Source organism: Bombus impatiens, unplaced genomic scaffold (assembly GCF_000188095.3).
Source record: "Bombus impatiens unplaced genomic scaffold, BIMP_2.2 scf_0010, whole genome shotgun sequence".
Taxonomy (NCBI): Eukaryota; Metazoa; Arthropoda; class Insecta; order Hymenoptera; family Apidae; genus Bombus; species Bombus impatiens.
The window spans coordinates 1,189,258-1,333,436 of record NT_176429.1 but is presented as its reverse complement, the minus strand read 5'-3'; the positions used below and the strand labels follow the sequence as shown (position 1 = coordinate 1,333,436).

General features: G+C 37.3%; 6 protein-coding genes, 1 long non-coding RNA gene and 1 other non-coding gene across 19 annotated transcripts in view; 2 read left to right on the top strand and 6 right to left on the bottom strand.

Annotated features, from left to right (window-relative positions):
- The first annotated feature begins 26,460 nt into the window (after positions 1-26,460).
- Positions 26,461-114,125, top strand: LOC100749777 (neuroligin-4, Y-linked-like). 3 transcript variants are annotated; one of them, XM_024366251.2, is made up of 13 exons: positions 26,461-26,545; positions 40,007-40,192; positions 42,041-42,176; positions 76,977-77,388; positions 77,828-78,138; positions 88,797-89,094; positions 92,427-92,579; positions 93,693-93,893; positions 105,218-105,410; positions 106,325-106,769; positions 110,827-111,100; positions 111,236-111,382; positions 111,737-112,383. In XM_024366251.2, exons 5-13 carry the CDS (start codon positions 77,944-77,946, stop codon positions 112,381-112,383), a joined length of 2,553 nt encoding a protein of 850 aa, XP_024222019.1. In that variant the 5' UTR covers positions 26,461-26,545; positions 40,007-40,192; positions 42,041-42,176; positions 76,977-77,388; positions 77,828-77,943. The 3 variants fall into 3 exon arrangements, with proteins under 3 accessions (XP_024222019.1, XP_012246819.1, XP_003484467.1); XM_012391396.3 differs by lacking the exon at positions 42,041-42,176 and having other exon boundaries at positions 111,737-114,125; XM_003484419.4 differs by lacking the exons at positions 26,461-26,545; positions 40,007-40,192; positions 42,041-42,176 and adding an exon at positions 45,848-45,946.
- On the bottom strand, positions 40,738-53,213 carry LOC112212561. Its single transcript, XR_002946397.2, has 3 exons — positions 53,202-53,213; positions 52,944-52,945; positions 40,738-41,102 (listed from the first exon to the last, which is right to left on the bottom strand). It is a non-coding gene; the product is annotated as an uncharacterized LOC112212561 (long non-coding RNA).
- LOC100739998 (AP-1 complex subunit mu-1) lies at positions 64,819-72,922 on the bottom strand. Of its 2 annotated transcripts, XR_004462644.1 has the most exons (3): positions 72,771-72,922; positions 71,064-72,417; positions 64,819-65,412 (listed from the first exon to the last, which is right to left on the bottom strand). XR_004462644.1 is itself a non-coding variant. In XM_012391577.3 (2 exons), the coding sequence occupies exon 2, from the start codon at positions 72,398-72,400 to the stop codon at positions 71,132-71,134; it is 1,269 nt and encodes a 422-aa protein (XP_012247000.1). In that variant the 5' UTR covers positions 72,401-72,417; positions 72,771-72,922; the 3' UTR covers positions 70,954-71,131. The 2 variants fall into 2 exon arrangements, 1 of the variants encoding a protein (XP_012247000.1); XM_012391577.3 differs by lacking the exon at positions 64,819-65,412 and having other exon boundaries at positions 70,954-72,417.
- On the bottom strand, positions 65,019-67,314 carry LOC100740122 (AP-1 complex subunit mu-1-like). Its single transcript, XM_033323472.1, has 2 exons — positions 67,124-67,314; positions 65,019-66,776 (listed from the first exon to the last, which is right to left on the bottom strand). The coding sequence occupies exon 2, from the start codon at positions 66,751-66,753 to the stop codon at positions 65,485-65,487; it is 1,269 nt and encodes a 422-aa protein (XP_033179363.1). The 5' UTR covers positions 66,754-66,776; positions 67,124-67,314; the 3' UTR covers positions 65,019-65,484.
- A 698-nt stretch (positions 114,126-114,823) lies between the features above and the next one.
- On the bottom strand, positions 114,824-117,496 carry LOC100749895 (la protein homolog). The gene is made up of 7 exons (XM_003484420.4): positions 117,163-117,496; positions 116,614-116,967; positions 116,368-116,510; positions 116,188-116,287; positions 115,871-116,116; positions 115,651-115,783; positions 114,824-115,443 (listed from the first exon to the last, which is right to left on the bottom strand). Exons 1-7 carry the CDS (start codon positions 117,361-117,363, stop codon positions 115,355-115,357), a joined length of 1,266 nt encoding a protein of 421 aa, XP_003484468.1. The 5' UTR covers positions 117,364-117,496; the 3' UTR covers positions 114,824-115,354.
- LOC112213745 lies at positions 115,512-115,596 on the bottom strand. Its single transcript, XR_002947661.1, has one exon. It is a non-coding gene; the product is annotated as a small nucleolar RNA U6-53/MBII-28 (small nucleolar RNA).
- A 996-nt stretch (positions 117,497-118,492) lies between the features above and the next one.
- Positions 118,493-120,691, top strand: LOC100750016 (translationally-controlled tumor protein homolog). Its single transcript, XM_003484421.4, has 5 exons — positions 118,493-118,647; positions 119,197-119,267; positions 119,398-119,585; positions 119,664-119,934; positions 120,238-120,691. The coding sequence occupies exons 1-4, from the start codon at positions 118,620-118,622 to the stop codon at positions 119,893-119,895; spliced, it is 519 nt and encodes a 172-aa protein (XP_003484469.1). The 5' UTR covers positions 118,493-118,619; the 3' UTR covers positions 119,896-119,934; positions 120,238-120,691.
- A 5,175-nt stretch (positions 120,692-125,866) lies between these two features.
- Positions 125,867-144,179, bottom strand: part of LOC100749223 (retinoic acid receptor RXR-alpha-B) — a 61,455-nt gene continuing 43,142 nt past the window's right edge. For 5 of the 9 annotated variants that reach the window (XM_012386808.3, XM_024370255.2, XM_012386873.3 and 2 more), the window contains exons 3-7: positions 137,292-137,421; positions 136,559-136,720; positions 128,107-128,413; positions 126,684-127,009; positions 125,911-126,184 (exon numbers count right to left, since the gene is read on the bottom strand). In XM_012386808.3, coding sequence (XP_012242231.1) covers positions 125,911-126,184; positions 126,684-127,009; positions 128,107-128,413; positions 136,559-136,720; positions 137,292-137,421 — 1,199 coding nt within the window. Of the gene's footprint in view, positions 126,185-126,683; positions 127,010-128,106; positions 128,414-136,558; positions 136,721-137,291; positions 137,422-144,179 lie in introns of all 9 variants that reach the window. The other 4 variants (XM_003484415.4, XM_003484414.4, XM_012387085.3 and 1 more) reach the window with 3 other exon arrangements.

The following is a 144,179-nucleotide window of genomic DNA, read 5'->3' as shown; positions in this document are numbered from 1 at the left end:
CTGGGATGCATTTCAATCTATCTGCCTTTTCCGGCTGTCTATTATTCCGAATAGAAGGAATCCTTCAGCGGTAAATGGATGGTATACATAAGTCTCGGTCGAAAGGAAATTCCACGGATGAGAGCGGTTACGTCACTAAAAACTGGCTGTCCGTATGCACGGTATCGAGAAAAAGTTTCCGATAATTTTCCCTATTCCTTGTAGAAGTTACCTTTACAAGCTATTTTCACGACGCGTCTTCCTCTTTATCAAAATCGAGGCCCATCGACGATACGTAGTTTTTTAAGTTGGGACTCTTCAGATACGTTTGAATTATTTTATCTGTTAACTAATTTTAATTAGAACAGTGTTAGACTCTTTTACCTCGCAACTAGCGTAAATTAGTTAATAAATGTAAAATTACTTTCCACGTTGATCTTTTCTAAAACAAGAAAGTAGACTAACGAAAAAATGTTATATTGATCAGACGTTAAGTTTGTAAGACACGCTCGATTTTACATGTACTTTAACGCGTGATTAACCAACTAAACGATAAATGTATTTATTTTTTATAAATATTTTTATAGGAAAAACCTGACCTACAACTTTAGCGGAACGAGTTCAAACGAATATTTCGATATAGGAATAATCTCGCTTGATTTATACGCGATTTTCTCTGTATGAACAAACAGGAAGATTGAACGTCACTAAGGGTATTCACAGCAAAAGTGGATGCACCTAAGCGAACAGCGTATAGTACGTGCAGAATTAACTGCTAGCTACCGATAACTTCATGCTCGTGCGCATGACTAACGTCATTACACCGTGGATGAGCAACGAAGACGCGATCAAAAGAGATAACGCCCGTAGACCTCGATCCCGGTGGAAGATTTTGTCGTTACGATAAACGCAACCGATGCACAGTCAGCTGGTGCATGAAGCTAATGCTGCATACACGATGTCCCATTTTAGTCCGTAAATAGACGTATACCGTCGTTAGAAGCCATTCTAAGAGTATCAAGCGATTGAAATAAAAGCAAGAATTTTTTAAGGCACACGGAAATACGAAAAGCAACTTGGATAATTTAAGATCGCGAAATTATTTAAACTTCCTTGGTAGAGAAAAAGAAACAAGCATGTGTAGTTGCGACAAAGTGTAGATCTTGCTCCATTCTCTTAACGTCTAGAATCAAACTTTGTAAATGCCTTTCTAAGGTCTTGTTTGAGCGATGCACAAAGATAAAAATATTTATTCACGTTGATGATTGTGGATCTTAATTACCGAAATAAAAGTAAAGGAACACTGAGGGTACACTTAGAATTCTGTTGGAATACAACGATATTAATCGCATACAGATGAGGTGATCGATCGAACGGATTCTTCCCTTCGTTGCCCAACGATATCCCCACTAGCGTACGTTCGTTAGATGTACCGCGGCGGCTGACGCGTGCATGCTTTTCCGAGAATTCGGCGGAAGAAGCGTAAGGATATGGATGGAACATCGGGCACGTCGTTGACGGCGTAGCCGATGTGCTTGTGATCACCTCGGAGAGTTTACTCACATCGTCTTGTCAGTCAGTCAGAAAGATACCGAGCGTCACGGCTAACGTCGCTTTGTGTTTCAAAATATATTCTATTGTACAAAGAGTTTTCCCCGTTGACCGTGGATTCGTCATTGAACCCAAGAACATTGTCTTTAACATCTAGAGTATCCAATCACCACGTGTAATTGTCAAACTCCGTTAAATCGACATTTGTACATATAACTGTAAATATAATCTCCATTGAACAACAACGATGGCTTGTCCTAACGAAGATACGTCACACGCCCCAGAGTCTAACGCCAACCCGTCATACATATATAATAATCCAATGTAATTAATAATTTCTGAAAAATTCTACCAAGTATATACGATATCACTATGACAAATATCAATAAGTATGCAGAATAGAAGACAAATATCCAGCCCATCCATTAACAAAATTCCACGCGAAATCGACGCATAATGCTCCGCAGGTTCCCCTGGAGTCCTATTCAAGCACTCAGCGAGAGGCGTTCATTCAAAACTCTAACAAGTCTCACAGGCCGAGCACGTAGCGCGTAATTCACTATACTTTTCTCGTGGTAGTTTCCACGAAGCTCGTCCCGACTCGCGGCCAGTTGCCCCATTGTCTTCTACCATCGTCGATGATCTCCTCCCACCGTTTCCTTTATCTTTTAACCGTGGAGGGAAAACTTCTTGGCGCGTTTATCAGCGCAACAATGACGGCGAATATCGGCGAGTGGATGCGTTTTCATAAGTTGCTCGGCGCTGATATTAAGAGCAGAGGCTTCCGGTAAATTTATAGGTAACCGGTTAACGACCGCGTGAAACACATCGGATCGCTGACGGAACGTTCTTTCGCGCTTGCGGAACGTTAACGTTTATTATCGTCGTGGACGTGGCGTTTGAACGTTTCCTCGAAATGGACGATCATTAGCGATAAGGCACGATGAGAGAAGCTTTCGAGAAAATGAACTAAGCCTCCTGCTGGTATTGCTTTTTTCTTCGAAGGTGTTTTTCTCTGTGGTTAATGGAAGTGCTTTGGATGCTGCTGGCTTATGGTTTCGGCTATTGTATAGAGTGTTTGAGAAGCGGAGGTGTATTAAGAGACATGCGATAACAAGGCGATCTTGCGGATTGAAACACCAAGAACTATATATCGTAGATATATTTTATAATATTACGATTTTACGTGAAAACATCTTTCATTTGATAAAGGCAGAATGGCAGATGAAAAAAGAGCCGGAAGTAGAGTTTTTTTAACGAGGAAAATAAAATAATGGTGTGATAAAGGTAGGTAGCGAGCCCATGAATCGTTATTGGAGTTACATGTTCCACTGTTGCGTTATAAATGTACATGGCGCGGATGTAAACGAGCTATTAAAAATCCGCCCGATGCATTCGACGAACCGTTTGAGATCGCGATTCTACTGGTAATCGAATATCGCTGTAATTTAACGACAATCCGATCGTTCCGAAAGGGAGCTTGGACCGTGGGAAAAATGCAGAATATTCAAGGAGCTGAAGATTGTTACGAAATCGACCTTTCTTCAACTGCTTACTGTTCGCTTGAAAATGTTGCCATTTTTCATTTCAATTTCTCGCAGTATATACGATGTATTTCTAGACGGATCCAATTTCCAACGCGAAATCTGCATTAAAAAATGCACATTTTCTGCCTCTTCGCTGTTGCCATGTAGTAAAATAAATCTTTCTGTTTACATATAAATTTGTAATAATTATTACTTCGTCTCGTTTTATCAAAATTCCATAGAAAGGAGAGAAAACGAGGAAAATTCCCGATGAAAGTTCGCGTGTCGACCAAAGCAAAACCTTTTTTCCAGCAAAATTACAAGGGACTGAAATCGAAGCTCTGCACGAAACGACGTTCCACGAGAAAAGAAAGAAAAAGTGTAGAAAAATATTGCGAAACACTGGTAGCAGAATGCTGGATTTGCAAACGTCGCGTAATTACAAACAGTGTGATGCAGTGGCTATTATTAAAGGCAAAGTAGAGACACGGTTATTCGTTTTGCTTCAATTATCACCGTTTTCGATAGAAGGAACGTGAGAACCGACGAAACTCGTTGAAGATCGTACGAGTTGGCACGCTTTCGTAAATTGCTTCCTCTTACGGGTATTAGACGAGAGCTTCCGGCGAATTTCAGAGAATCCCGATGAACTGAATCTTGATTACGCTCACAATTTCGATCATTCCGTCGCCGTCCGAGCCGCGGAATATTTCGCCGAGCGAATGAGCTCGTTACTCGCGAGTCACGATACCGAGCGAACTCGTGTACAATCGTGCAATGGATACAGAATTGGTCGCAGAATATTTGTACAAAGAGAGAATCGTTTGTTCAGGAACCCGCCGTCTCGTTTTCCCAATGTTTCTTCCAGAGAAAAGCAAATAACGTTCGAAAGGAAACGTGAATTTTAGTTTTTATTGTCGGTACTCCGACGCTTCGAATCAACTGTGGTTGAATCGTGTTTTTCTGTCGTTAACAATTTTGTTAAGTTTCAGAGGAATATTGAAAAATCGTTATCGATGTGCGTTACTTCTCGTTTCAACGTTATACCGAAGATTTTCATGAGGCGAGATCGAGGCATAAATTTTCGAGGACGCGAGAGTTAAAAATTATGAAAAATAATTTTATATCGTACGAGAGAATCATTTTCTTCGATCTATGTTTCGAGTCTTTGAAGTTTCTGTAGGAATTGGATGAGTGGTTTTTAGAAACTCGATGCAACAGAAAGTTCATCGATTTTATCCTTTTTATTACAGCGTATCAAGAGCACCGAGAAGAGGCACGATAAGAGAATTTTTGTCAGCTGTTTTATTATAAAGACATCCACCGTCATTACCTTGATGTAACGTCGTTGAAGAGAAAAATAACCTGAGGCCAGAGAAACACGCCTTTTAACGGTAGCTCGTAAGTTCATGCAGTTTTGTAAAATGTCAAAGATGCGTTTAATATCACCACGATCGATATCTTTCAACGAAATGATAAATTACAGATTTAATCCTCGAAACGAACAGTTGAAAATCAAAATTGTACTATTTCACGTGTAGAGCGTATTTGATAAATTTGATGCAACAAGGAACGATATGTTAAAACGAACGTTACCAACGTAAATCCGTTAATCAGACAAGTCTAAAAGAGTCGATTAAGCGACACGAGACTGCAGAAGCTTCGTTTCATCGAAACATTTTCCACGACGTTGATCATGAAAATTGTTTACTTTTCAAGCTTGCGATTTCCATGAAAATCGTCAGATTAATTTTACCAGACGCCTGGAGGGTTGCAGCCAGAGGGTGGAAACGAATAGAGGGAGAAACGAGAGGAAATTTCACGATTGCCACCGTGAAATTCTCTCGCCGGTTCGTGTTGCGCGAAAGGAACGTGTCTCCTTATTTCCAGGTTCTAGCGGAGTAATGGTGTTTTCCGTGTAGTTGGCCTGAAATTTTCGCTAGTCAAAAATTTCACGCTACGACGAGATAACAACCGCGAATAAAAGCTCGACGATGCTTTGACAAACCATCCTCTGCCTGTCTCGATCGATATCGAGGTCGAAAACTGGCTTCAATAATTGGCCGTCTACCCTGAAACCCTTTAATTGACACCGAAAAAATGGAATCTGATACTTGGAATTTGGTTTCTCGCCATTTGTTACTGGACTCCGAATGTTTGCGGCTGAACGTACACAAATGTACGAAACGCGCATGATGTCTGGAAATATATATAAAATATTCAAAATAGAGAATTCGTTGTTACGTTTATTGTGTAAAAATTAAAAAAATCATCTAAACGCTTATTATTTCCATGAGATTGGAAATAATCGAAACTTAACCAACTAATTAGGAATGCTTCTCAAGAGATATAATTTGTAAGTAATCTCTCCGATTCTGAAAATGCAAAAATCTTCTTTTCATCTAATTCCTTGAATATTCCAACCTTTACGAATGAAATCCTATTATTTTTTACATAGATCACCTAAATATTTCGCTTCGTTTCATTTGAGAGTAACATCAATACACGTCACATCCATGAGAGCAAATCCATAAGAGCAAATTAAAACAGAATGCCTGCAATGTTAAAAATAACCGAGCTGCAAAAGCATGTCAAAACAATTCCATGAATCCTCAGTAAAATATCACCATGCGCCATTCTACCTTCCAACGTTGTATTCGTCATCAATTTCCTGCATAACATTGTTCAAAATTTGTTTTTATCCAGAAAGTAGAACGACAAAAGAACGAAGGAAACACCAAAAAATTTCACAAGTAAATATACACTACTCGTCGTATAGATCATCGATGAAAAAATTGAATTCGTTAAATTTATCGAACGATCGCCGAAAAAATTGTTAGATAAAATGTAAAGTGGTGGACATTAGAACTGAGTACTCTCCGGCGATATTAACCGGAAACTTTGCTTTTCGATTTATACTGGCATGTTTAACATGATTGTTGCATCACGCTGCAATAACAAAGGCGCGACTGCATCAGAAAGTTGCGATAAACATTTACGATATTTCGCATAATACGCAGAGAGAGAGAGAGAGGTTCACCTTGTTTTATTGCAAAACAACGTGACGTTTACGCGGCTACGCTTCGTTTTCGAGAAAACACGTCAAATCTGCTACCTTCTGTCACCTTTCGTAGTGTAAAGTTAATAAATATTAATAACACAGGTATCAAAGGGAAGCTTGGTGTTAGTAAAAGAGCGAAAAGTAAGGTTCGAGGACTGAATAACTATAAAGATTACTCGTAAAGCGTAAAAAATATGCATAGTAAATCTATATGTTACTTTTGTTGTGAAAATCGACAAATGCGAAGCTGAGTGGATTTTGATGGATTTATTGTTCCTAAAGGGATGCAAATGGACTTCCTTTCGAATAGGAATCTGAATGTTTTTATGCATTAACTGGTACTGTTTTTTGTTGTCGATGAAACAGGATAAATAATATGAAATGTGAAAATGTAATGCGAATTCGACAGATATTACATTTTCCCGATGTACGTGATGCCTGTTTTATGGAACTGGAATATTTTCACAAGAATAGTTTTAAATAATGGATTACTATTCTTTCTTCGTTTTATAGCGACTGTATGACAAATCTGTGTCTTCGCGAAACATCAAAACTTGTTGGTAGTAAATGCCAAAAATATATAAAGGTTATCGCGCGGACAAAAATCCTTTGATTTAATGGAAATACTTCGCTTAACAATTTTTTCAGTTGATGATGAAAGATTACTATTCTTTCTTTGTTTTATAGCGACAGGCTGTATGACAAATCTGTGTCTTCGCGAAAGATCAAAATTTGCCTTGTTACAAGTCTCGTTAATGTATATTAATCGTACTTGTTAAAAATATATAAAAGTTATTATGCAAACAAAAATCCCTCGATTTAATAGAAATACTTCGCTTAACAATTTTTTCAGTTAATTTTCTAATTTTACTATTTAGAAAAATATGTGTTTGCATAAACGTGCGCAGTCTGATAATAGCATTCCACTGGTTTCTTTACGCGACTTCTCGTACTTTACACATCGTCTGAACGACAAAGTGAACAGAGAGAATACTCGACGTTCGCGTACGAGAACGACTCATACTTGGGAATTGGATGCACTTTGAACCTTCGAAAACGTCTTGTCGACGATCCCGGGCAGCGTGAAATTCGGCCGCGTCTCAAAGAAGCACAACGAACGTCGAAGAATTTAATACGACAGCTGGACCATCGAGATAGAGAGAGGAGAGACTACCGTCTCCTGAGTTTCTTCGATCTTTCTCGGCGGATTTTCGATACCGTGGCGAGTGCACTTCAGTTTCCGGGGAAACGGCGATTTTCCTTTCGATTTCCTGGCCAGCCCATAATGTCAGCGTAGATCGCAGTTAGAAGTGGTGGCACGATTGGAAATTGAACCCGGTGAAAGGGTGGAAGCGGTACGCGAGGTCACCGTGCGTATAATATGGGAAGCGAGAATCCAACAATTCGACTTGTTAAACAACGAATTTATTCGTGATAATAATTTTAGAGTTCAAACGTCTAGAAATTAGATTACGACAGATACGTTTCATTTATAACGGTATAACGTTTTACCTTCTACACGAGGGTGCTGATATTTAAAAATGTTCACGTAGAACTAAATATTCGCAGTGTTATTTTATTGGTTAAAAATACAAGTTGGTTCGTGTGAAATTACGAGAGAAGGAAGAAAAAAGGGATTTTTATAGGCTCAACAGGTTCTTCGAAATTCACGAAAGAATGGGCAAAATGGTTGGCAGAGATGGGAAATAAAACAGGCATTGAAAAATTCATGCACGAGTCGAGCGAACGTTTAAAAATAACGTTGCGAACTGGTTCTACCGGAACGACAAGCTGATTTTTCGGCGAATGGATGGAAGACAGAATTATTAACCGGCCGCGGAATATTGATGCGGCCATGTGTTACTTCGTTTCACGAACTACGATTTGCGTTTCGAAAAACTAATTTCGCCTCGTGCACGGCAGGCGTGATGAACAGCGAGGACTTCATTCCGGCTAGTAAATTTACGAGGAACACGGCGCGTGTGACGTGCTGATCTTCCACTTCCGGCTATCGTTCTCCAAACCTTCCGCGAATAATCCAGCAAAATGGATGTTGCAAGAAAATTCATCGTACTATAAATTTTCTTTAAATTTCCCTTCAAAATGTAAAACTTCATCCAGTTGAATGTACCACCGATAAAAGTATAAAATAATATTCAACAAGTTCGGAATGTTAAAAGTTATTTTATTATTCGGAATTCTTTTTTTTTTTTTTCTTTTAATTTTGAAGGAAAATATATATTCGGAGGAAATAGGGTATCGTTAAAATTTGATGTAAATCCTTCAACGTCCTTATTTTCTATACTTTCGTTTGCCTTGATAATGTATCGCGAGGACATGAATCATAATTAGTCAAAACAATAGGCCCGAGGACATAATAACGTATAAATTATCGTCGTTATGAGAAGCCCTAGGGGTTCCAGGGCAATCTGTTAACCAGCAGGGACTTAATTTAATGGACTCCCAGTATCGTCATAGTTTGCACGCTTGATATTTCCTAACGAGCTGACACAGAGTCTCGGTCTCGAGCTAATACCCAGAGTCGAAAACGTCTGAGCCGCTATAGCTAATGTCGCGAACTATTCACGGTGTCTGAAAGTATGTCTGCGTCCATGGGATAAAATTCCAGTCACGGTATGTACCATAGTATTGGGTAACCCTTACCATGTATGCAACGTTTAATACCTTTGTAATTCTCATGGAAAACCGTGCGATAGATACGAGTAAGAGAAAATCGAATTTTCGAGGAATGAGGTATCGTTTTAAACAAATTTAACTACTTAATGTAGCGGTTAATATTCGAGAATAGCGCTTTTGATTGGAAATACGACTATCTGGTACGAAATTGTACAATTATAACGAAATAAAATTTCTTCTGCGGTAGTATTATTCTATTAATCAGAATTTTCATTGGCGAAAAGTACAACGTAGCCAATTCATTGATGTAATAGTAAGAATATAATGAAAATAAAATGGCATAATAAAATTAATTTAGCGGCGCTCCTCTAACATTCTGTTAATTATAATTTTCAGTAATTAGTAGAAAATTATGGAGTAGGAAAATTTGATGTAGTAATCAGAAGATGATGAATATTAAATAACACGATGAAATAGAATTCTCAGTGCAATGATGATATTTCATTAATTATAATTTCATCTATTTAGAGAAAATTATGATGTAGAAATGTTTCACGAAATAACGATAATTCGATGAATAGTAATAAGAAATATTAATAATTAACATAAATATTAATAAACGTCATTAGCTGATATGTACATGCCAACTGGTGAAGAACATGGCTTCCAGCGTAAAATACCAAACCCAAGGTGAACGTAACAAAGGAGGATAGGAAGTTTACACAAGTTCGTGAACTAGTCCCCATTTACAGATCCATCTTCCGGTCGTAGTTTGTTCCCAGAGCAAATGTTCGTTTAAACTGGCAACCAGTCCTGCTAGTTTTCCTACATTTCGATGTCAGTTTAAATGAGCACCAACCCTGGAACACTGTTAAACGCGCGGTACATAATTTATCTTCTCGCTGCCTTATGCGTTCCTTTCCAAATGTACCTATATTCCTGTGTCCCTCAAATTGCACGCTGAATTTTTTTTTTACCGAAACGTCAAGCCAACGTAACGTACTGCAACGAAAAAATGCCGCACTTTTCATGAAATTTAACTCCTATTAGCTACGGGCGAATAAAAATTTATACCGAGAAAATTAAAATATAAAATACATGAAAACATATATGTAAAGCGCAAGTCATATTTTACACAAAGTCTGAAATTCCTATAAACGCAGCATCGGAAATCTATAAAATTCTTAGGAAAAATTACAAATTAAAATTTGATTACTTTTGTGCGAAATTTCTCTGAAAAAACTACGAATCCGTCATTTCGTCCAATTTTGAAGCAAAGCGTATGACTTTCCATTTATATTTTCATTCGTATCTTCGTTCGTTTCTATTTCCTTCAAAGAAAATTATCGGCCTGTTTGAAAATTCTGTTTGATCCCGTTTGGAGAAAATCTTAGAGTGGGTGAAAGTTAAGTAGATTCGGAGAGTTCTAATCGAAAAAGATTTTCACGATCTCATAAACAACTTGGTCCTCGACTCGCTGGAGCACGAGTTAAAATTAATGGTCACCGGCAAAAACTCGAATCCTCTAATCTCCGTGACTCTACATTATTCATCGGCTTTTCGTGGCGTCCTTTATTTTCTATTAAAAGCCATGCCACTGGTCGGCTTTATTCGGTCGCATAGACTTAGGTATAATCGTTCAGATGTCATCCTACGTAGATAGATCGATACGTTGAAAAATTATCACGCGGCGAATTTAAAGATAACGCTTTAGACTTTCATCGTGTAGCGATGTTAAACTGAAAGATTATTGAATGAAAAATGGACGGATTTTGTTCGCATTATCTCATCTCGCAACACGTAGCATTACATCTTTCATACTGTAATACCATTTTCATATATGGAAGTATAGTAGTAATAAGTTTTACCGCGATTTATGAGTAAAAGGGAAAGGAATTAGATCGTAAAAATATGTAGGAACATTAATTTATATTAGTACGGAAAAATATTTATACAATATCCTGTTTGAACATCGTGTTTTTCTATGTTAGAAAAAACGAGATAAAGTCCTATCTACAATAAATTCTCTTAAAGGCAACTCGTTAACCTTAAACTACTTTATCGATCTTATCAACGTCGTTTGTAATTCACAAATTTTCATAATCTAACGTCTATGTCCGCTGTTTCGTATATTCGCAATAAACAATGCCGAAATCTTCTTCGAAAAGAAATACTCGGTAAGACTATCTGTTTCGACCATTCGCGGGGAGACGCGATCGCGAGAAAGCACGTCAACGGGAGTCGGAAATTCCCGTTACGATTGGATAATCGACGCCACGAAATGATCGATCCCCTGGTTTCTGTTGCGATAATAGGGGTGGTTGAATTAACTTTACACTGAATTAACGGATATAATTAATGTTTATTCCAACAACTTCTTGACTAGAAATATACAATTAACTTCGATCGATAGCTAGAGTAACAAGGTGTTGTACGCGACGCACGCTTAGATGTTGAAGGTTCAAGAAACGTATAAAGACTGACTTTCTGTAACGATGATGCAGCGGAGGACACTTGCGATGGGTGGGTCTAACGATGCGAGAAAAGCTACACTTGCGATGGGTGAGTCCAATGATGAGAGAAAAGCGAATTTGTTAAGACCAAGTTCTTGTTGGGAGAGTGAGGGAAGGACTTCTCTGGTAATTGGTTAATTTTCTGGATTGGTGTGGAAGGGTGGAGGAAGGGTGTTAACCGCCCCCGAGAGAAAGTTGCTAGTGTGAAACATCGTACATGAGAAAACTTCTCCTATCTTTCCGTAATAAACAATAACCTTTAGACAGTGACTTAGTGCAGATGTTTGGTTCGGTCCGAAGGACCTTAGAAATTCCTCAGATTTATGATCGGTTCTTAAGACTATCGAAGGTACGCAGTGAAGGCGTGCGGTCATCTGGTTGCCATCCTGTCAGCGGTGTGTGGCCTGGTCTAAGTAACACTACGTAACACTATCTGTATCATAGTATTAATCCAATTATAACTAAATTCTGCCAAAACCAATGCGCAAATCTCAAACTGCCCTTAACCAAACTGAATCACTCGCGAGCTCACAAATTTTCTTCAAGCCTTTGGACAAACAGCAACGCTGCTAATAAATTTCCCCCAATCGTCGGTAAACCTGAACTTAGTGACCAATAATCCAATTCACAGACATTTTCGCTTATTTAAAGAACAATAAGAAGGATTTATCCGGCGTGATTTCGAACCGATTCACTGAAAAACAAGTTGAACTTACGGTGCGAACGATGGAAAGAAAGAAAAAAGAAAAAGGTGGTACAGATGGTAAATAGAACAAAAGAGCCTTCGGGCTGGTTCCGAGAGCTTCGTAAACCGCTTTCCCGCGAACGATATTAACGACTGGCCGGCGTGCCGCAGAATTTATAGTGCTAAAGCAGCCTGCAGGCCTCCAAGAACCGCTAATACTAAAGATAAACTCGTGCACACGAGCTGGTGCTCTCTCGTTACCTGGAAAACGCGACCAGTTCTTCCATCCAGGGGTTAACTTGGTTTTGATATTTGCACCCATCCAAGCCAGAGTACGTGAAAGTTGCATTGAAATTTATCGGGCAGATCCAGTCGTTACACTGGAGACTATGGAATCGCGTTTAAGATATACTGACATTGTTTGATAGAACAAGCGATTTGCTTAAAACAGGGATAGTTTGTGTTTTATGGGTTTATACGAGGAGTATGTGACTATAACTCGATATAAAAGTGGTTTTAATGACTGTGAGTATTATTTGTTCTCCCTGTTCCTTTAATTCTCTTTTTAAATATATTTTCATGCACTATGAAAGTGTCTTTTTCACTGTGTTTTTTACAACAATGTACCTTCATAGAAACGTGAAACCAAGTGTGTGAAATATCGCGGTGTTTATCTCGAGAGAACAAAATCGATCGTACGTAATTCGACAAAATAATATAAAACAAGAAACATTGTGCGTCTATTATTTCCTCATAAAACGAAAGAAACTTTTCGGACAACCTGAACGCATACTGATATTTATAAAAAGACTCTAAAGACGTAGCAGCACAGCGGAACGCCCGTAAATACTAAAAACTAGATCCTTTTAATATTTTAATAACATAATCCGCTTTGCAATCCTTCACGAGCAAATTCGTTCTTCGCGCAACAAAATTGCATTCTTTTTTTTCGCTGGTATCGCGGTGCAACTCGATGAACTGGAAGTCACACATTTTAATTTTAAAATGGACCACGCTTCGCGTCGAACTTCCGGCGGTGAAAAGTTGAGAGGTTTCGGCAGTAATCCCCGTTAGTCGTGTTCGGGTTTAATGTCACGGGGGTAGGAAAGGGTAACCGACGTGTTCTATTCGATCTTTCGAACTGAATTCACCGTGATCGAAATGGCCGCGATCGTTCGTTATTTCGTCGATGAATATGCAAGCAGTAGCTCGAAGGATTAAATTCCCAACGAACGAAGGGTGCCCCGAGGACTCGTACAACAGAAACAGTTTCGACAAACGTTGTCGACGATCAGCGATGAAGGTTGATTGACGATTGGAGGGGAAGGTATTATGAAAAATGTTCAACCACAGACACATTCGATTCGTTCGCGTCGATGATTTACTGTTTTACCAGGCATGATTATTTCGTATATCAAAATCTGCACTTTTTGACAAATAGAATAGTAGAAATGGCCGAGTGAGACTTTTGGGTGGTCGAATGAAAAATTATTTGGTTGTCGAATTTCATAGTAATATTTAAGTAAACTCTTCGATGTGATATGATACGTGTATGCTGAAAAATATTAAAATTAACGACGAGTCCACAAATAGGAATGTATCATATTCTTCAAATTAAATTGTTTATGCAACGATCTATTTACAACTTCTATTCTATCTATTCTGTCTATTTACAAATTAAATTTACAGTTCGTGTAACTACATTTTATTATTTACATTTACTAATAAATTATTATTATAGAACGCTAGATGGGGATAAAAAAAAATATTTCAATTTGCCCCATCGATAACCCAGTTGCCAGTTACACGAGTCACGCGAGTCACATCAGTCACATTTCAACTAATAAATAAATTCTGAGGGATGGCAGATCGAATGGGAGAACCGTACGACATCGAGAACTGATTCGCTCATCGATATCGTCGAAGAACCAGGTCCATTCGATTGTTTATTTTAAGCTTTCCCTTATCTCTTTTCCCCTTAAAACTTATCATCTAACCCTCTCGTTTCATCTCCACTATTTCATTTTGACGCAACGAACATTGCACGACCGATGTTTTACTATTTACCGGGAAACCGGCGTACGTACTCTATGCAAAAGTCACTTTTAAACATGCAATTCGACGACCTAAATGCATCTATTATGCGAGGTAATCACGAGCAGTTCACTCGCTCCAAGGATTTACTTTCAATCGTGTTGAATATTTGAAAACTTCGTACCGATAGACCGACAGCAATCGCATCCAGCTAATTAATGATTCGTTAAACGATCATTGAGTCCGAATCGAAAGCGCAGGAGCTGATATTTCTCTTTTGAAAATAAATTTCGATGTTTGCTATTGTCTATCGCTGTTTCAATCACAGGTGCGGCTGTGGAAAAGTTGGAACGAACCAGCTCGATCGAAGAGTCCTTCTCCGTAATTTTTCTATAGCCTGAAGTTTCTGTCTGACTTGTTAGTTGGATAATAAGTAGGATAACTATTTTTCTGCCGACTTTACATTGTTGCGAGTTGTTAGATAATTTTACAAACTCGAGAGAAGTTTAAATTTTACAATAATCTTCGTTGCGCTTCGTTGCACGAAATTAATTTACTTAACGATATTTGAGAAGCGTTAATTTCAATAAAAAAAAAAAACATTTCTTTGAAAAATTTGGGAGAAGTACGTATAACATCTTGGAATGTTTTTGATAAATAGTTTCTTCAAAAATATTATACAGTAAATAGTATAGCGAAAATAGAGTAGAAATTTATAAAATATTGCACGAAAGACTCGCCTCTTGATCTGTCATTTATTATTTTCCTTAATCGCACAATTAAAATGTGAGAAATAATCGAGACACGAATAAACTGTTTTTCCCTTCATATTTGTCCACAAGATTCTATATAAATTTAACGAATCATACTGGAAATAATCCTCTAAATATTTCCAATTATTTTATAAACTGCTCTAACAATAAGTTCCTATTTCTATTGAAAATTATAAGACTTGCCTTAAGACTTTATTCATTCTCAGACAAAAGCCGATGCCTGGTATAAGTCCTAATTCCTGAACTAAAGATGGCTCGCTCGCAATTTAATCCCTGAAACAATCATTATTTGATCGTTAACGTGGAAGAGAGGCGTAGTATCAGGAAACAATCCTAAACGAGCAACACCATCTGCCTGGATTCTCATCATCGATCGCCATTTTGCCAGCATATTCGTTCTCACACAGCTGGAAGAAGTTACGAGGAACACTTGTAACTTCTGTTTCGATCCAACTTGCTCAACAGCCAGATATTGCCACTACCCTCCGACCAAGAACATTACTAAGGAAAACAAATTCCTCAAATCCTGAAGTTGACACGTTATTTACAGTATACGGTAGAATTTTTTCAAACAAACTTTTCCATTTCGAATTTTACTTACTCCTACCCTCCTTTTTCGATTTATCATCCAGTTTTAAATAACGATATATACTTGCGTGTAGTACAGGACGTTTTTTTTTTCAACTACTTGTACGTCGTATCGAAATATCCTCTTTTTAGTCATTGAGTGGCATAAAAGCCAGAAAATCAACAAATATGGACGTATCGTGCTTTTTTTCTCTGTTTGGCCTTCATATAGAGAGTTCCGTTTATCGAAACCGAATGAACGTACGTGAAATATGAATAAACTATAACGAGTAATTGAATTAAATTGTGAAAGGTGGCAGCGAGCAACGAAAAATATGGAAAGCCGGAAGATTCGAAAAATCAGATTGAGATTAAATGAAAACTGACAAACACCGTTATATTTACTCGGTTCGACAGGCATCGGCGCTTTTAATCGCGAAATCGACGTTTATCGAAGGAACCAGCCGGGTAATATGTCCACGGCAATTTGCTCGAAAATCGGATATTTTAATCCCCATTAGTCCCTATGACACGAGGTATCGATGATTTATCGGAGCGTACATTTTTCACGATACCCTTAATTAGCCCCGTCCCAATCGATACGTCCGCGTTTTAACATATTCGGCTGGATCTCGCGATCCGGCTGGCTAGCTCGCCAGCCAATGCTCTCTCGAACTAATTACGCGTGCACGCGCGCGATCGTTTCGCTCCGATGATACTCGCGGCCAGATAAATTTGTCAACGAAACGACCGATTGTGCGCCGGCCCCGGCCAAGATTTTATAAGCGTCGCCTCGTTGCTGCCCGATTATCGCACGCGCTCCGACAATGACAAATGTTTCCACGCTTTTCCACCGAGCTTTGTCGGCCGCTGTGCGTATCCTGGAAGCGTTACAGCTACGTTCGGATTATCTGAATTCCAATTGACTTAAATTTAAATCGTACGAAACTACTTTACTCCTTCGGACGCGGATTGATCGAATCGGTAGATCGAGCGAACGTTACAAGCTCAAAAATTATACTTTCGAGTGTTTCGTAAAATAATTAGTAATTTCTAACTTTAATCACTTCTGGACACGCGTAAAAATTATCGAACGATTCTCTAGCTTCTCTTGGAGAAAACTTAAGTTCTCTAAGATTCAAACACAGCAAGAATCTGCGAGTAAATTTCTTCAAATTTAAAAAGCTGACGACTCTCTGATCTTGCATTCATTCATCCAGAATTTATTCTATATACACATAGTGACTCGTGAAGGTACTTGAACACTGATAAAAACATTTTACGTACTGTACGAAATATTTTGGAACTTCGTTAGATGGAAATTAGCTAATTGAATTAACCGTAACGAGATTCCACTATCACTATCAAAGTTTAAAACAAACCTGTAAAACTTACGTAGGCGCTACAAGATATCTGCTGCGAGCATGTATTTCACAGAGATCGGGAAAATACTTAAATAACCGATCGTCCATTATATTAACGATACGCGATACGTCAACTAATTTGAATTCACAGCAATGAAACAGACACGAAAAAGAAAATACAGAAGAAGGATTAAAAGCTTTTGAAGGAGGAGAAGACGCCCACTTACGTGGATAGATTAACAATGTTCTGTCGAATCTCACGGTATTTGATCTTGAATGGTTCGCCACAGAGATAACCAGACTAGCCGTAATTGCAGTCTTACGAGGGGATCCGCCATAAGATGTGCTAGGGGATAGCTGGCACTCGTCATCTCTCGACATTCTCCGCGTCACGAATCATTAATAATTCCCCCTGCCATTAGCTGACACTTTAAGCTGTTTAATCGCGCAGCACAGCCGGCTTTCCACGACGTTTCTCAACGTGAATTAATTAAGACACCGACCGACTGTGTAATAATTAAAATTTCCATGCGAAAATCAAGTGACATCAGAAAGTGTGGAAAGAGGCGAGGATGACGAGGCAGCACGAGCTGTCGAGTCGAGAGACAGCCGTTATGCGAAGATTGTGAGAAGAAAAAGAAACAAGGCATCGCCGAAGGGTGATACCGACAGGTCGAACAGGAGCCTACGGACATTATTCACCCTCCATTGCATAAAAATAATAGGTCGCGTGAAATCTCAGGCGATGATGAAGGAGAACTTACGTTGGGTGGTTTTCAAATGATGACTTGCACGATTATTGTGAAAGTGTTTGGATTCTAATAATATTCGAAGAGAGTTACGCGTTTCTTTTCAAATATTTTTCGGATTAAATTATAATAGGATGAAATTAAACCTTCAGTGATATTATTGTTATTGGGCCGCAACTGGCACATTACCAAGTTCGCTTTCGGATTGAATCGAGTTATTTCATTTTGCGGTGACTAACCTTCGTTTGGATTCTAATCTTTTAACCGTAAATACCATCGGTTGACTTTAATATTATGTAGAGAATCTAATCTCAAGCTCAAACGACTAATTATATCGAAGTATCAGTTAATAGTTGATAATTAATCTGGCAAGAAATATATTTGTAAGATCAATGATCTTGGATCAGAGATATTTGATCGGCTAAAAAATGTCATTCCTTCGCAGCAAATTTTTGCACGAAAACAATTTGATATAGATCTACCGTATGAATTACGTCCAACGATTCTTCGTTTATCACGTAGCTCGGTCATTCGAGTGTTTATTTTTCCTTTTTCTTAGCAATGGTCACGCGTCGGTGTCCATTATACCCCGTGAAAGCGAAGGTAGATTCCGTGTATTTCACATGGGAAAATACGACGTACGTGAAAAAGGGACCATAAAGAAAGGGAAGAAGCTTTCAGGATTTTAGACGATCCAACGTCTTTTAGAGGATCCACATGATTAATTATCCACGAGATTTGATTAACCTCCGGGATAGAGTGTTGATTACGGCGTTCTCCGCCGAGTCAGTCCTCCGCCATAAAATTCTTTACTGGAAAAAGTTTCAGCATTAATTAGTCATATAAAAGTTCATCGTCCCATTATATCCTTTGACTCTAACAAGAATACGATATATTTCGTTGATAACTTTATCGTTTTCATTGCGAGTAAAAATTTGTGTCAACGTTTTCTGGGTTTCGCTTGTTAGAAGAAACGAATGTATAAACAGTACAACCTATCGGAATAAATAAATGCTCTTATTTTAATATTCGATCATGGTAATTAATCGAGCAAGATGAAATATTTCTACCTGATAAATTAGCAATTTATTAAATACGATGATCAAATAAAAGACGAATAAATCCACAATATTCAAATAGATCGGCGTGTTTCCTGGAATTCAAAGTCAGACAATGCTTAATCACGATTTTATGTTCATTTGATTTCTATGTTCAATCTATATCACTGAACGATGATTATGGAACACACGAAAAGGAATCTTTGATCTATAAGCCTGAAATAACGATCTTTCTTAAATTAAAACGATTAACTAAAAACGATTGAACTAAAATTTAAATAACCAATTCATCATTAGGTAACGTGCTTTATCTTTTGCAATGTAGATAGACAGATTATTTGGAAACACTATTGATTAGCAATCGTCATGTTTGCAACTCTTACTGTGGATCTCCATTCGGGTAAATGATTATCATAAATTACGATCTCATCGAGTATCAATTAATCTCTCGTTCAAAGGCTGTATTTTCGATGATCAACAAACATCAGATTATTGGGAAATAGCCAGTGATTGGTTAAAAACAAACAGTTTGAAATTAATCCTTCTCGTTTAATTGCGTTTGTATAAGCTTGAAGGGTTATTAGAAATTCCAGGAAATAATTATAGAATCAAACTAATCGTGTTATTTAAGGTTTAATATTCGTTAAAATATTTATTAAAAACAACAAGTATTTGTCTGGAACATTTTCATCTCATCGTACCGAATATAATACTTAAAAAATGACATACATAGACTCGTTGAAGTGAACAATCTGTATGCTTTAATAACAATAAAAACATAATACCATTGATAACAACGAGCTACTGAGAGCTGCGTTAGCAATAAACCCTTGCAGTCATTGCAAACAGACAGTCCTTTTCCCTGTAAATAAATGCGGACGACCGATTCGAACGCATGGACGCGTGCACGGCACGCAGATTGCGCGAACACAAGATTTTAATTGCGTTCCCGACCCAATCGGCGTGGATCTAATTACGACAATTATCGCGTGTACAGGCATACAGAAAGTGGAGAGAGAGAGAGAGAGAGAGAGAGAAAGAGAGAGAGAGAGAGATGAGGAGAGGTCACTTGGATCGCTTTGTTGGCGTCGCGTTCGATCGCAAAAATACCATGTTATTTAAATTATACATGGCCATTGGCTTGATTTCTCTCTTCCTCTTTCTCATTACGATCGATCGATAAGCGATTTCACCATCGTCACCAAACTATTGGCCGTTTAGACGTGCACTTTATTGCAATCGTGACAAAAATGACGGCCATGGTAGGCCGCTAATTAATCCGACTGTACGCTTGTCTATGTCTACGTACAGATGCTTATGAAAATAATCGAATATTGATTGAGAACATTTATGGGTATATTACGTATATTGTACGAAACATTCTGAAATTTCATAGCGCAGTGACTCGATTATCGTGATTACAACTTGGTAAGATTTTCAACGAATCTGAAAATACGTGTAAAAATTGCGAGAAACTCGGTACGAGCACGTACGTACATACAATCGGTTAGGAAAAGTGGAATACAACGTCCAACTTTGGTCCCTTGTTTCTGGAACATCCTGTATACCATATCTGTAAGCGTACGTGTTTGAAAAGATGCGTGTTCATGCGAGGTCACGATTGGTCATATTATAGAAAACAGATTAAACCATCGCTTCGATGTCACGCGGATCGTTCTTTAACGTTCCCTCTGGTGTTTCGTATTTTTTTCCTTTTTCTCTTCGTTTTGTTCCTTTCTTTTTTCGTTTTTACTTTTTTGCAACAAGCGAACGCGAACGCCTGCAGTGTTTATGGAACGGATTATGCGTACGGGTAATATGGATTGCTCCAGGGTGTGGAAGTTTTTGTACGGGACAGAAATTCGGTTGATACTTCCTCTCCTACTAGTGTATCCAATATTTTTTTCACAAAGTATCGCAGAACCGTTTTTTGTCCTCGGAATTATCGCAGACAGCGTCGATGGTTTTTGATATTTTTGGACACAATGGGATTGAACGGCACTGGTGTCGATCAAATACCGTTGCACCTACGTGTTTTTTTTTTAGGGAGAGGGGATGGAATTGCGTATGAATTTACGCATGAACTTCTGTGCAGCTTTTTCTATGTAGTGGAAGGAAGTTCTAGCGCGATTTTTCCACGTAGACCGTTTTGAAATATTTCTATTTTTGTAATTACCTTGAACACACAAACGCTTAAAAAACGTTTGTAAAGTACGCTTTGGTTAACCATGCATGTGCTGACGGTATTTTGTACTCTGTGCCTCGAATAAAACTGGCGATAGAAAATCAGTATAACACAATTCAGAACCGAAACGATTAAAACGCAATGACAAAATGACGCAACAGTAAAATAAACCAAACGATCGAATTATTCGCTATCGGACGTTGGATTTCCTTGTTGAAAAAGCTTCGTTCCAATCTTCGTTAGTATACGTAGGTTGAAACTCGGTTGCTTAACGAATGCGCATATTTCGCAGGATTTAGGATTCGCGCGACAAGAAGCACCGAGAGAAAAACTCGTTAGATCGCCCGGCAACAACAGTTTCTCGAGTGCAATCGGTTTTGGGCTGGAGGATTTCGACCCGGACCGGTTGATTAAATTTTTCCACGACTAAATAAAATATCAGGCCGATCTTCTTGGCCGACTGACTGGACAGGAAATGCAGATTAAGCCAACGGTCGATCCCAGATTGTTCGCTATTGGAAATTGAACGACCGATACCTCCTCCGAGGTGGATTCGTTTATCCGGTAAAACCGTTGCACAGTCAACAAAAAGGAAGTATTTCTCTCTCCCTCTCCCCCTATATATATAGTTCGTTTATTCTACAAATACTTTATCGGGCCGTATATAAGGATATTGACTCGTCTGCCATCGATTAATCAGAGTTTCGTGGTTATATCGTTGATCGAAAATGTACCATCTTAAAAAGTTGATTTCTAAAGCTGGAAAATTTGATGCAAGTTTGGAGAATAGTTGCTCTCTTTAAATTTCGTCAATGAAGGTAGACAGAATGTATCTAAAGCTGGAAAATTTGATGCAAGTTTGGAGAATAGTTGCTCTCTTTAAATTTCGTCAATGAAGGTAGACAGAATGTATTGTTATTTCTATACTCAGAGGTAAGATCAGAATAGTTATTATTTTATCGAATGGATAAATCTATCATACCGTTCTGAGCCAAAAAAACTTTTATTGCACGCGCTTACAAAAAAACTAGGGATAAAAACAAAAAGGCATTTTAAGCCTATCGATTAAATCTATCGATTGTAACTAGGATCATCCTCTAGTTACTATTTCTAACGCGTAGTAACTATTACTAACGCGTCTGCATATGGATGGCGAGCTTACGTTGACATTTTCAACAGAATGTTTTGCATCGAAACTACTTTCTAAGAAATTACTTTCTTAATACCAAATAAAAATAGCAAATTTATAAAAGTGACGAGTTCCAAGCTTTCTTCTCGCGATTGATAAAAAAAATGCTAATGTTTCTGAAAAGAATAACGTTGATTTTTATTGAAACTGAAACAGAATTAGAAGTAGATTTCTGCTACTACTTTCCAGCTGAAAATAACTTTTAATTCTAATCTTGGCATCACTCCGAGGTACATTCGATCGCTTGTCGAAGACGAACGAACGACGTTGAGAAATAAGACGTAACACTGAAAATCTTCGTTCTTCTCGTAAAACGAAATTATCTTTGAAACGTCTGAAAAACCTTCCAAAGAAAGGAACGTTTTCCAACGAAACGAATACCATAAAATAAAGCCGAAAATCGACGGAATAAGCTTCCTTGACCCTACTCCAAGGTAAATTTGCTCGATTATCGAAGAACGAACGACACTCGAAAATGAGGCACGACCCTGAAAATCGGCGGTCTTTTCGGCATCGCTTCCGGTTGCATTACCGCAACCAAGCGCATCCCCTCGGGATTACAGGAACTGCCGGCAGTGGCAGATTGCTCGGCAAATAGGATTGTGCAGCCAAACAACTAGCAGCAGTTACGAGAGAGATTGGTATCGCGAAACGATGCCGGAGTGTATGTATACGAGTGTGGATGGTGAGAGGGGTTGGGGATAGTTAAATCGACTGGAGTTTTTCCGTATTTGCATTCGCCTCGAAACCAGCGAAAAGACATTCGTGGAACACGAGGCCACGAACTGTCGGAAGCGCGAATAACTTTCGCCCGGAGGGCAACCCTCGCGGAATTGTTTCCCCTTCCGGTTAACCTTACGCGATACGGTGGTCCAATTCTCGTTCGTTTACGACGAGCACGTGCTTCCCATGGAGTACCTCGGAACGACTACAAATGCCACCCCTTTATGCGAATACGAGCATTATTCTTTCCCAACGTTTTTCTTTTTTTGTTTTCTTTTTTTTTTGACAATAATCCCGAGCACGCGTTGTTACGATTTTTTAAAAGTGTAGCGAAATGGTTAAGAACGGAGAAATGTAAAAACAGAGAGGTGCTTCCGAATTTAATTAAAAGGAACAATTCAAAAATGTTCGAATTTAATAAATATTGTTAATTTTCGTGGAAAATTGATACAATCGCTGAAATGGAAGCACCAATCGTGCAGATGTGAATAATGAAAAGGGGAAAAGAGAGAATAATCATCGAGATATTCTGTTGCAGTTCCCATGGCAAATGTTTTTATGCAGACTAATTTGCAGGGAAATAAAGTTTTAATGCGTATAACGATAATCGACTGCGTACAAAATGTACAACGACAAGCTACTTTTATCTTCTCCTTTATTATTGCTCTTCTTATTTGATGCAGTCGATCTTTCCTCCCTGGAGAAATAGCAGCTGTCTTGGTGAGAAGTGCTCGTTAAAAGCATCACGCGCTTGATATATTTTTTAAAATTACAAATACATCTCGCGAAGTAGCATGAACGTCACGGGACTGGCGTGATACATCTGCCGTTCCCTGCGCGATTCTTTTTAATTATAATTTTTTTCTAGACAGAAGAAGATTTAGCATCCACTTCCTCGGAGAAACAAAACGAAATGGGACGCAATAATTTAGAACGGCATTTGTTGATATAAACAAGAAAAAGAAAAAACAGAAACGAGATATGCCATCGGCCTTTAGAATCGATTTTATATATTATATAATAAATACGAGCGTGAAATTTGTGTTTCATATTTGCTTCGCGAAAATTTCATCGCTTCGTCGCCATTCACATTTGGAAAACCGGTGAAAAAGTTACGGATTATAAATTCAAAACATAAAATATAATACATGTTGATGAAGTCTATTGAAAGAATATGATGACACTGATAAATTTTACAGATTCTGCATGCACAGATTGTTACAGTATCGCAATACTAAATTCATAAAGCTAAAATATCACAGTTCCGTTGCAACAGCGATGCAACTGCTGCAAACTGCCAAATAAATGCTATACTGTAAATGCTACTCTCGTAAGTTTCGTAATTTTAGATGACAGTGACGTTGTTCACTATCCGCTTCGATGAGTGTTGATTGCGTCGCGGACATGCTTAAATCTAACTAGAAAAATAAACAACGTTGTATAACCTAAGATAAAATAGATAAAAGCACAATATGTAGCCCTGTGTATCTTGCAACTATTGTCGAAAACATTTTTCATATCATTCGTACTTTTCCAAATATTTGAACGTAATATTTCCAGTTAAACAAGATGTGCTATATGTATTTTGAAACGTTCAAACTAACAAACAAAATTCTAAAAGCTAAAATCTAACGAAACTTTAAATTGATCCCACCTTTTCAAAACGAAGCTTCCCGCGCACGAAACCGAAATTACCCAAAATAAAGACGACACATCGTTCAATTATTACGGCAGCTCGATTCATCATCGTGTCAAGGTGTTCGCCGCACAGTCGCCTAACAAACCTCGAAGACGGTCCCATTCTCGTCTATATTCCTCCCTCACGGCGAACCGCCCCATAACGTCTAAGAACGTTAATCTTCGTGCCAGAATACCGTAACCGGTGATCAGATAGCGTCGTTGCACAAAGGGGCACGAACGAGGATGGCGGTGATCGTGAGGAGGTGTAGCTTACGTCCATCGGCTGGCCTACCTCGTTTCTACGATCCGGTCAAGTCGCCTAGCCTCGAGGATGCCCATAATGCATGAGATTGTCAGCGTACAGAGACATCGCGTCGCGTCGGTGTCGGACGAGCCAGCCAGTCGCGTGTAGCCGAATGTTGGCGGGCTGACCGTGCCAAGCCAGGAAGGAAATATCGATCGATTGTGCCCACTTACTTCCGTTGTCCTGGACGATGCTTCCGAACGGGGCTGGACGCGAATGCACAGTGTGAAATGCGGCCTCCGTCAGGACCGGACGTTTGGATTTCACGGGGTCGGAAACGTACTGTCGCTTCGGCAAATGCTTCCCATATTCATCAAGATAACGATCCTTTCGTTTGTACGGTTCTTCTTTTACGTAGGTTCGATGCATTGTCTTTGGTGGGTTTACAAGGAAAATGTGTAGATCATTTTGGGATATCATCGATATTGTCTGTTGTCATCGAGTTCTTCTTTTTGGTAATTTAAACGTTCGTTATTTACTATTCTGATACTGTCTTCGGGTTCTTTTTAATATCGTATATCGAGCATTAGATGGGCTAATTAGATAGAATAGCATTAAACAGAATATTACCTTTGTTATCAAGATATTATCATTTAGTTTTTCTTCTTTAATTTTCGATACTGAGATACGAGAAAATATTCGTGAAACATATAGGATACATTTAAATAAAAAGAAACGAATATAACTCGCAATCTTGCGCGCGTATTATCGCATAAACTCGTTTATTTCGAAATTTATCATACTTGCAAAGAATATGACACTGCGTAGTATATTTTTACTTTCACGCATTTCATACAAGTCATACAAAATGTAAGATAATCGTTATTTTATTGCTTAAGGCTGCTAGCTCGCCTCGTGGATGCTTAAATTTAAAAATGTAATTGTACGTTGGCTACTAAAGATGCGCTGTGGTCAGCGTATATTATATTAAGAAAGTAAAAGTTAGTCTTAGCGTTGGTATCCTGAGTATGGAATTTAATAGACGGTAGTAGCTCTGATAACTCTCTCAGTACACTTCGTAACAACGTTGAAATTTTTAGAAATTTTTTATCGACGAATATTACGCTGTAAAGTTCGAAAGTTTATATATTATATATAATAATATTAACTGGAAAGTTTGGAACCTTCGAAACTTCCATGAAACAAAACTTTGATCCTTGGTTACTATCTATAATATAATAGAATTTATTTCCACGTTGCTTTATTCTGGTACATACACTTCGTTCTTTACTTATGTCTGACCAAACCTATCCTGCATTCCCTTTAATCTTCCAAGGGAAGCAATCAATTTCCCCCCGTATAAAATCACTCTCGAATCACGTCAACTTTCTAAGTGTTTACTCTGGAACTGAATTAAGACAGAGGAGAATAAGATCGCTTGATCGCGCACAACTTGGATGAAAGTATTGTTATACGGTAAAAAGGATATAATTTGCTGAAAACGAAAAGTAAATCACGAAAGTCATGAAAAATTCATGCAAGAGATGAAACGATCGATGAAAACAATTTTTCCTTGACAAATTTATTAAACGAGTTCAAATTCCACAGCTCCATGAACAAGCAAGAAATTTCCTATATAGCGGACGGCATTCGCGTGTTCGGGTTACTGCGGATTGCAGTTAGTGTCTTTATTCGATATTGGCGCATCGGAAGCACCAAGAAATTGTGGGAACAATTTTGACGCCATTACGCTGTCCCGTAGTCCATCTTAATTTCCTTCGAGGCCCTTCGAGGTGATTCCGAGTGGACTACGAGCCACTCGTAACTTCTCGAAGTGTCTCCCTTTACGACGCATCGTAACGTTTCCTCGCAATTCTCCTCCGCATCGACCATTTTCTTAGTCCTCCGAGTGGATTCAGCTGTATTCAAGACAGCTACTTCTCGTTTCAGTGATTAATTGTCGCGGGCTGTAATTGGATGTATTCGACGGCGGTCCACGCGAGTATCTTATACCAGTTCGGCACAAAGTGAGTCATGAAAACATTCACAGTGTTCATTTGCTAATTTCCGTGATAACTGAAAACGGTAATTTGTACGTTTGCAATTCGTTCTCGTCACGAGACAGTTATAGAGTAAGAAAAGATTCGATAGAATTAGACGAGTAGTATAGATAACCCGTTTGGCGGATAAGTAGTATAAAATCATGGTATATGGTCAGAAGTACTTAGGGTTGAATCATAATTTCGTTCGCAATTTTTTAATAGAAATGTCATGTGTTTTTACTTTGATATATCATAGAATCCATGCGATGAATACGATGTATATAACGTAACAGTTTCTTCTATTATTTTTTATGAACATATCAAGTAAACATATCTCGCTGTACGAAAGATTGGCAATGTATTTGATCATTTCTGTGTGGTTCATTTACATAACATGAAGTTACATTCCATGAAACGCGTACATTACTTAAGGATACACGAACTCGTTACACAACCTAATAATCTGAGAGTTATAACTAATTAGTTCATTGGTATGCGAACCAGCCCTATGCCACAAGTAATACAGGAACCACGCCTAGTTAGACAAACAATATAGGAACCATATCAAGACAGACAATTAATATAGGGCCTGTGCCTTGTCACATAAACACTGTCACACGGCGTACCTTGTCAGACAAGTAGCGAGTAGTAATCATATCCTGTCACGCAAGTACCGTACAGGCCATACGTGGTCAGATAAACAATATATACGTATGTATCAGGACGGATAATTAGTATAGAAATCATAGCCCATCGCGTAAATGATATAATCTCCATCTGTTTATAAAAGTGCAAATATTAAAGGTATAGAAGTATAGAAAAAGTATAGATATTTTTTATAAAAGATGTTGATGTAATTACTTAAAAAAACTCTACATCTTTTCTTTTGTATATCTGTGACCTGGAGACCATTGTTACGAAGAGAACAGAATTAAGTGAAAAGATTCAAAATAACGAGAGGTGCATATTATTGTGCCCTTGAATATAAATTTTGTTTTGGGTTACAAGATCTAGAAACAAACGAGCTATAAGTAGATTTCTATTGCTGTTTCTTGTAGCCTTTAGCTAGAGCTACGCACCAAGGTTAACTTTCTGGTAATGTCCTTTGCTATAAATATGTCGGAGATGTAGGGACAACGGGCCTTTCTTTTGGAATTTTGGAAGATCCCCGATACTTTGGTCTAAACTATTTATTATAGCTGTACTTAAATAATAGAACTTAGAAGTAGTTGTTGTGATACGATCTGATTATGTCTGCCCGAGGTTTGTGACAGTGGGCTTGGGGTCCAGGTGACACAGCTGGTCGCCGAACGTAGCCACGGTCACGGGCTGAACGTTTTACTTAACAGTAGAAGTACCAATATCGAGGGACACATGCTGTATTAACGAACAAGCCCCGGGGCAGGAGCAATGACGGCTCTACGTGGGTCTGCCTAGTAACGGCGCCTGGAATTTTGTCGATATCCCCGGTCAATATGCAATTGACAAATGCGATCGTATCAGTCTTTTATTCTTGTGATCACCTCGGAGAGTTTGTCAGTCAGTCAGAAAGATACCGAGCGTCACGGCTAACGTCGCTTTGTGTTTCAAAATATATTCTATTGTACAAAGAGTTTTCCCCGTTGACCGTGTATTCGTCATTGAACCCAAGAACATTGTCTTTAACATCTAGAGTGTCTAATCACCACGTGTAATTGTCAAACTCCGTTAAATCGACATTTGTACACATAATTGTAAATATAAACCTCACTGAACAATTACGATGGCTTGTTCTAATAAAGATACGCAACGCGCCCCTAAAACTAGCGCCAACCCGACAATTATATGAATGTGCTCCCCATTATGCTTTATTGTATTGCAACGCTGTAAAAGTGAGGACCTGGATCAGCATAAACTATACCTATGCTTATACTTATACCAATACTTATTTCAATATATTTTTCTATTACAAATTCATCCACTCGTTCCTCTATCAGTCAACTTCAACAAAAGACCGTAATTCAAAATTAAACAACTCCGATCTTCTATGACCTAGCGATACCTGTATCGCATTCGAAGATTAAAATAGCTTCGATTGTACAAAAGCAAGACGCGAAAATTTCCAGTATCACGACAGGAGTTTCCACTTTACTATTTTTTCTTCCACGAACGAGATTTCGTAATTTCTCTTACGTATCCTGATGGCGCGTCGAAAGAAAGGCTTTTCGTGTAATTCACGGTGCAATACCGGGGACTGTTTCGCGCGAATTACGCCAGTGAATTCGAGACGCGTGCAATTTTAACGCGTTCACGAAGCGTAGTCGGCTGGCATAACAAACTACCAAGCCGCCGTTACTCTTACACCGTCGTCCTGACGACGCGACGAAAAGCTCCGACCGAAAGTTCGCTCGACGACAAAGGAGCCAGCCACTCGCTAGAATCGGAACGCGCTTATAATGGGAATTCGGAAACAATGCCACCCGCTATCGAACCGGTCGCATTCATGCAACGGGTGCTCGAAAACTTCCGGCCGAATTTAATATTCCGTCAACACGCTCAACGTCCGAGTTTAGTACTCGAAAATGATCGTTGAATACTTTATCGTGGCAGAAATATCGTTCATAATTCGAAAACATCAGAAACCTCTCGCATGATAAGTTGTCAACTGATAGTATCGATGAATTGATAAATTTAATTAGATCGTAGATTATAGACTTCTTTTTTCCAATTTTTTTAATTTCTCGTTAGTTAATTGTAAGATAATAAAGAGACATTTAATTTGTAAAATCTATTTCAAAATTTCGTTCCATTAGAAATACGCGTTACTCTCGTGATTTTATTGTTTTAATTGTAATTTATAATAATTGTAATTTGTAAAATTTACTTATCATTGGCAATATTAGTTCAATTGTATCAAATGCCTAAAAAGCTGTCCAGAAATTTAAGACGACTAAAAAGTTGTTTAAAAACTTTCAGAAATCTTTCCCATTGGACTGTTCGTTAATTGTCATTGAAATGGAAGAAAATAATTAGGAATAGAATAGCAATAGAATGGAAACGGCGACTCAAAATTATCCAATAATCAAATTAGAAATTGTACAAAATTTACACGATTCTGTATAGATCGAAGCTTTCTAGCTTCCTGGGTGAATCATTTTCAATATATAGGGTGTCTCAAGTTTAATCAAACTTCACCAGTGTATTGAATATGAATAGAAATCAGAGAATAAAATGTAACATAAACATAGGTTCACAAACGTTTTATTATCACGCTTTATTCTACAGAAACAATGCTGGGTTATGTTTAAATTTCAAAATACCATGCCCCGTTTCGAATGCAAGCTTGACATCGTAAAGAGATTGAGTTTATCACTCTCCGAATTTCATGTTTATCTTGCTTCGGTTCAGTGAATTCATCGTTAATCCTTTCTATCAGTTCTTGTCACGAATTGACTCTTGTGCGATACACAATCGTTTTCACTGTTCCCCACAAATAAAAGTGAGGTATAAAATCTGGCGATCTCGCGAGCCAAACAATGTATCTTCCCAGACCAATCCATCTTCCATGATGATGTTTGTCTAGTCTTTCGTACGTCTCGTCTCTCGATTAATTTTAGGTTTCGTACTTTTGTTATAACCTTTTTATTAAGTGTTTGCAGGCCTGTGTTTATATAACGTTTTCTACTTACTCTTACTCATAGAACATATTGGCGACGTTTGATCGTTTAAATCTAGGACACCCTGTGTATAGAAAAGCATCGTCATATAACCATCGTAAAATATATAAAGATCATATAACCATCGTCCATGTGTATGTATAACATTTATCATCAATATGCTGCAATGAAAATATATTTACTAATGGATACAAAATCGAATATGAAAACATTCCCCATTTTCATTCATTCAAAATACACACGAACCTGATACCTATCAAACCATACGCTATTTATTTATCCGCCCAACGAAGCGCCGAAGCACAGTTATTACTCGTAAACGTGCACATTTGCTATAGATAGAGCTTTTAACGTATCGTGTACGCAAAACAACTCGGTCCAAATTTCCACTAATAAATCCAATTCCTTGTCATTCAAAAATTAGAGAAAAATCTTGCCAGGAAACATTCGACTTGCGGCAACTTTCTCGCGTATTAGGACGCGATATTAAATCGCACATAGAGCAATCGTAAATATAATGAATACCATTAGTCGCAAATTAATCTGATTAATATGTTGTTAAATGGCAAAATTAAAGAGATCACAGATATACGTATATCGTAAATTCTTTCACAAGACTGAGAATCTTTATGCAAACTTATATTTTTGAGAATATAATTTAATAAAACCAATCAAATTGCGTATTCCAGTATCTTCAAATTTTCCATAAATGCATAGAAATTAGAAGCTCATTCGCATTGGGTAATAATTTCAACAGCCTGTGACGATATTCTTTATTTTAATGATTGATTTTAATAAAATTGATGACATAAGTGTCGCAGTCGTGGAAGAGAAATTAGAGAGATTGAGCAGTTCCGGCTCCTCCTGGAATTGAAATAAATTTCCTTGTTGAAAGTTTCGATACGGGGTCGAAACAATTTGGAAAGCCGGTTGTCGGCATCCGATAATCCAGAATCTCGTTCCGGGGAACGTTCTATCGACGACACAGAACTCTCGGGCGGAAGTTCGCGCGCCAATAATCCGTGCGTTACGCGAACTCGGCCGCGCAGATACGTACACGGTTCACGGTTTTCGTGCACGCCATAAAGGAAGCTTATGCGGCACGAAACTTTCCGACGACGGCCGATATCAATTTGCTTAACGATAGCCAAGTTTTCGTTCGCCCGAGATACGCTTCTGGAACGGCGATGGTCGGCGATACTGCAGGAGAATCGGCCATCGTGTGCGGACGTGCCTAACTTTTGTGCAGTCCGCGTGAGCATAACTTTCACGGAGAGGGGAGAATTTTGCAATGGGATGCCATTGCTAGCCTTTTCGCGATCATTCGACTAGTTGCGGAATTGCGAGCTCTTTTCGGAATACACGAGCAATGGAGCAAGAAATGGAAGGGATTGTGGAAAATGATCGACAAAGGGACGTTCGAGAAACGTTATGACAAAATTGATACGTATGAAATGGCATCTTTTTTTTTAAATAAAATTTTAACGCGTAGAGAGTACAGAGTAGTGCGGGAAATATTTATAGTGCGAATGTTTTTGGACATTTATTGTTTTTTCATGTGCTTGTTTTATACGTTTTTTCATCCCCTACGAAGTTTTCTAAATATTACTGGTCTTAACTTTGGCTTAACTTTGGCTTCCAGAAAACTTTAACAATATGCTATCACGTCACATTAGAGTTGTTCGTGTTTCGTTAGAAAGTCACGCTGCGATGAGAAAATATTATTCTCCTGTGATCCTCGTGTGTTCTTCGAAACATCATTATTAAAAGAATAATGTAAATAAGAAAAGGCAATTATAGATTTCAAGAAAATTATAATTAATTATAGAAGTAATTATAGAAGTAATTATAGAAGTAATTATAAAGGTAATTATAGAATAAATAGATCTCGAGTAGAAGATCATTAATTGATCTCTATCATCTTGGCAATAAAAAAGATATCCTTGTTATAATTTAATGGATAATCCTGGGGTTCTAAATGTCTGAATGTACGAGTTCGTATAATATTAAAACAGAAAAAAGCAAACTGTTGTTAGCAAATGTCGAGAAGAATAGCGAGGAATTTTCAAATCATTCGACTGTGTTATTAAAAAGTCCACTTTTCTCTCTGTTTCACTAAAAAGCTAACAATCGATAGTTAACGATATAAACACGAATAATTTCTGAATCAATTTTCATACATTTTAACGACTTTGAAGATTTGTACAACTTTCCCTAAGTACTTTTTATAATTTAAAAGTAGCTGAATTTTGTGTTGGATAACTATAACTAACCGATAAAAATACATCTCCATTATTATACTGTTTAATATACAAAACATCTGTCTATCACCGCTATGCTATAGAATGTATAAACAACATGTTTAATATTAGGTTGACCCTAAAGTTTCTCTCGTCTTAATGAAAATAATAGATGCACAACATTTCCTGTTTTATATTATTTTATTGAATTGTATGACGCATTTTGTTCCATTACGTTGTGCCATTTACATTTGACAGATTAGATTTCATGTTCGTATAAACATTGCCGGATAAAGCAGATAGCGAAAGACACTTTTGGGGCAACCTAATACGCGTGTACATAATCACGCAATAATCATACTATAATCTACATCATAGACACTATAAAAGTGGAGTTTTTATAGATTATGATCTTAAACAGAAAGTTAGTTTGCCGAATCGTCGAAGAGATTACTGCGATTCACGGGCTTGAAAAATTCGGCAGTCGCTTTTATCACGACTGCGAACGAAGGACGCGAGAGTTTATGCTCCACTCGAACTCGATATTTTATTATTTTCGTTTTATTCGGAAAGTTACGCGCGAGAAAAATCTGCTGCGCGACGTCGTTCGACGTACGCGCGTCGAGCTGTACAATAAAATTTTACGGTGTACCAACCGTACAATGCGACTGACAGCAGTTACATCTACTATTTGATTTAAGACAGCGAAATAGGTCATCAGAGATCGTTCGATTTATTATTTAGTGCGTATAATTCAATGTATACTGTGTTATCTATTATCTATAGTAAATTTATTCATTTATAATCGTAAAATATACTATCTAGAACTGACAGTTTTTAGTCATTGGTTGCTAATTTACAGTTCCTAATTTCTAGTTTTTAGAGGTAGAATAAGAACGGTAGTGCAATAGAATAAAGTGGAAAAGAGGGGAGGTAGACATAAGAGATGTAAAACCGAAAGTTCGTCCAAAGCCGAAAGGCACGGACTAAGCAATAATAAATAAATAAATAAATAAATAATACTATCTAGAACTGCTTACCATTAATTTAGCAATAATTTCCATTCGTTAGAAACATTTACAGAAACAGAAATTTCAGTTTACACGCTCAAATAAAATATGCAATAAAAATTTAAGATCACTTTTATATCGATAACTCGATGAGTAACTGTAATTTCAGAAAATCTATAATAATTTTCGTAATACTTTTCGCTTAAAAATATCTTCGGAGATGAAAGTTTTCACGATAAGCGCTTCGAAAGCAAAATATAAAGTAAAATAATTTTCGTATCGATAATTGAACGACTCTGAAGGTTAATTAAGACTTGAGAGAATCCACCGATAAAGTTGATCCGAGAAAACACACGAATACTCGAAAGTGCAACTGCTTTTTCGATCGCGATATCTATTTAATTCTACATACTCTGCGTTTATACGTATGCGTAGTATGTAAAAGACAGTATGTACGCAATTTGGTGTGTGCGCGCGAACGTAACCAAATATATAGAGAGCAAACGTATGCATCTACTTATACTTGCGCGTGCAAACACGCGCAGCAGCTACGATATAGCTACGAACACTTGGATATGCGTTACCAATATTTGTATGCACAAACAGGCTGCATTGTTACGAAAGCAATTCTAGCAAATGAAGAATTTTACTTCAAAGAGATTGAAACGATCTACCATGCGAACGCGGAAATCAAATTTTTCTTTCAACTGAAACCTGCTTCCGTTGATGGAAATATGAAAGAAATATAGCTACAAAGGATACGAATAATCTTTCTGTCTCTCGATCTTTCAAATGCATTCGTAGAAGTGAATGAAATTCGTAACGAAAGTTCTGTTATCAGTTTAGAAACACCCTGTATACGGATGCAGTTCCACACGGATACTAACTACATTTTCGTGAACGACATACACATTCATACGCATAACCGCAGGTGTAATTCATGCATGTGCGCATTCACATGGACGTGTTGTAACCGCATGATTTATCGTCTTACGTGCCCGGACGAACTCTCGGTCCACTTCTATCATCGGTTTCCCCCGATCGCTGCCTCCAACCGCTTTCGTTCTCCTCCCCAGTGGCGTGGCCGGAAAAGATGACTGATTCACACTACTATTCCTCGTGGGGAACAGGTAACACGAAGTATGAGATAAAAAGACAACGAAAATGATTAACTTGTGGCGATTCTGGAACATCAGCTGATTCGACGATGAATTCGATCGAACTTACAGTATCATTCGAACGTGTCTTTTCTCGTGTTTAACACGTTGACTGCCACGACACCCGTATTCGGGTGCCATAGCCTGCATCTTTTTTCTCCCCCTTCTTTCCAGTATTTCTCCTGCTCCGAATACGGGTGGTGCTTATTTGACTACTTGCGAAGGATCGTTGTAGGTATTTGAAAAGATATTCCGTAATAACAAATTGTTGATTAATGATTAGTTGTAATAATAGTTGAATTGTTATAAAATAAAAATACGAAAATGGTTTATTAAAAAAATTATTTAGAATGTAAAACTTTAAAGCATTCTATACATAGCTGAGGTTGGTCGGGACAATTTGGACAATAAGTCGTTGTTTTCTTCAAATTCTTTTGTGCCTTTGTTCGGTCCATTCGACGTCTTTTATTTGCATAACATAGTTTGCACGCGCGTCTAATGCTTCTTTTGGAATCGTTTTTCCATGCATAACATAGTTTGCACGCGCGTCTAATGCTTCTTCCGGAATCGTTTTTCCGAACGGCGATATTACGCTGACTCCGTCGAAGACAAGGACTTTTTGTATTTTCAGACAACCCTAATAATTTTGCAACTAATAATCGTCTAAATATTCTAATATTTATATTTTTTCTTGTTGCAATTTCGTAAACTGTCAAAGCGTTTACAATGGAAATTCCCAGAAAGAATCGAATGCCAAGTTTTCTGTACCATTTGATTCCTTTTCTAATTGTGGTGGCATAAGAAACCATTTGGTCGGAATAATCTATACCACGCTTTCCCTCGTTATATTCGACAACAGCTAGTGGTTTTAATGTTGCGAACAAACGAAACGAAAGATCATTCTCGAGACCACCACCTGAGCGATTCGCGTTACTAAAATATCGATGGGAGCACCTAGCAGAGAACGCTTGGTACTGCTGTACGCGTGGCCTGATGGAGATTTCTTTGAAAACACGCGTGGCAGCCAACGTGTTAACAACGTGTATTCTAATTACGAAATAAAGGCAAAACGTACTCGTTTCAGTCGAAGGGAACCGATATGATATCACGTAATGATATCATATCACCTAATATCAAACAAATACGAAACAAACGAAACACTCGACGATTGATCGTCGATTAATACCTAAACCCAAGGATCCATTCATCTTCGATAGCTATCGTCACGGCGTCGATCTCAAACGTCCTTATCTATCCATGATACTACGTTAATGACCAACCACAACCACCAAGTGACCTTAAGTATCAGAGACGTGACTTCGATCACCTACGTGATCCGACCGAATGACAAGATGATCATTGTACGATTCTCGAGCGACCTCGAGTGTGAAGAATACGACTTTCACGACCTCAATCGAGCTTCGAAGCTTCGTTTGCTAGACTTAAAGTACACGATATTTTCTCATTTTTTCGTTATTATATTAAATACAGATGGCATCTCATAATATACAACAAGTTTGATTAATCTGTCCAAAATTCAAGAAAGAATTCGAAGACATCGAACCTTAGGTAACTGAGATAGCTCTTCGCGTCACCAGGCAAACATATTTTTGACCAAGTACCTTGAGTTTTCACCTTCGTTCGGATGAAGCGTTATGTAAAAGTGGAAGTTGTCCCGAACATTCTCGAATATCTTTCCTTTCGCGTAAGCCTTGACGCGAAGGAAGGCTCCGTTGAATCTACCGTGAAAGATTCTGGCCACGTTTTACAGCTTCAGTTTTACGCCATTCTTTCCCCCATGCCATTTCTTCCTTTTCCTTTTATTCTCTCCCTCTCTTTCTCTCTATCGTTGCGACCTGAAATTCCGAAGTCCTGCTCGAGATGCCTTTTCATTTAGAATTTAATGTTTCAAATGTCCCCCCTTGCCCTGGCCTCGGTTTCAGTCACGGGTTCTACGAACCCTTCGAGAAAACGAGGTCGTGGTATAAAAGATATTGTAGTAGAACAAAGGGGAGAGGGAAAGATGTGAAGTAGAAGGTAGGACTGGAGAGAGTCGTTGAGAAAGTTTTTATCGGGCAAACGAATGGACGTTCTCTTGATCGATTTTCCCGATCGATGAAGTGCCGCCCCGCCTCCTCCGTACTATCCCTGTCACTTCCGTGTCCTTTTAACGGCTGTGGGCTTATCTGATATTTTACTTTACTGTTTGAGCGTTCACTGAATTTATATATCCTCTTTCACTTTACCTCTTTTTCTTGTTATTCTTTTCGAAAAATCACGTAACTCCGTAAAAATACCACTGTACAACACTCTACGATTTGTGAAACAGTTGCGACTCTATCGTGTGAGATAACAGATTTCTATCACGAAACATCGAAATTTATATGGAAAAGTTAAAATACTACGAACATGATCTGTAAGTGCGATTCTGCGAACTTGTTGATTTCATCATTTCGTAATTGATAAGATACCAACGTAAAAAAAAATAAATTCTAAATATGCACTTTGAGACACGAAAATTTATATAAATAATTCAAAATTCCAGGCAACAACATCCCAAACTTCCTGATTTCGTAACTAATTAATCCTCGCCTGTAATATCTAATTCCCATCTCCCCTACTTAGCTAATCGTATAATCTATAACTAATCATAATACTCGAGCGACTCTATAATTTAGTATATACAGTCTCGTAGACGGTCTTGCCTCGAAACTAACATCGGAATGCATATTGGCGATACTTGAGTCGTTAATCAGTTGATCCAGGACGAGGTAGACACGAGAATTGTATAATTATATCGATTACTCGGCGATTATACACACTGCAAGGAAATAGGCGTTCGAATGTAATCAGATTCGAAATCGATATGATAATTGGTTGGCGAACGTGTAATAGAATTGTCAGTGTGTCGCGATGTGCATAGAAATCTAGATTGCCGAGCCATAACGGCTGATACACACTCAAGAAGTATTTTCATATACACTTTCTAGCCACGGTGAATGAATCGCGACAACGACTACTTTCACGACAAAGATATACCAATAATCGTACCTTTTATTTAGCCGAAATGGCTCGTCCATGGTGAACACGCTGGTCTCATGTTGGAAAATGATTCTCCGATACTGTTACGAGCAGATTTCACACATACACTCTCGCGTTTGTTCTGTCTGGTGCGAATTTTAAAATAATACCGCCACCCCGCTTCAAATTCTTGCTAATAAACGAACTGTACTTTGATGATACTCGCTGTGGACTCGCTATGTAGGAAATACTTGTACCGAGAAATATACTTGTACCGAATAATATAAAAATCTTTGATCAGCCGTGGATTCTACGTAAGAGGCGAATGAAATTTCTTTAATTTTTACGTTTAAGAGAGAAGGTGCAATTGCTCCTCAACAGCATATAACTGTAATTTATTCATATTAGGTTGTGCGAAATGTTTCTTTCGTTTTATAAGGAAATAATAGACGCACAATGTTTTTTGTTTTATGAGCGAAAATTCAAAGTCGATTTTCTCGAAAACAAAGCCTCGAACGAAAAATTTTTATTCTATATTTTCGACTTCTTTTTTCGCGTAGAATCACCCTCTTTTCGCTTGTACCACCAGTTACCAACCACCCTGTATATCTACATATTTATTATACAAAAGAGGAAATTAGGAAGATAACGTTAAATTTTCTGAATTGCATGAAATTTCTTACAAACGCAGAAGAAATAACGAATTTTATATGATTAAAGAGAAGCTGAAAAGAAATATTGAAAGTCGAGTAAGAATAATTCTCTGAAATGCTTTCGTCTGGAGATTGAGGAGAGTATCGTTGATCACTGGCTTCGTTTGCCTTTGCGTCGTCAACGTTACTTCGATGCTTTTATTCGATGTCGTAAAGCAAGCTTAACATGTCACTTGGCCCGATACAGGGCCGGGTAGGAATGCGCCGAATGAATTGTGGCTTGATCCAACATCAATATTGATTAAGTACACAACGAAGGAGAAGTGTAACTTTTCTCTCGAGGCAACACTCTTACGATGCCTGACACATAATACTCGGATTAAATCTGCAGTGTCTTTAGGTGTAACTGATGAGACTGGCTCAAGGAATCGCGCGGAACATTACTTCTCAGACTGAAAGAAGCTCCTAATACTCTTCGATCAAAGTCTAGATTAAAAGAACAAGCTCTACTAGCTACAGAAAATACGAGGAAACAAGAAATATTGACAAGTCGTAGTATTCTCTTACATCTTAAATTCACGTTAAACCGAAATACCACTTATTTCCAAATATTAAACTTTAAAATGTGATAACTTTTTTTTATTAAAATTCACTACAAGACTCGCGAAGTTTCTCATTCTTTTACAATTGCAAATGAGATTTTTCATGGGAGACTTTCGTTCATAGAAAGCTTTAAAAGAGATATTTTACGTGTATGTCTAATTTTCATAACATAAATTCATCCTGTTCATATATGTATATATGTGTTATATATACATCATGACATATATAAAAACTCATTTCGTGAAATATTTCACGAACTATATTTTCCCTTGAATCTATGAATATATTTGTGTTTTTCAGTATGAATATTCTTTCGTGTAAAAATATTGAAAAAAATTATGTGTTTCAAGATACAGAATGTCTTCCGTTTAGCGTGCCCGTAGATGACATGTCTCACGAACAGATTTTTATCTGAATTTATGACTGAGATATCTCGCACCTTAATGAAAAGACACGCGAGATGTCTCGTCCATAACTCCACATGAACAACGTTACGTAGCAAGATATCTCATCCAGAACATCGCATGAACGACATTGCGCCACGAAATATCTGCTCCATAGATGCAAAACAGCTTAATTTATTGCCACGTCATCTCTCCAAAGAAATGCTCGCGAATATAGCTTTTAATTAAATAGAAAAATAAAATTTTAGTCTCTAAATTTCTTCGACATTTCGTTTGATCTCCGAAACTGTTGTTGTAAGTTCAAGTAAGTAGGAATATTCCTTTTTAAAGACGAAAGTTTCAGTTGTAAAATTTTTGCATATTTTCAATAATACATTCTATACATCTTTTGCAATAGCTTGCAAAAAGTATTTACACACGACTACATTTATTATTGAACATTATAGGAGATGATTGAACGCAACATAGATAAACAAAAATATAGCAATTTCCTTAGAAATAATTTATGTTTCTAAATATGTTGCTATTATTTATCCCATTGTTACTATTTATTATAATTTATGTTGCTAAATTCGCAACGATCTCTCTCACGATCAAATCGCAGTCGATCCTCTTTTGCTGAACGCAAATGGTTGCGCAACGATTCGGCCAATCCCCATGCCGGTTTGCCAAGAATAACGGGCCCGTTTCATTTTGTTGCAGCGTCGACATGCTTCACGTCGAGAGCCGTGTCGAGTAGATAGTGAAAGGACATTTAATTCCACGTCGTGGCACGTAGCAGAGTCGGTGCAGGACACTGTCGGTAGCGAAAGGAAATCCACGGATCTCGTGCCTAGCATGTCTAGGGGATGGACACTTAGAGAGCTTTATGAATCGTGCGCGACGCCGGTAAGTGAAGCGTTTATTTCTGCCTTAATCGCTGCGTTTGTCTCTGGTGATAAACAACCGAAGCCTTGTCTTTTCCCGCAAGCTTACATCGTACCCAGACAAGTGTCCATTTATTCCGAGAGAGCGAAATGAGTCGAGCAGTAAATTTCTCTCGGTCCCCCTCGTTGCCTCTCAATCTGTCCTGCCTCACGATTTTACTTGGTTTCGCCGAACCCTAGCCTTCGACCACCGTGGAAAATTGCGTCCCCGATCCTTCAGACACAACTACGATGGATCGTTTCTCAAGCATTCTGTTCACCGTTTAAGAAAGAATATACGTTGGATTTAAGATTATTCCCTCGTTTTCAAGATGCTTGTTTCACGTGATTGACGATAAAGTGGCTGACTCAAGTATTTCACTACTTACCGCAGAATAGTTTTAAGCATATTGTAGCATCTTTACTACAATTAGTTTATTTACAATAAATGGATTAAACATAAATTACAATTAAACTTAAACGGTGGAACTAATCACAATAACGTATTATAATTAGGACAACTAGATAGTTAATTTGCAACTCTCGTTACCACGGATTCAACGCTCTCTCTTACACGGACCACGCTCTCACGACAACGCTGGCAACACTCTCTTGACAACGCAGTTCGCACTCTCTGACTTCTCGATTTACACTCTTTGACTTCTCAACCAACACTGACTCTTAATTCGTCTTTCTCCCTTAGCATCTCTTTGTCCTTTGTGTTAGCCCCACCACGCACGTGTTCCGCAGCCGCTCGTGGCCAGGGTCACGCAGGCCTTTTCCGCGAAACTATTCGATCGAAGGACGATACATTGTTGGGCCTGTCGACATCGGCTTTCTCGCGACATTGTTTATAATTCGCCAGATATGTCTCAGGCCTTTCGTCCACGATACTACAATATATTACGAGAATTGATGGATTAATCTAAAGATACGACTAAATTATGTGGAACCACGTTCACATAGAATGGAAGAAAAGAAAAATTCGATATTTACTGGTGTCTACAATTACCAAAACAGCATCGTTAAGGATAAAATACAGATATCCGTCACAAGTAGTAAAGCTAATGGTTGAAGTAGTTTGTACCGCTTCAAGGCGGCTGCATGTGTCTGACTTATGCTATACATTTCTACTGTACAGTTATCTATTGTCACCGGCTACGTGGAAACACATTTAGCCCGTTCTCTATTATCTCTGCACAGCACCAAGTTTCCATTATTTATGCGTTTTACTACCGGCAAAGTTTACAGTCGATGCAGTTAACAGTTGTTGTAGTTTGCGCCCGCGGCTGACTTATCCCGTACCATTCTACCGGCGCCTTCTCTGATTATATCTATGATCGCGAAGGCGAAAATGTATCAGAAACTATTTGTTTCGTCCTCGTAGAAATTCTTACGCAAAACAATCTCGATGAGTGCCGATTCAGTTCGTGCCATTTAATTACAATAGACGCTTTATCAAAATTTGTATTAAACGAGAGATCGATCGATCGAAGGGAAAGCAAGCTGATTTTCGTATTATCCGATTTCTAAAGTTTCTACAGTTTTACTGCTCGATGCCTAATAATAAATCGAAGTACTTTATACTTAAGCTAAACTGCAACGGCGTAGCTGCCGTTTTCATTTCGTTCGGGGCGTGAAACAAACCGCGTATGATCTACGCGAGCAACAGGTTACCATAGAATTTTTCCAGAAAGTCTACAATCTCTACAAATCTCTCTACTCTGACAATGTTGATTTCGAGTTTCTCGGCAAATAACAAGGATTAAAAATCCCCGCATCTTTTCATATTATATCGCGCGTTTCGACCTATCTCGTTTTTCGCTTTCAGCGTCGTCGATAACGATAATCAGAAAGAGAATACGAAAAAACCACGTAATCGGATTACCGATAACGAATACAGGCTTCACAATAGGGATACGATAAGGAAAGTTCCGAAAGAAGGTTTAACGTTACTTCATAAAGCGGTGAGTGTTTCTCCACTATTCAGTTAAAGGCATAAAAGCCAAGAGAAAAGGGGCGTGGCTGAATACCTCCGTAAATGAAGGATTATTCTTCCTGCTTGATAAACCAGCGAGGGCCCCGCAATGAAACTCGGTCGCGTTTATTAAAACAAAGTTAAGTCCCGTAAGCATAGACGGGCTAAGAGAATCGAAAACAAGCGGACAGTAAATTTGCGTTATCTCCTCATCTCCTTGAAAATCCCCTTTCCCATCCCGGGGACGGATTTCCCGTTAGTTTGCCGAGGAGAACGCGGATAGGAAATTACGTCTGTAATATTACCTGTTACAGACTATTGGCTCTTATTCCGGTCTGAACGATAACTTTGTACGGCCTCAAATGCCATTCGCCGCAAGAAATATGGAAGGTCTTTCGGGAATAAAGCACCTTCAGCATTTTCGGTCTCCACTGACGCAACAGTGGCTCTCAAACTATTCTCAAACTTTCATTTGTAAATATTCCAAGAAATATTGTATAAAAAATGTGTCGAAGAGAAAATTGTTTGAAATGAAATTATTAAGGATAAGATACTTTATTTTATCTTTCCTTAATTTGTGGTTTGTTAACCCCTTCTTTGACAAATTGAAATCGTTGACGACCCTCGAATTTCTTTAAAAAGAATTTTACGCCATTAAGTCAATGAAGAATTGTATAACATGATAAAGGCTTTGGAAAGTATTTTAGAATTTTTTCAAACTTTTTTGAAGTCTAAGACAATTGAATACTTAAGCTTGGGTCGTAAACGAATCAGTTTATCTACGGATTATGTAAATGTATATCTATTTGCCTACGGAGTTAACGAAGAATATCGTAGCGGAATTTCTTAAATCTCTTTATACTGATACATTTTCAATTTCAAAATATAAGATACTTCTATCTATACAATTTTTCTATTTTCGGTCATTTCTAAGATACGTAAATGAAATAAGACTACTCGCAATCTCGAATACAGTTTACATTCTTCCAATTTGGATGATAACCGATAAAAAGATTCGTACGTAAGAGATGTGCTAGCAAATACATTTTACCAAAATTCTTGCTATAATTCTTTATTGATCTTTTCCTCTTCGAAATTGTCGTTCAAGAGAAAATTACAAGCACGTTGAATTACTTGTTACAGCAGCTTTATTAGTTATCGAAGCTCGAAGTAAATGAAGTAAACCGAGGGAAAAAAGAAAACGGAAAGAGCCGTTGGTGTAATCTAATTTGCTGATGCGACAAGAAGAAGAGTCTAAATTGGTGGGAATGGGGTAAAAAGCGGCATCGATCGATCCACGCGGGAAAATTGGAAATACCTTGGTCCAATCTCGAATCAAACTGTTCTGCGGTGAATCAAGATAAGGAGGATCTCTCCTTACTCCACTCGGAAATGTCGACGTTTAAGATCGTTCGAAAGGATCTCTTAAAATTTCTCAGAGTGTCACCGCGAATTCATCGATTGTACTGCACAGTGAAGACACGGATCATCCACGTTCCCTTTTTCAATCTGCTACATTTTTACGAGTTCTTTTACGGATAAATAAGCTTTCGGAGATATTCGATAGAAAATCTTAAATTAATTTAGGAAACTTACGAATACTTGCGAGATAAGAGAAAGAAGATTTGGAGTTTTGCGCTTCTTAATTCGACCATTACGAAATGGATAAAATTCCATAGTTTTTTTTTTCTTTTTTTCTACACCTCCAAAGCAAACTTTCTTTTGACGAGGAGAAAAGAAAAAACGGATTCCAACCAAGGATTCGTATTTCAGTATTTCACAATGGTAAGGAAAAAACCGAGACGAAAGTACTGAGGGAAAATACGAGGATATGTTGGAGGATTTTCTTTATGCTTGTACGTCTGATAGAAGGATACAAGACAGCGTGTGGATCGAAAAGATCCAAGATATATATAGCGTATGGTATATTAATATTTAATAATCGGAAAGGAGAAAAGCTCAGCGGGATACATATCGCACCGCATGCATATTGAACGTATAAAGACGCGAACTATAGAAGAGGAGAAGAGATGTACAAATGGCAGAAATGTGATAGCAAAGTTGAAAATATGAACCTTTTACTTTCGTGGCATACCTAGATCGAAATATACGTGCTTGAATAACTCACACGTTCTGTCTCCGAGAAGAATACAATTTTGTACTTGTACACATACCACAATGAAAAATCTTGCTTATTAAATAAAAATGGTAACGAGAAGAATATTTACATATACAGTACCTCGGAAAAGTTAGGTAAAGAAAAACTTAAAGAAAAAAGCACAGACAATTATTAATAGAAATTGGTATACAACATAAACGTATAATTAGTAATCACACTACAATACATATTCGTATCGTGGCTTTTTAATATAACGAATAATTGACTGTGAATAATTGACAAAATACTTTGACGATATTTACCAAGTTTATGTTTGCAACGAGTATCTCGCAACTTCCCTATACATTTTCAATCTCATTTCAAATTGTATCAATACAATCATGATATTCGTATACAGAACTAATGAAATTTCAAAAGGTTTTATACAACGCATAATGATATATTCGTCACAAGTTTCTACAAGTTTCAAATGTAAAGCGATACGAGTCATAATATTTTTCTCAACTTTGTCGTGATCGCTAATTGATTCATTGAAAATATAATTATTTAAACCAATGGGATCGAAAAGGTTCAGAATTCAAAATTATCTTTCCATTAACATTTTTCACCCTTTTCCTTCTGTCGATGCAATTAATTACTACATTTTATATTTATGAAATTATCAACGATATCCATTGCCCGTCAATTGTCAAGTTGTCATTGAGTACGATAACAATTAAGATAATTAATTGCCGTTCCGTTATTCATGCAATTTTCCAGTTCCTTCTCTCCTCTGTTTCCACTTTGTTCAATCAATGTGCGAGAACTCTCAGAGGGAATCGATATATTCATCCTGTTTCAGTTCTTCAATGCGAAAAATGAATTAACTCGTTATTTGAATCTTGTCGATTCGTATCGGCATATTAAACAAAATCGTCCTTTATTTTCTTTTTAACTAATATCCGGGAACTTGTTTATTTTCGACAAGATCTATTTTAATAAATCAGAATGCAATGATTGTACTCTTCAAAATCATTGCAATTATGCATAATAGCATAATAATAGCTACATATAGATAAAAGAAAATTTTCGAAATTCCTACGAAGGCATATCGTTCCAGTTCTTACCTCGCAGCAACACTCACATTTTCTGTCGGATCATTGGATTTTCATTAAAATCCAACTCGAATCGTAGCTATGCATTACGACGCAGAAACCACTATACTCATCATTCTCGAAGAAATTCCTTGAGTTACACGTTACAATCCGGCTCGAAAGTGGCACTGTAAAATGGTAAACATCCTGAACAATTCACCAGGCGTTGTTCCAGAATTGGAAACCAGAAATCCTCTGTTTACGCTCCGAGATTCTCGGGTCTGTGAATTTCCCGCCGTGTAGCCCCACCCCGATCGCCCTACTATCGTCCCTTTCGGATAAGAATTCTAATATCACGTCGCCCACCCGAGACTTCTCGCTCAGTCTTGTTTTTGCGTTCGACTTTGGTGCCTCGTCGTATAATTCTTCCATATCTTTTTTTTAAATATTTCATTCAGTGAATTTATTTCGTTTCATTAATTAAAACGCAATATGGTATAATTAGTGTATCATTAATATATTAGTGTACCAGTGTATATGTTACGTCTTCGTACAATCAACGACACGGTGAGTTTTACTTTATATTTTTTGTAAATATCTGTTTCACGAGAAAATATTGTCTTGTATATTAAACGAATTTCAAATTTAAAGAGACATTCGTTTAAATAAATTAAAACATATTTCTCTATTGATTAATATGTAAAAATAATATTGAACATTGCGATCGATTAGGTATATTTCTTATACAGAATTATTAATATCCTTAATATATATTAGTGTGACGTTTAAAATTACGTAATTTTCATAAACAGAATTAAGTAACTTAATAAGGCGGCATGTGAGAATTTTGCAATTGGAAATACGCGGAAGATCGTGAGCCTTTTTGCAATTCCGGCAACTAATAAAATATACTACTACTGTTAATATTCTTAGTAAAATTATTAATAGCATGAATATTGTTTTGTACCATAAATAAGTTCCAAATTTCATAGGAAATTTATTCAAGTGATCAATGATTAATACATACGTAAAATGAAAATTAAAAATTTCTTCATATTCCAAATTGATCGTATCTTATCCTAATATTAAATTACTAATATTTATTGCGATTATTGACAGTTTCACGTAATAACAGAATTCTTGATATGGAAATATATAATGTCAAGTATCGCTATACAAATTTATAACATCTGATATTACTTGTTGCGTTCGAACGTTACACACGCGATCTAAACACGTTTTCGCGTGATTCCCTCCTGACCGAATCTCTGTTTATCTATCGAACGAGACCCCAACGACATTGCACGCACGCGAACAATACAAAACACAAAACAAATTCAATCAGTAGATGACATAAGGAAAGCGAATAGACTGGACATAAACGTTATCGTAAATTCATCAAACCTCGAACAGCAACGAGAAGAAAAGCCGGAGAAAGCGAGGCTAGTCTGCGTCTGGCAGTCTCACAATCAATCTCCAACCCCTGTCTCACCCTCTGCAATCCTTTTTCCTGATCCCAAAAGCTCGAGGAGTTCGCGAGTGGACAATGAATACACTGCTTTCGTCCAGAACACGAGTGGGTTTGGAAAAAAAAGAGAGGAAGGGAGTGTATAAAAAGGGGAGAGGGGTTGGTTGAAAATAAAAGGAAAATCGAAGTGGCTGGGTTTCGTGTTGCCATTCTTTGACACGAAATCATTGACAGGTCTCGCGCCGAATCGACACAACTTTTCCATCGGTCAAACAAGCCAATGTTTACCGGGAACAACAAAGGAAAGGCCGATATACGGAGGGATGTATGTAAGTAGTTTCGAGACGTCTAGCTACATTTACACTGGGAACACAGTGTCTCCTTAACTACCATCGCCTCGTATAATCGACGTTCAACCCCTCTTCCTTCATCTTGTTCAACCTGCTCTCGTAGAAAGCTTGGCAACCTAAATGAGATGCCGCCCGATCCCGGTTTCACTCGGAGCACTTTCACCATCCTCCCGGCTTGTGCCAACGAATAGATTCTCGTATGCATTCTCAGAAGGATACGTCGAGGCATTGGAACGAGAGGCAGGCGGAGATAATGAGTACAGGGTAATTTATATGAGCATTGATTTCAAATGGAGCGCGTGGAGAGAACTGAATGGTATTGTAGAAGACAGTGATATTTAGGCTACTGAATTGGGTGAATGTTGTTTCTGATATCGAATGAATTCGATTTTTTAATGTAATACTGCTAATACTGATCTGATTTCGACTAGGACCAAAGATGAAAAGTAAAAAATTATTTGTTTTCGTCATTCTCTATTTTCGTTGATTGTAAACTAACGAAATTTGTTTCCTATAAAAGAAAACTTGTAGAATTGATATTTGTGTGAAGTATTACATTTCGTGCAATTTTTCCTAGAATATTTTATGATAATTAGATTTTTGAAAGATACATAGAAATATAATAATTATAATAGTAGCTAGTTATTAGATCTTATCCTGTGGATGCTCCGTATCTTTAAAACATATTTTGCGCAGTGAATAAAACGTCAGAAAGTGAATCTATCCGATTAAAATTCGAATTCGAGTTGAAGAATGAAACTGCGATAAAACATACGAATTATTCTTCCCAACTTTCATTTGTCAAGTCTTGGACGAAATATTGTAAACACGCGCTTATAACTGTATCAGAGATGGATGGAGTATATGAAGCTTTTCTCTTACGGACGAAGTTCATTAACGATACTTTCGAATTGCCAGTCTTTTCTTCTTGTTCCGAGTTAAAGGAGTGAAACTCGTACTGCGATTTTAATGAGATTTACCCCATCTTACCAGCGTCGAAACTAAAATCTTTAACCTTCTACATCTTTCCTTCTCTGTTAGTCAAGAAAAAGCAAAAGAGGGCTGCCAGCTAATTCGTTTAACACAGAAATTTTTGTACTTTTAATTTCCATGAAACTTACCCAATCTGACGTATAAAAAGATTATGATATTCTCAGACGTAACTTACAAAAACAGAAGTGTAATTATACAGTCATTTCAAAGTCTTGGAAATTACTGACACAAACCGTAGATTTTTCATTAAATGTTCATAACTTCACTGTAAAATGTGATACTGTAGCTATATGGGTACCTACAAAGATATACATGTACATGTATAGGTAATCACGTAATCCAAAGAAAAACTAGAATCGATAATAATAACATCTCTAAAGCATCAAGAGAAACGCTTCTTACTAATGACTTGAAAAGATATGAAAATTTCAGATTAGAAACAGGCATACAGATAAAACAGGCTATAGTTATTACTGTAAAGATAAAAGCAACGGATACGCCTTCTTTATCACGAATCTTCTGTGGCATTAAAACGGATTAACGTCGAAGTATGCAAAGCTGAATCTGTCTTTTACGTCAAAGGGCATCGTTTTTCCAGACAGAAAATTCTGTTCATTTACCATGGACAAGAAAAGAAAGTTACTACTTGTATAAATCGTCTTAATATAATTTAAACCTTAAAGGATTATGAAGATATTTAATATCATGAGGATTTAAATGGTATTACGTAAAAATTATTTTCAAACGAATTATAACAAATTGTATCACGCTTAATGATTTATGATGAGTAAAAGAAACATAAATCCTCGGGGAATTACTAAGACAAAATCTCTTTGAAAATATTCGAAGAAGTAAGACGATGATCTCTCGCAACATTTTGCAACATCTTTCTGTTGAAGAATTAATTTTTCCTACAAAGTTTTTTCTATCCAACTCTCTCGTTATTAATACGTGTCTTGTTCCAGATAGACCAGAGACATTTATCGTAGAATTTATAATTTCAAGAAATCAATATTCTGTATTAATCTCTAACAATATCCCATGGAAATCAGTGATTTAACTAAAAGCCTTGCTGCGATAATGAAGTCTTTCGTAATATTAAAAATTTCCATGCGTTTTCCTCTTATACATAGATACGCGGTATTAAAAATTGTTCAAAGCGAAAATCATTGAATACAGTGAACGGTAGATCTCGATTCTTCGCCGTTTCCATTCTCGGAAACTGGTTATTTAAAAAATCGAACGACAGATATTGGCGACGTGACATCTCGAATCCTTTTCTTTGAACGAAGTGAAACGTTATTAATGTCGTACTGAATTCGAGGCCACCTCGAAAGCATTTGCATAGACTGGAAATGGGGAACTCTCGTTTACGAGTACGGTCGCATCATACGCCGATATTAAAAAGTACCATCTCTTCAAAATTATTTCTAAATTATTGAAAATAACCGGGATACGAGCATATACGGCGACTCACGAAAGTAACTTGAACATTTATTATAGGAAATTTTTAGAAATGTATTATGTGTGTCATAAAAAACTTTTTGAAATTTACTTAGCGATACAATACAATGGTAGAGTAATTGACTATTTAATAATTTTGTGACTTTTTTTAAATGTACGTTTACAATAAGTATCTTTAACTTTTATGTATATTTTCGAATTTATTTCAAACCTTCTCAATGTGAGTGACCATGATGGTTATATCATGTGCAAAATATTTTATATAATATACATATTCAGAAAAAGTTTCTACAAGTGTTCAAATATTTTTGTGAGCCGCCGTATATGTATAATCCTGATCAAATATATGAAATTACGAGTTCTAGATTAAAAATAAATTTTATACTATATCTAGAAATAGGGAGAATCGAACGACTGAACTCGCGGAGCGTATTTAATATTTGAGTTATTGAAATTACACGGAATAGAGATCGCTTTGGGCTCGTTCTCTCGTATCTATTTCGCTGCAAAAGCAGGATTACGAGCAATGGGGAATATTATTTTCTCTATAATAATTATCAATCTATTCTGCACTGGCGCACTTTGTCGAGTCTATTAAAGGATATACAGGGTGCTTTGTTATTCAATACTTTTTAACACAAATGTCATGACCAATAAAAAAAACTTTGAATGTAATCGAATATTCAAAATTTCCAGGCTTTCCATATTTTCAGTTCTTGGTTTATTAAATTCCCAAATTTCTAGATATTCGTATTAAATTTTAAATATTATACTATTTCTTAAAAATTGAAATCTAGAATCTACAAAAGAACTACATTTCTTTATTCTCATAACTCTCAACTATGGTAAATTTAAAAATGAGGTACTTGTATATTCCATTTTTTACAATTCACCCTGTATATGTAGTTTACAGCATCGAGTTCCGATAAAAACTCGAGAATTAAAGCCACGCGTTTTTCCTCGTTTGCTTGTAATGAAGAACGGTGATATTTTTCTTGTTCCTATTTTTTCCCCTCTCCTGTTTGTTCGTTTTCTTTATCGTTCGCGTTTAATTAGAATCAAGGATCGAAAAAAATGCAGAGAATGTGAATTCTTACCGTGAAATATATATCGCCTGATATTTTAAACCCCGTTGCTCCCTCGAATTGCAGCGAAGATGGTGATTCAAGTTGACGTCTTAATAACACAATTTTCCCCTCGCTTGAAAATAAGCGGCGTAAAATCGTTCTCCGTCAACACGAGTGGCAGCCATTAAAATGTTTCTGCTGAAAGGATAGCGAATTAATAAAAGCAAAACATCGACAGTAAAATATAAAAACTGTCTTTCTTTTTCCTTACTCTTTCTCAAAGGAGGAAGTGTGAGCCAATCTACTCTAAAAGGTAACCTCTATAATGTTTGCAAAATAAATAAAGTTAAGTTGTAAGATTAGATTGTGACAAAAATTAACCTCTTACAGTTTTATTTTTTACAAACACTTTTAAAAACAACTTTAGTTTTATATTTAAGAATCTATCTTCAAACTATTTTTAACACGTCAGTATATCAATACTGATATGCATGATTTATCAACTTTAATTAAAGCAAATCTTCGATATACATACCTAACCGTATACGTTTTTGGTGACAGTTTCTCGAACGACATACTATGGTCATCACATATATGCTTCATACTTGTATTTACACTGTATTTACACGTACCATACTATATCCTTCCTATCACATTTCGATTAAATTATTATTTTCTCGCAAATTTTTATGAAAAGTAACATTTAATCTAAGGAAAATTTGATCAAATTATGGAAAGCAAACCGTGCTTGCCTTGCAGTCCGACGTAACTTTCCCGCGCTTTTAGCGTCACTTTAGCAAATTTAAGTCGGCTTTGTTCCTTTCGGGCATCTTCGGAAACTTTCGATTTCCGTAAGACGCTGCGGTAGCCATGTAATATCCAATCCGCGTAGTTCGTTCTGTCGATTGCAAAACTTGTGGTATTTTTCGGAAATGCGCATTAATTATGATTGAATTCTCTTAATTGATAAAGCATCAGAGTGTTTTACTGCATATACTAACTCCTTTTACTGTGTTTAAACGCGTATAAACCGTGGTTTAATATATAAAATAATATGTAATAGCAAATGTTGTGTTTCGTGTGTTATCACAAGAAGCATCTCTCGCTCCTACAATATTTCAACAAAATGACGATAACATAGCCAGTGGATCTTCACAATCTTCAGCTCCTAGTTTCTTCCAGGTACATACATTCATTTTCCTCGCTTAATTAGTTCCATTATACATACGTATATATGTGCATGTACTGTCCGAAAGAGGTTAGTTTGATAACCAAATTTTAAAAGACAAATATCTTCGAGCAATACGAGCATTTTTGTGACATTTCATTTACGTTATTTTGTCTCAAATTTATAAAGATCAGTTTGAAAAATTCTAACTGCTGACATTTAATGACTGCGACATTATTTTAGCATTCAGCTTTTAGCTGCTTTAGGATATGTTAATCTTTTTCGCTTCATCATTTCGATCAAACGTATGTGCCGCACATACATATAATTATCATATAGAAGAGGTTAGTTTGATGATTTAACTTCAAAAAAGTAGGTATCTTTAATGAAGAAAAGCATAAACAAAACAGATATTTCTATTACGTATTGTGTCATTCACGTTATTTTCTTTCAAATTTATAGAGCCCATCCTCAAAAATACAAACAAACATCCATTAAAAAGTTCTTTTATACAAACATTCGCGTTCATCCATATTATCTAAAAAAAAAACTAACTCCTTTCTAACTTTCCCAACCATCCAAGAGCAAGAAAGGATAATCCCAACGCTCTTTACTATGCATTACATTTAGTCTTCCACGCAAGTTTCATAATCCCTTGGTTTTTCCGTGGCGAATCAGAGGTCCGTAAATCAAAATTTTACGGGTGCGAGAATAAAGTGGTTGACTTTAAAAGGGAGGCCAGACTTTGTTGAACGTGACAGTATATACGTGTTCCCAAGTTTTGTCGAAAGCGACAAAGATCTCTGGAAGAGGGTGGTCTAGGACATGCGCGTGCTCGCGCCCTCTCCTCCCCGCAATGATTCGTAACTAAATGCAAATGCGTGTGGGCACTGCAGTAAATGCAAATGCAATGAGACGTAGTCGTCGCCATCTCGACTTTAAGCTGAGCTAATGCATTCAAGTGCAACGAAAGCAACGCGGTTCGTCGACCCCTCGGTCTTGGTAAGCTGCAACCTTCGTGCAAAGTCCCAACTACGTCACTCTATTTAATTACCACTGCTTCCGAGTGCCTCTGATAACGCGTTTAAGGGGCGTATTTTCTCCCGTGAAACTTTAGCAGAGATCACGGATACCTGTTACGATACGTCGATCGAAGGAGGATCTCCTTTTTTCTCCTTACTTCGAGCGGAAGAACTTTTACACGTGACCCATCGTTCCAGAAATTTCCAAGAGGAAACACGGCAACGTGATTACTCCTTGATAAATGGAATTAAGGAAGCAAAGGATTATTTAGTATGTTATTTTGGCAAACTTTTTATATGAAATTTTCGAACATCATGTTGAATTTCATTAGTCGTACGAATGCGTTAATTGCAGAAAATTTCGCGTGACAAAGAAAATATACGTTTATTTATGAAAGTTCGAGAGTATGATCGTGTTTTTGATAAATAATGTCGAAAAAGGAAGGTATTGCGCAAAATTGTAGGTGAAGAAAATCACAACTTTTTGTATTCTTTAATAGCCTCGCTGGAAAAATTTCGGAAATCATCGGTCAGAAAAAGCTTAATTTAGGTCATAAAAGCTTTTGCCTGTTAATAAGTTAATTAAATTCCTGAATACATGACTAACCAGAGCGAGTTAGAGATATCCATCGTTTGGGATAGAAAATATGGTCATAACTTAGTGTTTCAATCTGCATCGACCTAAACCACTTCAACTTATGCCGTCTCTGATAATCTCCACTTTAAGTTTGTAACTTTATAATCTACCTCCCTAAAATGATTATTGTAAGTCCATAAATTCCTCTTTAAAACAACATATTATATTATACCTTATTTAGAACTTTATATATTTCGTTTATATCGACGAAATCAAAATTCCATAAGAAAGGATTCCATAGGAAAAATCAAAATCTCTCGCTTTTTGGTTGGTTTATTTCAAATTCTCTCGGTTAATCGCTCGTCGGACGAATCAGTTCGAAAACTAACAGTCAACAATTTTCGACGTTGGTCAGAGGCGTACTATTTTGTACCTCTTTTTTCACCATTCTCTGCCATCCTATCGACGAGAGAGAAAAAAACCAAAGCGTGAACCAATAAATCGAAGTGTCCATAGAATACTGATGGTTATTAGCAAATTTAGTGCAAGCTAGATCCCGCCGCAATTCCCATGTTTAACGTGGACCGACACATTATTCGAGCGTAGGTAATTTGTCGACGTTTACACGCATGCAAATATACGCGGTACGTCCGTACGTACATAGCAGGCCGCCGCAGCATTTATCTGAAGTTCGATTATCTGACAGCGTTCCTGTAATAACTAACCTGGCTTGGATGGAATTTCCACTAATCGACCGTGACGGTAATGGAAATAAATGAATCCCCCCAACATTGCAACCTTTATTAGATTCGGGACGCGAGACTTTGCAACATGAACAGGATCCATAGTTTACATATTTTTCTTTTATATTATTCAGTTTGGTAGCTCGAACAACCTATTTTTAACTTTTCGTCTCAATATTGATTTTTATCAACCACTTAATGAGTTATTCTTAGTTTAGCCGATTATTTTAGTCGTTGACTTTTATTAGTATGATAGCTATCTTAGCTATCTTTTATTAGTATGATAGATATCTTATGTACATATTAAAATATCTAAATATTTTATACAAAATATATGGTACATCCATTCGCAATATAAGATTTTTTATTATAAAAATATTGATCACTTTCACGAATATACCGAGGAAAAATATATGCGTTGAAAGATTGAGAGGTTGGACTGAATCGATGAATGTATATTACGCTTCTTAAACTCTTATGCATATTAAAAATTTGAGATTTTTCAGTTGAACGTCTATACTGAATCTCTTGTTACTTTTGTTAGTAATTTGAAATTAATTGTACAGAGATACGAGTAATAATCTTCTTTACTTGCGCAGACTCGTGAAAGAGTTTTAAAATTCATAGAGTATTCGTGGAAAATATTCAAAATTCCGATAAACTTGGTAAGGAAACAGGTTTATGTTTCTTCGGCACTTTAATTATACCCGAAAGCATTGTCGATTCATCGTCGCGCAGCCGGAAATTATTATCGGCCCATCTAATTCGTAATATCATCGTATCCGGCTGGCGTCGCGTTTATTTCCATAACGCGCGTCGCGACGTCGACAATCGACGCCGCGCCTCTACGTTGCCCGTGTGCTGTGCTGCTGCGGCCTCTTTGCCGCGTATTTGCATACGCCGCGATACTCGAATGCATTAACTCTCGAGTTTAACGTCGAAGAGCCTCCGACGTCTCCAAACTGCTCTCTATTTGCATTTCCCAATGTCCGTGGTCGCGTTGCAACGACAAAACGAGCTGACGTAATGAGCATCCCTTCTTCCTTTCACGGTTATCACGAACGAACAAAATCGTCTGCCTTTCTTGGAAATTTCAATATTTTTTTATTTTGCGAATTAATGAAAATTTTCGTATGTATTTAATTTCTTCATTTCTCTTAAATTATATATATAAACGCGGACTTTAATATGGAAATATTCGTTGAAATTCTACTGTTCTGCTGATTTTCCTTTAATATTTTCGAGATTTAAAGATTGCCCGATTTAAACTTCTTAGGTGATCCATTAGTGGTTTAAAAGTTGCAGGATAACGAAAGACTAAAGGCTAAGATAGATTAATAAAGGAAATGAATAGATCGACGTTTTTACGTTAAAGGAACTGCAAGATTTTATGAATGTTTCAATGTGGTTTAGTTAGTGGCAAATTGAGTCTGACTCGCAGACACTTGATATTTTGTGAAAGTTAGGATAAGTTCGTTAAGTTGGAGAGTTGATCTAGTTGAAGCTCAGGTGCTTGAAACCCTGAAGTGCTTTGTCGAGTATGGTATTAACTATCAAAGTACGGCAATTTAATGAAATTTTCGCGGTACGATAAGGGGAAGTGAGAGATTTGAAAGATTCAATACGCTCTGAATCCAAACGCACTTCGTATTTCGGTATACACCCGCCCCTCCATTTACGCGGAGTTTCGTTCGAAACGTGGATTCGTTTTACGCGAATAAAAATTGCGTAAATAAAGTCTGTCAGTACCGGAGAAAAATATGTACACATACGATGACTAGCGAAACGTAATGTACCTTTATTCTTATCTCATACAACACTGACGCGACTGACCACGTAAATTAAGATCGCGCGTAAAAACTACCTCGTAAATTGCGTTATAATCTACCGCGTAACACAAGTGCCGCGCAGATTGAGGGATCAGTGTAATTACACGTTGATAAATAAATAACAACGTCGAGTGTCGTATTATCGAGAAATAATTACGCATAGCTATGAGAGTAAAAAACATCACGCGATCTTATTCGATGGACAATGATTATTTTATTTATTCTAACTCTGTAATAAATCATTTTCTTCTGTATAATCTGCGGAATACGCTGTACCAATTTGGCGTCGTTTTATTGAGCCATCCTGTACAATAAAAGTCATTCATTCGCGTTTGATATTCCAGAATTTTAATAACTCTGAATGGAGAACGACTTTAAGCATCGTTGTAACAGTCGAATGAAAGGTTGGCGATGTTACAGAGAACGAAAAGGGATGACGAATAATGCGAAAGATGGTCGTATTAAGAGTGGAAAGGGTGGAAATGGAGTTCGTGGTACCGTTGCAACGTCACAAAGCGTCATTGTGCAACGTTTTCTTTCCCTTCGCCGAATGTAAATGCCACGGAACGGTATCTATAAATATTTGCTGGCGTTTCTCTTACTAATGAGAACCGCCGTGAAAGCTATCTGATTCAGAAGGTTTCCAAGGGAAATGAAGAATAGACGGGGGTGGTGAGGTACCGACAGATTTTTATCGCCACCATAACGCCCACGGAGAGAAGAACACGCCGTCCTCGCGATCATAATGTCATTTGCATGGCAAAATTGAAATGTTAAAATGCAAATGGACGCGCGCAAATCACCGACCGAAATGCAACACATTTTTCGACTCCGAGGTACCGTGCAGATCTCGCGAAACATTTTCGAGCCGTCGGTTATCCCCCGAGAGAGAATTAGAAGAAACTAAATATATTATGATTGCATTTCTAAGTAAGATGGAATTTTCTTACGGACAAAGACGGTAGTACGTTTCTTAATTAAGAAAGAAGCTTGTGATAGAGAACATTTTTCTTTCTTACGCAGAAAATCTTATAAATTTTTATGCGATTTGTCAGTCGTGTTCTCAATCATCGTGATTCTTATAAACAGAAACAACTGTGTCGTTCTACTGCTTCCTTTTAATTTGGCAAAGAGGATTGCGGTAAATATTTGCCAGCCAAATACCTATAACGTTATACTTATACAGCGGTATTATTCGCCTGCATAATGCACCGCCAACAATACATAAACTTACAAACAGTACATAAACTTGTAAAACACCCCCTATACAAACATATTTGAAATTGCTGCCTGTTCTTGCTACCCTATCGCGCGATCTCTGTCTTTAATCCCCCGACTTCTCTTTATTCTCCATTGTAATCTCCAATTGTCACTAAATTATACCAACAATTACCAAAGCGCTTTACACGAACCAACCATAGTTTCAATTCACCAACTCTCGTTAACAGTCTCCCTCCCAACGTTCAAAACCCGAGCGTAACTTCTCGCGCGATTGCTCTGCGAGTCACAAATGACTGCACGACAGCTAAAAACAGCGCAGACAGGCAAAGTCTAGGAAATCTCTGGTAGACTTCGCAGGAATCCCCGAATTAAGCGATCCCAACGTGACGGATACGTTGGAGATTATTTCACGAGGTCCAGGGGCTTACGAAGAAAAACGAAGCGCCTTCGAGAGGCATCGATCCGGTATGGCGGAACAGCGGAAACAACTCGTAACCCCGAGAACGTAATTTGCAATCAGATGTCGAAGCTCCAAGCACGGGGGGCGAAAACAAGGAAGCTCGATTGGCTGGGAGCCAGTGACGGATCCCGCGGTCTTCCCGAAGGGGTGGCGTTTTGTCACTCTTGTCAGTCCGTGGAACAGACACGAGCTCGTCTATCGTGGATGCTTAACACCCATCCGCCTGAAATTCTCTTCTTCTTCTTCTTCTTCTTTCTCTTTTCCCCTTTTTTCTCTTTCTCTTCCCCTTTCGGCTTTTTTCGCTTTTTCCTCCGAAAGAACGTTGGAGGATAAATCACAGCGGGGCACGCGATTTGCGGCCTCGCCTTTTCCCAAATGACTCGAGTAAATGCCGGTTTTTCCGAGAAATCCGGGTAATTCGGGAATCTCGTTTCGAAGCTAGGCCACCGACTCGCTTTTCTTCGGTTTTACGTAGCCACCACGGTGCACTGCCTCTTGCCGAGTCCTATCGATCGATAACGAGCTAGAGAATCTCTTCGTGTCGTTCGCATACATTTTTACCCAGCCAGTCCTCTCTCTGGGGAGGATTGCAACGGTAAAGGGTAAATTGCGAGTGATTCTATCCCCTTCCTTTTCCCATCCTACGAAATTGCCTGGCCATTTTTGGCAAAAAGCTTGTATCTAAATCGTATTTTGTCAGGGACTATCGTCGCGCAGTATACTAACGCGTTTATAAGCTCGCTATCTCGAAACGTTCCATAACGTGTCACGCGCGAAAATATACACGGAATTTTATCCTCGAGAATTGCTGAAAAAGAACGTCTACTTCCTCGAAAGGAGTAGATTAAAATTTTCAAACTGCAGCTTCACTCAGCCTTTAGCTGAGCTTAACAACCCTTTGACAGCTTAACGTGTAAAAATCTACCTTTCGCCAATAGAACGTACAAGTTGGCAGCCGAAAAACAGGTCCGAAGCAGAAACGCAACACGCGAGATATAAAACAGAAATTGCGATAAAGCGTAGTTGCGGTATAGTTGAAACGAGATACATTCGCGAGGTTAATTAGACGCGGGAAACGGCATAGGGTAGTACAGGGATTCGACAAAAACTACAACTTCCGCCGGATCTCGACTGTAATCGAGTGGCAGAAAATTAGGGAGTTCGTTTCTTTGGACCGGTTTGCCAGAGGATAGAAGGGAAAAGGGTAGCGTTTTTTCGAGCACTTTTAAGGCGGTTGTCCCGATTCTCTCCACAGTCACGTAACCACCGCGGCCAACAGGGAAGGGAATTTTTTTCGGCCGGATCCCCGTAATTCAAGGTAGTATCTCCGCAGTGAGGGAAACCGCGGCCCGTTCCTCTACGATTTTACACGCCCAAGCACGCATATATAAACTCCTTTCATGGCGCGACGGGCAACGGCAACAAGCCAGAGCCTCGTTTTCAACGCCAACATTTGAGACTTAAACGTACATATACTTTTATTTATCACGGGGCCGTGGCAAGCGTGTCCCTCGAGAACCGCGAAATGAACGTCACTTAATTTACGCGCTGTCTGACGTTTTCATACATGCTCAACCACCGCTCAACTGTCCCAGTTCGTCGAGCTTCCTCTGAAAGCGGCTTAGCTTCGCGTTTAAAACGCCACCCTTCTGCTCACCTAGTCTTTCCCGAGCCTTTGAACAGGTTTTCGATAGAACGGTGAATTCCTTGTGAAATTCGTGTTTTTTGAATTTGATGGAAAAGCGAAAGAGAGGTAGAGAGACCGTGAGAGAGAGAGAGGAAGAGTGGTACGAGCGAACTCACAGGTTTTGAAAACCGGAGGTGCATTGAAGTCTGACGCATCGCCATTAATCACCGGTTGTTTTGCCGAGGCCGTCTTAACGCGCTATCAGGAACTCTAAAATGGCGTGGCGTTATGACGTCGAATTTTGTGCAAAGCACCGGGAAAGCAGGATATTAAGGCGCTTAACTGCGCGAGAGAAAAGGCGCGGAAGTTGGCTTCGTGTTATTAAGAGAAAAAGTTTACACGCTGGTGAAATATTGTTTGCGTTTGGGAAACGAAAAGAAACGTGTAGGCGGAATGGGAAAAATTTCGATAACCGAATCCGTGGAATCCTTAGGTATCTTGGACATTTGTTTCTCTTTCAAGATCCTTCGTTGTCCGACTATTTTATACTTAAGTTACTTTCAAACGCTGCCTGATTAATTTCCATTTGTAACATCGTAAGAGACGTTTAGTAGGAAAGTTTCAGAGCGTGATTTTCTATTCAATTTCATCGGGATCTTGGTAAATCTGAATTATCTTGAATTTTTTACCCCGTAATCCAGGAGAGCAGCGTTTCTACCTACCTTCGTCAAATCTCGCTCGTAACCCAAGGATACAGAAATGAATAAACAAGCAATGTCTGGCAAAGTTTTGACACTCTTAGATTCGCGAGACGCTGCCACGTGTCACTTACCACCGGGACCAGGCAGCGTGCATCCACTTCCGCCATGGAAACGGATGACTTTCGGGATTCAAAAGCGGAGTATTTCTAGCGCTGTAACTTCGTGCCAACACTTTGTACACAAGGTACATAAACTCGGCTTGAATTACGAATGGCAAACTCCTCTGGAACGTATTTCTGTGAATGTACACCAAACAGCTCGGAAGTTATCCACGGGTTTTGCGATTCATATTCCTGTAATTCAATGGATCCCCCGGAATTTAAGCGACATCGCGAGATGCCGTTCCCCAGGAACCGCTGAAATTAAGTCCAAATTGCAGTGCTAATTCGTTTTACGACAAAACAATTTTCGTTCTACGTTACTCGTGCATATAGAAATGTATAAATTCGATTTGACGTTCTACTTTTCATACAGAGAAGCGCTTACAGCAAAGACTTTAAGATCAAAAAGTCGGTCGCTCGACGAACCTGGCCGAGCGAAGAATTCAACAGATTTCCAACGAATTTAATTTCATTTTTACTCTTGTTTCTGTAACAATGGGCTATTAACAAAATTTAAAAAGAACTTTCTTCCAATCCATTATCCGATATACTTTTTCCAAAATCACGCACACCCTAAACAGCGCCATAAGTCCTCTCGAGTCAACCATCGCGACGTAAAATATTTCCATTTACTGACATAAAACATCTCTCGTATCGTTACACGATCAAGTCCTCGGAGTAGCAGCATCCTCAATCCCAACAACGACACCGTCTAAATCTCCGTTTCCGGCGAGTTTTGCAGTCGTGGCCGCAAGTCCCTCGAGAAAAACGCAACTTTGGCCGTCCTTCTTTTTTTTTTTTCCTTATTCTCCAGCCTGTACTATAAGTCGCATTTTTATTCGTCCCCCGACGTATCCAGTCGACCTGACAACCGCTATATATTTCCCCGCGAAGTTTTAATATCCTGCGGCGGAGACGACCAGACGTCTGCCATGGATCTCGCGACAGGATCTCGGATGCAACTTTTAAATCGGCCTCGCTAGAATTGCCGTAGAATCCCAGGGCAATTCCGGGGCCGATCGAGAGGCCGATGCTCCACGAGACGTGTGCAACCGATCCCCTAAGGGGTTGCTTGCACGCGTACCTCGTACCTCGTTCACCGCCACTTTCCAGTCTGATTTCCTCGGTGAATTTGCTTTTTCTATTAAAGGAACGTTAAGGGTGAAAGGGGAACCATGAAATTGAGCCTCAACCTCTATCTCCTCTGTAAGATCGATCAAGCGACGAGTGGCACGCGTCACCGCTCAAAGGGGGATTACGGATTCTTAATTCGAATCGATCTCTTTCGTTTTCACGCTGTTAATGATATGGCCTAAGTGTTTGATCGTGGCTTACGTGAGATTGCTTGCTTGTATTTGACGATTACACTCGTACATTTCGGATTTGTTTGATGCTTCTTGTTCTTATCGGCCAAATCTCTGAATAAATAATAGATGGCCTTTGGTGCTGTTGATGTGATTTTAATTGAGAGACGCGATGGAGATACGGTATTTACGTAATTTTTAGTAAAGATAAATGTAGAGAATAATATAGGATAAATTATAAGATATAGCGTTAGTTAGTTTGGTAACGGTATGATTTATTTCAATATCGTTGACGCCAACACAAAATCAAGTACGATGCTCCGTCAGTCTATATGCACGCAGTCATCATTCGTCGCTAACTCGTCTCGTCACAATGACTCTCTTCCACGCCGACTACGCTCCTTGACAACGCTGACGACACTCCTCGACAACGCTGGCAACACACTAAAAGCCCGACAACTCCGGCAACGCTAAAGTTCGCTGGCAACACTAAAGCTCCTCGACTCACTAACGGCTACCTTTTATACCCTGGTTCTGGTATACCTGGCCTGCACATGGTCCCATGGTCAAGTAGACCTTCTTAATTACTCATGGTTTTCCCCCGATACTACAATAATATATATAATATCTGTATTCGTTTAATGAATTTTATTTGGAGAATATTATGATGATTAATTTTGTATTTCTAATACTTTATAAATATATACGTATAATAATTTGTCTTAATATCTACACGGTACATTTGATTATATACAGATATATTACAAGTCTAGTAGCTCTAACGATAAAGGAAATAATAATCCTCCAATAGAAAAACAATTTCACGAAATAACTTCGCGAGGCCACGCTTCCATTTAAGAAGCAAAAAAGAAACGAAAAAAGGTTAAGGGAAAGAAACGAAAGAATCATTTCGCTCCAATAATTTGCAATCCTTAATGGGTTTCGGATGGCTCGCCGGCTTTGCATGCTTTCTCTCGGCTTTTTTCAAGATACACAATATGAACAACGTGTACGAAGCAGGTAATATCATCTTCCAAATGAAAATATCGACACGTTTTATCCCCTTTCGTTAAAACCTGCTATTTACTATTTTTTCGTTGGTCAAGATGTGTTAGAATATTTATAGTTTCCCATGTTCTTTGCTTTTTAACCAAAGAAAAAAAATAAACTCTTTTTCTTCGGACAGCTAAAAGCGCCTTTGAAGTTTTCTTCAATTTGACAATCGCAGATAAGATATTTTAATCAAGGAGAGTAGGAGATTCCTTAAGACTCGTTCAGAATAGTCAAATTACTTAAATCCAAGCTGTTTGAGTTCGAGCGACTTGATTTCAAGAAGATACTTAATATTCATATAACATTTCTTAAAGAGTAATTAATTATAATATTAATAAAACATCTGATAGAAGCATTATACTTTACGAAACGTGACTGAATATAAAATTTCAAAATGCTTGAGTTGCGACAAACTCGTTGTAATTCGCAACTTGTGACTTGTAAAATTTCGCTAATAACTCGTTAATTGGTAATAATTGTGCAAGATGGTCCACCTATCCATCCGTATCACGAACACCGCGATAACGGATCTCAAATATAAATTACCCTCCTTTGTGGTATAATAAAGAATTTATATATAGATTCCTCTTTCGAGGCATCACCGTGCGAACCGATAAGCTGAAAATTGCAGTTGCCCATGGAAAACTCGTGGAGTATACATTAACCTTTATTGATCACATCTCCGGCTGAAGACTGCGATATAATACAGGTGCATGCTCGTACTATTATAGATATGTATGTATGTGTGAGTACATAAACGCGCATACCATAGGAGGAAATTTCGAATAAACGTGTTGTCGTAAATATCCTTCGATGTGCTAGCCGATGTTGCGAATTGATACACAAATTGCAGATGCAAAGCGATGAAAAAGGAGAAAAGAGAAATAACTGACGTACCCCAAGAATATTTATCGCGTTGTCTAGTGAGAATTATGTTTAGCACGTTAAACCATAGGCGGTAAATAACGTTAAGATACGTAAAATAATTAGATTAATCGAGAAATTTTGATGCTTTCGTTCTTTGGAAAAGAAAATATCATTTGAAGATTACAGAAGAGGAACATCATTAGCAAGTACGTTTCTGTTAATTTTCTGATTTTAATACCATGTTACAAATTAAAGAATGGTATTTTAACGTTTAATACTTTGCGTTAATAGTGTTGTTGACAAAAAGTGAACTTCACATTCAAGTTTTTGGTGAAAAACCAGTCTATAAGAATTCTCATGTACACAAAGAGCTACGTAATACACGGTAAAATTATTCAAAAATACTTTATCCCGCGATAACGGAGAGTCGTTATCAGTTCCTCGCACGTATCTAATACATAACACAAACCACGTAACGAAACCATTGTAGAACTTGTTCAACATTCTAGTCACGATAGCCAAGCTAAGAGAAGAATTCTTAAAAATTGCCAAATAAATATAAAGAATCCCTTTAAGATGTAGAACGGGTCGGTCTGGTTGTTCACGATGACCTTTTTTTTTTTACCTTCATCTCCTTCCGATACGTTTGTGCACGTATTACTCTGGCGAGATGCGTTTCGAAATTCCTTGCAGGATCAGCAATTTCCATAAAATTATTACACAGCGTGCACACCGCCGAAATTTGCATAGCGTGACCGTGTCGCGGCCGTGCGAATAAAAAAGACTCGCTGCGTTTCGCTCTAATCGGGTTTCCGTGTCCTACCGTCTGTTCGCGCGATTCAACGTAGTCCACAGTAGAATATTTACAGATTTTCCAAGGGAAACCACATCAAGCGTAATGTTTTCGCGATTTTTCTATACTACCGTCTTTGATTCCCTTCGAAGCTATCAAACGAATTCGCGATATAGCCTTTTTACGAATAGAAGTCTCATAGGTAGACAGCCTTTTAACTTCAAACGATTTCCGCTCAACTCGATAGTCAGGTTTATTCGAGACCTTGCGAATGTAGATTTTATCGAAGTTGAATTAAGCGAGTAAATAGGAGGATCTATTTATTAGAATGTTTCTTTTAGAACATGTGATGTGTTCTTTTTTTCAGGATTATGAGAAAGTAAAATTGATGAGCGAGTCAGGTCAGTTTTAAAGGAAATATCGAATATGTACTTGATAATAAATAATGGAAAAAACTTTTGAACTGAAATTTTGTTTCTCATAAAACTGTTTATTTTTAAAACAATAAAAGATGGATTTTTCGAGATAATAAAAAGAGCGTAGATAGATTTTGTTAAAAATTTAATAAATCTTCTGTGTATCTTAAATTATTATTACAATAAAAACAATATTATTATTCGTTGTCATACTGACATACAATAATAAGTCTATAATACTATTACAGATTATGATAGTACAGGGAAACGCCTATTAATTCGTTAACAATTCCATGAAAACACTCAAATACTATAACTTTCTATATATTTACAATTTTTCTGTTTCTTTTTTACATTGGATAATTTCATTGGAATACATATTTATAATATAGGATCAAACCGTATTACAACTAGTAAATTAAGTACGTACTTTGCATTTCCATAGTTTATAGTACGATGAGAAGAAATTACTGCAAGTGTTCTTAAAGAATTATATACAGAACATGAAAAACACGGAAAAAATGTTAAAGTGTCAAAACAGCAAAAGGAATTAAAATTATACTAATATATAATTATACTGTATCGAATAAAGATCAATGACGATAATTAGTCAATATCGCAAACACTAGTTTTACATTCTCTACAAAATCTCAGTTTTTATACGGATCACGATCGTTTCCGAAACTTGCCATAAATTTAATTGTAAATGTGTTCGGAAGCGTACCAAGCGTAGCAAACCGACTAGTTTTCACTTTTATATCTACGATTAACATTGGCGTAACGTGTTAAAAATGTCTTTTCCCTTCACAAATTTCTTACGTTTAATTCGTCCTCAGCTGGTAATCTCCATTTTGCGTGATATACCGCACCCATGGTAATGCCTGATATCCGCTCTTTTCTATAATTTTCAGATAGCGCACTTGAATTCCAGAAGTAGTGAAATACGGAATTTCAAATTTTACTTGAATTGGTGGCTTCCCTTCCACGTCTTCCCCAATGACAGATGGTAGACCAAAGTGTGCCCTCATCAGATATTCTTTACCACCAGGAAATGACTTAATGAACCAAGTTATTGCACTCTGCTCTGGTGAATATTTAACACTACCGACGGTAGTCCTAAATTTGGGCGAGTCTGCATCGTTGGGTACTGGGATTACTATTTCTACATTGTTGGCCGTAGAACGTCTCTTAAATTGCGATCTCGCTTTTATCATGTATTCTACCCTGCTGTGGGCATGCCTCTCAATGACAGATTCGATCCATATCAGAGGTTTTACGTGTGTATTCAGTCTGTAAGACATTAATTCAAACTCTCCATCGGGAGGAATGAATGAAATTGTTCTGTCGTTCTCGAATCTAGACAATCTGACACACTGATGGAATTTCACATCTTCCAATTCCACAGATTTGGACTTCCCACGGCCTGTAGATTCGAATAATACTTTGTCGTTAAGACCGAGTCTTAATTCTGGCATTCCAGACAAATAAACTCTCATCTTTATTGCACCCACAATTTCAGAACTTAAAACATTTCCATTAGCATTTGCAAGAAGATTCACAGACTCTATCACGTCTAGAAACACTTCATTTTTACGGTATTTTATACCTTCTGATCTCCAGGATACAGCATTAGTCACAGCCATGGGAATGCGCGGTTGAATTTCAAGTTTATGTCCTTCCTGCGTAATGTACTCTTGTAATATCTTACTATCGGTAGTTTGCGGATACCCAAAATCTATTAATTCATCTAGAAGCTCGTAAATGACTACAAAATTATCTCGTATGCTTTCTTCTTCCAATTCCTTGAAATATTCTTGCATCACTTGCACCAGTTTATGCAAGAATACAAATACTAAGGAAATGTTTGCATTCTTCTTTGTAGTGGATACGATATACAAATTATTGTACTTTATATATGCATATGTGCATTCTGTGGTTTGTATGATCGGAGTAAGATTGCCCTCCTCCTCGCGTTCCATTACGAGAGGCATGAACTTTTCTATAACACCCGTTTCTATGTCTCCACGATAATTTCGTGAAATCAAAACCTTCCCCTTCACGTCTAAAATATATATCGCAGACGTCGACATCTTGAAAATTTGTTATACTGCAACTAAAAAAAACCTAACCGTTATCCTAATATGCCAATCTTTACTAAAAATGTGAAATTGCGAAGAGGAAGAAAAAGGAATGACAAATGCGAACGTTCGATAAACCGAGTATGGAAAATACGTGATTGAGGTTATGTTATCAAACAAAAGTACATTAATTAAAGGAAAAGTTCAATGCAAAATTTACAATACGATGCACAAAATTTATACCAAAATCGTAATGTAAAGAACTACTAGAAGAACGGATGAGAAATGTATCCATGGAAAGTTTTAATTTGACATCTATGGTACGTCAAAAACACTGGATATGAATTTCAGGGAAAAATTTGTCACATATATAAGTACTTACTACGTGTCCTTGCAATTCCTGAAGAAATGTTAACCTTTATATCATTTACATCGAAGATAATTTTTCTTATAAATGAATAACAGAAAAGATGTTATTGACAAAAAAGAGCTAGCCCCTCCCAGGTGCTTGAGTGCCACTGTGGCACTACCTGAAGTTGCTCGCTACGAATGTACGAGGTGCGAGCCGTAATCGAGGCGCATGCGTCGCTAACTTCTACTTCTATTACTGCTATCTTTACTCTCTTCCCTTGCTTTCATTTAAAAATTGTCCGATCGCTATCTTTCCAACTTTATTGGTTTTATTAGTTAAAAAAGTTAATTTGTAATACTCTCAGAAAGAAAGCGCCGATAATTACTGCTAAATTGACGAATTAAAAAATTCATGTCGACCTTAAATCAAATTGTTGATGCTTCTGCTCAGTTGCACATTATATTTCGTGGTTTAACATTTTTGCATAAAATTACAATAGAATTTTTCTAAGATAATGCCCGTTGGTTCATTATCATAGTTATTATAATTTTATTCTAAACATTCTATCTTATATTCGACTAAAAATATGTTGTCATAAACCTCATCATTCCTCATAGCCTATTTAGTAATTTTTATCTAAAAAGTTCCTCACAAATATGAAAACGGTATACCGCGATCATAAATTAATAGTTATAACTACGAGTTTCGTAAGAACACTTTAAATCTTGGATTATAAAAGTTACTAGTAAATTGATATTCTGTTTATGTATAACATTTCATTAAAATCATATTAATCCAATTATATGTACCTATTATTCTACAGAAAGAACAATTGGAAAATAGTTTTGTTGTACATACTGCGCAGCATATACTTATCAATATTTTCTGGAAACTAAATAAATAGCAACATAAAAATTTAAATACTATTATATCTCATAACAATACGAACATTTAATTATTAGACTCAAATAAACAAAAAAATGACATCATTTTTGTTCCATTTAAACAAAAATCACATTTGACAATAATATTTTTCACAAAACCTTACAAATTAACTTTTATTTTTGGTCCCTGATAACTGTAATCTTCTAATTCTTCAAATTTCATTAATTTTTTAAATTCAAGACGTAATTTACGAACATACAGCAAAGTAAAGGAGGTATAAGCTTGGCGCGATGTTTCAAGAAAAAATCTACCAGGTTCGCGAATTCCAACGTTACATAGGAGCACAATGGCCGTCGGTGTTACGTAATAAAAGTGTAGTGCACCGAAGTAGGCAATTGTTCGGCACAAAAGCGCATCGATGACCCCACGGTGCGGTGCGCTCTCTATAAAATATAAAAGGACGAGGGAGAGGTAACTGAACCTCGTTTGACTACGTGAGCTTTGAAAGGAGAACGGAAAGTAGAAGATGGCGCGGGAACCGACCGGTCGCTGTTACCCCTTCCTCTCCGTGAAACTGCGTACAACGATCGAAGCCTTTCAATTTTAATTAAAATGTAATTTACGATGTCGTTCTACCGATAAAGTATAAAACCGTGACTTAAACCGTGAAGAGGGCTTCCGAGAAAAAGGTTCTATCGATCGAATCCTCTTCGTCTTTCCTTTCATTGCATTTTATTGAAATTTGATATTTAACGTTATGAAAATCTGGCGATGTAGTCACTAGTATATCGCACATGTACTTTTCACGATTAAAAATCTACGCTACAAAGTCATCCTAAGGTCTTGAATTTTTATACAAGTACAAGGTGCAAGATACAACGCGACAAAGTCTGACCAGAAGTACGCAAAATCGAGCAGTTAAAATTTCAAACCATGACTAAACAAACGATAGCTTATAAAGGCTATTTTTGTAAGTATATTTTATTATATTTTGAATTTCATTTTTATATAATAAAACGATAACACAAATTTTGCGTTATTTCGTCTAGAAAATTTTCCACTCTAAAAGCTGAATAAAAAAAGAAAAAATAATGCTTGGCTTGTGGAACAATGCAGTATAAAGATAGTAAATAGAGGATTCCAGCAATGAAAGAAATAACAAGAATAATAAAAAAAAGTATATTTTTCATATATCAATAATAGGAACAAATCAGCGATACCATAAACGAGAATATACCTGAAATCAAACACTGACGATGTCGTAAATAATAAAAATAATAAAAGAAATATATCACATATATGTAATATTCGCAATAAAAGTAAAACAGTAGCATCACAGACAAAAATATTATATAACAGAAGTTCAACAATGACTTCAACGAATTAATAAAAGTGATACAGAAATATATAAACCATGACACTAAAATTACTCGTACAGGAAATCTCATACAGAACGCGTAATATCGTTAGTTTGATTTTCCTATTTAAAAAAAAACACTGCTCGAAACAAGCGAGTAAATAGATTAAATCGAAAAACAATGTGTTTACATTTAAAAATCCGTGCAGCCAGTTTGTTTCCACGATAACACAATTACGCTGCATCAAGTGTTTTCGCACGTTAACCAATCTCTTTCGCTATTTTATCCGAGAGAGAAAAATAGAGGAAGCAGCCAACGTATGGAGAACCGGGAAACTGCTGACCGAGTCTCATCAACGAAATCAGAAATTTCGCCGTAAGAGAGAACGTAACCGATCGTAGCAAACGGCACAAATGTATTTGCCGTATAGATGGACAAATATTGTTTCCTCCTACCGTAATAATCGTTAACTTGGAGATGGTTTATTTGATTGACTCTAGATCGTCTGCATCCCGCCCGAATCCAACTACGAGAAAGAGATATTTACTAGGACGATCGATTCGTCCTGAATCCCAGCACTGTTTGCACGAAATTCTGCGAGAAATTCCATCGTAATTGAACGAGACCGTCTCGATTATAAAGTCAAATCATCAATGAAGTAGAGGATAGCAACTCTTCCACCGCTAGGGAATGCATTTTCTTTCCTCCTTCTTGTCCCTCCATTCTAATTTTCTCTCTGTTCCTCTACAAATCTTCTACAGTTTTCTTCAGACGTGATTTCCTTCAGTTGAGTAAATAGTCGGTCGTGGACAGGAGATGGTAAATAAACGGTCTATATGTTAAGGTACGAAATGAAAGAGTAAAATGTGCACAGAAGGTCCATCGAATTAAATCTAAGAAAAATTTCAAATGATTTAGCAGATAAAAAGATTTCGAACTTACAAATCTTTAATAAAATCATATTTAGTTTCATGATGAACTTTGATTAATTTGGATATTGTATCTAAAACTTAATGAAAAATTGGGATTTATTATAAGAAAATTGGGGATAATAAGAAAAAACATAGATAGTTTTTATTAAAAATTTAATACATCTCAATGTCTTAAATTACTAATACATTGTTTACAATAATAACAACATTATTATCTCTTGTCATACTGATATACAATAATAAACTTGTAATACTATTAGAACTTACACATATATTAATACCGGAAAATGCCTATAATTCGTTAACAATTCCATGAAGACATTCAAATACCATGGTTTCCTACATATTTACAATTCTTCTCTTTTTTTATATTGGATAATTTAATGTATACTACAGTTGCCCCTGTATGTGGAAAATACTATTTGTAGTACACATTTGCAATATGGAATGGGAAAAAACATACAGTCAATAAATTAAGTACATCGCCTTTGCGCGCGATTTATGGTAGTATGAGAGGAGAATATTGAAAATGTTCCTAAGAAATTATATACAAAACATGAAGAAAATGTACAAAATATGAGCGAGTATTAAAACTGTAAAAAAAATTAAAATTACACTAAATCCGACAAATAAAGATCAATGACGATAAATTATTGGTCGATATCACAAACTCTAGTTTCTAGAAACATTCTACAAGATCTTAATTTCTATACAGATCACGATCTTTTCCGAAAATTACCATAAAATTAATTGTAAACATTCGGAAGCGTAGCAAACCGACTAGTTTTCACCTTTGCATTTCTGATTAACATTAACGTAATGTGTCAAACATTCTGCCTTTTTCCTCCATAAATTTCTTACGTTTAATTCGTCCTCAGCTGGTAATCTCCATTTTGCGTGATATACCGCACCCATGGTAGTGCCTGATACCCACTCTTTTCTATAATTTTCAAATAGCGCACTTGGATTCCAGAAGTAGTGAAATACGGAATCTCAAATTTTACTTGAATTGGTGGCTTCCCTTCCACGTCTTCCCCAATGACAGATGGTAGACCAAAGTGTGCCCTCATCAGATATTCTTTACCACCAGGAAACGACTTAATGAACCAAGTTATTGCACTCTGCTCTGGTGAATATTTAACACTACCGATGGTAGTCTTAAATTTGGGCGAGTCTGCATCGTTGGGTACTGGGATTACTATTTCTACATTGTTGGCCGTAGAACGTCTCTTAAATTGCGATCTCGCTTTTACCATGTATTCTACCCTGCTGTGGGCATGCCTCTCAATGACAGATTCGATCCATATCAGAGGTTTCACGTGTGTATTCAGTCTGTAAGACATTAATTCAAACTCTCCATCGGGAGGAATGAATGAAATTGTTCTGTCGTTCTCGAATCTAGACAATCTGACGCACTGATGAAATTTCACATCTTCCAATTCCACAGATTTGGACTTCCCACGGCCTGTAGATTCGAATAATACTTTGTCGTTAAGACCGAGTCTTAATTCTGGCATTCCAGACAAATAAACTCTCATCTTTATTGCACCCACAATTTCAGAACTTAAAACATTTCCATTAGCATTTGCAAGAAGATTCACAGACTCTATCACGTCTAGAAACACTTCATTTTTACGGTATTTTATACCTTCTGATCTCCAGGATACAGCATTAGTCACAGCCATGGGAATGCGCGGTTGAATTTCAAGTTTATGTCCTTCCTGCGTAATGTACTCTTGTAATATCTTACTATCGGTAGTTTGCGGATACCCAAAATCTATTAATTCATCTAGAAGCTCGTAAATGACTACAAAATTATCTCGTATGCTTTCTTCTTCCAATTCCTTGAAATATTCTTGCATCACTTGCACCAGTTTATGCAAGAATACAAATACTAAGGAAATGTTTGCATTCTTCTTTGTAGTGGATACGATATACAAATTATTGTACTTTATATATGCATATGTGCATTCTGTGGTTTGTATGATCGGAGTAAGATTGCCCTCCTCCTCGCGTTCCATTACGAGAGGCATGAACTTTTCTATAACACCCGTTTCTATGTCTCCACGATAATTTCGTGAAATCAAAACCTTCCCCTTCACGTCTAAAATATATATCGCAGACGTCGACATCTTGAAAATTTGTTATACTGCAACTAAAAAAAACCTAACCGTTATCCTAATATGCCAATCATTACTAAAAATGTGAAATTGCGAAGAGGAAGAAAAAGGAATGACAAATGCGAACGTTCGATAAACCGAGTATGGAAAATACGTGATTGAGGTTATGTTATCAAACAAAAGTACATTAATTAAAGGAAAAGTTCAATGCAAAATTTACAATACGATGCACAAAATTTATACCAAAATCGTAATGTAAAGAACTACTAGAAGAACGGATGAGAAATGTATCCATGGAAAGTTTTAATTTGACATCTATGGTACGTCAAAAACACTGGATATGAATTTCAGGGAAAAATTTGTCACATATATAAGTACTTACATGTTCCGGCAATTCGTTCAGGAATGTTAACGTTTCAATTATTTACATAAAAAAGAATTTCTCTTATGGAAGAATCACAGAAGAGGTTTTATTGACAGAAAAACCCTCCCCTCCCAATAGCTTCAGCAGCACTGTGGAGTACCAGTGGCCTGAAGTTGCTCGATACGAAACATAATCGAAGCGCATGCGTTGCCAACTTCGTGCTAAATATCGACCCGCTCTTCTTCCGAATCATTCAAACACTTTATAGACTGCAATATTTAGTGGGAAGTATTTTGTTCGAATTGTAAAACGCGCTATCGTTTCAACTTTACTGCCACAGTAAAAAAGATAATTTAATAGTCTCGCTAAAGAGAAAAGTATCAGTGAGACTGCTGAATTGACGAATTGTAAAATTTATGCCGACCTTAAATCAAATTACTAATACTTTCACTTTATTGGTGATATTGGTCACGTTGCACACGTTTTTACGTTTTTGCGTAAAATTGCAATAGAATTTTTCCAGGATGTTACACGTTGTCTCATTCTCATAATCATTATCAATTTTAAAATAATAATTACATCAGCTTTCCTTAATTACCTTCAGCTAAAAATATATCTTGTTATAAACCTTATCTTTCAATAAATTGAAACTTTATTTTTCGAAATTCTTACATTACGATAAAGATAACCTATTTAGTCATTTTTCAAATTTTATCATAAAAATTTCCAAATATTTCCTATAACGCACATAATATATTCTTTATAAATAAATTTTTTGTAGTAAAAGTTCAAATACTATTTTAAGTCGGTGTACATAAACAACGGTAGTTAATCATAAACATGAAATTCGTTTTCTACGAAGACGTCAGCCAAGAATCTTGTCACAAGTATTCTTCCTCAGCCATATCCCATCACTCTTTCCTTCGAGTCAGCTTCAAATTTCCCCGCAGAACAACAATCTTCCCGCTCCCATTCGCCTTGCTTCCGCTGTTTCCCCGGGTTTTGCACCATTTTGTTGCTGTTTCTTTCGCCTTTATTCCCCGGCGAGCATGCGGCCGCAAAGCAATCCCGTCGGTTCTCGGGCTGTCGATTTCCGTGGATGAAACGTCAATCCCAAGATAAAGTGGCGGAATACAGGGGCAGGATCTCGCGGCTGTATTACGCGCGCTCGAACCAACCCCCTTTATCTGGGGATGCAGAGGCTTGAAAGTTAGAGCCGCTCAGGGAATCTGACGCGACCGATAATTGAGACTCGGAATTAAATTAGCGGAACTTCGATTCCTCGACCGGCGGGTTCGTCCCCTCGGTGACTTGGCCGGAAATGCGTTCAGCTGCCTCAATCCTGTTTCCCTCGATCAAATCGTTAGGCGGACTGCTTTCCCTTTCTGATAGCCCGTCAACGCGCCAATGGGAGTGCAATTGAATTAAAAGGGCGCGATGGAGAGCTGGACGAAGATCGTTTATTAACCCATTCGAAACCAACGACACATCATGCGCGTTCTACGTTATTTCATTAATACAACTGATAATGCGTTATATACGCTGGTTCATGAAAGTATTTAAACACTTGTAATAGAAAATATTTAGGTCCATGTTGTATATGCTATACGAAACATTTTGCAATTTCTCTAAACAAATTTCGTTTCACTCAATTCATACCGTAGACTGGCTTTTTTATCAAGTAGGTACATATATGTTTGTAATGGGCACCTTGTAATCTCTACATAAATTTTGAGATCGGTTTTAAAGTTAAATAATATCACGACGACAATCGATTCGAAATATTTTAAAGAAATTAATATTATCGTTAACATTTACATATTCGCATTCTCTGTAAGAATTTGCAAATTAACGCACCAGTCTGATGGGAAATTCTATTTTGTACGTATTAACTTCCGGAAAACAGGTGTTCTCCATGAAGATTCGCTTTGAAGAGCTGAAAACCTCGCTTACCAGTGCAATATCCCGCCGTACTTATGTACAACTTTTCAGTATGAATTCCCTTAAATCCTGAAACACCATCAAAGCTTTGAGAGTTCGTGTCCGTTTTATACGCGCTTTTCCACATATTTTTCAAGAAAACCAGAATCATTAGCCCGATTTCACCGGAAAAGAGATTGTTTTGTCGAGCATCAAAGAGATTTTTCCATTCTGCGGCTAGCTGAGTACGGTGCTGGTCCTTTAGAAGAAAATCCATTAGGATTCTCAAAGAGTCTTCTTCCGTTAACGCGAAACACTCCGAGTATTTGCATGCGTTCCAGCTTAATTTTTCATGGTACAAATGAAAAAAGTTCGAGTTCGATTAATAATAAATTTCTGTCAGGATGGTATCGTGTTCGAAGGGACCATAGAGAATGTTAATCTACGCGAAGGAGACACGCGACGTTTCTTTTTATCACTGGACGAAGCCTGAAAGGTCTATGAAACTCGCAAGGAGTTGCATTAACGATAAAGTTGACAAATCGTTTTGTTAGCGGCATGAATAACGGTTCCAAATCGTGTTCTCGCGGGCTCACTCATTCTTTACACTCGAATGCACCCTTAACTACGTAGGTATGCCCTTATCTGGAATTTTCGATGAACACGCGAATACCACGTAATCGAGGATCAGTGAATTTCGGAAGAATTTTCTTAGAATTAAAAAAGAAAATCTCTCACGACGAATAAATAAAAATAAATGTTTTATCAACTAATCTGGGATGTATTTAAAACACAACAATGCTAAATGTAAGTAATAAATATGTAATAAAATAATACAAGGAATAATACGTATCAAAAGTTTTATTCTCGTGAAAAATTACAAGCGAGGATAAAGGGAAAGAAATTACTTCCTGAATGTAAAAAGACCTATCGACGCCCGTGGGAGAGTTAATTATTTAATTAGAAGAAAATAATGAAAAGAAGTCAAGGTACCTGATTGCTACATCCTTTTTTTTTAATTCTTTGACTCTTTATTTGGATCGCATTGCATTAATTTAATTATATAATGACAGGCTTGCAAAGGTAACAAGAGAAAGCTCGAACGAAAGCTTTTACGGAATCGCCTGTAAATCTATCTGGCTCGAAGCATTCTAATAATTGAAATTACGATACAATTAAAATTTGCCTCTTGTTCAAACACTGACGTTTAAAACAATTAACAATTGTTGTACTGTGAAACGTAGAATTCAGTTCTCATTTACCGATACGCGACTAATGAATACGTACGGATATTATTTATTGCGTACACTCACTTCTCGTTTGTCCACTTTATAATTCCTACTTTCCTCTCGTCTGCCAAAGGAAAATATTACAGAGGTTTAAAAACATCCAATTTAAATTTTCCAAATTACCATAAAATAATGAAGTTTATTTATTCATACGTACGAAATTCAAATTTACAAAGAAACAATCACGAATGAAAATAAGCACATTCTAATACATACACGAGATTCTACGCAGTTATCATTAGACTACGGAGTTTTGTGCATTTATGGTAAAGTTAAAGGTGCAAAACTGCACTAAATGTACGTGATATAAAATACGAACGTATATAAAATACATAAAATGTAATATTCGTTCCAAGTAGAAGTATTTAGTAGGTGTAAATGTTTCAATTATATTTATCAAGATTTGCAGAAACATTCTCGGTCTATTTGTCGCGAATGTTGTTTTCGCGAAACATTTGAAATCGCTACTTATGAGAAGACGAAGCATCCGGTACGGGCTAATCTTGCTCTTTTCGCTCGAACCTCGTCCAATCTTCCACCACGATCCGGCGCAGCTTGTCAGCTTTAAAGATTTATCTCGCAGCGCGAAAGATTGCTCGTCGCAAGCCTACGTACAATCGATAGAACCGATATAACGAAAATGTAAATTTGAGCGTTTAGTAACGACATCCATCGATGTAATCGCATCTAACATCTGTAGTTACCAGAAGCTTCGACTTTCATTGAAAATTCGAACGGACGTTGTCTCGAATTTCAAATTATCGAGATTTATTTAAAAAGAAATAGAGAAACGCAGCTTGGAGAAGGGAAAGTAACATAGTGCAGATATGTACAGCTAGTTGAGAATGAGAATAGCGATCCAATGGAAAATACAAGCATGGAGTGGCACTGATTGCTTCGAGAAAACTTGCTTTCCCTCGGGGCATCCCTCTGATCAAGCTTCTCACCTCCCTCCCCCCTAACATCCTTTCTTCTACATAGAACCGGACTCACGTTCGCCTTCTCTTGATTTCAGATCGTCCCTCGGTCGCTAGCGATTTAGAAACAGCCACGTCGATTTCGGAAAGAACCACGACCAGGATCGTGCAGCCAGGAGAATTCTCATGGAAACGAGAAAAAAGTATTCAGGCTGGGCCATGTTCTTCCCTCCTGTGTTCGAGGGATGTTTTGAGTGCAATTTAACTTGCACAGCCGAAAGAGAGGGTTAGGAAAGGAAGGTAGGAACAGGCGAAAAAGAAACAGAAGTGGCTGGCTGGATCTCAGCCGCGGGCCACGCGAGCTGCAACTACTCAAAGACGTTTTGCATAACGAAGTTACGAAGCGATTCGTTGGCGAAGAACGTTGTATGGCCTACAAAATAACTCGAGACTCGTCCCGCTGATTGAAAGTACCTCTAGAACATTGTATCGCTTCCGGTGACGGCTGAGGTAAGTCTCTCGATGCAATCTTGACGGAGTTATAAGACGCGTGTAGGAGATTGCCGCGGGCTATTTTTTCAAATAAATCGAGCATCTCATGGAACGAAGATGATCTTGGTTAATCGTTGACGTAAATGTAGTTGGAAGTATATTTATGGAGAAAATTGATGAAAAAGTAGCCCTTTCGTTTTACTAATAGTGCTTCTATTGGAAACATTATTACGTTAGGCTTTATGGTATACTATATGGAACAATTTTATATTGTACATTAGATCATTATTACTAATTCTAATAATTAGTTTACTTGTGTCATGACGCGAAGAAGGTTGAATGTCGTTGGTACAGAATTACAATTATACTGTAGCCTGTGCGAGTAAAAAAGAATTAATACGATAACCGATAGGTAATAAAATATTTGTTGAAAAGCGAAATTATTTCGAATGTTTAGAATCAAGCGGAGGTGATCTCGGCGAGCGGTCGGCAGACCTTCGAGGCCGTGGCTGAAGTCGTGTTCGACGGTTATGCTGCTGGCGTCGCTTCGAGTGGCCGCCAGCAAATGCTGTCATGCTCTTGCCATGCCAGCCGGCGGCCAGGAAGAGGCCGCTGGTCACGAGGTCCTTGAGCAGATCGAAAAGCTGCCTCGTGTTGATTATTGTCCTCGTGTTGATCGGTCGCGAGGTATCGCGAGCTGCCACGCAGATCCGCTACGCTTCGCGCATCGTCGAGACCAAGAGCGGACAGATACGTGGGATTCTTCAGGTATGTATCGATTTTCTTCTCTTCGAAAGTCATTCGTCCGAACAAACGAGCCTGTGGCTCAGCCGAATATCGATTTCAAGGGTTGCCAAACGGATGGGCAATGTTTTAAGCAATATAATCCTATTATACGATAATCCATCGTTTAATTATTTTTTGGAGTTATTGAATATTCGTATCGTTATTAAGTTTAACCGTATATTATCGAGAGTGTATCTTTGTAAAATTTGAGAGGGTTGCTTGAATTTGTTAAAGTACGGTAAAAAGAAGGCTTTGAAATTAATGATGAAATCACGTTTCGTCGCAATTTAAGGCCAATTAAAAACTCAAGCAACTATGTTTTGAAACATCTATTAATATTCTTGTTACCAAAGGTTTTGGTACTGTATATTCTTCACTATTGTACTTATTGTTATTATTAAAGTTGTTATTATATAGTTTTTGTGATCTCGGAACATGGAGTTCCTTTTGTAAGATAATAATAGATCGATAAATATACAAATATTCTACTATTACGTATTTTTTAAAGACCAGTCGTTTTGACTGGCTTTGGTAGAGATAGCTATGTCTCAAATGCCGGTAGTTCTAGTGTCAAAACATGCAAAAGATATACCATGACATATTTGCTTCGGTTCTGACAGCTTGGCTTTAAAACCAGGTTTATTCTCAAAATTCGAGTTGTTTCAGAGATAAAAATCTTTCCTCTGCGCTATTCTTTGACTCCATCTTTTTCCACAAATCCAAGTATCCAAGCAACGGTAACATTACCCGCTCGATGCTATCAAGTAGCAGATAAAAAGCAACGTATTCGAAGTTTTCTCAACTCGTACGCCCAAAGAATGGAAATAAAACAGAAAGGGAGGAAGGATCGATCATACTATCAGATGGTTTACATATTGAATACATAACCCTTGTGCACGTAGGGAGCCTGAAAGGGTCCGTTGTAACGCAGATTGCGTCACGAAAACTGGATCAGTCGACGGATAAAATTCCCGTTAAAGCGTTAAAAATCCTTGTGAAGGTGGTGGATTGTCGATGAAGAGAGGAGATTCGATGTGTCCTGGTCGTAAAGCATGCGATCGTATAAATAATTTCCCAACGCGATAACTATGTATCGCATCGCGTTTAAGCTCAGAAATCTTTGCCGCGGTATTCATGGAATATTTGAGTACATCGATTTCTGCCATTTTAGCGGCGCGGCGAAGCACACTGGCCCCAAAGGGTGGGAGAGACTATCGAACGAAATGGTTACCTGGCCTAGGAATAGAGTTTGAATATCCGATGCAGTGGAAATATGAATCCGAGACCGCGAATATGGATACTCGAAAAATTCTCTCCACCGCCAAACGTCTTACTTTCTTGCAGCGAGTTTTTAGTCGTTTTTGTTCGTTCTCGAAGCTCTGATTCTGTGGAACGAATCGTGATGGAAATTACGATTGAAGTTCCGAGCCTGAAAATGATTTTTTGGAATCTTCGAAGACGATACGGATGCTCGGTTTATCGTAAGATATCGTGTGTAATTATCAATCCGTAGAATGAAACGTGCAGCGTAGCTACGAGTCTTCTATATCCCTTGTATGTATATAGTACTGATTAGTATAGGAAACCGTATAAAATCGTATAGTTAAGATTCTAGATCTATAACTTCTTTATTTATGAAACAAATTAATTTATCAAACACCTTAGCAACGAACATACAATTTCCGCGCCGTTTCTCTAATTAAGAAATATACGCGTAGATTAAATAGTTTTCCCTATATCAGTCTTTTACATCGATTTTATGATTTTGACGTGATAAACGTATTTGAAATGTTCTTTTATTAAAATACTTTGAGAATTTTCGCTACATTTCCCCTTTTTCGAGATCTTGTCCAATCGCTATTTCGAATTACAATAAAAATTCCACGTGACATAATTCCATTACGTAACAAATTTATTCTCGTACAAAATGTCTATCGATTTCAGCCAAATATTTATCACAGTTCGCCAATTGGATTGCAATGACACGCGATAACTATGTTCGCTAGCACGATAGGACGTCAGTAACTTCTAATTGCATTTGTAGAGTTTTCAAAATTTTTCATATAGAAAACATAAAACGTAAATAACATACCGAATACAGGTGTCATACATATCCATACACAGCAGCGCTGCAATAAATATTTTCCATAATTTAGTTCACCAATATTACTTCCATCATTCAGACAAACTCGCCGGTTCATTTCAATTATCCTCCATTCAATTCCTTTCTTTCTTTTTTTCACTCGAACGACACTTCATCGCTCTGCGTGTATACAAAATAAAAGGTGTGCTTTTCAGAGAATTGTTTTTTTTAAACATCGGTGTCGTCGCGTCTATCATTTGAAAAGGAAATATTCGTGTCGGATTTTTACGACGTCAATCAACCGGCAAAAACGACGCCAACTTGACGTTTACTGCGACAATCGCCACGTCGCGTCGCGCTGCGAGACGTGAATTGCGTTTAATAGATATTCATATCGACAAGGGGAAGGATCGATGGACGTCGAATGATTTTATAGGCAATCCAGTACTGTGACGAAAGCGGACAGCCAATTTCGCGAGCGTGAAAAGTATCCGCCGATTGTCGAGCACCTTTTATTCAATCTTTTATCCGACCCTCTTTCCGCGAGTTTAAGCAATTCAGGCGATAGCAAGCATCGTCGTTTTTGAATTTTAAATCTTTCTCTTTTATGTCGGGTAACGTAGAGCACTCGAACGCTTGCTCGATAATACTTGAGATCGTTGATAGAAAATGAGTATATCGGTCGTTGAAGTTTCAAGCTATTCGATATTTTCAGATCAACTGATTTACGAACTCGAGATTATAAACCGAATGTGAATTTTACATATATCATCGAGCAAAAGTTTGTAGTCGCTACGCGTCCCATAAAATCAAACAATTTTTAATCCTGCAACGCTCTTCCGCTTATTCTCCATCCAATTATATTTTTTCTGGCAATAAAAAATATCTTCGGTTACAACTAAATAAAAAGATTATTACCGATATGTATATTCTCGCTTCAATTTTACGTTAAACATCTTCCTGAAACATAAAAATTCAAGGATCGTAGCAGAGTCACGAGCCAATTCGGAATTTCGCTAGCTCGGAAAACTCGTTTGAAATTAGAATTCTGACGAACAAACGTATCGCTCTACTACCTTTCCTTTTTCAACCGCGAAAGAATGACGATCGTGGAATGAATAAAGAATAACGGGTCAAGCTCGTTCTCGCAAATCTTCCCTTAGAAACGATCGTATTTACAGATCGGTAGGGCAACGCGCTACGCCGACGTAGCGAAACGATTGACATTGCGACGTTTCCCTCTTGTAGCACTCAATCGCGCGAAATGGAGCGAGCCAGGCGAACGAGAAACGAGCGAGTTGCAGCGCGTAATGTAAAGACCAGCAGGCGTCCCGGGCGAAAAACTTTTCTCGTTATCCATCCATCCAACGGGACTGGCCAGGCTAAAAACGCTCGGTAAATTACGGGTCCGCAGTTCAGCCGGAACGACCGCGCGCTCCCTCGTTTCCGTTCCGCGCGGAATCGCGCAAGATTTGACACCGTTCTCGTTGATTCTTTTTGCTCGAAACCGCCCTAACCTTCTGACGGCTATCGTTGGTTTTGCACAGTGAATTTCAGATATGAAGAACAAGAATTTTCTACGTGTCTTCGACAAATAGCTTGGTAAGCTTTTTTTTTCTTTAGATGTAAACCAAAGAATATGATCGTAAGGAATGCGAATAATACGTGACAGTTTAGAATAGAAAGCTCTGGATTTTCGTATCATGCCAAACAGTGTTTTCGTATTATGATGTTGTTTTACGATAAATACGATGGATTTTCTTTGAACATTTAGTATTATTGATCATGGTAGTTAAAAATTCTGTTTATCAATTACTTTCAGAAGCTTTTTAAAAGCACTCGTATTAAGTATTAATATTGAACATCCCGTAGACATTTATAGTGTGAAATATTGGAATATCAAAAATTTATACACCGGAAAGATCCTACTAAAATGTTGAAATTTTCCTTTTAAACCCATTTTTGAATCGATTATTAAATTTTTACGTATATATCGCCCAAAATAGTAAACAATTCTCTTTGATATCTCAACCGTGTACATAATTTTTTCGGTTGAAAAATTAAACGCCCAAGCGCAAACACAAGGAACGAACGTTTCACTTGTCTAAAGTAGTTGAAAGCAGGACGAAGGACATGCGTGCTAAAACTGACCGTACGTTCAAGTTAAATAACACGTTCTGCTATTTAACAAGTCCCTCTTCATACTCTGAAGACTCTATTATAGCTCGTTGGCTATTTTTCTTTCTTCGTTAGCTAACCCTCTTTTAAATACGCTCTTCTCTTTTACCAGATCTATTACGGGACGAAGCAATTTTTTTGCCAGTCAGTCCTGGCCAGCAGGAATTGTTCGAATTCCACTTGGCGGGGTTGAAACTTTTCCATGCGCCACCGCGATAATGAGAATTACGATCACGTCTGCACGCGGATGGTTTCGAGGCAAAATTGCCGCCTGCGAAAAGGAATTATAATGATTCGCCGATTAAGCAGTCGCCTCACGTATACACCGGATTGCGTATCTCTCTTTCCTACGACGCTCGAGAGGACGAAGAGTGTAATAAGTGTGTTGTCTGGATCTTGATTCGGCTACACTATACAAACTTAAGATACATACCATTGTCCTAAATTCGATGTGTAGCGGACAAGTAAATTCTGTAGGTCGAAACGAAAATCAAGAACAACAAAATTACTTTGCAGATAGCACTTTCGACAAAATCAAGTTTAAAAACTTGTCACGTATAGATGAATTTGCATAATCGCAACTAGAGAGGACAGATAATCGATAGGAGATTATTCTAATACGACCCCACTGAATATCCAGGTTTATTAACTTAATGGATAATTAACTGTTGAAGTACTTTTTTGATCTCTGCCAAGTACGTACTTGCATCTATAATACTATATAGCTTGTAGTTTCAATATGCCGTTATAGTCTCATAACAATGCCAATGAAATTTCAAAATATTTCGTATAACGCGATATATTCGTAAAAGGTATTTTCAAGTACGTAGTCGAATTTTTCGGTGAACCTTTGTGCACGTACCTGTGTATACTCACAAAATATAATACTTAAAATTATTGGGTTGACAACTAAGCGATTGTGGATGTTGTCATTATCACCTAACATTTCACTAGTCTAAAGTAGCTGAAAGAAGGGCTAAGGACATGCGTACTAAAACTGACCGTATATTCGAGCTAAATAGCACGTTCTACTATTGGATTACGGATTTTGTCATTATCATCTAATGGCAAAATCCGCAATCACTTAGTTGCCAACCCAATATATCATATATATATATATTAGAGAATAAGCTTGGTACATATACCAACCACTCCGGCTCTCTCGAAATACACAATTCATAAATAAAAACGAACTCTTATCAAACGTTCAATAAATTCACACTTTCTTATACGTTTTATAATACCATGCTTCGTAATTCAGGATAAAAATTGTTCATAATTTCATGGCGAAGTACGCTATTCGTTACTATCGATCGTATTACGTTAATCACGGGGTAATTACGGAGTTACGTTAGTCCGTCGCTCAAACAGTCTAATATGTGCACGGTGTATATGCCGCAGTCTGACAATAATAATGGTCGGCCGGTAATACCAACATAATTACGGAACGATGACATTACGTTAGCTACCCGGAACGATGGACATCGTATACACGTTGAACGTTGCTTGCCAGTAACTATGACCTACTAATAAAATATTTAACAGTTTACATGTCAATTGCCGATGACACGCGGTACAGTCGGGGCAGCTGTCGCATCGCTGAGATTTTATGGATGATAAACTAACTTGCAAGTGGAAATGAAAATGTCTCGTCGAATTTTCCGTAGCGACGCGTTCGCAACTCGTGGCCACTTCGCGTGAACTTTTATGGTTCAGTGGAAAATTTGCATCGTACCGAGAATGACGATGCTATCGTGGATGAGTTAGGAAAGGATTTACGTCTTTTAAGAAATTTAAGAGCGAAGTTATCGATGATCATTAATAAAGGAAAGGACAATTAAGAGGTACGAAAGATCGGTACCAATAGATTGTTAGAAGAGTTTTTAAAGTTTAGGAATCGTAAATTGAACGTTAAGGCGAGAGTAAAAGAAGAAAAACAGGGTAGATTTTTTAAAGGATTTTGTTTTAAATTAGGGAATTAAAATGTTTGGAAATGATGATATTGAAAGATCGTTGAAATAAGAACGAATTTTTAGAGTTGGAAGATTATAAGCTTAATTAAAATAATAAAAAGTTGGGAGAAAGGTCAGAAAGAAAGAAAAGTAGATTTTTAAGGGATTTCACGTTAAGGTCACCTAACGCTACTTACCGTTTCCTTAACGCAAAATCATTCTGCTCCTCCCAAGGTATTCGAGCTTTTTTTCTAGCCGTCTCCAATTTCCATTAGACTCACGAAGTTCGACTTTCCCTCCCCAACGAATTAAATTTACGAGAATTCGAGGGTAATACGGCCGGAACCATATCTCGAGGAACAGTGTAATTTCACAGGATACGGGCCGTGTGTACGAGATCTTTCTTTCTTTCATGAGGGCATTAGCGGAAAATTGCTCGGCTCGAAGCAGGGCAGCATAAGTACAACTTCTCCATAAACTAAGAAAGCACCGTCTCGGATTTTCTAGTCGATCTATTTATCGCCGTGGCCCAGATCTGCTCTTTAATTCTTAAGCACGACCGTTCGACGCGTTTGTGCGTCTATGAACGCATTACGCAGTCCAAGTTGCACTAACCGAGCGCTATTTTTTTTTTTTTTTACTCTCGCGCTTTAATACGAGCTTTCAGCGTTATTCTTCTCTTGCTTTTCCCTCTTCTTTTTTTTTCTTTTTTACCATTTTTTTCCCTCTCGAGGACAATGAAATATTTTTGTCCGTAGCACAACAGCGCGTAAATATTTGTGGTTTTCTGCGGACTCGCGAGATATTGGCGCGAAAATATATTTCGAAAATTATTTTAATGTCGTTGGGACTCGAGTGCGACGACACCTCTTTTCACTGGGAAATTGCCGTGGAAATATGCATTTTTTCAAATTGACGTAATAAAGAGACTGTCCATTGCGATTGTTTGGACGTTTTAGAAAGATAGTTCACGCGTTGTTGTATGGTCGTTTCGAGGGGATTTTTCACGGGTCTCTCTCGTCTCGTGACCACAAAATGGAATTTTTTCATTCAACACCGCGTGAGTTGGCGTCAATTTTTGCTCGCAACGGTTTTCGAAAATTATACTCGGGTTAAAAAGTACAGAAGGAAGCGCTTCTATATCACATGTAAGGGCTATCCGAATGAAAGCAAACTCGTATCACTAACAGTGTTTCAGCTTTTCGTGCCACCGCGAGCGTATAATTTATTTTACCCTATATACATACAAGTCCCTTTAATTTTCTGATCTTTATGAAATTTTAGTATAAAACGTATTCGAAATTTTAATTACGCGCCGAATTTATAAAAGTTTCCAGTAATTATATTTAACATTACTGCTCGCTCGTTCGTTTTTCTATTTAATTTTCAATTTCGTTTGACAATGAGTGCGTTTTAATAAACGTTTCTATAAAATTACAATAATTTATTTTTATAATAGATTGTAGAAAATATAAAAATAATAAACAAATAACAAGAGAACGAAGTAAATTGAAATGCGTTAAACGAGAAAATAGTGCAACAATATTGTAACAGTGATATAGGTCCATCTACGATCAGACGTATCACTAGTAGAGTAAGTGATACAAATATCGTTCGAAAGCGTCTTATTTTTCGCGCGTTCGTCGAATATTTTAATCGACCATTTCTACGACACATTCTTCCGCGTTTCATACGTTTCAAGTGTCGCAGCGATGGTAAACCAGAACACGAAGCACACATCGACATCCGACTCGTTACAAACTTCAAAATCAACGCATCGAGCGCTCGATTTTCCTGGAATCAAAGTCCCGCAGCAAACCGAAATGAAAGCGAAAAAAGGACCAAAAAGAGCACAGGCAGAGCCAAGATAAAAGAATAAACAGAGAGGGATGATAATTGCGTGGGTGTACCAACAGAAATCAATCGCGCGACGACGAGGGAAATCAATGACCCCGCGGGAATAAATAACGCATCAACAACGTTGCTTCATAGACGTTTTCACCAACATGAACGCTGATTGTCGACGCTGCAACGCCAGGTGAAGGTCGTTAATTTTTTACGGACTCGAAAACACAAGCGCGAACGAGGTCGAATCGAATCGTCAGGGCGCTTCTTTTTTTTCATTTAAATATTTTCTCCACCCTCGTCGATTTTTCCCCGCGATCGAACATTCGCTCCCATTACAATTATCTTTTTCTCTCTTCTTTGCGCGTTTTCTTTTCTTCGTTTTTTTAAATAAAATCCCGAACCGAACTGAATCGGAGCCCGTGGTTTCAAAATTAACGCAAAGTCGTCAGTTTCTGAGCATTGGTATGCGTGGTATATTTTTGGTCATCCAGCTCTCGTTGTTTCCGAGCGTCATGGAGAAGCGTTATTTTTTGATGGACCTGTTTGATTACCGGGCTTACGGAATTTCCGCACACGAATATTTCCACAATCGGAAAAACCAGAGGGAATAATGGCGAGGAAAGAACAGAGGCAGTGGATGAATAGAAGCGGAAGATAAAAGAGAAACGACAAAGGATAAAAGTGGAATAAAGAAACAAGGAAAGAAAGGGAGAAAATTAAGACGATAAAGAAAGAAAGCATTTGATTCGTTTGAACTTAATTCATTTTTGCACGTCAAATTGACAATGGTGAAAAATCCAAGCATTGAAATGTCCTACTTACGTAGAAAATGGAAAGTGGGCAGGGATGGTGTAAAAATAATTTTAATCGAATTTATCTTATTCTTTCATTTTTCATTTTTTCGTACTATAATATATTAGATTCTTATCAATATCAGTTCCATGGCACTGATATTATAAATCCTCGATAAAAACTTATCTTCCATTATAAAATTCCTTTCGACAGCGTTCAAGATAGAAAATGCCATAATTATAGAGAGCTGGAGGGTAGAAACAAGGCCGAGGGGCAAGAATTTTTTTCACGTCTTTCCAACATTGTCAGCTTGCTCTCTTTATCATTCTCCGGGTAACATCGCGAATCCTCCAGTTAATGGGAATTCGTGATTTTGAACTCGATGCGGCTCCATCGTCCTTCTCAATAGGGGTGGAAAAGAAGAGACGAAAGTTCACCTCTCACGGCCACCAACCGGAGGTGCAATTAACGTCGACGCGCACCAAACGAGATTTATTAGCCCTTCTGGTATAATTGCTTCCAAGAATGTCAATGTTTTCTCCATCCATTTTCTCTCCTTCTTTTTTCTTTCTCTTCCATTCTCTTTCTGTCTGTCTCTCTCTCTGTCTCTCTCTCTCCCCCTCTCTCTGCGCAATTATATCTAGCGAAAGCAATTATCGAGTTTCGTTAACGGCCACACGCAAACGTCTCGCGAATTTATACCGTTCTCTGAAGCGATTGATTGGAAATAAAAATGTTTGTACCTCAACGTTGTATCCATAGTTTCATGTATCCACGATAAATATACATGGGCGTTTAGAAACATGTGCAGAGTGTGGAAAAAGCGGTGGAAATAGCATTGAATATGCACATACGTATGCGAGTACAATGGCTCGCAAAAGTATTCGAACACTCGCCGTAGAAAATTTTTATGAATTGCATGTGTCATTTTAATTTCAACTTCGATACGGCATTGTAATTATATCGGTCGAAGCGAAGCAAAAGTCACGGTACATAGCGCGGAGAAAAGCTTAGTAGTCTAATGGTAAAATAGAGCGTCAAAGTTTAAAAACGTATTCAATAATTAACGAATCTTTAAATTACTATTAATTACTGAATTAACAAATCTTTTCTACGATAATTCTTGCCTTTTTTTTCGTCAAAATACTGTCTCGCTAAAAGAAAATTTCGGTTGTTCGAAAGGAGAGACAGAAGTCGATCGTTCGATGAGAGAAACTGCGATGCTCGTGGATTGCCGGGAATCCAGCAGATCTTCTCGTCAAGCAGAGATAATCGAAACGCAGGGGGTAATTAGGTAATTAGTTTTCGGAACAGGAACATCCGAGCCACGTTTATGTACATAAAATAGAGGATTTACATCTAACTGTATGTTCCCGGGCAGAGATATTACCGCCAGAGATCTCGCTATCTGGTCTGCGCACACCGAATTCAAGTAACGAGGTACTTTTGTGGTTATTAGAGTCTGTCGAAATTCATATAGCTAATCGAAAATCCCATCTATCGGCGAATGTGATTTCAGGATCGTATCTATGAATTATTGGAAACTTATATATACAGTGGCGAATAAAAGACAGTTTAAAATTATCGCTACTTTTCTCTACGAGTTTTACTAACTTTTCTACTAGACATTTTTTACTATTTTCATAAGATATCTACAAAAATCTATTTTCAAATACTTTTTTCGATTACAGTCGTTTCGTGTGTGAAGTTGATAAAATCATCCAAGCTTTCATTCCTTTGATATATATTTTTTTGGCAATACATAGTATCTCGTGTATCTGTCGCAGGATTTGAACAGCAGGCACTTAGATCCCGTAGAAGTGTTCCGGGGTATACCGTACGCGGCACCTCCCGTAGGAGATTTACGATTTCGACCACCGATATCGCCGATCCCCTGGGACGGCATCAAACTGGCGGATTCCTTCGGCGCGGTTTGCCCCCAGCACTTTCCGGACATCAGCAATGACACAGCTGCTTTGTTGCAAATGCCTCTAGGCAGATACCAGCAGCTGAAACGTTTGTACATGTTCCTGACCAACCAGAGCGAGGACTGCCTGTTTTTGAACCTGTACATACCCGGCAGTGGTAAGTAGAAGAAAACTCTGTGTTACGTTTCTCCTTTTCTTTCTTCTTGTCTTTACTTGTGTAACAAGCCTGCTTTAATCATTTTTATATTTTATTGCTTTCTAGATGTTGAGAATAAAATGTCAACATCTAGAATATACAGCGGAGACAGTGCTTTTGCAACTAATCGTGAAACGCATTGTTTGAATAACCGAATAACTTTACTTTTATATGGAAAAAGGACAATTCACGTTTTTATCACTGTTGAAAATAAATCACAGGAAAGCGGTTTATTATATTGGAACACAAAAATTGTCTCTTTTTCATAAGTAACAATTGTCTCTTTTTCTGGAACTCCTCTTTTCATTTTTCCTCTCCTTTCTCTCTGTTTCTCTTTTTTTTTTTTTTTTTTTTTTTTGGTTCATTGCGTAATTAACAAACTTATATTCAACATTCGCGGAAAAACGCCAGGCAAACGTCACGAGTTGCTGACATAACGTTAATGAGGGAGAATAAAAGGAAAGACGAGGGAATATGTGTCGCGCATTAAGTATCTAATTAAACGCGCGAATCTCGCCTTTATATTCGCAAGATTCAAGGTGTAATGCTCGCAATTAATTAGCACGCGTTAATAACACACGGCCAGGAAATTTCAAGCCTGCCACCTATCGTCTGTTTATGGAATAATACGATATTACGAAACAAGTTACTTCCTCGAGTAATTAGTTCCCAAGTAATTACGACCTTTATGCCTGGTATTGTCGCGAAAGTAAAAGCCGCCTCGTATATCATTCGATGAACGTCGTAGTCGAATTTACGAGGGCAAATTCACGTCGGTCGAATTTACGTCAACGTTGAGAATTCATTGCAATCTATTAGTTTTTTAATAAATTTCTATTGACAAATACTTGGATATATGGCGAAAAATTATTTCCATATGGTCAGCAAATATTTTTTAATTAATTATTGCGTACGGTTTTTATACAAGCTTCTCCTAATCTCCAAAGAGTTGGCACTTGCTTATGTTTAGACGCATTTCTGAACGAATGACTACTCCTCTTGTTCTGCATCTATAAATTACTCGATGGGAAGAAAAAAAGAGAAATAACGTGTGAACACGGAGGACGAAATTGCACGATGAAAAGTTGAGATTGGAATTAAAAGTTTGACTTTCGTGGTCTTCCCCGGGAATTTGATGGCAGGGAAATACGCATTTGTTATGTAATAACGTGTTTCAACATGGGATAAAGTAGATTGCAAATGAAGTAATGACAAACAAGAGAAAGGTATAAAGAAGAGAAAATAAGAATTAGTAACAAGATACAATGGAAATATTCGAAATTACACGAACACTCTTTTTTTACATGAAATGCAATTTCTATGCAAACACGCGTATAACGTATGACCCTCGTTGGAATTACACGCCGTAAATAGATATAGAGTAACGGTATATCTTAGTCGTGGCCAATTCTGGTCTTGATCAACCACACATTACCACGCCAGGTCTTCTCTCCATTTGGAAAAAAATCCGGTTCACGATAACGAGCGAAATACTCGTTTTATTTTCCCTCTGTTTCACCACACAAACCGTGTATCATCCCAATCAACGATTTAGCCGAATTTTTTCCACCGGTGTCTCTCCCTTGTACACGATGAAACACAAGCTGGGGCGGAAAGGGGGATGGTTGTTACGTAATCGAGGAAATCGCGAGGGAGCTTCACCGTTGTTGTTTCGCCGTTTTCGATCAGGCGAGCCGCTGCCAATTAAATCGGTCGAGCGGATTGTAACGCGATAGAGAAATTGAATTTTCGACGAAACCAATAAAACCGTCGTCGCCCGCTAATCGCTTCGCGTCCGTTTCCGCTATAGCAACCGGTTAAAGAGCGATTTGGCCGTGATTGGAGCGCGATTAACGATACCTGGCCAACGTGATATTACGGTGACAAGTAAACGGATAACAGGCGGAATTAATCGCGCAGAAAATCGATTTCGATCGACCATTGAATCTCTTCTAGTGTTCTAAAAATTCCTGAAAGAAAGAAATGGGAATACAGTTGATTTATATTTTTCGCGCGAAACAGAGTGGAATTTTCGTATTGGAATTTCGGATTTTATTTTTTGTTGTTTTTATGGCGTGATAATGATTTTTGAGTTTGAAAGTATATACGATGCTTTAGCTTAGTTTGCCTGGAAGTTTTATTTTACATACTCGTCAGAGTTTATTTTATGATGTACTTGATGGTAGTTTTTATGATACGGTTTGCGGTTATGGGAGGAATTTATTATGTGCATAAACTTCGTACAGGTTCCTGTAAGCGTGAACAAATCGATATACCTATGTACACGGGGATAATGTAATATTTGAATTTGTCATAAATTTCTCTTTATTTATTATGAAAAAACAAATTTTGATTATTGGGTATCGAAAATTATCGTAGTACTCTAAATCAAATGGACGAAATAATTCTTGGCATAAAGTAAAAATGTTTGGTTGTTTCGAGGAAGAAAACTATTCTTTCCTGTGGTACTTTGATTTCTTTGCAAAAAGAGAATGAGCTGAAACTCGAATAAAAGCGTATAATCTAGAATAGGCAAATACGAATAATATTTCTTAATACTGAAAATGTGTTAAAGGATACATGCAAAATGTAACGTAATAAAATTATATTTTCCAAGTTAATAAACACAAGCTCTACGCGTGGAGAAATGCAGAAGTTATTGCAACGTAACTCACCATTACTAGGGGTAACAAGCCGTGCACTTGGAGCAAACTGACACCACGCTGTTCCGGACGTAAAACCACCCCTTGCGTCTAATGAATTTAAATCCAGCCAATTCAACCTGCTCGTCGTTCTTCCCCGGTCTGAGAGTTTCCCTTATGAAATCGCCCAACGATCTCTTATCATTTAATTACGCGTTGTTTCACGGTAGAAGGACACTTTTGGAGGTGGCGTTAATGATGAACGACGTGTTTTCGAAATATATGGGCTACGTGAATGCAGGCTGGATTATTACCATGGTAATAAATCATTGTAAGATCGATTGATCTCGATAACGAGGTAATGGCTTGAGTTGTCAAGGTAAATCGAATGTTACGTTACGTATTAAAGATCTGACTCGCGCATCTCTTCGACGAATCAGCTTGTAATTCGTTAATTAAATTGATATCGTTAAATGGAAATATTATATCGCTTCGTTAAAAATATTTCTTCAAAATATATTAATATAGGCAGGGAGATATCGAGATTTTATGAAATACTATTAGAACAGATTACAATATTAATATAATTCCACATATAATCGCGATATTAATAATAGTAGATTTCAGAACTGAAATTATGAAATTCCGTAGGTTCACGAGGACTAGAAGCACCATACGCTGTGATGGTGTACGTTCACGGTGAAAGTTTCGAATGGGGAACGGGAAACATCTACGATGGGTCCGTTTTGGCAAGCGCTGGACACGTCATAGTAATCACCCTTAATTATCGTCTTGGAATCTTAGGTACGTATCATTTTTATACATACAACGAGAATTATAATTTTTAACCAACGAATAAATCGCTTCTTTCCACAGTGATATTATTATAACGATGATAAATAGCCAAGACAATATTTTTCAGATTCAGATACGTGTACACGTAATATCAAAATTACGCAACGACAACATATAGACGCATTCAAGTTGCAGGCTTTGCCATTATTTTCCTTAATCGATCGCACATAAAATCCGAAGAAAAAAGCACGTGTATTCACGTAACGCCATTTTTATTCGCGAAAACTGAAAACGTAAAACGAAAGTAAAAAACTGTAAGTTCTCATGAATAATGCAGGGTAAATAAGAAAACACAAATAAAGCAGGAACACCGAATAAATAATTCATCCAACTCGGATGAATTCTTATTCCCCAAAAGCTTGCTCATTATTCATTTGCCGCGTTAAACTCTGTCCAAACGAAACGTACACACGTGCACGGCTCTATGGCAGAAACACAAACGACACGGTCGCATTATTTAACGTTATAATTGCGCGCGTCCAACGGTCGTATAAATCCATCCGATAGCGGATTAATATTTTACGGTTCCTTTAGTATATTCAATTACGGTATCCGTAAATGTAGAAACAAACTGTTCCCTATGGTATCCGTTTTCCTGTAATCGAACGGCACTCAGATATCCGGCATAACTTTGTCGTGGAATTAAGCACGATGGAAAAAAGATAGATCTCATTTGCGATATAAATGGTATTTTAATTGTATATCATTTTATAACATGAAACCGAATAACGATAAATTGAGATAACGATAGAAACAGTAAATAAGAAAAGATTTATTTTTAATATATGAAATTGACCAGATTGTTATTATAATATCGAATATAGATTCTTTATCGTCTAACGTTTCAAATTAGTCGATAAGTTCCTAATGATTCTTCGGATACACATAAATTTCGTAAATGTATTGATATCTATGAATAAATAGTAAGAGAATCGAAGAATATTCGAAGATAGAAATGAGAGTAAATTTTTACTCAAATGGAAAAGAAAATTAGTATAATATTGTACATATTTCTTTGATAAACAAATAAGGTGGAGTCAAATATGGTTGGAAATGCTCCAGGTTTCTTGAGGACTCGTCCGTATCCAGACAGAACGCCAGGATCTGGTGGAAATCTGGCCTTGAAGGATATCGCTATGGGACTACGCTGGGTACGTGAAAATATCGCTGCTTTTGGAGGCGATCCGACAAAAATCACGTTGATTGGACACGATACTGGAGCTGCGCTGGTGAACCTTCTTCTACTTGCTCCTTATGGCAAGGGTGAGCGAATTGAATTTTATTCTGTGCAATACTGTGCAGCAAGATAAAATGACGCACGAACGCGTTATTTCTAAAGAAACGCCTCGTCTTTCTTTCTCCTCTGTCCTACACGTTATAAAACACGCGAACGCGACGTCAAAAATTAAACTTCCTGCCTCGCATTAGAGAGAAACTGCAACAGTTGAGAGTTAGACTTAATCTTTGATATATTCCTGAACATCTTTCATATAATATTTCTTCATAATTCTTGATAAAATAGGACCTTTGTCTCGCTCGTTTAACCCTCCTACGATCCTCCAACTTTTCTATTTCAATCTTGCTCTCATTCTGGCAAACAAACAAGATTTGCAATGTTTCAGGGAAATGTCTAACATGTACAATTGAAACAAGAAATCACGCGTATCGGTAAGAGTTTTTAAGAACTTGAGATACTTATTAACACGAGAAAACTTTACAATTGGACTGAAAATGAAAGAACGCAGAAAGATTTAAAAAAGTACACAATTTTCCCTAATTCGTTTTTTCAGAGGAAGACTTTCTCTCCGATAAAATATTCATTTTTCTTCTGCTTTGTGTTACACATTACAGAATACACCAACACATCGATATAATCTGGAATTCCGATGAGCATTAAACGCTTGTTTTCCAAAAATTAAACACATTCGGCCGTGTCGAAGACAAATTGCGAGAGTCGGTGGGCCGACCACGATGACGAAGGACCGTACAATAACAAGCGGCATGGATGAAAATCGATTCGAAATAGAGCAGAAATATCGCGTGTCGGTCGCGATTAGGCGAGATCCTGGCTACCCGACACTCGATAGATTAATCGGCAAGAGATTAGTCTGGCAAACCCTACCGGATCGACGATCGAGATAGTACGACATCTCACGTGGGGTGGGAGCAGGGGACAAAGGGAAGAGGGATGAAAAAATCGTGCGTATTGATCTCGCGTGGATAGTGACAAATTACGTGGCTTCGTTTTATTCCTCGAGAACCGAAAATGTATTTTTTATCGGACTCTCTCTGTAGTACAGATTGGACGTTCCACTTTTTGGCTTTAACTACTGGAATTTGGTTTTTCATAGTTGGCGGGATTTACCCTATGGGGTCGTGATATTCCTGGTATTTTTTCATTCACTTTGCTTTGTGCGATTAGTGTACAGTTAAGAAGAGAAAATGGGTTTCAATGAAGAGAGATATTTCGTTTGACATTTTTGGAAAATGATAAAACTGGTTCTGTCAGTCGATGAAATAGTTTGTTAATTGTTGGTTAAGTTATAGTAAAGAGTTAGACTACGTTCCTGAAGCTAATTCAATTTGTCTGCAGACTGATTTAATTTGGATTTCGATTATCGATGAAAGGTTTATCAAACTTTCACAATTTCTATGTTAAATATTATTTAGATAGAACAGTTGGTACTTATTATAATTAATTCACTGAGAATTGTCCGACGTTAAAAGATTTGAACAAAATGAGAACAGATAACCACAGAAACGTCGATGTGCTTCTAAGACAAATATACATGTACAGCTGAAGTGCAGCGTAAATATTCGTAAAGTATAATATTGCCATAGAAACTCGAGCAACGCGTAGGAACATTAATTATACTTTGAAACTGCGCTGACCCACGAAATAAAGCACGCTTATTTATCAATGAATAATTAAGAGCACAGCACATGTGCTCCTGTTATTATTTTATTTTCTGTCTGGCAAGAACATTGACACTTCCTCTCGAAGTTCTCGTTGATATTAAGACGCACTAGAGATCGATTATTCCCCTTGTTCTATGTCGATGGAAAATAATCCATCATCCTATCCGTTTCTCTTTAATGATAGTTTGCGAAAATATTCTCTAACATAATGAAATATTAGAATGTGAATAACAGAAAACAGAATTTCAGTAACAATAATAAACCCAAAGAAAAGAAATACCAAAAAGAAAAGAATTTCAGAAATAAAATATAATAGCCAAAGGAATTCTGACGAAGAAGAAATACCGAAAACGCTGAAGCAGAAATACCGATAAAATAAAAGACCTCCGAGCAATAGTCACAGCACTAAGAAAAATACCAACGATAAAAGGATCGTGCGAAACTAATAAAAGATACCATTTTCGCAATTAATAACACGACGAGTTACGTTTAAAGACTTCTTAGGGAAAGAAGGATATTCAAAGCTCGAAGATTTCCTAAGAGACCGAGATATATGCGAGAGAAATCCGTGAAGAGCAGCATTAGCGTATTCAATAGCAGGTAAACCATCAGGCACTCGATACCGCATTAGTTTCAACTACAAGATCCACCCGAAAGGAACGACGAAATTTAAAACCGAAATGCACTCGGTGAATACCGTGGAGCTGTAGCACCGTAACAGGACTAAACCGTACGTACCACTACCGTGGCACTCGAGGATGCATTTTGTTACAAGTCGATATCCGAATCGGTTTTCGAGATACGAGGCACGAAAATCGGAGCACGTCGAGTGCACGGAGAGCGTTGAATGGTGGGCGAAATTTCGTGACCCACTTCTTTCCTTTGGAAATGCGTACGCGTCGCCCTTATAATAGTAGGGAAAAAAGCGCTGACTCGGCCGCTGTCACCGACCACTGCATACGTGCCAGGCTTGGGACAGGTCAGTAAGCGCGAGGGAGGACAGCCGTAAAGGAACAGCAAAAATGATGTTTCCTTCGACAATATCTTCGGGACAAGAAATCGTATCAACATGAAACGGAAAGCATTTTAAAAGGTACGGTTTGAGGTCTGCAGAAGGGGTTGCGAGAATAAAATATCTTTGCATCTTTGTTCGAAGGAGAATGCAGCAATGGTTTTAATGGCTTCGATGGCTTCAAAAAATATCGTTAGGATTAGAGCGAAGAAATTTTTCTCCACAAAAGGAGATTTTCATAGCTCGGTGTATTTTTCTAGGTTATTCGAAATATATCTATTTTCCTCTCAAATTCCAAGTCGAAAAGTGTTCAAGCGAAACTCTCGGTAATTATAAATAAATATTAAAAGTATTCGCATTCGTTGAGGGTTCGACGCACCATAATTATGTACATCGCGGCTGGTTATGTAAATTACTATTTCTAAGGGGTACTGCTTAATATTATAACGAGTACTATACGAGTACCTTTGCGTATTACGTGCACTTTTACACCATTAAATTTTCCATATAAGCATAATGATCCAAAGTAATAACTCTAACAACCACGTATGCTCGATACGACGATAACACTTCTCGGCAAGAACGAAATACAGAAGAATGGTAAATTCTCTTCGTTTTTGTTCGATATAAAGAAAGCCCTTGAAATCACGTATACAAAATACACGAAAAACGTCCGTAAGAAACGAATGTTTCGTAGCCTCGGCAACAGGCCGTAATTTCCTGCAACTTCCTCGAAATTCGCCAGTTGGAAATGGCGTGAACGGGAGCGAGGCAGAAGCATAAAAGTCGAGGCGCGCATCAGCTTGATTCCTCGATTTCCAGCATCACCATCGGCCGAGTGGATTTTTACCCGCGTTTCCACGACGCGTCGGAAGAGCCTCGTTGCCTCGTTTTATTCACAGGAAGTCGCTCGTTGCTGGCGTATCGAGGTCGAAAAAGCGAGCAAAGAAAGAAAGAGAAATAGGAACGGTGGTTGAAGAGTTGCCGTGTTGCAACCTTGGGCAACGAAGGAAAAGCTGTTTTCCTCCTTTTCCTGCCAGCTTCTGGAACGGAGACAGCGTGTTCCCGGAGCTGTAAAGGCCAGGCCGAAGATGTAAACTGTTTGGTAACATTTCCGGTGCAACCGGAACCCGGCTGGAAATGGCCGAGAAGCGGCATGGATCCTGTTCAGACAGCCGCAAGCATTCGAAGCAACTCTCTCTCGCGTCTGTCCTGTCTGTTTGTTTTATCCCGTTCCGACCGCCGTGGCGTCTGGTTCTCTGAACACGAGAACGCTTCATACAGTGCTAGGACTTGAAGCATCTCTCGCTTTGTTGCTCGGTATATAATGGCCGTTTGTATTGACGAAGGAATGCGCTTTTCAGCGGTTTCAAAGTATACGTGCAATTTGCATAACACGATCCTTTCGCAGCTTTTCTAACGCTAATACTATCAACACAATGGTGGTTAGAACGGTTAGGCGATATCAAATACAAGGATAATTTTTAAATAATCGCATTTGCACAATCGCGTAAACGCTTCATTCTCTATATTCCTTCGATTATCGTTGATCTCGCAAAATACAGCATCGTAAACACTCCTGCAAGAAAATTTCTATTAGGATTACATTCAAACGGAATTACTGGTTTAGAAACTTGAACCGCTGTACATGATATAACATGCTAAAATACCAATATCGGTTCTTTGAACAAAAATCAACCAGCAAAAACTCTTTTAAGATAAAAATACGTGTTAGTAAAATTCTCTTAGACTTACAACTTTTTTTAAATAGATACAATATTCTTCAAAGGTCTTACAAAAGTAACCAACCAATCCAAGTGGATTTCAGTCTCTTCTGGTCTCACTTTTCCACCATGCAAAGTCGTTTAAATCGTACGTCCACCTAATATTTCGCTGGTTTGTCACGAATTTCTTTAGTTGATCGCGTACTGTGTAGTCAGATCGATTCGAAAGCAGAAGAACTGATGCAACTGGCGCGTATTGAGTCAGCCAATTGCCAGGAATCACGGTCCACTGCTCCCGTCATTACTCGCGAAACCAATCGTTCGTGCACGCGAAGTATAGGCGAGAAACAGCACTGGAATAGCGACGGACTAATCGATAAAAAAGAAAAACGAACGAAGGACTCGTGAGTAACTCTTAGCAGAGGCGATAGCCTTCCTTTAAAAACCAATCGATTTGGTAAAAAGAGAATCTCATATACTGCTTATCAAAGCTTTAAAACTGGCTAACAATAAGAACTTTTTACTCTCGTACACTACCGTCTATAAGTATTTGAACGTTTCAGTGAATCTGTATATGTAATATTACGCGAATTTTAGCAAAGTGTCGGTAAAACGTTTTATCAAATTAAAAGTGAATCAATAATGAGAGTCAACGCTGGCTATCTTTTTATAGAATCGCCAGAGTATAAATCTAAATTATCTACCGAGAAGACAAAAGTATTTGGACCAGTGACCATAAAAAGTATCACGTTCCCGTTGTCTTGTCGAATTGCAAACATAAATTTTTAATTAAACGATCCAAGTCAATAATTAAGTGAATAGCTAAGATATCCATCGTCATCAGTTTCAATCCGCGTCCTCTGCTCTCGTCCCAATTAACTTGATACGCTTGCGAACGCTCTACTCTCTCAAGATCTGCAATCGTATGCTCCACATCGCTCCGCTATCGTCGAGATTAATAAATCCCTTGTAAAATTCATCGATATTGTTAAAATCCGCCACTTCCATCCCATTTAATCGACAAAATTGCAAATCGTTTTATACAACACATACAATATGCATATAAAAGTTTTCTACGACAGGACTTGGAATACTTTCGCCAACTTAGCGAAATGATATAATATAGCGGAACAAAATTTCATAAATTTTATCCCAATTGTCATTTTATCCCAATAACTTCTATTAAAGTAGAACGCATTAAAATCCGCGGTTATCCAACCAACTTCAAATTACTCCATCGCAGTTTACGAAACCTCGTGTCTCCGCTGACGTACCAATCAGAAACGTTTTAACTCGAGGCTTAAATTACCCTATTTCGTATCTCGAGGGTAAAATCAGTTCTCCATCGGGAAAGGTTTAACGCATCTTTTAATCCACTTGAAAAACTAGCAGCGCCAACTCATAATGAACCCTTCTCGGTCCAATTAACAGCACGACACGAAGAGCTTGGCAATTTCGCCGGCAGGATCGAAAGTAAATCAAAGTTTGAGCACGATAGCAACGCAGTATCAGGCGGGTTTAATTTATCGCGGTTATTCGCGCTATATAATATTATACGCGGTTTTCCGAATCGGAAATTCCATCGTCGTCGGCATCTCTGCCGCGATTCTATTCGCGACAGCTTCGTTTCTTATCGTTTTCGTCCTCGACCTTATGAAACGGTGCTTCTTGCATACAAATTGGCTGATTCGTGAAGATTTCAGAGTCTCCGGTGTTCGACACCTCGTACAGATTATTTCGACCGTTTTCTTCGGCCCGAAGATCGCGTACGATTTACGAACTTTGCGACTCGCTCGAGATGCGAGTCATAAACGCGCGTTACAATTGCATTTTGCGATTATGTGTTCAGAAAATTTTTAGAGTTTCCGATCTTTAACTTTGGTAATTTCAGGATTATTTTGCCACAATTAATTGGTTACGTTTTATAAAATCGAAGTATGAAACGACGATATCGATCGTGAATGTCGGTTATCGGTTAATTAAACGTACAAAGTATTCGATTGCTCAAAAAATCTTGATGATAGAGTAAAAGAGCCTTAAAAACATCTATTTCCTTCTTTTTTCCTCCTATAAATCGATGATCGGTCGCAGAGAGAAAAGGGTAGTAGCGATATTCCGATAGGTTATCAAAGATTATTAATTAATTGAGGAACAGCAGCAGCCGATAATGGGGCAAGGTGTTCTTCGTTCGAGTTCCAACACTCTGAAATTAACGATTCGGTCCATTGTAATTCATGAACCGCCTTCCGCGTACACCAATTGTAAAGTAAGAAGTTCCGATATTTAGGGGTGGATCGTGATTGAAATAATCGCTGTGATCCGGTGTCTCCGAGTTGGCTATGCGCCACGGAATATCGAGGAAGTTTCGAATGCTCGGTATTTGAGAAGATTTTTGGAATAACACGCCGAAGAAAGTTTCGAGGAAGTTGGAATATTCGATAACCGAACGAGATTTCCAACAGCTTATGTACCGTAAGACGAATGGCAATGGAGACGAGTTAAATTGTTCGGCGAATATCGTCGAATACAATGCTAATTTGGTATTTATTCGCGTATTTAGATCAACTTCCTTTAGATCGCGATTATACCGATTTGAAAACGCTAAATACATTGATAAACATTGAATGTAAATATCCTATGCTTTGACTCTTTATACTTCGAAATATCGTTAATCGTCTTCGTAAAATTACAAATTTATCTAAACATCCGCAGTGTATACTTCTTTTTTCCATCTTCCAGTTTCCATCTTCTTCGAGGTACCATCTTCAAGTTTGACTATTTTATTTCTTTAGTGAGGTCAGTGGGGTGTTCTTTTTAGTCTTCTTTCTATAAGAGTTTTGCTCGCTTCAACAGCCAACTGGTTTGGATGTGTTGCCCTTCTTTCCTTGTATTTTTCTGCGTACCTGCCGATTTCTTCTTTGACCGTTGGTATTTTTAAGTCTCTGCGTATATCCTCGTTTCTGACATATCATAGGGCGTTGACTATTGTTCTCAGTACCTTCGATCGTAGCGACTGTAGTTTATTTACGTGGCTCGTTGCTGCTGTCCCCTATAGCGGTATTCCGTACGTCCAAATTGGTTTTATTATCGTTTTGTAGATTTTTAGTTTATTTTCTATGCCGAGTTTAGAGTTGCGACTAGTTAGCCAGTACATCTGTCTTCTTTTTATCCGTATTTTGTCCGTAACTGATTTAGTATATTGTTTCCATGTAAGTTGTGTGTCTAAATGGAGGTCCTAGGTATTTAACTTGCCTTGTTTGTGTTATGTGCGTGCCATTCAATTGGACATTTCGTGATTTCTGTTTTCTTAGTGTAAATGTAATATGGTTGCATTTACCGGGTTTGCTTTTATTTGTTTATCTTGTAGCAATTTTTCTATTTTTGTGCTCTTGTAGTAACGTGACTGCTGTTTCTGGATTAGTATGCCTCACTAGTACAGCGGTGTCGTCCGCGAATGTCAGTATTTTGTTGTTGGTACGTCGGCCGTGTGCAGTGTGTATAATATTGGTCCTAAGACGCTTCCTTGCGGTACTCCTGCCTTGATGTCTTTTACTTCACAATATACATCCTTTATTTTAGTGTATACGTGCAACTATAAAATAAAACACCAGTTATATGAAATCGTAGATCTACTTTGAAGATTCTCTCGGATTTCGCTCTAACGAACATCGTGAAGCTTTCGTCATGAATCAGATACAGACGGAATCGCAAGTTATAGGAAAACGCAATTGTCTCCTGCAAGTATCGTCTGCCCGAAAATTATAGCGATAGTTGCGCAGCATTAGACAGAGAGCGAGCGGGATACAAAATTGTAAAAGGCAAATATTTGCGTTCGACGAGGCGGAGGATATTTACATTGGACACGTATTGCATCGTATTTCCCTTCGGCATAGCACCGGGATTAATCCGAATACGCTTCTCTCTGCAACATTTTCGCGTGAAGTACTCGATGCTTTAAAGGACGTTTGTTTGGATATTCCTCCGGCTTACGATCTTTACGAGGCGACCTCGTGAAGCCACACTAAAACGTAGCGTAACGATGCCGGACTGAAGCGAGCGAGGTTTTTTCAGCTGAATCTTCTTTTCTTCGTCCTATTTCCCTTTATCTCTTTTCCCTTTCTTCGTTTAATTCTTTATCGAGAATTCGTTCGTATTCCTCTCCCCCCGCGAAGAGAATTTTCAATCGGATAAATTTAGTATAAAAGATAGGAAAGAAAATGACGAACTAATAAACCGAAGGGAAACTACGGAGGAAGAAGAGCTGCTTGAAAATTCAGTATCGTGTTACCGAAATTGTCTTTTCATTTCTTTCTTTACTTGAGCCATTTCTTCGTCCTTTTCAAAATTTTCGAAATATTGCAGACACATCGCTTGACTTGATAATTGCGTTAAATGTTCAGAATTTTCCAGCGAGAAACGTTTGATAATATTCGCTCGATCGTTGTTATCGCGTTAGTTCGATGTTAGACACACTTTTCTATGTCGTATTTGTTGTTTCGCGTAATCAAAAACATATCTGTAATTTTTAATATTTTACAGTAAGTCGATACAAATTTGCTCTATCGTATTGAATCTGGGAGTTGTTTAAATGTTACATGGTTTACGATGTCTCGTATTGGATTATTGAAACGGATATAGAAACGTGAGGAACGGATACGAATATAGGTCGAACGAGTAAGTTCCAATTGCAATTAATTGTAACCTAAATAATGGGGACAATGGATATCTGCAAATTAAAATCGATACGTGTATTTGCGAATGGAGAACAGATAATTGTAGGCACGAAATTTGTTTTCGTATAGCAAAGCAATAACTGTATTGTACTGTAAATAAAAATAACTAAAATATTTTCTCGCTATGCATATATACAGGGTGTGCCAGGGTTTAACAGCCAAGTTTCGTCGGTATATGTCAGGCTTTTCCAGCTCCCATCATCGTTCTACTAAAATAACAAATGATTTAAAAATGGTCTTCAAGATTTTTTCTTCTTTTTCTATTGTTAGATTCAGAAACAGTCCATCGATGATTTAACCGAACTTATGTAAAGAGGTCGTTTGGCCAGATCCTCTCAGCCTCGAATGTTCTTACGGCGCGCTGATTTGATAGGTCGCTGACGAGATTATTTTGGCGGTTCAAGTTGCGATCTCTATATCTCGTCGAATGATAGTCGATCACGTCCTTGACCAGACGTACTCGTAGATCGTTGCGTAGAGTCCGATCGAAGACATACCAGAGCCAGATCACCCAGCATATTTTGCGACCAAATAATATCTGTACTTACCGTTAGACTTACATCGCTGTGGTCCAAGCTTAAATCGTAATTTGCCTCAATTTGTGCGTGGATGTGGGATACGTCTCCGGTGAAGGAAAACTAAGAAGTCGGAAAGTTTATTCGGGTCAATTGACCAGTAAGTTAGCTGACCTGTAGATATAAAATCTAAGTTTCTAGATTGAATTGCTTGTAGCAGACTGCGTTCTTCCGATGCGATGATCCTAGATCCCTAGACATCGCATTTCTCGAATAGTCCTCGGCTACGACGAATGCTGATCCAATTTTCAATCAAATATCAAAGTATTCTACACATTCTTCAGCGACGATAGTATGTCGCGGTGGAGACTAGACGAAGGCTATTGTCAAGGCCTGTGTTAATGTTTGAATTTTTACCAATTTTTATTTTGGAGAGATTCCATGTCTCCTCCTTTTTTTCTTTTCAACACATTGCCGATGGTTTGTATTTACACGAGGCTCTTGGCTATTTGGCATTATTACATCGTCTGGAGTTTCTCTGGTATATCTTGTATCGAGGCGTTCGTTTGTGTAAGTACGAGTTATAGGCAATGAGGGATATGGGTTGGAGAGTGACGGAAATATAGATTGTTATGTCTCTACTGGGGAAGCATTATGGTTGCTCGTCATCAGATCCCGTTCGGATGAATTCCGATGTCGGAACATCAGGAGCGATTGCCGAGCTATCATTACTCAATGATCTTGTGGATTTCTCGAGTGTATCGATGAATCGTCTAACATCTGATGCGCAAGTTCACTCGGCTGTTGGTTTACCGTTTCGTGTAAATCACGTTAACCGAGCCGATTTCCTGCCGGTAACATTTTTATTTTACTGCCACGTAGCCATATCCGACAGAAGGATAACGCTTATTACGCGTTATTAAGTCTGTTTACGATATCTCAACGATCGTCGTACGTATGAACGAACAATGATAACACGCGCGCACTGTCGACGTCAACGATCATCTCGAGAATCTACGAACAGTCTTCGAGATGCATGTAAAATATATATCATTTTTCACAAGATAAATACCAAGGGGAATCAGTTTTTAAATCTAATATTCGTTAAAGCGAAACAAACTATTTCATGGAAAATATTCGCCCCGTAAAAGGCGCGATAAATTGACGTTCTATTCGCTGCAGGTAGATGACGGCTTTACCTATGTACGTGGCAGCCGGTCACAATTCGTCGCCGCTGTCGTTTCGTTCTCCCCTCTGAATATCTTTTATTATCGCGTAAATCTCTTTGAGATATCGTGAATCGTGAATAACGACTTTATCGTGTTGATGTAATAACTTCGATATATCCGGTGGCCCTTTTCGCCTGGACTTTAACGCGTCCCTTCTTCAGAGCAGCATTACTACCGTGACGCTTGAGACGATCGCGAAGAAGACGCTTCGTTTCCTATCTTCAATGTAATTTATCGCGACATCCTTACGATCCATTTTATCTTTCATTTTCCGCGAAATATCGAGAATGGAAATGAAAATTGTCGTCGCGTAAACAGTAGGCTTTAACCAGACGTAGCTCGAAGATACAAGCGGAAACATTTGAAAACACACGATTCGCCTTGTTTATCGATTTCTCGGTACTGCTGAGAGATCGTCAAGTTCGTTAACAAAATGTGTCGATCAATGTTTGCAGGCCTTTTTCATCGAGTCGTGTTATCGAGTGGCTCAGCGTTAAGCCCATGGGCGTCTGTTCACGATCCGAACGACTTACGATCGAAAGTAGCAAAGCAAATAGGATGTTCCACCGAGGACGACGAAGATATTGCCAACTGTCTACGCGGCATTCCTCTGCGTGAGCTCATGGCCGTCGAACTGCCGGAAATCCGGTAAGATAGTAACTCTTTACGATCTGGATTCGAGGCTGATGCAAGATCCGTGAATAGCTGCCCGTAAATTCCATGTAAAAATTCCTCGTGCGTTACCTGCGCGAAATAAAAAGCTCCGAGTCGCCGATATTATTGTTCTCCGCACGAAAGAATCCAATAAAGTTCCCGTGATCTTGAACGAAACGTATCTTTTAAAATCTGACTGTACTTTATCTGTATTTTATTACGTTTACCGGCATAAAAAGATCGCAGCCCGTCCATAACGCGAATCAAGTTATCGATCATCTACGATTTACAATATCAAATGTCAACTTAAAAGAGATGTTATACATCTATACGTGTAAAGTACTTGATTAAAAAAAAAAGTTAATGACAGAAAAAATAATAAACGTATATTTGTATAGTGATTCGTATAGTTGAAATAATCAAATCTTGAACAATCATGCGCAATTTATTTCATTATCCATTTATAGAAAACTTAATGAGAGCAACGAACTTTAGCTTGAAAAATTAATTATACGATCATGTACGATCATTCTTAACGCAAACATACGTTAAAACATCCTGAAAAGTCTACTACGAAATTGTACGATTAAGCCAATGTGCAATTACACCAACGCGACTATGAAAACTACGCGCAAGCTCTCATCGTAGTATCTCGTAATTATAACCCTAAAATCCCATGCTATATCGAACCCTATAGCGCCCAAGCCAAAATCATAGTACCGTTTATTCCAGATCAAAGCATAAGTGTAGTCGCTAATCGGCTAGCGCAAGTTTTCGCGAGTCGGATCACGCTATTGTTGGCACCCGATTTACTTGGTCGCCTTATCGATCGACACGGGGAACACCGTACCGATTCGGTATCCTGACGAGCAATGAATCGCGCTAACTCGTCTCGTCTTCCGTTTCAGATTCGTGCCACGGATCGGACCAGGCTTGCCAGTGGACCAAAACAATCCCGATCCAGGGCTGGATATGGAACGAGCCAGCGACACGTTCATCAAAGTACCTCTTATCCTTGGTGTGTCTACTACGGAGTCGAATTTAGATTTTAACGCGAACGATATTCAGTACGGATTCGAGGAGGATCATCGAAATCGAATTTTACGAACGTTCATTAGGAACGCTTATGTATATCATTTGAACGAGATTTTCTCCGCGGTGAGGAACGAGTATACGGACTGGGACAAGCCTATCCTTCATCCTATCATTATAAGGGATTCGACGATGGAGGCGTTGAGCGATGGTCATACCGTGGCTCCACTCATGAGGATTGCCTTTTATCACGCCAGAAGGGGAGCCAAAACGTTCTTCTACCACTTCAGCCATCAAACCAAAGACAACAGCCTTTTGCAGGTTTGTGGAAAAGATTGCACGTTTTACAGGGAATCGAGCGTGGGTTTTATGTATCCGATGACGAAGAAAACGATCGGTGCGTTGAATTAGAATTTTTAACGGTGGGATTATTCTTGAAATTTATTTGGGTGATTTTCTTATACGGTAAAGTCAGTTTTGAAACTTGTTTGTATTTTTCAAGTTTGCTGCTAAATTAGTTTTAGTTGTGTGTAGATAAACTTACAAAATGTACAGTTCCAACGTAATTTTATTATTCTTGATTTCCGTCGGAACTTCCATTTACTTTACTCGTACCAGGAATTTTGGAACACAGTGTATACACGTAGGAAATAATTTATAGTCTTTTATACAAATCACTCGCGACCTACGGTACTCGATCCCTTTTCCATTCGTAAATACAAGAACGCGACAGATGTTGGAAGTAATTTAAAAGGAACCGGGTCTTTTAACGATTGAAACGCCCGCATGAAGTGTCGACAGTAAACCGTGGCTCTTTGAACCACTTCAGTCGTAAACTTATTTCTCGACGAAAGCTGTTTCTTTTTTTTTCTTTTTTTTCTTTCTTCCTTTGGTCGTCGTCGTCGACGCCATTTTATTCGCAACTTCTTTGATTCTTCGCGAAATTTTTTAAGTACACACACTACCAATGCCCTTCCTCTCGTTCTCGCCAAACACAGCGAAATATTAAAGATAGTATGGTAATTTTTCATACAGCTCTTGACTCGACTAAAAGTGGAAAGTGGAACGCGCGAGCCAGAGAACCGGCTTAACTTCGAGTTAATTTTACATAAAATTATACATGTAGGATGAACGAGACCCTCGAGTGTCTTCGTTATTTTTGTTAAAGAAGCATACAGAAGTTGATCACAATTACATTGTGGTAAGAGATGGAAAAAAGCTAAATGGAAGAATTTCTACTGCGAGAGCTACCTTGCATGGTTGCACCGATGTTATTAACAAAATTGTATGTTATGCTGGTTAATTCATATCGAGGGTTAATAAATTATAGAGCTTCTCTACCGCTTCAACCTCTGTGTTACTCGTCTGGCCAATGAAACGTATATTCTACTTGCTCGCTTATACGTCGACCGTCGCTACTGGTAAGGAGAATACGTCAGTATGAGGTCAGACTAGTTGTACGCGTAAATTAATACATAACTAGTTAAATAGTACAGATTAATACGTAATTCTACAAGTGGAATATCGATAGAAATAGAAAGATAATTTCAATTAACTGTACTATCCATTGACTTTTAAGAAACAACGAGATTTTCCAGTTGACGAATCATTACCGTTTGAAAACTCATACATCACATGGCTCAATTAACCAACTACCCGATAGATTAATAGACTTAATAACGCAAACTTCCAAGAGTCTAACGTCGAGGCAAAGTTCCAACATAGAGTCACGCTTAATTTACATCGTCGTAGTCTTCTGGGGTAACGCAAACGTCCTTCCACTGCTCCCATGAGACGTTTGATTAGGTCACAGTAGCTTCATCGTGAAATCATGGGCAGCGGTTAGTCGGAAGACAAGCACGAGCATAAAGCTGCGAGAAGTCCAAGATCGGAATGGATTCCAGGAAAACGGAAGATTAAAGAGGCAATCCGAACGAGCTGTGAGCTCGAATGCTGTTCTCGGTCTTTCGCTCTGTCTGTTTCTTACTTTAAAATGGAAGGAAATATTTTCGGTGTTTGTACAGGTCGAACGGTAATACATCGCTCCTTTTCGTGTCTTTTATCCATTTTGAATTATCGCGCTTTCAAAATGTAATTTTGTTGCTTATGTAAATGTAAAATTGTTGTCCTACGCGTTTGATTGGCAAATTTGATTTAAAGCAATTTGTCGTCGTTCTTCGAAATTTATGCGCGTCAGCAATCTGATGATTTTAACTAGTTCATTGTGTAATCGCGATGCGCTCATAAGACTGGTAGTTGTCCATACGTCAAGAGGGAGAGAGGCAGGAACTTCAATTTAACGAGTTTCGTTCTCGGGTCACGGTTAATAGCGATTTAGTGCGTTTAGCTGCCACGCTATGGCCAACTGTGGACGTACAAAGCGAAATTTTAATTAAACGGAAGTCGAGTCGCGTGCACGCCCGTGAAAGGCCATCTCGCTTAATAAGTTTCAGTGTCGTGACTGAAACTCGAAACGCGAGCCTAATCAATGCGTCGTCCGTGCATTTAGAAACGTTAGGAAAAAATATCGTTGGCTAATTCGAATAGAAATTCAGCATAGAAGAGGCAAAAGAGAGGAAACTGTAAATTTCTAGTAAAAAGTCGAAATGTAACGAATTCAAATCTGACAACTGGACAATTTGCAAACTGACAAAATGAAAATCGAATATCGTGTAATTGTAAATATGATTTATAAAAATGATATAATGAAATATTAAGTATAATTTAATATGTTTGACGTGATAGGAAAACTTTTGGGCCAAAATGGAATTCTTTTCATCGAAGAAGTCGCATACTTTTCTCAATAAACTGTATGGACTGCATTTCTTGTTATAATTTTTGTTATTGTCTGTTATTTAGTAAACTGCAGTACAATCCGTTCTATGAAATTCATTAAATGACCGAACAGTTAAATTTCTACGATTGTAATAATACATAGTAGCAGTTACCAATCTTATCTATTTATCTGACCATATACTGTGTATACTCTGGCTGACTATACACTGACCTGCACCACTTGTTAACTGAGATTAAGCCAACCCCTTAACCTCTTGGCATATTATATCAATAAAATTAGTACATGATAAATAATAATAAAGTAATAATAATAATAATAATAATAAATACACTAAATATTTGACAAGGAACAAATGTTTCTCTGTATGTTGGTACTCTGAAAGTATCATCAATAATAACGTTGATTCGCACACGCGTTCTCAGGTCACTTCTTTGCAAATAAAACCCCTAAAAAAATCTAAAAACGGGAATTAAGATAACAACGCACGCTGGAACTACCACGTCGAAGAACAAGCCGAAAGTCATTGACCCGAGCGTTACTTTAAACTCGAAAATTAAGCTTCTTTGCCGGTAAATTGAGTATCTTGAAGAAGCCACGCTTAGGTAAACCACATTAACGAAATTCACTTGGGACTCATTCAACAAGCTACAACGTATTTAACGGAACAAAGCTAAACGGTTCATCCGTTAAACGATCCGACTGTATGGGTGCCAGGAGACGAGACGGTAGATTCTCCAGCAATATGCTAATTCGCTGTTCGTTTCTTCGGCGTGTCTTCGAAATGTATGCACATGCATATACCGATCTGCAGCCCATCCACGAGCTTCTAGTAGATCCAGGCGACATTTAAGTCGGCAGGCAGCTGTAAATCCCATTTGCTTGCGCTCTGAATTAACAGGATTTGCATCGCGACCCAGACATTCTGTCGAACGCACAGATAGAATTGGCTGTGTCTCCGCGTGATTCACGCTGCTTTCCAATTAAAATTATTGAATCGGATTAAAATAATTAATCGTCGAACAGCTGGGCCGACAGGAATTTTTGTTTCGTTGTCATCGAGTCGTCCTCGAAAGGAAAACGTGATAATGAACGACGCGGTCGTTAATCTGCGTAATTTTTGAGCGGAAATTTTCTTTCGAACAAACTTTATATATTATATATTAAATGAAAGAACCGCTGTTTCTAAGAATTATCTGGATAGCGTGGTAATTATTCAAGGGGTAAGATAGTTTGAAAAGATAGTATGAGACGTTCGTTCGAATCTTTAAGCGTTTAGATCTTGAAATTTCTAAATCTCTCAGTCTTCGGGTTTGCGCGTATTTGATTCTCTTATCGTAGAATTTCCACGTTTATTTCTTTCTCCTAATTGATTGTGAGTAATATTAATAAAAATCATAGTGGGCGAAAGTGGGCAAAAAAGAATTCCCTCGTCAAAAAAAAGAGTTCTCTCGTCGATAATGGTTATCCGTAGCTGAAAATAATTTCCGGCGTCGATATCGAATACCGTTTTGAGCAGCATTTGCCGCAGGTTTCGAACGTTACACGTACATGCCACCAACGAACGAAATAATTTTGTTTCAGCGTCTGGGCAGCATTCGTGGCGAGGATATACCGTATATCTTCGGGTTGCCACTGGTGGCTGGAGGAGCTTTCTTTCCCCGGAATTATTCCCGACAGGATCAGGGCGTCGCCGAGGCAGTTCTCACGTTTTTCACGAATTTCGCGAAAACCGGCAATCCGAACGAGCCACACAAAATCGAATCGGTGGATTATGGGACACCGAAGGAGAAAACGCGATACCGTGGTCTCACATGGGAACAATACGAAACGGGTACTCAACAGTATCTCACAATTGGTGAGTTTATTCCTGCTACGTATCTTTTCTTTTCCTCCTATCCGCTTCTTTTTTCATTTATTTAAATACTTGCGCCGTGTATATACTATATGTCGTATGTAATTAGAGAATAATATCGGTGACTAATCGTTTCAGCGATGAAACCGAAAATGAAGAGCCACTACCGTGGCCATAAAATGGCGGTTTGGCTAAATCTGATACCACAACTGCATCGACCCGGAGACGACGATGTCTCAATGCGGCATCATCATTTTCGAGAAAGAGGTGACCACTTTTATGCAGGTAAGAAACTAAAAACTTCTTCTTCAAATAATTTAAATTAAAAAAAAAATACATTTTGTTTTCGATTCGCGCGAAATATATACTATCTACCAACTAAGTTAATATTATTAACTAGCACTTTGTATAAAAAGATTAGGAACGAAAAACTTCAATTATACTGGCACGAATACCTGTATCTATCTTACGCTTGCCATATTACATTTTGTACTGAAATTATATCTATGTATTATAAAAAAAATTCAGTTATGTAATCATTACAATTAAAAGAAACCTGTCCCTATCATACACGATGTAAGTAACGTTTAATTCACCCAATGAATAGAGTAATTAGAATGCAAGTGTTGAATCTTTCAGGACCAGTTCGAGACGAGTGGTACACTCCTCTGCCGCTTGTAGCGACAACCAAGATGAGCGCCTCGTCGACAACAGCGTGCAGCACATCTACAGGTGACGACAGTATTACCGAAGACATTACTCCTATTCTGGACGATTCGGAAGACGACGCTGAACTTTTACAAAGATTAGCTTCTCGTCATTACTACAGTACTACTACAGCCCTAGCAATCACCGTAGGAATCGGTTGCATGTTATTGGTGCTCAATATGCTGATATTCGCCGGCATTTACTATCAGAGGGATCGTGACAAAAAGAGAGCCACAATGGACTGCACGCCAAACGGGCAAGAATCACTACCGATGACTACCAGGTCGTCTATGAAAGCTCCAGAAAGTCCTAGGCCAGCGCAAGAACCTCCACCATCGTATACTACCCTTGCAAGAAGCCCTTCGATCCAGGAACATCAACAAATTGCTCAGAGTCAATCGACAGATGTCGATGAACAGCCTAAAAGTGAACAGAAACTTAGCCACGGGACCAGCAACGCCATCCACAAGGATCCCATTCCTCCGAAACCTCCCACGAGAACGACCAGCTCCTTGAGTACTACTAGTGGCACCAATACTATTAAAAAACGTGTGCAAATACAAGAGATATCCGTATAGCATTAGGGGTTGCCCCAAGAGGGCAACATGAAAACCAAGAAGGTGACTTTCATAGATTTTGCGGCGACTGGCGAGTCTAAGTTTTGAAAAAGTTTACAGGGATATGGATTAACAAGTGTCTGGTTATGACACGTAGCACAGGTTGACAAAGAAAATTATCTGTTTGAGTTGCAGTGAGATATCGATGAAGAGTGAAGACTATTGGTGTTACTTTCGACAATTGTTGGAGGAAACTCTAAAGAACAATGAGTTCTAAAGCGACATTCAATTGTATGTTAAGTACTCTCTAATTATTCCGATGTATAAACAGCGATAACTGCCATATGTCACTGAAAAGACAAAGTGCTTTAAAGGAAGACTTAGCAGACTACGAGTGTTCCTCTATCATGCACGTAAGACTTTATGAACATTTTGAGTGTATTTCTTTGCAGGATACGGTGTGTTTCTTCTATGGAATGCTATCAAAGTTGTATTACAAAGCGATTCGAAATGAGTTCATCAAATTTCAACTAATTAATTTCTCGTCAAGAAATACTTAACTTGACTACAAGAACAGTATTGTTAACTAAGAATGAAACATTTACGAAATCAAGTGTCTAGGAAGCTGGTTTCGATTTTCTGCAAATATACTGTCGAATAATTAAAATCTAACAGATATATCTTTTCTTTTTATTTGTTCTTTATTTTACACTTAAAAAGCAAAGTAAATTCTAAACTATGATATTTATCTCGTATATTGAAATAGACGAAAGTTGGAAAAAGGTCGTATCTCTAAAATTGTTTAATCTGACAGTATATTTGACGAAGAATGGAATCGATGATAAAAATCCATAAGTCAACACTGTAACTGTCACAATCAGTGTTCTTTCAAGTGTTCTTCTCGTAGCTGACATAATGATCATGTAATTAGAGTAACTCGTGGTATAACTGACGCTGGGCTCATGAAAAATTTCTATTTGCGTTTGTCTATACAACTTAAAAGTGGTTTCGTGTCTTTCCTACTCCAGGTATTGGAAACCGTGCACAAAATCGCACAGAGATAATAAATTAAATAACGTCTGTGTAACACGATCCGTAGAAAATTGTATGAGAGAATGTTCGTCTGAAATGATTTCTAAAATTTAAATGATGATAATTGTACTTCGTAGTGTCACTGTGATCAATATCAATATTTTTTAAAAATCAAAAACAAAATTTATAGATAAAAATCATTATGTTAGTTTCATTTGTCGTTGAAAATTATTCGTCTTTGTTTATTAAAGGACAGGAATTATTATTTATTTCTGTTTTTTATTTGTACTATGAATATACATATTCTACTTTATTATGTAGCATATAAATAGTATAAAGCGCAAGTTGAAGAACTCTGTCAATTTTGCGTTGCCTCCTCGTTATCTTGATATCATCCCTCGTTATTTAAAATAATTTAAGGAGAAAAAGAGAAACAAAACCTAAAAAAATGTATATTTAAGCACTCGATACTGAAAGAGATCAGTTCTCGTATTCGCATTAGAATCTCATGCGAATGTTGTGTGAAAGTTCTGGGTTAAAGTAAACAAAAGGAAATTACATGTTTAATGGTTCAATTTGAGTGGAACTCGCACTGCACTTGCGGAATTATCGATGGTTCTCTAGTGACAACATGTGCTCAAAACGTAATCATAAAGTGGAACACAATTTCCTTTAAATTAAATATTATCTACACCTCTTCGACCAAGTAATCTAAGGCGAGATTACGCCCACGTTTATGCAAATATCATTCGTCTTTATAGGATTTTTTAAGCTGAATCTGATGTCTGTGTTATACATACATTAAGAATTAACGAAGAAATTGGACTTATAAAGCTCGGTGTAAATTATAATGTTATAAAGGGATTTATCTTTTTTTCAGATACTTTGTCTCTATACTATTTGCATAATTTTAATTACTGTACGTTATATTACGCATGTTTTAACATTATTTCTTAACTAAATTAAAAGCAAAGCTTACTTCATCATAATTTTCGTACAAACAGATACTCATGGTCATGATTCTTCCATTAGTTGATAAAATTAAATGTTGTACTGTACTAGTATATATGTACATACATTTCATTTTAAAGATACTATTAATTTTTTATAAATTTGTTCCCTGACATACTTCGTAATCCAGACTGATTATCAAAAACATATTACATAATACAATCATTCTACTAAGAGACAAGTTTTTCTCCGGAAGAAGAAAAGCATCACGAATAACAGCAAACGACATTTCAATCGTCATGTAAAAAGATAAAAACACCTGTTTAATATAGTCGAATTTATCTAATCGATTGTACGCATTTTCTGAGGCACATGAAGTAATGAAAGCGTATTGGTATGATTAAGGACATAACGTTGTACTTTAGATAGCAATCATACTATGCACGGTGTCGCGTAATTGTACTGTCGATTTCGATTATTTTCAATACACCGTTTCACAAAGAAAAGATTAGAAAAGGAATACTCATCAAGTATTGTTTGCGAATGGTATGAATCATCAGCACATTATGACTATTCGTTAAGCTGTGTGAACGGGATTATTGAACAAATAACAGTGAAATTTAAGTAGCAGAATAGACGAAACATCTTTGTAAATTTCACTGTAAAACAATAAAATGCTGATTTCTAAATACATTTCCATCTCCAAATATAATTACTCATATCCTTATAAGCTAACAGTGTATTAAGTTACACGTGGGACTATGAAATAATGTACAATTTACAAATATAAACGGTGTTGTACTTTTATCTTTTTAAATAATACACACTGCTCGAAGCATAACAAAAGAATATGCGCTTAAAATAGTTTTGTCTGCCTTGAATATATAGTAGTGTAACATCTATCTTTTCTTATTTTATACAATAATATAATAAAACTATGATTAATATACATGTTTAGTTGAATAATTATACAAGTTTTGGTTTCTCCAAGATAAATAATATTTCTGAATTATTCAACTGAATTATTCCCTCTTTTAGCAGGCACCACATCACTGTTCTCACTCATATGTCTTTTACTTGCTACTCGTGTGTTACGGCCTGCAACATAATTTTCACAAATTTTACATATGCTTCATTTTGATGACATGTAAATTTTGTAATCATGAAATGTTCAGTGACATTTGTAAGTTTAACTCATTGAAATCCAAAAAACTGATCTCTCAGTATTAGCATGGCAAAGCATCATTACGGAGCAAGAATAGTACTATTTAAAAAAAAGCTATTTATATACACCATTCTACTGACCTTTTTTGCCTCTCTTTCCTTTAAAATTCCTTTGCCTAGAATTTGCCATTTGTTGTCTCACTTTCATAAAATATTTTTCTTCTTCTTCACTCTCAAGGACACAACAGGTTACATCTTTACCACGTATAGATATCTTATAAAATAAATGAAAAAAATTTTCACGAAATAAAATATAATATTACGAACTTAAAAATAACAAAAAATAATTTGAAATACTCACTTTACTTTCATGCATTTTGTCAATTACTGTTTTTGCGTCATTTTCTCCCTGCAATCGAGCATATCCCGCTGCATCACCTTTATTAAAGTCAACAAATGCAACATTCGCACCTAATTCACCTAGACATTCTTTAATATCTTCTCTTATACATTCATCAGGTACATTAGTAAAATAAATCACACAACCCTTTGGAAATAGATTTACCTTGTCACCTTCTTTCTCTTTATCATTATATTCTGTTGTCTCCTAAAAAATTGAACATTTTGTTATTATGTTTAATTATGAAAATAAATGTATAAAATAAATTGTATACTAACAAATTCCATATCAACAGATTCACTTTTCTTTGCTTTCATTTCTGATCTTTTTTGTCTCCTACCTTCCCTTTCCTGTGTTTTAGATTGAGTATAGTCAGATCTAAAATCTCAAAGTATTAAATTAAGTATAAAATATTACTAAAACTTTTATAGCAGAGATATATAATCCGATTAACTTACGACCACATCTTAATTAATTCAGTGTCTCCATATTTTACAGATTCCCTAACCATAAAGGCTTTTGCATCCTCTAGAGTTTTGAACTGCACGAAAATGGAACCTTTAAATTGAAGCTTCTTCTCTTTATCCATATACTTCCTCATCTATTAAACAAGAAAATGGTCTGAAGATCTAAGCATTATTTGCAAATTTTTTCCACTCTGATCTGAAAATAATACATCTATTGCACAAGAGTCAGTTACTTACAACGATATTATCGAATGGTTCATAAGCACTGAAAAACGTCTTAAGCTTCTCAATAGTGGTGTCCTGTAAAGGAAATCCTTTTATGTAAACTGTCTTAGCCTCCTGTGCCTTCCTATATTCTTCGTTATATATTGGCAAAGGATGCTTTGGAGAACGACGAATCTTTTTTCTATCTTCAGATATTTCCATAAGTTCACTTGATTTTATGGCTTCTAATATAACATTGATATCTTGACTCATAGAGGCCAACAATTTGAAATTTAACATAATAGTCATAGGAACCCATCCTTCGTCCAATTTTGTTTGCTCAATGAGAAATTTATCTCTTTGCATATTCACATCTCCAAAGTAAAACTAGAAATATCGAAATTTTTATTAATTAAATTGTATTATTGCCATTTATGTTATAAGAAAGCTATGAAAATTAAACTTTTTAATTACGTTGAAGAATATCTACATATATCTATACCTATACATATATTGAATCATGAGATATAAATGAATGGATATCTTATTTCCATAATAATTGGTTAATTAATAAAATATTACCTCGACTTGATTTTTTATTCTTTCTAACAGTTCGCTAGATGGTTCCTCAGATTTTACTTTTGGAGAAAGTTCCTCAGAAACCGGCTTCTCGTCTTTAACCTCGACATTGGCATCATTTATTGTAGTCTCGTCTACAATCTTTGTTTTAATTTCTGTTTGAGTCTCTGTTTGAGGAATTGTCTCTCCTTGCCCGTTCTCCATATTTGTTGTTACTATGAGATACGAGCTTTCAAAATTTATTGAGACCTGAACAAGAAATCAATTTCGTACAGATTCACTTAAGTCGATGGTCAAACGTGGTCTGTTTTCTCGGAAACAGGAAGTAACCGTTAGGAAGGAAAACGGTATTTGCATCAATATGAAATTTGAAAATGGCTGCTTGTTATAATTTCACAGTTTATTGCAACATAAAATTCTCCTCTTTTTATTATTCTTATCTCCGAGTAAAGTAATAAATTGGGTATATTTGATAATTATATAAGTTATATGACAAATAGGAGAAATAATTACAATGTTAACTATTAAAATAAATTTTTTTAATTGCAATATATCATTTTTTGAAATAAAGTAAAAATTAAAAATAAATGTAAAAATAATTTTTCTAAAATATCCAATAATTTATAAACTGGAACCAAAAATAAAAATTTTATCGGAATTAGCGCGATGTTAGCCGCGGTCATATAAACAGGCCTGAACACTCGCTAGGGAAAACCATCTATCCTTTGAGTTGAAAAAATCAAGATACAGGACAAGAAAAGATCCCGTTCTACGAGATAGACAGAGATAAGTAGAGTGTCTCTGATTCTGTCCGAACAATGTAACTTACATTATTGTATTTTTATATTAGCATTAAAATGTGCCTAAATATTTCTTCACACTATTAACAGGGGTAGCAAAGCAAAACGAAACAAAATTATGCAAAACACTTACAATTTCTAATGAAGCCTTACTTGAAAATTAATGTTCCTTTATCCTTACAATTTCTTTTAATTTAGTTTATAACTGATATTCATGCATTTTATTTATATATACTAAACAAATAACGTATAAATTAACTAATATTTAGTTATTAATTATAAATTGTTATTAAATTACATTAATAGTATATTTTAAAAACTGAAAGCATAAAAAATATAAATCAAAAATTTACTTTCGAAAGATTGAAATGATAATTAAAATGATTTTTAATGCGTCTACTTTTAATTACAATAAAATAAAAATATAATCTGTATAATTGACAAACTACTTCTTTTGCATATATAAAATAACCGGATATGCCTTGTTCCGGAAATGTATAATAATTTTAGATCTTTATGTTGGCAAACAGGTAAAAGATAAAAGAATGCAATGAAGTTGGCTGCAATCTTTCAGTACTGCGCTCCCTTCCGGTTCGTTCTTTCGGGGAGAGTGAGTCTTGTTTAGTTTAGCTGTAATTAAATCTTTCTCCATCTTCCAACATGAAGATTTACAAGGATATTTTTACTGGTACGTAAATTTAGAATATCATTAAATAACACGTGTAATGAATATTTTTTCAAACTTTTTCATACACTAAGAAATAAAATATTACGCTTGATTGCAAACGGACTAGCAGTGACGTTTCTATCACGAGGACCAAAATTTTAAGAGTAATAACTATAAAATGTTTCCTGACTACGGTTTTAATTGTGTAAATGTGAAAATATATAGTTAAACATGTTTTTAATGGTTTCTCATATTATAGAAACATTATACTGCTTGAATATTTAATATTCTAATTTATAACCTCTCCATATGTTCGAAATGACTCATTTCATTAGGAAAATGATACATTTGACACTAATTACATATTTTGAGGAAGAGTAGAGATTATTATTTTAAATTAACTCTTTTTTAAACTAACTCTGCTGCAATAAAATGATTATTTTGAAGGTTTGATAATTACTTTATACAAAATTTATAAAGTTAAATTTTACGAAATAATATAAGTTTTATATAATTAATTAATTTTACTATATTAAAGGTCATATTTTTATTTTAAAATTTATATTTCAGGCGATGAAATGTTTTCTGACACCTACAAAATAAAGTTGATTGATAATGTTGTATATGAAGTATATGGCAAGGTACCTAACTTTTTACTCTTATTTTTAAATTGTATTTGGGTAACGTGTATTAAACTTATATAGTTGTCTGAATACTTATTTATATTGTATTCGTTGTATTAATATCTTTACCTAAATTTTTTATAACTAGGTAGTCACTCGTAAATCAGGCGACATTGATATTGCTGGATTCAACCCATCTGCTGAAGAAGCTGATGAAGGAACGGAAGAAACGGTGGAATCCGGTGTAGATGTAGTTATGAATCATCGGCTGCAAGAAACTTTTGCATTTACAGACAAAAAATCCTATACCTTGTACTTGAAGGATTATATGAAGAAGTAATTATTTTTCCTATAGTAGTGTAAACTATTACTTTAGTAATATTAAAGCAATATTAATAACGCAATTTTCATTAGATTGGTAGCAAAATTGGAAGAGGAAGCTCCTGATCAAGTGGAAGTTTTCAAAACAAACACAAATAAAGTAATGAAAGACATATTAAGTCGTTTCAAAGACCTACAATTTTTCACTGGCGAATCTATGGATATTGATGGTATTGTAGCATTAATGGAATATCGCGAGATCGATGGTGAATCTGTGCCTGTACTCATGTTATTCAAGCATGGTCTTGAAGAACAAAAGTTCTAAACAATTTTAGGTATTGAAGAAATTGTGGGAAAAAATATTGTGAGTTTTACATTTACTACTTGTATTTCGTTAATATCGTAATCACTTAATGTACGTGTAACTGTGTTAATAATATTCAAAAATAGACTTAAATACATAAACATGTTAATTCATGCCTATACTTCAGTCATTTGTATTTGGCATTGCACAAACATGTAAAAGAAAGATGGTGATCAGATTCCCGCTGTGGTGCGTTTCCTCGACGTAGCGTCTATTATAGCCATACACTAAAAAACAAAGTTTCGTTACTAAACGCATTAAATACATAGCAAAAGTAAAATTAATTTTCGTACATTTTTCCAGATAAACTCAAAGAAGACTGTACACACGCTGAAAAGCTTGTGAAATTTAGTTAAAAGGAAAACACGATTTTACTTCCAATCTCATTTTATAATGCAGTTAATTTATTCGTTTCAACAACAATCAATGACTCGAAGTCTCACAGGAGTTAATAATTGTACATATGACTTTACTGGAGGGAAGATATACAAGACATCCTTTCGATTGTATTATCTGAGTCTGATTTCCCTGTAGACTTGTAATATTTTCTATCTTTTTTATTGGTCACTTATTAGAGAATTTAATTTATGATTCAAAAATGGAAGATGGGGAAAGAAGTTTGCAGCAATGAAAATATCAAAACATACGTCTAATTATTGTTAACACAAAAAGAAATGTCCTTGGATAACAATTAAATCTGAAACATACTCTGTATAATGTCCATCAAATAAAAAGGTGTTTTCATAAGTACTGCTTACGAGCCGTGTTCTTATTTTGATTATCTAATTGTTTAAATTAACTTTCCGTAATAATACAGGTACATAGTAAAACAAACAATTATTAATTTGCTTCATAAAAATATTATATTTAGACAAGTCAGAATAGACGATTTATCTCTTGGCGCAAGACCATACATTATATTTTTTTACTCAAGGACTGTTATTAGCCATACTGTTTTACAAGTATATTCATAATATGACTTCTTCGCGTTTCTTCCATTAACAACCTCTCTCTCACTATCGCATTCTCTCTTACACTCTTTGTTTTCTATATTTATATAATTTGTGTATCCATCGTTATCGTCATCATATTTATTACGCATATTCTTTTATGAATATATTACTCTCGTTCATTATAAAACAGTTACCGATCCAATATAGAACTCTTCACATTCCAAATACGTTTTCATGTGCCATTACCTGAAAAAGTGTTATGTTAACACATAGAAAAGCGTATTTTAATAATGTAATAATAATTCATATGTATGTACGTATGTACACAGCCGTAAATGTATACATATACATACACGTACGTTTAGTAAATGAACGTTCAATAAGTATATACGAATTAATTATCGCTTCAGAATAAGTCGAAAACTGACATTTACAGCTTAAAGATAGTAAAATTGAACTCCAAAAAATATACGTACATACAATTATATATTTATGTATGTACGCATTCGTCGTTCATAAATATGCACATATAGACATTGCTTTAATTATCGAGCACAACCATAGTGTCATTAGTTACTAAGCACTAAGATGAATTAGTATCTCAATTTCAAACAATGTATTGAAAATGATGCGATACAATTTAACATACCTGATCTCGTTATAATAAATTGTGTTAGCCATGTAGAAATAAAAATTGTTATTCGCAAGTACCTTTAAGCTGTTAATACAATAATGATTTCTCAAGTGGAATATTATGTTAGAGAGCTATTCCATACATTTATGATTATTATATTTTCGAACAAAAACGATAAATGTTTTGTTCATTAACCTTCTTAACATTACAAGTCTTGCGCATAATTCAATGATGTACAATCAAATTATAAAAATCTACTTAATAAAATGGTACAACAATTTCATAAGAATCGTTCCTTTTTTTCTCATTGTTTCAATTCGAAGGAAGAAAGATGAAACATGGAATATCGGACCATGCTAATGTTCCAAAAAATAGTTAATCACAATGGCAGTTGTGTAAGTTAATTTGTTATTAATGTATAGCATTCATATTGATACATGAAAGTTTCTGACATTTATACACACAGAAGGATTTGTTTTTAGTACTCTGGCTTTTTAGTTTAGTTCGTCAAAGGTACAATATTTAGTAGGACACCTGCTACTTTTTTAAGTGGGATGTACCTTACGATTCAGTAAGGTCGAACAATTATTTTATTCGTTATTACTATTAGTATTAAACTTATTTGTACTGGTCTATGCAGAATGGGTGCGTGTGGAACCTCTTTGATACTACCATAATATACCATGATTTGATATTCTAAAATTCTAATTTTTAATAATAACATTCATCTTCATTTTAGTATAAGAAAAATATAAAAATATAAAATACAGAGCATGGACGTATATCGTTAACCATCTAAACAATTAGGTACATAGAAAGTATTCCTAAGTACCAAATGACGACGAAAAATATACATACTTAATTTAACGTAAGGATTTATTCTCCAATTATTTTGATATTCATAATGGTACAGAAGGTTTGCAACGCACCGCATTCATTCTTTCTAGGACACTGTTACTAAGTAAAACATCACTACATACAATTTGAGCATCGTACGATTTCTATAATAGTTCAAAGAAGTATGGCAAAAGCATCAAGTTTACATTGATTACAATCATGTACACGATTTGTGTATAGCACTTCGTTAGAGAAGCATGCTATTATTTGATAGATTTTTTGCTCCAATACATTCCAAGATTCACCATGTTGAATCTCTTACCTTTAATACATCTAATCGTAGGACATTAAAAATTCTGCCATTATCTTTGTTATTCTACTGACCGCTACTGAGGTTCTCAATTATTATTTGTGAAAGAGTTCTGTTTATATGTTCATATATTATTATACGTATGTATAGATATCATCATTTTAACATTTATATATTTATATGAAACTTCATTCACAGGTAGCTTCATTCACGCCCGCCAATCCTAATGGTCTTTCACTTGCTTATCTTCTTTTATTATTACTATTTATTATTACTATTATTACACGTATCGAGGAATTAGATGAGGTGATCGCAAAACGCGTTTCATTCAGAGGTAATTTTGGTCGAGATGTATATTTCCAGTATGGATGTAAAGAAACAGAAGATTACATCCTGGATTATAAAACACCAAGAAAATTGACATTACAGAGATCGTAATACGATTTTCTTACTATCTTATACGAAACATATAAATATAAGTGATTTGGTTTGAATTTATTCTTGGAAATTATTTGAAATCGTCGAAATTGGATCGAGTAACTATGAAAAAAGTTTATCCTGTGTTTGTGTGTCGCACGAGAGAACTATAGAAAAAGAAAAAGAAACAATTAGATATAACAGGCGTTTGAAATGAATAGCAACTCCAGTGATATTAAAAAAAAAATCGGGAATTTAATAATGTGTTTGTTTTTTCTCATGGTATGCATAACATTAAAAACTCTCATCAAATAGATAACAATAACCAACAACTAACAATCGTAAGCATTCACGCAAAAATAGAAATATGTTTAATAATTTTTTAATATTATCATAATTTATATTATCGAAGTAAGTGTGATCATTCCTTACGATTTCTAGAGTACTATAGTAATTTATGTAGATGACTAAAACTGAAGGACACTAAGAAGATAAATCTTTTTCACTCTTCTAAAATCTTAAAATCGAATTACAATCTAGAAAGAATAAATCTTACGAAATATCTTACAAAAGAAAAATATAAATAAATGTTTATTTATACATTTTTTGAATAATGCAGCAAGATTCTTTCAATATATATTATAAAATATATATTTATATTTTTAAAAATTCTTTCTTAACTTACCGATAGAAGAATAAAATATATAAAAATTTGGATTCTTTATTGCCACCAATTCAGATCGATCACAATTCATATCATTTTTTTATCTATTTAAAAGTAGAAAATTAGTAAAATTCAAAATCTATAAAACTAAAATATGGATCTTTTCGTTAAAAATCCTGTTATTTTCTTACATCCTTCAGCTCAAATCATAAAAAGTGTTTTGTGAATTACTAACAACGACGATAAGGTTCCTATCATAGTCCTGTCACTGATCAATTAATTCTTATATATCTAGGTTTAAATGATAAACTATACATTGAAAGCATCGCATCTTTTGAATGTTTTTTACTTTTTCCTTTTTTAAGATTTTACATCTCATAATGCAGTGAATTCAAAGGAAAAAACCGAAAATTTTCGATAATTAGTAAATTTTAGTACATTATCAATATGCTATCGAATTACTTATACTGTTCGCTATTATGTAATCACATAATGAGAAATTGTTATCGAACGAAACGAACGCTATCGAATAAAGTGGAAAAAATATTAATAAACGAGTTATATGAAAAATTCCATGGAATTCGCTGTATACCAAAAGTAAAAATCGTCCTTAATAAGAAATCCTCTTTCGCATTTCAGTTTATCTTTCAACAGTATGTATGAATCAATGATTCTTGATATATCGAGCGTACTATTTATTCACCGGTTTTGTAACAGCATATGTTACAATTTCAATATTTCTTGTTACAGACATAAGCTGCATATATATACATATAATATATATATATATATACACATATATATATATAAAAAGAAATATTATAATATATATAATCATATATAATTAATAATGAATTAGTAAGTTTTATTTTCTTTCTTCCATACTCTAAAATACAAAACAATAAATTATCGTATTATAGTGCACACACGTGTAGAACGTTTCCGTTTTATGCAAGTATGTATAATAATAATAATGATAATAATAATAATAAAATAATAATGACAATAATAATAATAATAATAATAATAATAATAATAATAATAATAATAATAATAATAATAATAATAATAATGACAATAATAATAATAATGACAATAATAATAATAATAATAATAATAATAATAATAATAATAATATATCTAGATGCGATCGTGGCTCTTTCAAATGACGATCCGAATCGAGGCAGCGTTGGAATGTAAAAATACCCGATAAGCTTACGCTTATTAAGGATTGCACCCACGTCGAGGACCGCAATCCATAGAAAAATGGCGGAGATCGTTGGAGAATCGTGTCGTCTGTACAACTATATATGTATTCTGAAAGACTGGCGAAGCAGATTGAAACTGACACGTCAACGATGACAAGAGATAACACAGGTTGTAACAGAGGATGTAACAAAAAGGTAAGAAGAAACGTGAGAAAACAGCGTCTTAGGAACTTCCACGTGGTTGCAGAGAGTAAACAGTTCGACGTGAGCGCAATCGAAGCCCAGACTAAATCAAGGATCGGCAATATCCGGTAGGAAATCGTCACGCGTGAGAACTTTGCTCGGACATACGATGGCATGACACACATACTCGACGTGTGTCATAGACTAAAGAATGCAAAGAGAGATCGTTCCAAGGTATACATAAGCGACTTCGAGAGCTTGGAAATTTCATCGAATCGATCGTTTAAAAAAGCGCTGGGGGCTCTTTGTTCTCCGCGAGTGTATTATCCGTTGCTCGACTTCCGGCATGCTCTCGATACGAATCGAAGAAAAGGATCGTCTTTACATCAAATATAATGCGCTATCGAACAGATATAAATAAAATGGTGAAGAAGAAGAAACGTAAGTAAATTCCACCTTACTCGACTTCTGTGAGAGTATCAATTTTTCTTTTTGTTTTTTTTTTCTTTTTTCGTTTTTTAACCACCGTGAGAGGCGTGTTAGAGTTACCAACGGGAATTTCTTTTCTTACACACGCATATATATATATATATATATATATATATATCTTGAGTGCTGTTCTTTGTTTTTCTTTTCTTGTTGATATATATCTATGTATATATATCCATGTATACATACATATATATTATATATATGTGTCCTTTTTTATGTTCCGTTATTTTTTTCCTTTATAAATCGGTGTGCCCCAAGACGCGGCACACCTTTTGCTCCTAAGGGTCCGACCGTGACTCTAGCATCTCCACGAGGAAATCGTCGATCGGCACGTCGCCGATCATTTTGAAGAAGAACAGGTACTCCAGACACTTTAATCCGATGGATCGGATGGCCGGCAGACGTAACAGTAATTTCGCGAATCTTCCAGCATCGTCGGGCCAGGCTACGCGACAATAGCCTTCCAGCGCTGCGTAGATCTTCTCGCGGAGCAGGGTCACTTCCTGGATGGATTTTAGTCCTCGGACTTCGGGGTTGAAGAGTATTATAGATCTGTTTGTGATTAATTGCTCGATAAATGAACGTAAACTCGAGAAAATAGAGAAGCAAGTTTAATCGTACGCGTAATACAAACGATACTTTTCAATTCCTTCGATCCTTTATAGATACGCTTAATATAAATTGAAAGACACGATCCAAAAAAATATTAACTCAATACCAACGATTAATCGAGGAACTTGAATAGTATCTCTTCTTAGTGTTTTCTATTTCTATCCTATCTCACATTCCTACCGTAAAACAAGCATTTTTCGAATATACAATAGAACTCCATTTACTTGTGGTTAACTGGAAATCAAATCAGAGCTGGCCTAACGCGAGCTCTTAATTATGCGAATGACAAGTAATAGATCGAACAAAATCAGAGAATATCAGAGGAACAGCTATTATATAAACCGTTGGTCCCCGATCGATGTTCCGGTAAACGGAGTTCCACTATAATCTATTGTAATCGATAATTAATAATTGTAATATGAAAGTAAGGATTACCAACCTCAGGCAACCAAGCTCCGTCCTGTCCATCTTCATTTCGCGCATTTTCGATACAAGCTCGGAAAGTACCCGGTCGAATATCGTGCCCACGCCAGCCTGCTGCGCGGAGTTTCGGTGCACCGTGATCCCTGTCGCCAGCACGATACCGTCCTTCACGTCGATCGAACGGTGGGAAAAGGATGCTATCAGCAACTCGTTCCAGCCGGCCCTGAGCAGAAGTACCTGATCCTCCAGCGGCAACGACGTAAAATGCGGGATGTGTTTCGCCCATGCTACCAGCTGGAACAGCTGTTTGTTCGTGGCGTTGCAAATGTGCGACACTGCATTCTGTGCATTGCAAGAGATGCCGAATTAATCGGAGGAGCGTTTCGTGGAACAGCTACGCGCAACCATTCCACGAAAATCAGTTCACAACGTCGTTGTTCATACGATGGCCGGAGAAAAACTGGCGACAGTTTCCGGTTCGCGTTCCGGTTGCAAAGTCGAATATTCTGATCCTTATTTGAGTTTCCACAGTCAATTAACAAGTTGATCCAAATCCGAAATTTCACGAAAACTCAAACACGAAATTTCATGTCTCGAAAACGCTCGAAATCCACGATTCGTATCTCTTTTTCTTTTTCTCTAAGGAATACGTATTTCGCCAGAAGCAAAAGCCCCAAAAAAGCATTTGCAAAAAGCAGATTATCGATAGAAATCAAAGTTGCTACTGACCGGCATTGACGATAGTCGTCTGTTCGATTTGCAAGGAATTAAATTGTTGTTTTATCTTCTGTCGATACAAATGACGGTAACGAATTGATGGAATCGTACTAATTAAAACGAGTCGGAACAAGTCTGTAAAAAGATACTGGTAAAGTTGAGAAAGAAAGAAGACTTTGAAGTTACATCGATTCATTTTAACGAGATAAATACTTCTGTACCGTTATTATATGTCCTCGATTATTTCGACCAGCTTATTCATCGATGCATACACGACTCGATCAATTTTTTAATTCGCATTACACGACGAAACGATCATATCGGATCGCCAATAAAGGACACCTCGAACGAGATTAATTCAATCACCAGTCCAGGGTCCAATGACGAACAAATTGATTTCGTCCCGGGAGAGCTGTACATTGCATAAAACCGACGTTCCAATCTTACCAGCTTCTCCGTCACGTTCATGTTCGATAAATCGCTGAATGAAACGCAACCACGGTTTTTATCTAACTACTAGTCGAGATACTAGTCTTAATTAGAAAAAAAAAGAGAAAGAAAGAAAAAAGATAGAAAAATAGGACGAGTCGTGTATACCGAAAGCGGAGCGTGTTCAAACGAAAAATAAAATTTCTCAACCGGACAATCGACGTGGTGAACTGTTCCAATTCTACTCTTACTATTTTCGCTTTTTCTCTCCGTCGTTTCTCGTTAATATTTACCTCGTAATTTCCTTGCTGTTCCATTTTGCACTCGACTCGTTTCTCGGCTTCCAGAATACGCTCGATCGGCATGTCCGAGTGCAGACTACTGGTGCTCTCCACCTCGCTCTGATCCCTTTCCTTGGTACGTTGACGCTCTTCCTGTACTGCTTCTCTCTTCATGCCCATCGCCAGGCATTTCTGGTATCTACAATACTGACATCGATTTCTCTGCCGTTTGTCGATGATGCAGGATTTTTCCTCGCGACACGCGTACGACAGGTCCTTGCGTACGGTCCTCTTGAAAAAGCCCTTGCAACCCTCGCAGCTACGAGCGAAAGAACGGAAAGGTTACTACGGCAAGATGTACCGTCACGAACGATTTTACAACGGACGAGTGCTATAACGAACGATTTTTCTAACTAACATCAATCCGTTATAACAACGTACAAAGATGTTGCGACGAACAGCAAGAAATATCGGACGCTCTGCCGATTTTTCTAGCTCGCTTTCGTTACGACGGTAAATAGTAAACGCTAATGGACGATGCGAACCTGTTTCAAGCTCGCTTGCTTCCATTCTCGTTTAGCGATATCTACCGCGTAGAACGTAGAAGATAGCTAAGCAACGTAAGAACTGGCGAACAGCGCTATAAACTAACGTGATCCAAGATGAACGAGTACCGGATGTCATAGTCAAGGGGCGAGATTTGTTTATGCATAGATAACGATGGCTGAAGAAAGCTGGCAAACACGATTGCCTCGTCGTTTTATGATCGCCACTGAATAAGAGAATTTCATATTGTTTTTGCCATTTATTTTCTAGCTTGTATTACATATTTCCAGCGTTTGAATGGTCGTAGCGGTGATAACTTTGCTATTAACCGTGGGCTTGGGACGTGTCGCTTCTAAATACCTACGTGTCGATGTACGTTACAACGAACAGATGCTGCAACGTACGTGGTTCGAGCGCATCTTGTCGTATCGTAATCGATTATGTTCGTAAAAATTGTGATTTCGCTTTACGATTTCTGTCTGCTGAAAAGGATACGCGTACGTTTTATTTTATTTCATTCTGATTCGGTTCCTAGGAGATACGGGAGAACGCCTTGCAACCCTCGCAGCTGCGAACGAAAGAAAAAAAAGAAAGAACTTTATTAGGTTGTCCGAAAAGTTTCTTTCGTTTTATGAAGAAATAATGGACGCGCAACGTCTTTGTTGTCGAGATATGTATAATTTTCTGTGCTGGACTGGGTTAAATGCGTAGTAGAGATGCTGGTATGTGAGTGTCGGTGTGTGGAGGTGTGTATGTGCGCGGCGTCTCAAAAACAGATGAATGTAAACTAGTCAGTCGGTTAAGAGTCGGGTATGGAAGAAAGTGCTGAGACGCGTGCAAGTGTGTATCGATGAATATATAAGGAATCGTCCATGAAATAAATATATTACCATTTTAATATGAATCCTCGGTGTAAATTTAGCGTTCATATAACATTATTTCGGCTTCAAAGATCCACGATTCTCAACATTTGTTTTATATTATTTTGTCGAATTACGTACGATCCATTTCGTTCTGTCGAGACAAACACCGCGACGTTTCACAGACATGCTTTCACGTTTGTACGAAGCTGCATTGTTGTAAAAGACACGTTCGCGAAAGAAAGACATTCTTCGGACAACCTAATACGTATATTTACTCGTTGTGTTCTTTAATAAATTTCGAATAACGCATCTTATTCGTCTTCCCAATGTGTTATTACGTAAAATGTATAGTATAAAGATTCGCGTGTCTTTTTTAAATTTCCTTTGTTATACGAACTGCGACAATCGATTTACTTTCTCCCAAGAGACGTATCGTTTCGTTAAAATACCGTGGAAAATTATTGGATCATAATGATCACGTTGTAAATCCTCAAAGTCCAAACACCCGGTAACATTACTTTCGTCGAGGTGACTTATTCGTGCAAGTTGCAACTTTCGATTGTCTGGTGGCGACGATGTTCTCTCCGGGACAGCGGATTACGCGAAAGAAATCGTAAACCCGGGATACTTTATTCAAAGAATCCTTGGATTAGTCGAGCGGAGCAGAGCGAAGGAGCCGGATAAGACGCGCCAACGAATTCCAACTCTTTTTACGACGCACGAGTCGGTGTTGTCTGGGTTTTGCAGTGATTCACACACCGAAACCGCGAATTCCTCTTGATCGTGTCGAAATTTATTCGAAAGTATTTTCTAACAGGGCACTTGGGAAGATGCAACGAGGGAAAACGCAATTTATGTCGTTTCCTAGTTAATTTTGTACCTCTGGAACGCGTTTGATGTAATCGATGGAACGTTCGCGACAGTAATTTGCTTACAAAGGTAACTAAGAGTCCTAAGATCTAGGAATTTGGTCAACGAATTTGAATTTTAAGAAACTTTAGTCAGAAGAAGAAACTGTCAGAGAAGAATTTCGAGGGCTAGGAATGGATAATTCGAAAAAACACCACCGTTCCTATTTCTTCCTTTATTTTTCTTTGCCAATATCGTGTATTTAATAAATACTTTTTTATTTAAAAATCTTGTTCGAATCGTGCCACGTTCGAAACATACGTCCGATATTTTAACCGATAGAAATCTTCTTACGATTAATTTAGCTTTTTCTATCTTATAGAAAAAGTTAGAGAAAAATAAATATCTTTTTGAAATTCGGTGTTTCATTTTTTGACAAAGAAATTCGTAATTTAAAAATCTTGCGTAATGGTAGCTCTAATCAGCACGAGATTTCAAACGAACTTAACGATGCAAAGACACGAAGGAAAGAGGTGCATCCACTTGTCGTCGCTATTAAAAGTGAAAACAAGAGAAAGGCACGCTAAACCGTGTCGAAAATACGCGCGATGTTTTGTGACCGGCTGGAGCAAAAATAAATTCTTACTCGCGGAATGTCGCCACTGTTACTGGAGAGGTTCCAATTTTAAAAACGAGTCTCGCCAATGGTTGGCCATCATCGAGATCTTAACGACAACGGAAAGTGGAAAGGTTGTTTGCAATACTAAAAATTTAAACGGTCCTCGAGAATACGTTCCACGAGTTTCGTCAAAATTTATCATCCTCGTTAGCTTCGAGGAAGACAGACATATTAGATGCGACAACCGAAATGAATTAAAGTCTTTTTTAATTAGCGTCTGTATACGTTTCGTCTTCACAGCACATACTACATTTTCGTATTTGTATGTGAAAGTACACGATATGAAATTTAATATATTCGCGCATACTTTTTTTCTAGCCACTCTGTACTGTAGAAAAATTGTACGTGCGCGTTGTATTTGTCGCAGAAAATATTTTGAAGTTTCAGTAACATTGGAACCAGACACCACACTGTCGTGATATTGGTCAAGTGTGAAACCAATTTAAATCCTAACGTCGGTAAACGAAAAGAGAAGAGATTTGGAATAACAATAAAATGGAAAGAAAGAAGTAAAATAGAAGCAAATATTCGATCATAAAATGTTTCGTTCGTTCGGATCATGCGGTTCTTATCGAACGCTTCTGCTTTGCTCGGTTCGTAAATTCGACGAACGCGAAAGAAGAACAATACGGAATAGTAATCCTATGGATCTCGACGAATGTCAAAACTCTGTCTCTCGCGACCTTCGCTAGGAATAGCACGACAATACGCGAGTTATCGAGGATTTATTCGTGTTTTCGGCTATGAAATCCGCTAAAAGCAACGCGGCGTTTGCACCGTCGCGAGGGTAAAACAACGCTTATTCGTTAGCGATGAATTTGGACGAGCGGTAAGTTTCAATGGCTGATAAAATACGTCGAAGTGTTTAAGAAAACTCAGAAAGATTTTGGAACAATTGCAAACGATACATACTTCTGAAAAGTAATGGGAAATTAATATTCATATTCTATATTTTGATCTTATTTACACTTCTTTCTAATCGCAAACGCTGTAGGTACATAGAAAGTGAAATGTGTGAAAGACACGCGAGAAAATTTCTGGACCACCGTGAAAGTCGTTTGATCTCGTTGAGTTTACGCGAAAGACAAATAAGTCTGACGCGGGACACGCGTGGAGAAGCTCGACCCATGGACCAAAGTTCCGCCATAGGAAACGCGCAAAGGCCTCCGGCATTTGCCTATCGATAACATCGATTTTCTTTGATCTACTACCGTTTAATGTTTCTCTACGAGTAAAGTAACTCGTAATCTCGCGTAATCTCCTTGAAGACCTACTTAAATCGTGTTGTGAAAATAAAGAAAGCTTCGACAGCTATCGTACGTAATAGACATCGATTAAGAAGGATTCAGGTTTTTCTACGAGGTTGCGTTCACTTTGTCAAAACATTACACGGTTTATTTAGATCTACTTAGATAATTTTTAAGTTTCAAAACTAAATAGCTCGAGGAAATGAAATTAAACTTTGCTATACTTGTACTAATGACACGGGAGAGATGGTTCTGTCTGTATACAAGCTCGATGGTCAAAGTGTCGAGAACTCGTTTCGACGAGCTCGGTCTTCCATTAATTCCGTCGAGTATAATTTCTTGTTTAATTATACAGTCTCGATCACGTTTTATCAGCCTAATCGCTTTATTAATTATTGAACTACTTTGCGACGACTCTTGGATTTATGCTGTAAAAAGCAGCAGCGAGTCTAACGTACAAGGGAAAAAAGAGATTACTAGAGATTAAAAAGAAAGAAATTGCGTCTTTCGAGTTTCTTGCTGTAATTCATGGCTAATAGGCAGAATCGATAAGATTTGATTAATCTTGAGAGACTTCTCTAAAAATAATCTCTCTTTAGTTTTACGACATTCGTTATCTTTGTTACAATTTTAGCATTTCTTGATGATCCATTGTTCTCGATTTTTCGATCTTTTTTCCTTTTCAACGCGCCTTGTTTTCCAGCTATCGATATCGCTAGCCCAATTCATTCTTCCATCTGCTATTACCGTTGTATTGCCTCTTTTGAAAAATTCTCCGTCTGAAAAGCGTTCGACAGAAACATTCCTCGGCAAAAGGTAATCGAAAACAGATAAAAGAAAAAAAACTGTAGCGCGCTTTGACTACGTTAAATAAAGAAATTAAAAATCCATCGCTGGGAGGAAGTCATAAAGTGCATAGAAAATACCAGTCAGCCAATTAATCATGAAAAGCAGGAAGAAACGAAGGAAGAAAGGATTGTTGTTTCTTACAGACCGGCGATATATCTGACACGGACCCTGATAATGGCCGTGATTGCTTAATTAGCTGCCACTGGAGCAAAGTGGCTGCACGAACAGCAGAAGACAAGGCTCGTCGTCCTCCCTTGCCCCGTAGGAACTACGGCTGGCTAGTCGTCCTAACCACGCGAGCAAGTCCAAGGTTGTCGAGACTCTGATGCAACGTGAACCATCATCATCGGCCGTGGTCACTGATCACACACGCGCAATACCCAAAGTGGGGAGGCGGATGACGATCGGAGTGGAGCACAGTGATACGCTCTGTGTATGACTTGAAAACGATTGGAATTGCGAGAAGAGTCCCAAAGAATTGATAATTTAAATGGGCGAGTTTCAGTTTAAATAAAGAAATTTCGAACGTTTAACCGCAGCGAGAAAAATTAGGATTTCAGATTTAAATACAGAAAGTTGGAAGTTTCGGTTTGCATAGAAGAAATCGAGACTTTGAAGGTTGGAATTTTTTACTTTACTTTAATTTCGAACGAACGACGTAAGAAAAAGAAGAAGAAAGACAGAAAAGATAAAGGAAGCGAAAAACCAGTAAGCTTGTAGCTTTCAAGATCGTTTTATCGCGCGTTTATTACACATTGATGATCTCGAGTTTTTCGAGCGACTCACGTGCAACGCACGACGCTTAATCGGTCGATGACGTCTATTACGTGGAACATCGGTTGGTTCTTAATCAATTAAAAGCGAGATAGCAAGCGATACGTGGTAGAAATGGTTCGGAAACTCGATAGTCAACGCTCGATCGTTTCTTCTTGCATACAGACACGTTCCATCCAATTAAACGAAAAAAGAGAGAAACGAAGAACTTTATTAACCCGAGTTTTCGTCGAGTATTGCAAAATTTCTACGGCGTGCACATCTATAAATATACTTATCTTTAACATCGTTTTTCAAGACGAAAGCGATAAACGCGTTGACGAGAAGTCCTCGACGTTAAAGTTTAATTTTTCGACGCGTTACGGAAGAGAATCATCGTCGACTTCTTCGTCTGACAGATTCATCCGTTACGAACGCGTTACATACGAGTTTCTTGCGCGTTAAAATATTTTTCTTATTTACGTTAATTCTTGCAAACCTCGACAGAATGATAATCGACTTAAAGTCGAAACAGTAAGAGTTACAAGAATCAACAAGGTTAAAAAAACTAAAAATAAAAAAAAGAATAAATAACAAAATACTTCGTCTAAACTACAAATCTTCATGGAGGTTGTTCTCCGATCAACGGATTGCCGATATTTGCTGTGCATACACGATAATATTCTTATCTTCGGTTTGTGTCTCCAAACAAAAGCGTCTAATCGCGTTTCTAGCGCTACAAACTTATCCAATTGAAACTTTTATCGACTTCCTAATTTCGTGTGAATTCTGCACGCCGTAACCAGTAGGGACGAGAACCAAGAAAGAAGGTGGCCTACCTACTCAAGAAGCTAGTCGAAGGTGTGTTTCACGAATTGTTTCTTCTATATCTGGCGCGCGAATGAAGATGCCTGTACATTGCACAGTGTACGCTCGTTTGTGCAAGATGATATATTTCACTAAATGGATATTTATATCCGTCTCTTGATGTCGTTATTAATGTTATTAATTTAACCCTCATCCATCTCTTCTTACAGTAGATATAAAAAGATTGTACGTCCTCTGTATCATTTTTTATCGTACTTTTTAGCTTCTAGAACTCGTAAAGCCATGACGAATCTTTTTTACGTCGTAAATTCTCAGAAATTTTGTTTCTACCACGCGTCGCTTCGTGAAAATTTTAAGGTAAAAGAAATTTATTAAGTTGTTAATAAATTTGAATTCCTTTGACTCCAGAATAATATAGGAGTCGATAAAAATATATGTAACCTGTCATTAAAAAAAAATTGATGGTTTATTATCCATCCATCACGGTCTCGTGTCCTTCGTGTCGAGGCAAGTGGTTTTTCGTGAAAAAAGAGCGATTTACGAGCGACTTATTTATCGTATTTTATATACAGAGTTGCTAAAAAATACGTCACCATTCATGGGATATTTTAGTATCCAGGTGTTACATAATTCTATAAGAGATGAATTATTCCTAAGTCACCTGGTATCGATCAGTTTAATATGGGACGTGGACTATTCTACTTTCTATTTCAGTCTTCGAATAAATCCATCCTGTGTCTCATCCTCTTCTCTCTTAATTCTTTTAGTGTTTTTTTGTCTGTAAGTTACTATTCGTCGATTCAATTCCAAAGCTAAAACGAAAGAAATATTTTTCATTTTTCTCCTTTCTTATTCAGTCGATAGCCATTCAGACTGCATTTTCTCAATAATCAACGTTGGAAAAATGTTATAACTCTCTGCATCTGATTGTACCACGTTATTGGCATAAACACCTTGTCGTTACAACGATATCGCAGTAAGAACGATCTCTTTGTAACGACATTCAGTGCAATTCAATAAACGGTGCCGGTTGTAGGTCTGACAACAAACGAGAAGAGATACAGAACGAAGGCAGTGGGAGGTCGAAGGTGACGATAACTAAAAAAAAACAAGCACTTATCATTGCATCCAAGACGACGTTATCGTGACCACTACGTTATAGGTAATTGTTGAAAATGACAACGTGAGTTCGTGCTCGCCACCCATATGCAGATGCGTTAGTTATACGAAATAGTAACTAGAAGATAATCCTAGTTACAATCGATAGATTTAATCGACAGGCTTAAGATGCTTTTTTGTTTTTATTCCTAGCTTTTGTAAGCGCGTGCAATAAAGGTTTTTTTTGGCTCAGAACGGTGTGATAGATTTATCCATTCGATAAAATAATAACTATCGTGATCCTATCTCTGAGTACAGAAATAACAACAGTAAATCAACGAAATTTATTAATACGTTCTGAAGCCACCCCTCTCCCCCTAACTATCCAGAGGTCAAGGTTATCGAAGCGAATTCATCGATCTCGAAGTGACCGTCACGACTGATGAAAAAATCGTCCGATATCCGGAACGAGACCGATTTGTATTCATTGCTGAAAACCCTGACAAATTGGCCTCATAAAACAAGGAACCCTACGAGAATCTCTAAGCTCGTATAGCAAATTCGTAAAAATAATAGAAAAGAAAGGTATTTTTTCGAACATTTTTATTTCGCACAGTTCAGAAATTGAATAGCTTGATCAACGTACTAGCAAGGAAATTAATTCGGAAAGTTTGCAAATTTGCTTCGCATACGATTGTCCGTTCGTTTATTCAGTTCGTTCGTGAACTTGTAAATGTTAATGTCTGACTTACCTATAGACACCATAATGCTTGCCACTGGCACGGTCACCGCAGATCGAGCAAAGATGCTTGCTTCCGGAAAGAGGGTGGTTCGGCGGATAGGGTGCGGCTGCTTTGTTCTGTCCACTCGGCGACGTACTCAGAAGGTTGCTGTGACAACCAGCGGTGAAGGATCTTACATGCAAAGAAGAGAGTAACAAAAACTCCAGCTACGAAACTACTGACCCGGATCGAGCAAAATACCGTGAAACTTTTTTTTTAAACAATCACCTCTGTATACGAAGTGGATTTTGCAACGTATTTTCTACTATTAACAGGCCGCTAGTAAAATTTGGAACAACTTCTCAAATTACCGTGTATCCAAGTTTCTAAATAACTTTGCAACATTCGTTCCAGAGTTATCGTTATCAAATTAAGATAACTTTTATTATTATAAAAACATTCGGAAGATTTCGTTTTACAGCTTCCATAAGCAAAGGTTCTTAGCTTTAAATATCTCAACGACGCTCTATGTGTTACGTGGCAATAAAATGGTAGAAAGAAAATGAGAAAAGGAACGGTATGTTGCTCGATTTCTATAAGGGCGCGGCTACGTTCATGGTAAACCCTCTATTTACGATATCTTCGCCAGAATGCCGTTTTTTCGCTATCTGTCGAACCGAATTCAATTGTACCTCCGTGCCATCGATACAACGATAATCGTTAAATCGTTACGAATTATCGAGAAAATGGTGGTGTTACTTACCCAGGACTATTGGGACCGGAAGGACTGAAATTCCCTGGATTGATGAGGCTCGCTGTGTCAGGTTTCATGTCCAGTGGACTTTGTGGACCCACCGAGGACATGGACATGTTACTGTTGTCCAGACTCAACCCTGGAACAAACAAGTTTTACGTTATTAAGGGAATACGTTTCTTTTCTTTTTTCCTCTTTTTTTGTAAAACGACGGGATTGGTTTTTTTTTTTAAGAGAATCGTTTAAAAATAGCAAAATACTGTTTGCATTAGGTTCATTAAATTATATTATATTAAACATATATTAAATACGGATTTAGTAAGTATAACTTGTTTTAAATCAAATCTATCGAACGGTGTTCGGATAATTCCTTAGCCAATGGCTAATTTGTAATCTTTGTAAACGTTGCTCGTAACACACGTGTCCCAAATAACGTTACTTTCTATCGCGTCACAGAATTACACTTTTACTCCATTAATATTCACGAGACAGCGTCCTTTTACTTTCAACCTCGACTGACCGAGATTCCCATTTGCCGACCGATCGAGGACGACTCGTCTTGTCCAAGACGCAACCACGTTAACTACCACCACGAGACTCGGAGTCATGATTTACAGCTACAGGAAGAACCGATACGATATTAATCAGCGTGATCGTTGCAAATTCTATATAGGCACGCGTATAACGTAATACAAATGTAACGCTGTTGAGTAAATTACATGTAAAATGTAATTCTCTTTACATCGTGTCGCGCATGATACAAAGTGTTTTTCATAAAGCACAGCAGATTCGGAATAAATTCTCGCAAGAGCTGAAACAATTTGGCGACCTCGTGTACGTAAAACTACCTTAAAATCTACCTTATAATAGGTCGAGTAACTACTCGCAAATGTACTCAACGCGTAGCATAAATTTTCGCGAAAGCTTTGCTTCGTTCCATGACAAAAACGTAACAGCTCTAACGAGACGAGAAAATGGATAAAACGGATTCCGACTTGCCATTGCAAAACATCGCATCGCAGCTTTATGTCTCAATAGAAGAAGCAACGTCGAGTAAGTCGCGGTACAAATTGCTTGTTTCACCATATCGTCCCTCGTAATTCGCGTGGTTCCATCATCGTGCTCCGTTCTCTACTACGGTAACTGTCTCGATGCTTTTTTTCCACGCTCTATTTCGAGCGCGATTTACGATGAACCATGCACCAGTCGAACAGACACTCGCATATACCTACACGTCGTGGATTTTCTGTCGTGGCGTACAGAGTATCGGAAGATAAACGACGTTTTAACAGGGTTTGGACGAGCATCGTGGCCGTCTGCTGTTATTTAACGAAGGGGAGAGGGATGTAATCGTTGAAAATGACAAAGCGGAGAGCGGAGAGGCAAGTGTAACTGTGTAAAACGACGGAGATCCGGGGCGAGTTAGGGAGAGACAGGGAGAGACAGGGAGATCTCCGAACCCCTAAGGATGCTAGCAAGTGCACCAATAGTTGTAAATTCGATGTCATAATTCTTTCCTCTCTGTTCTATTTTTCCTTTTGTTCCTTTATTTTATAGCACGTTCGTTCCATTATTTTATTTTCCTCTTTTTTCTTTTTTTTTTTGTTTTATTTTACGCAAGAGAACCTCCTTCTCTTAAATCTCTTTCATTTTCATTTATAGTTAAACAGACAAAATCCTTCACGCGCAAAGCCAACCATATAACTTCAAGGTTAAAATGATCAACGAAATATGTTTCGAAAACCTCTATATCTAACGATGTAACAAATTAATTCAAGAAAGAACAGTTTAAAATTCAAGAGAAACCGCGGTTCAGTGGATTAATCGTTGGCATTCGAGGCTAGTAATAGTTAAAAGGTTAAACGACACGCCACCGTATCGGCCGTTTGTCAGCCGCACGTTTCCGCGGAATATATAATTACAACGAGGTCGCATCTCTCATCGGTGACTTCTATTTCGAGTGTTAGGGTCGTCGATTGTGCGTTGCTAATCGCGGTCGTTTATTAGGCGCCGTTACGCCGTTTGCTTTAATTACGCAATCGACGTGCGTGCAAAACGGAGCGAAGGTCGCCGACAGACGGCGAAACGAAAGCACTTTTCGTGTCTGCATTCAACGAATTTTACGCTATTGCGTGTAAAAATTAATTCGACGTGTTCTTTTTTTTACAGATTTATCGTTTGTTCATAAATTTTGCTTTTGAATCAATTACATCTTGTTCGAACGATCAAATCGTTCAAATTCGTCAAACTTATTTCTGTTAACACGCTAAAACTTGCATCACGCAACGCTTCGTTTATATTTTCTTCAACTAACAACTCTAACAGTTTACATTATCCTTTTCCATTTTTTTAAATGGGAAGTTGTTTAAATTTTAAATAATTTTCTGATCGATTCGATATAAAGCGGATGAATTAATCTTCAGATTTAATAGTTCCAACGTTATAAGTCTAAATGATTCGAGAAAGGCGTTGAACAAGACGTTCATCCTTTACAGGGGCGACCGTTTGAATGGTCAAGAGCAGATCGTCGCAGATTTCGAAGCAGATTTTTACGCTTCTATAGGTATGTTGCAGGGTGTTCCACTCGTCGATTATTAGATCGATTTTCAAGAAGATTCGGGTAATCTGACCCTTTTCGGGCTAGTGTGTCAAGGGCGACTTGTGTGCTCGATGGTGACGCAAGAGGTTCCGTGGAAATTACCTGTTGCGAGGTTAGTGAAGACCGAGCTGGTGAAAAACGACGCTTTCAAATTTCGGGGAATGTTGTAACCACAACGCCCCGATAAAATTCATCTTTTTTTTTCACAGAGACGATAGTAGCAGGGAATACCAATCGACAGGTCCCATAACAAAAGTGGACTAAATACATCGTTTTAAAAAATGCAAGGAAACTACAGGAAACCATACGCAAGATTCGCTTTCATTTAAAAAGCTGTATTATAAGTTTTCAAGCGTTTAACGCTGCGTCGTAACACGATACGTCGTTTATTGGAAAGAAATTTTAATTAATACTAAAAATATAAAATAATAATAATAATATGATAAGATATAATAATAAGAATATTAAAAATGTAGATATAAACGGTTCTCGTGGAATTAAGAGTCAGTGAGACAGGAGGGTCAAAGGTCTATAGCCGCATCTATAGCAACTTGAAACAACGTTCGAGGGAACGTTCGGGTTGCGAGAGGTGTGAACGTGGCTTTAAGCGTGGCAAAGGGGGTGGGAGACGAGGACGCGCGAGAGTGGCTGCAAGGCCAAGTCCGGTGACGGTATGTTATACCGGGGCAGTGTCGGGCACCTTGACCAGGCGCAAACACACCCGGTGCAACGCTCGAAACCGTGTTGCATACGGCTGTACCGAAATGCAGAAAAATTCCAACGATTGTAGTTTTACGAATATATTATGTACTTTGTAGGACACATTTTGAAATTTCATTAACGTCGTATCAAAATCGTACTTAACGTCGTTACATTAGGTTCTCTCGAAAGTTTCATTCGTTTTACAAGGAAATAATAGATGCACGACGTTATTTGTTTGATATTGTTTTATTGAATTATTGCAATGGAAGAAAATGGATCATACGCAATTCAATAGAATAATATGCTTTGCACTGGTACAGTTAACAGTGCTCCATGTTCCACGCTGTTTGAGATTTCTAAGCAAAAGCCCACGAGATTCGTCTATCGCGATTACATTGGAAAAGTTTGCGATTTCTATGTATGTATATCTTGAGATTAGGTTCGACGTTGAGGAAACGCAACTACCCTTTTAAACCAGACAGTGGATGTTACGCATTGGTGGAAAATTTGAATGTAGAAATTTAAAAATACACAAGATATTCTAGACACCCTGTTTGTTATAATATTCGTATTAGATGTTCACACGCCTCGAGCAAAAACATAAGAAGAAAAAAGCGAATAAAAAGGAATAACCGAGTACTTTGGCAACGAATCGCATGCATTTTTCATCGGCAACGAGCGAAAGGAAAAGAATAAATTACGGCAAAGTGACATGGGAAGAGGAAGCCGGCGAAACGGGAAGAAACGGGAGGTAAAACGTAAGACGTCGGAAACAGGGCGAAAGAGAGGGAAAGCAGACCGACCTACGCCAACAATGAGTCAAGTGCGTCGGCTTTTGAATATTTAAGACATATATTCCCCTTTAAAGGCGCGTCGACCGACCGAATCGAGCATGGCCTTTCGAACAACCTGATTTTCAAGGGCGGTACAAACAAAACGCGAAATTGAGAATGGTCGTGTTCCTCGCGTGGCCGTCGAGCATCGATCATATTCTCTACCCTGACGACTAAACGTGTCCAGGCTTCTCTCGTTCCGCACTATCATCCATCGAAATGTAATCGCGTGGCTCCCTGCGAGCTGGTAACGCGTTCGAGTGGACTGAAAGGGGATGAAAGCGTCGCGGTTCGTAATTCCACGTGATGGATGAAAATTTGAAGGAAGATGGAACATCGATACGATGGAACTTGCGATCGATTCGAAACGAAATAGTTATTTCTTGGTAACTTTGATGGTTTCGTGATTTATGATTTTGCCACGTTGGGAAGAGCAGGCTCAAGGTATTAGGGTGACATCTGTGACGTACGGGGGGTCTTTTGACGAATTTTTCGTCAACGAAACCCCAGACAAGGGAAGAATGGACGAACCGAGGGAGGTAATAGCACGGATATAACGGAGATAAGAGGAACGAGAGCCTGACGAGCCGTGACAAAAGGGAACCGTTATTAAAAAAGAGGCATAATAGACGACATCGTGTCCATCCCCCTATCGATAACGAATGGCTGAGAAAAATTCTCGCTGAAAACACGAATTATTTCTGCGATAAAAAGTAAATAAAAGGGAATAAATAAAAGAAAAATGACAACCTGTTAAATTGAATAAAAATACTAGGAAAGATGATACGGCGAATAATTAAAAACTTGTAACGAACATCAAAGAATTTGTGATACATGGAAGAACAATGGAAGAACAGAGAAACGATTAATCTTCGATATAATCTAGAGTTGAATCCTGTTATATGTCCACGGAACAATAATTATTAACGTTTCAACGTGATGAGATATTGCGAAACTATCCTCGGTCCATAGAGGAAGATGAATATTTATGTTCCAAGAAGCGTCGGAAGCCTTGAAAACAGCAATAAACCGTTTCACTGCACCGTTTCGTTGCATTCCACGTTCCAGCGGGATGGAAACTCGAAGAAAAGCCTGCCACGTTTAACCATAACGCAGTATAGTAACCCACAAAATACGATTGTTTTACTGTTTTTCGCGTTTCAGTTTCGGAGAAACAGATTCTGTAACTGACTTTACGCGAAACGATCGAGTTTATTGTGCTACGCTTTGTTATGATCCCCCTCTCTTCTCATTTCCTTTAAATAATTTTACCTCGCGAGTGAAATTATATTTCAAGACGCGTGATTTTTAATTAATTACGATTAATCGTTTCACCGTAGCTATTCCGAAGGAATGACAAATTATTATTTATCGATCGTCACACAGATATCTACGATCGTCCAATTTTATCCAGTGGAAAAAACGAGTTTTGCCTGATCCGACCGAGCTCGTGACGTATTAATGAGAAATCAGCGATTTCGTTTAAAGACATCCATTAACCGATGGACATTAAAAGCACAAATCCCTTCCTTTTCGATTCCCAGAGTGCGGCACCGTTTAAGCCGATCCATTTTCTTCGTTAATTTGCCCGAGACATTATTTCGCCAGCGAAAGCTTTACAAAACTTGTCTAACAGTCGTAGCAGCGCTTCGAACCAGAAAACAGAACAAATGTTCCAAGAGACAACTAATTACGTAAGTTGTTTTAACGAACAGAATCAACCTCACAGAACAATATACATAACGATATTATTTAGAAGAGTGTAATTGGAGCTGAACTTTAAACGAACTCTAAACTTCTCCAGAACATTTAATTATTTCGTGAAATTCGAACCGAACGATCAGCCATTAATTAGACCGAATCGATACGTGCTTTTTAGTCTCCAGTTACATAATTGTTTATTCATACCCAGTCTCTATCGAATTAGAACCACTTGAAATTTTCATTTTTTTTTTCATTTTTATTTTTTTATTTCGTAATTGAGAGGGTTGAGCGAATTTTAATGGCAAAGTTTGTCGATTAGTAAGGTGGAAATCTCATTTATTCCTCGACTATCATTACCTGTTGTATGCGTTGGACGATTTAATTCACTATTTAATCTTATGTTATAAATACAAATATAAAAAAAGGAAGAATAATTTTTAGTTCGTATTTTTATGATAACTGTAAGTTTATTAACACGTGCGTTAAAACAGAAATAGTCTCTTGTCGAACAATCGTTGCATTTAGCAGCAAAAAGTCAGCATAACATCATGATATTTCGATATCTTATCAATGTCACCGAGCTCTTCATTTTGCTTCGAGCTGCATTTTGTTACTATTTTCGGTGCACTGTGTCGTTTGGATGTATATGTATATTTAAACGCGTCCCATGTAATCTAGCGCTAAAGATAACACCAATGCAATGGCGTACACGAGGGCAGATAAATTCTGATAAAAAAAGGCGAGGGAATAGAAAACGCCTTAAAATCTTATCTATTCCATTCGTAGCTGCATTGGTCATTGTGACCGATTATGTTCCAAAATGTTCGAAAACATTACGACTTTATTAGTACGATATGACGTTATTTTTTAAAACCTAGCGAGAACGGTTAAAACGTAGTTTCTTTCGCGTCAAAAATTTTCAGTAATATCGAAAAAAGTTTTCTAACTATATAATTTTAACGGGGCACTCCTTTTGCAAATATGAAACCATTCTTACTTTAAAAAAAAAAAGAAAAAAAAAAGATGATACACACCAAACAGACTTGTTTAATTTCATAA

Coding starts and splice junctions, on each gene's coding strand:
- LOC100739998 (XM_012391577.3), bottom strand. CDS start 72,400: ATGTCGACGTCTGCGATATATATTTTAGACGTGAAGGGGAAGGTTTTG.
- LOC100740122 (XM_033323472.1), bottom strand. CDS start 66,753: ATGTCGACGTCTGCGATATATATTTTAGACGTGAAGGGGAAGGTTTTG.
- LOC100750016 (XM_003484421.4), top strand. CDS start 118,620: ATGAAGATTTACAAGGATATTTTTACTG. Junction 118,648..119,196: donor TTACAAGGATATTTTTACTG/GTACGTAAATTT, acceptor TTTATATTTCAG/GCGATGAAATGTTTTCTGAC. Junction 119,586..119,663: donor TTGAAGGATTATATGAAGAA/GTAATTATTTTT, acceptor AATTTTCATTAG/ATTGGTAGCAAAATTGGAAG.
- LOC100749895 (XM_003484420.4), bottom strand. CDS start 117,363: ATGGAGAACGGGCAAGGAGAGACAATTCCTCAAACAGAGACTCAAACA. Junction 116,288..116,367: donor GAATTAATTAAGATGTGGTC/GTAAGTTAATCG, acceptor TTGAGATTTTAG/ATCTGACTATACTCAATCTA. Junction 115,784..115,870: donor ACAAAATGCATGAAAGTAAA/GTGAGTATTTCA, acceptor TTATTTTATAAG/ATATCTATACGTGGTAAAGA.
- LOC100749777 (XM_012391396.3), top strand. CDS start 77,944: ATGCTCTTGCCATGCCAGCCGGCGGCCAGGAAGAGGCCGCTGGTCACG. Junction 78,139..88,796: donor AGATACGTGGGATTCTTCAG/GTATGTATCGAT, acceptor TATCTGTCGCAG/GATTTGAACAGCAGGCACTT. Junction 93,894..105,217: donor ACTTGCTCCTTATGGCAAGG/GTGAGCGAATTG, acceptor CAATGTTTGCAG/GCCTTTTTCATCGAGTCGTG.